The sequence below is a fragment of the Girardinichthys multiradiatus genome, chromosome 17, assembly GCF_021462225.1.
Source record: "Girardinichthys multiradiatus isolate DD_20200921_A chromosome 17, DD_fGirMul_XY1, whole genome shotgun sequence".
NCBI classification, from domain to species: Eukaryota; Metazoa; Chordata; class Actinopteri; order Cyprinodontiformes; family Goodeidae; genus Girardinichthys; species Girardinichthys multiradiatus.
The window spans coordinates 8,476,674-8,620,852 of record NC_061809.1 but is presented as its reverse complement, the minus strand read 5'-3'; the positions used below and the strand labels follow the sequence as shown (position 1 = coordinate 8,620,852).

At 39.6% G+C, this 144,179-nt stretch overlaps 1 protein-coding gene and 2 long non-coding RNA genes across 13 annotated transcripts; 2 read left to right on the top strand and 1 right to left on the bottom strand.

The window, feature by feature from the left end:
- Positions 1 to 27,712: 27,712 nt before the first annotated feature.
- kcnc2 (potassium voltage-gated channel, Shaw-related subfamily, member 2) lies at positions 27,713 to 136,198 on the bottom strand. 11 transcript variants are annotated; one of them, XM_047389324.1, is made up of 6 exons: positions 135,340 to 136,198; positions 128,244 to 128,266; positions 46,820 to 46,983; positions 43,260 to 43,442; positions 33,344 to 34,288; positions 27,713 to 30,862 (listed from the first exon to the last, which is right to left on the bottom strand). In XM_047389324.1, exons 1-5 carry the CDS (start codon positions 135,892 to 135,894, stop codon positions 34,152 to 34,154), a joined length of 1,062 nt encoding a protein of 353 aa, XP_047245280.1. In that variant the 5' UTR covers positions 135,895 to 136,198; the 3' UTR covers positions 27,713 to 30,862; positions 33,344 to 34,151. The 11 variants fall into 11 exon arrangements, with proteins under 11 accessions (XP_047245280.1, XP_047245273.1, XP_047245277.1 ...); XM_047389317.1 differs by lacking the exon at positions 128,244 to 128,266 and adding an exon at positions 42,068 to 42,129 and having other exon boundaries at positions 33,344 to 33,439; positions 46,053 to 46,983; positions 135,340 to 136,151; XM_047389321.1 differs by lacking the exon at positions 128,244 to 128,266 and adding an exon at positions 42,068 to 42,129 and having other exon boundaries at positions 33,344 to 33,439; positions 43,272 to 43,442; positions 46,053 to 46,983; positions 135,340 to 136,149.
- On the top strand, positions 40,649 to 66,712 carry LOC124882774. Its single transcript, XR_007041990.1, has 3 exons — positions 40,649 to 41,112; positions 43,296 to 43,529; positions 66,649 to 66,712. It is a non-coding gene; the product is annotated as an uncharacterized LOC124882774 (long non-coding RNA).
- Positions 67,305 to 72,293, top strand: LOC124882773. The gene is made up of 3 exons (XR_007041989.1): positions 67,305 to 67,498; positions 71,361 to 71,578; positions 71,651 to 72,293. It is a non-coding gene; the product is annotated as an uncharacterized LOC124882773 (long non-coding RNA).
- Positions 136,199 to 144,179: the final 7,981 nt, after the last annotated feature.

The following is a 144,179-nucleotide window of genomic DNA, read 5'->3' as shown; positions in this document are numbered from 1 at the left end:
CCAGACCTGAAAGTACAACCATGCTGGACTTTCAAAATAAGACAAAATATGCTTTACAAAATAAAAGCCTATACAATTTAAACTATAGATCATTGCAAGACTGGACTTCACACTATTTTTGGAGCTCATCAAGTGTAGGAAATAGGACCATGTCAGCCCTTTACAATAAGGCTTACTGAAACTTTCCAAATAAAAGCATCACTAGCCTTACTAATAATTTTTTAAGGTGATAATTGCATACATAATGATTTTTAAATAGCTAAACCTAACGGCCAGAGAACCTTTGTGGTCCGAGAAGCACGCACCAAGAGGCAGGCCCCGTCTAAATTTCTTCCGAAATTTTCTAGATTTTTATACATATTCTTATGTATCTCCAGGAAGTAATTTTGTCAAAGCCTTCTAGTGTGTTTTTCTGGCATCCAACACCAAGGTGTTTAAATCTATTACAGGTGAAGTTTACAAAACATATGAGCTGTAGAAGAGTTTAACTAGGATGACTGAATTATAACGAAGAGTACAATCAGTCTGAAAAGGTGATAATTGTCTGAAAAGGTGATAATTGCATACATAATGATTTTTAAATAGCTAAACCTAACGGCCAGAGAACCTTTGTGGTCCGAGAAGCACGCACCAAGAGGCAGGCCCCGTCTAAATTTCTTCCGAAATTTTCTAGATTTTTATACATATTCTTATGTATCTCCAGGAAGTAATTTTGTCAAAGCCTTCTAGTGTGTTTTTCTGGCATCCAACACCAAGGTGTTTAAATCTATTACAGGTGAAGTTTACAAAAAATATGAGCTGTAGAAGAGTTTAACTAGGATGACTGAATTATAACGAAGAGTAGAATCAGTCTGAAAAGCTTCCCATCCAATAGTTTCTGGTAAATGAAAAACTACTACATCCCCTCCAGGGCCTGTTTCTGTGGTACATTTCTTCTTCCACATGCTCATTACAGCATAACCATTTTTATTTAAAACAAAAACTCACTGTCCTAATGTTTGGTTTGCACACAGGAATAAGGTTGTTATGTATGTACAACTTACATTATATGGTGGGAAAATAGCGTTATCCATGTTTCACCTTTTTTAAAGTTATTTCACAGCTTGGCTTATCAACAGAGCACAAAATGAGCTTCTGAGAATCATTAGCAATGCACGCTGCCTCAATTTCACTTATGAAGCAAATCCTGATGGAGCTTTCTTCTAGTAGCAGATGCATGTTATAGATGACAGGCCAAATGTTTTTGTTGGCAGGCATGGAGGCTGATAAATGAAGAGATTGATTAGTGTTTGGTGACAGCCAGCCTGGGTGAACAGCTCATGTCGACACAGCAGAGTAGAGAGGGGGGAATTAAATTCAGACTCATGAGTTGCAGAGTTAGCAACAGAGCAAATGAGAGTGAGATGTTAACCCATAGCCACTTAGTGTATGTAGGACATGAAAAGGCTTATTATTATATAGCTGTCAGGAATCATTACAGTAACCAAATTTTATTTGACATATTTAAACGGGAACTAAGTATGACCTACCGGTGAATCTGCTTCTGGAGAGACGAATGAGACCGGGATAATTACGGCTGGAGGCCACTATAGGCAAGCAGAAAAGTGCTTTATCTAATACATGTCGCCTAGTCATACTACAGCTCTATTATTATGTTACTTTCACAGTCGTTCTAGTTTTTGAATACACTAGGTGTTCACACTAACAGACAGAGGTTTTTGTTTTATGAATGAAAGACTGGGAATCACACACTTAACAACCGGACCTGCTGTGGGATCACAGACATCAGGATTTTTTAGACCAGGAATAGCAAGTTAAATGCATCAAACACTTGTGTAAATTCTTTCGAGAGCGACAGTTTGAAGGAACAAACATTCCAGTAGGAGGCGGTAATAAAAAATATTCTCAGAATCCAGCCGGGTTTTATTTCTGAGCCACTTAAATATGCAACTCTTGTTTTTCTGTTTATCCTTTATTACAATGTGATTGTAAGTAGTTAGTTAATATTTTATTTTATGCACAGTATTTTTGTGTGTTTGTTTTCATAATATTGTATAGTTACAAATAAAGTAAAAACAAAAAACGGCTTGCAGCTGTTGCTGCGTACCAGTCTCTCTTTTTCATTGGGTGTTCGCAACATGCATTTATAGTTGGGTCGGTGATCAGTTCACACTACCAAATCCGTCCAGATCTGGCTCAAAAATTTTAAACATGTAAACATTCTGTCAAATAATTTAAAAAGTGGCTTAAGAACAACAAAGTCATTGATTTTAGATTGACCACCACAAAGTCCTGATCTTATTCCTATAGAAAATTTGTAGGCAGAAGTGATGCGTGTGTGTGATTAAGTAGGGCGGCAAACCTGACCAGTATTTAGAGATGCTTTTTCCAGGATACCCAAAATTTTTTAACCTAGTCATACAGTTTAAGGGCAATTCTACCAATTACTAAGGAAAAGTATGTAAACTTCTGAATTTGAAGAAAATAAAATTTCTCTAAAACATTTATTGCTCATTATTCTGGCTTCATCTGTATGCAACTGTGTCATATATTCAGCACTTCTTCACCCTCTACTGTCCACAATTTAGATGAATGAGAATGAAGCAAGACTGAGGCAAATTTGGAAAACCTTCAGAGTTGCGGAAATCATAATGCTGCTATTCACTAAGTGAATGCCAAATCTTTTTTCTCTTTATTTTCCATATGCCCAGGATGCTCCTCATGACACTCTATTCATCAATAGCACATTCCCACAACCATGCTACCACATGTGCCCACAATTACATGTCTCTCCCTTTTAATAAACCCACTGCAGTTTTAATGAAGACCTCACCAAGAACTTGCAAAGACCCTGCAAAGGCAATCCATGTCCTGACTGATTTTTTTAAAAAGATTTTTGTTATGTAGTAGTGCTGCCTTAGTTCAAATGGCCCCTCACTAAAAATCAGATCTATCTCATATTCATCTGAACCCTTGACTCTATTTCATTGTTTACATATTCATTACTCTCCAGTGCATTGTATTCCTTTGTTTTTTTCATTCCCTGTCTTCATGCATCGACACATACATCCTGCTTTAGTTGGTGCCAACTGGAAAAGGTCCAAATTATCTGCAGGCTTTTTGTTCAGTGAAGCTGGCTCTCGTAGCGATTATGTTTCATTACAATGGAAATAGGAAAACAGGGTTTCCTAGCACCTCAGGATCAACAACCCCACATGGTATTCTGCAGACATATACCCCACACACATATAGCTGGTTTCCTATTATCTCTCAGTTCTTTATAGTTATGCCGTCTCTTCTGCGAGGAGAAGAATGATTCTCATTGTTTCTAACTTGCTGATATTTCTCTTGTTTATTGATCATATTTTGTGAATTATTGTCACTCATCGTTCAGCTGGGTTGTCTTTCTGCCCTCCAAGTGTAACACTTACAATGTGGTTACAGTAACTAGAATACACTAGAGAACACACTAGGACTAGTGTTAGATTCGGCTACTGGAGCATTGATATGTGTGGGCATATTTAAGTTTAAATTGCCGCCTCATTTGTTGTAGACAAAATTAATAATAGAACAAACAGTTGACATACACTTTATATAAAGTTTCACACTAAATAATATACAATTTTATTTTAGGTGACTCAGTTATAAATTCCTTTTTAATGATAAACCTAAGATTAAGTCTTGAAGGATATTATTTTATCAATCTATAGGTTATTGTTTCCATCCAAGTTTAAGTTGCTACTGTTGATCTGTTTTGATTTACAGTCTTACCTTCTAATTTCAAGTTTTAGCTATTTCTCCTTTTAATGTTTCAACATAAATGTTCACACTTCCAACAACACCTTTAAAAAATTTAATGTAGTTTGGGGAAAAAATACTGGCAATAAAAGGTACAAAATTGTTGGGACCCACAGCCATGGATTTCAACATTAAACTCCGGTACGGACCTTTCTGGAACTTTCAAAATAAAGTGCATTAACCTTCTTCGCGCACAGCCAGGAAACGGGATAACTGCGGACTTCCTGTGATGCCACTACCCAAATAAAAGCACAGCTGTTGCTACATCCGCCCTCTTCCACACCGGTGACCATCGGGATAGGAGGGGAACAAAGCGCGCTGATGTCTTTTGCTGGCAAAAAGACATAAACTCTTCATCGGATCCAAGGAAGCCATACGATCATCGATCATATGCAAAGATAAGTACGGATGAAATACTGTCTGTGTATCCGATATTTTCATTCATGAACGGGGGTAATTAAGGTACAAGCATTGCTTGACTGTCTCTCCGAGTCCCTGCAGACGCAAACGGTGTTCGAGAGAAGCCCCTGCAAAGACGCGGTCTCCCAGCCTGGAAGGAAGACAGCAGAGACTGCAGCGGACAGGACGAGCCGCCCAGCTACAGCTCCCGATCTAACCCTTTTGTTCACAGAACGAACACACCTTCTGATCGTGAGAAGCTGAGGAGGTTAGCGGGAAGCTAACCCTTTGTTCACTGTGGATACTTTCTTCAAACTTCATCGCCCCTTGGACAACACCATGGTCAGAGGTTAGGTTTGGGCAGATTAACAGTTAGGATGAAATAATCTGAACGTTTTCATTTATGAAGTTTAGTTTTGTTTTTGTGAAACTCGACTACTTTAGTGCTAGCAGGCTATCTGTAGCACACGTGCCAGTTTGTGTTCTTTGTATGTTTTAAGGTTAAGATGAACTTTATTTAAAGGGTGATTTTAAACAGAACATTGCTCATAACGCGCTGTCCGCGCTTATGCATTTTAACCCTTTTATTAACCCTGGTATTTTAAAGGTATGTGTTGATTCTGGTGCTAAGCTATCTGCTTCTTTGTTAGCTTAACTGCTAACCGGTAAGAACACGTGCTTGCTACTAAAGAGTATTCAACAGAAAGGTTGTTGGTTTTCAATCTAGTGAATAATAGTTCCTAAACTAGATTTGATAATTATGTAAACACCATTTAGTCCCATTTCTCCAGAAAGATTTGGCTCGTTTCCAAAATATTCCCTTAATAATATTTCTTCAAATATTATTTGAATAAATGAAGGCAGCTAATTAGACACTGTTGAGAATTAGTCATCCAGAAGGTTGGTTTTATTCAGCAGATCATTCTTTAAAATATTATTTCATTAAAATAATATTTTATCTGATCTTGCATTGTGAAGGGTTGTCTAAATGTTGCTGATTATTTCCTAAGTTGGTTCCAAGACTAACTTAACTTCACTTCCAGATTCTTCAAGATAATCCTTGGTTCTCAAACATAAACATTGCATGGTAATGTTGCATCACTCTTTTGGTCATAATTTCCAATCATCTTTAATCAACTTGTTTATATTTTACATAGCCCATTAATCTTCCCTATTCTTTAATTCTGCTTGGTAGTTTAGTTGGATTGTTTTAGCATAGTAAAGAGTTTGTTGATTGAAATATGTTTGACTTTGAGTTGACTTATTTTTGTTAATAAATTCTTGTATTTTAAGAAATTGTGTGAATTCATTCCATGTGTGTGCAGAGTTTATGCTGTTCAATAATGTCAGAGCTCGTCTCACACCTTTCCATTTTGTCCTAATACCATCGCCTTACTGGGCTAGTATTCACAGGACAACCCTTAACAGACCGAAATATTATTTGATAAAATATTAATATTAAATATTAAATAATATTTTCAGATTCATAATTACAACTAAATTTATATAAATTTAGCAAAGACTGAATAAACCCTTGTATCAAAATGAATTTCTGTATCCTTTTGATGATCCTGAAGGGTTAGTCTCTGAGTCCTCCACTATTTTAGCAGCAAAACATGGGTAAGTGATCAGTTCTGATAGAAACCCATAATTCAACAGAGGCACGATGCTCCTCCTAATACAGGACCTCTCTGGGTTGTGGCTCCCCGTCTTGTTTTTTAGTCATGAAATCCATCTTGGCTATCAGCTCAGGTTTTCCAGCAGAACCTTAAGGGCCTGGTGTAATAACCAATAAAGCGAATTGTTGTAACCCTACATAAGTTAATGCTGTTCCCATTTCTGAGTGTTTGTGAACGTGTTGTGTTGGACATGCGAGTTGTTGAGGTGAAAGGAATGGGGGGGTGGGGGCGTAAGTGAGTGTTTGTATTCTATTCTTGTTTCCGCTTTATTGGCATGGTTACAGACGACAGTAACCCATTTTGTAAGCAATAAAGAGCTACTGTGCTGGATCCTGTGCCATTATTTGGCAGACATCAGACTGGTCAGAAGTAAACTCTTTGGCAGCTGCTGCACATTGGAAGATGCTGCTGCTATGGATCAGGCTGAAGCTGCCGTAGAGAGGGTGGCTGCATGGCGGTGCAGGGTTGGGGCTCGGCCAAAAATTAAGGAGGTGTAGGACAGTGAGTACACGGTAGCACTAAGTCAAAGCAGAGGTGGGATGTGCGACTAAACATGCAGCTGGGGAGAAAGAGGCGACCCGACAGCTAACAGCATAGGACATCAAAGCACTCCTATTGGCCCTCTGCCTTACAGATGAAGCCCTCTTACACTTGCTACTGCTCAGTCCTGTGGAGATAGGTGATTACAAGCCCTTAGCTTAGTGGTTGCTCTGACCCCGACTGTGGTCCCGCTGGTTGGAGTCATTCTCCCTACTCTTCAAGCCCAACCACTATTCACTCTGTGGGTTCTGGTGCCAAGCCATTTTAATAGTGCATGGTGGAGTTGAACAGTGTGTGCCTGCCACCGCTGCTAGATACCCCTGCCTCCAGGTACTTGCTTAATGAATCCACGGTCCTGTTTCACTACCAACAAATTGAGGCGATAACAGAGACAATGTATGATTATGGACACGTTAAAATCGGCATGTTATGGTACCAGAACCCTCCCAGCGTTCACCTTCCAGGTGTCTCGCCATAGCACTAATCTCCTGGGCTTTGAACTCTTCTGTGCGCTAGGCTTCTCCATCACAGACAGAAGAAGTCAGGTGGCCGGCGCCCCTACATTTCCTGGATGTAACATTACTTCTGTGGTCTACCCTTCTTCAATCAGTCAGGAGCCAGAGGAGCGAATTGCCCACTGGCTGGAAAAGCTGGCACCCAGATGTGCTGGTGCTCACTCCAGGACCAAAGTATGCCAGAAGGATGTAAAACTGCATGGAGTCGGCTTATGCTTTCGCTTGTGATCAGCTTCAGAAGGCGGGCATAAGACAGAAAAGATGTGCTAAAGACCTTGTGTGGGTACACAGTCTGAAGAGGAAGAAAGGCCACTGCCCTTAGCTGGACTGTCACTGGGTGGGGCCCTTTGAGGTGTTGGACAGATTGGGTGAGGTTGTGTACAGGGTTCAGCTGCTGGCCAGAGGGCAGAGAATAGCCCTGCACAGAGACAGGTTGGCCCTCTACAGGGAAGTTACATGGACCCCGGCAATGCCTCAGAGAATCAGAGCCGCTGGCTCGCTGCTACACCAGATGCTCTCTGGTTCCCCACATGCACCCTTGTACTCAGCCCCTGTTCAGCCACAGGAAGCGGACGGATCACCAACACTGTCCTCAAGGCCCATTACAGGGAGGCCTCAGTGACTAATAGGCTATTGTGTATTGTGTATAGTGTAGGCTATTGCTTAACATATATAAACTTTGGAACAGTCTTCCTCTGGATGTACGACAGGCATGCTCTGTGGATATTTTTAAAGCAAAGCCAAAGACTCACTTGTTCTACCTTGCTATATGTCATGAGTTATTTTAACCTGTTTTAATTTTTTGTTATTTTTATTATTCTGTTCTGTTATCTGTATTATTCTGTTATGCCTGTTTTTAACTGTTTGTACATCACTTTGAAAATGCCTTAAAAATAAAATAATAATAATAATATAAATTATTATTATATATATTAAATTTTTTTTTTTCATTTTTTCATTTTCTCAGACACTGAATTTTAAGTTTTTATTATCTGTAAGGCAAAATGATCAAAATTACAAGAAATAAAGGCTTTACATTTTTCACCCTATGTGTAATGAATCTACAGCAAATATGTGAGTTTCACTTTCTAAAATGAGTAAAAAAATATTGAACTTTTTCACACTATTCTATTTTTTTTTTAAATACCTGTAATTGTGAATTTGTCCCTAGTGGTTTTTAGGGTGAAACATTAAAATACACACAGTTTGTTGTATCATGGGATTTGGGCCCTATCAGGATCTGGGTTTGTGTTTGTGTTTTTGTGCTTGCTACATGTGCTCATTCTCAGGTGGTGCTGGAGCTCTCAGGTATGCTGGGTGACAGGTGCGACTTATTCCACTGATTGCCAGGAGAAGTACTTAAGCAGGAGGCTGCCAGCACTTCAATGTGAGAGTGTTTTGCCACAGATTTTGAAAGCCTAAACTTTGGATCTCTGTCACTGAGTTTTCTAGACTATGTTTCTGAAAGTTACTCTGGATGATCAAGCCTGTCTTCGTTCTGAGGATTCCTATCCTTTGATCTACCTTCGTTTGGATTTGCATCAAGCTGGCAGCTTCCTGTCGCCTTCGTTTCCTGAGCCAAGCCACAAGCGTACCCTGTCCACCCTCCAACGTAAGCCACCGCACATCGAGCTTGTTTACTGTAACCTGAGCTCCACAGAACAGCACCAAGTGAACTCTCTACGGATATACCTGCTTAAGACCTGGATCCTGAATCTCATTCCCCCTGGCGACCTGACCATCATAACTCAGTATGCCGATTTCAGTATCAAGATAACTATTTGCTCTTAGTTTCGTTTTTCCCTCCGTTACCTGTACTCATCCATTCTCTTCACTTCTCTCCTTACAGTGAGATATTTTGTCCGTTCCGTTCCTGACTATATCTTCAATAAACAATCTTTATTTTACTTTCTCCTCCTGAGTGTTCTCTGTATGTGGGTCCGAGCTATTTCGAACATAATGACAGGCCCTCTGAATTAATGCTTTTAAGGACTACTTTTCAATGTAATTACAGCAATCTTTTCAATTATGTTTCTTCCAGTTTTTCACATCTAGAGACTGAATTCTTCTTGTCGTCTTTTAAATAAAGCTCAAAGTCAGTCGGATTGGATTTAAAAGTTCTGCTAACATCAATTGTAAAGCCTGATATAGGTTTGAACTAGGATTATTTTTACACAAACTTTGAGCAGAATTGTTCCACTGTACTTCAGGTTGTATGTCTAGTCACTGTCTTGCCTGAAGGACTGTGAATCTCTACCCAAGTCTCAAGTGTTTTGGAGCTTATAACCAATATCTGATCAGATTACTCTGTAGGGATAATGCAAAAAAAAATAACTTTAACCTTGTAAAATGCATGCAGTGCTGTAAAAGCAACATAAAAAAGGCAGATTACAGTTTGCCAACTGCATTAAGGGCCAAAGAGCTTAATTTTTTGTGACATGTTATACGGTCTGATGAAACAAGAATTTATGTGTTTGACCATTGTTACATTTGGAGGAAAATGCCTGAGAATACCAAGCCAACTCTGAAGTACGGGAGTGGCAGCATTATGTTGAGGGGCAGTATTGCTAAAGGGCAAGGCTGGTGCTCTTAATGAAATGGATGCCATTATGATTATAGATGGCATTATGTGGAATTATTGACACTACATCTCCAGACAGGAGTCTTTGAAATGAGGACAAATGGGTTTTTCAAATGGACGATGACCCTAATCATTTAGCTATGTAAGTTTTAAACATTTTAAAACTAATTTAAATATTCAAATTAAATTTGTTTTTTATATTTTCAACTAATTAGGTTGATGCAAACCCATAAATACCTGAATTATATAGTCCACATGTGTTTGTAGTTATTTTGACTTCTCTTTATAACTGTTGGGGCAAACCCATTTTGCTGCCAGAATTGGGTATAATCTTATCTAAATATCCAGTTAATGAAGTGAATTGTGCCACCTCCACACTTTTGAACAATAAGTTTTACCTGACACTGCAAGAAAACCTGACCCACTGCACATACATAGCCTACGCTGCCAGAAGAGGACAGGGGAGGACACAAAAAAGTATTTCAAGGAAAAGGCAGTAGTCGCTGGAAAACACTTCCTGCAGTTGAAGGCAGCTTTAAACAACTAGTTTTGAAAATTAGGATGCATGAGGAGACTTGATTTTGGAATTACCCACTTTTCTGCTAGATATGGGAGGCTTGTCTGTTGTCATTAGAGCTGCTCTTTAACTTAAAAGAAAATTCTAGCCCCTATCAGGTTCATTAGAAATTATCTCTTAGACTGCCTCTGCCAACACACCAGAAGATAACAAAGAACACTTATAAGCAGATTCTGTGAATCCCAGCTTCCACATCTTTAAATTCTATAAAATAATTTTCTCCCTCTTGTTGCTTTTATCTCTCAGGCAGGAGATGGCTAACAGATCCTGCTATGTCTAGAGTTTCAAATTACAAAATAGGCTCATTGTAGGAATATGTGCTTTATGATAAACAATCAGTAGTTGTTGGTAAAAGGAAGTAATGTATTTTGTTGTAGCAAAGACAGGATGTTTAACAGAAGCTATCAATCACTTTACAGGAGAAACAGAAGCACATGTTTCAATCCCTAATTTGGATTTAGATGCCAATGTTGCTGGTGGTTCCTAGAATCTCTAGAAGTAGAATGGGAGGCAGATCCTTTAGTTATCAGGCTCCTCTCCTGTGGAACCAGCTCCCAGTTTTAGTCCGTGAGGCAGACACCCTATCTACTTTTAAAGCTGCTGGGTTTCCTTAAATGTTTTATCCAATTCCAATTTGAATAAGTAACTAACTCTGACTGCACTGTTCAATGGTTAGGACTAATTGGAATGTATGTACCTGACTGTTGTGAAGTGCCTTGAGACAACATGTGTTGTGAATTGGTGCTATATAAATAAACTTGAATTGAATTGGCCTGAAAACACCAACCCCACATTAAACCATAGTGGTGGCGGCGTCATGCTGAGGGTATATTGTACTTTAGCAGAAACAGGACAACTGATTAGAGTTGGTGGGATAATGGATGGAGCTAAATACTGTCTTGCGCACTCCGGCAGGACAATGATCCAAACATAAAGCAATACTACAATGAAATGTTTTAGCTCAAAGCACATTCATTTGTTAGAATAACCTAGTCAAAGTCTAGACCTCAATCCAATTGAGAATCTGTGGCAAGAATTGGAAATTAATATCCACAAATGCTTTCTATCCAGTCTGAAGAGTTTGAGCAATTTTGCAAAAAAATATACATATAGAAATGTCATTCTGTGGGTGAGCAAAGTAAAGTAGAAACATTAAACAAAATAGCTACAGAAAAATGATGATTGTACAAAGCATTAGGTCTGACGGGGCTGTATACAAATACACACAAGATTTTACTGATTTTTATTTGAAAATCGTTTAAACAACCTTGTGTCATTGTCCTTCCACCTGACTACTGTGCAGTTTTGTATTCACAAAACATTCCATTAAAATACATTGAGGTTTGTGGTTTTAATGTGACAAAATGTGGAAAGGTTCTAGCCACATGAATACCTCTGCAAGGAAAATTACATGTGTATGAGATTTTGCTAATACAGGCAACAATCTCTCCACGTGATTGTGTCTATTGGAACTAAAAGAAAGGTTTGAAACTAATCCTAAAAACAAAAAGGATGTCTGTCTTCTGAACCGAAACCAGGAGTTATTTCCACAGGAGAGTTAAAGCTTAAAGCGTTCTCTACTTCCCATTCTACTTTTAGAAACTCTGTAAACTCATCACTAAGCCTTTACACTGAGAGAAAAGTGCTCTGCTGGGATAGTATGGTATTATGAGGTGTTAAGGAACTGATGTGAGAAGGATTTTAAATTCCATGCAGTATTTCACAGGAAGCCAGCAAAGACAAAATTGGAAGATAAATGGAAACATGTAGTTACTAGATGTTTTTCTTGCTGTTGCCTCTAGTAATGTATTCATCAATTGCTATTGTGGCAGCATGAAAATGCTCTCACTTATACTTCACTTGTGTTACAATCACTTTGCCTTGTTTGGCGTTGGAATAGAGAGGTGATGTTGGAACATATCCCAGCAGAGGAGAGATACGGTTATAATCCAGCCCGAAACACAATTGAAATATTTTCTTCAAAATAAAAAATGTGACAACTTTCATTCAATTTAATTCAGTTAATTCATGTAGTGCAGATTCATAACAATCTTAAGCCACTTAACAAAACAAACAGATCCAATTTATATACAAAAATATACTGACAATTCAATCCAGTCTTAAAGACAGACTCACATTCAACTACATACAGGGGTTGGACAATGAAACTGAAACACTTGTCATTTTAGTGTGGGAGGTTTTAAGGCTAAATTGGACCAGCCTGGTAGCCAGTCTTCATTGATTGCACATTGCACCAGTAAGAACAGAGTGTGAAGGTTCAATTAGCAGGGTAAGAGCACAGTTTTGCTCAAAATATGGAAATGCACACAACATTATGGGTGACATACCAGAGTTCAAAAGAGAACAAATTGTTGGTGCACGTCTTGCTGGCGCATCTGTGACCAAGACAGCAAGTCTTTGTGATGTATCAAGAGCCACGGTATCCAGGGTAATGTCAGCATACCACCAAGAAGAATGAACCACATCCAACAGGATTAACTGTGGACGCAAGAGGAAGCTGTCTGAAAGGGATGTTCGGGTGCTAACCCGGATTGTATCCAAAAAACATAAAACCACGGCTGCCCAAATCACGGCAGAATTAAATGTGCACCTCAACTCTCCTGTTTCCACCAGAACTGTCCATCGGGAGCTCCACAGGGTCAATATACACGGCCGGGCTTCTATAGCCAGATCTTTGGTCACTCATGCCAATGCCAATCGTCGGTTTCAATGGTGCAAGGAGTGCAAATCTTGGGCTGTGTACAATGTGAAACATGTATTGTTCTCTGATGAGTCCACCTTTACTGTTTTCCCCACATCCGGGAGAGTTACGGTGTGGAGAAGCCCCAAAGAAGTGTACCACCCAGAGTGTTGCATGCCCAGAGTGAAGCATGGGGTGGATCAGTAATGGTTTGGGCTGCCATATCATGGCATTCCCTTGGCCCAATACTTGTGCTAGATGGGCGAGTCACTGCCAAGGACTACCGAACCATTCTTGAGGACCATGTGCATCCAATGGTTCAAACATTGTATCCTGAAGGCGGTGCACCAATACACACAGCAAGACTGGTGAAAGATTGGTTTGATGAACATGAAAGTGAAGTTGAACATCTCCCATGGCCTGCACAGTCACCAGATCTAAATATTATTGAGCCACTTTGGGGTGTTTTGGAGTAGCGAGTCAGGGAACGTTTTCCTCCACCAGTATCACATAGTGACCTGGCCATTATCCTGCAAGAGGAATGGCTTAAAATCCCTCTGACCACTGTGCAGGACTTGTATATGTCATTCCCAAGACAAATTGATGCTATATTGGCTGCAAAAGGAGGCCCTACACCATACTAATAAATTATTGTGGTCTAAAACCAGGTGTTTCAGTTTCATTGTCCAACCCCTGTACATTCCAATTCAATCCTAATTTTAAAACATGCACTGAAGTTAAGTTGATTATGCCATAGTCACTGACTTTGCAGCAATTTGCTTAATCTAGGAGAGAAACACAGAAAACATGTAATCTCTAAACTAGTGGTAAAATTTATGAGATGGAAAAACAGTACACACAGTTAGTGGCAGCAATACCTTCTTTTAGTTTCTCTGTCTTTGAGAGAGATGGATTTAAACACAGAAAGACACAGTCAAGTGTATCATCTATAGAAAGAGAACAGGGAGTTACTGGCTGCAAAGGGTCAGCTGATGCCACCTTGAGGAAAGTGTCACAACTAAATAAAAAAGCAATGTGACATGTAACTTTTATAAAGAGAAAAAGCTCCTGGTAAACAAAACAATAATTTCAGCACTAACTACAAACAGTGCATAATTGGAGAGTAGTAGGAGAAAGTACCAGGGTGAGGAAAAGTGATCAGCATGTCCTCCAGAACCCTAAATATAAAGCAGCACAACTCCAGAGATAGCTTGAGTAACCTTTGAGGCAAGCGTGCTTTTCTATTGGTCAACATGGACACAAACCGAGAAGCATTTATTTTGGTCTGTGCCTGCCCCCATAAACAACAAAAGGATAACAGATCATGACACTGAAGAGAAGACCGGCTCCAATAATTCACTCTATCCAAAATTCACTTCAAAGTCCAGGGGCAGAAAAAGGTAGTATGTTTATATATTGCCACATCCATTCTCAGTTTGTGTCCATGCTGACCAATAGAAATTCATCTTTGCTCCACGCTTTAGAAGAAGCCCCACCTCTGAATTGATGACATAAACGTAGAGAATGTAAAGAAGCGATCTGAAAAGAATGCAAAGTTGTGCTCAAAAAATAAAATCTGAAAAAACAGCTAAAAACAGCTAAGTACAAAAATAGGGGTTTAACTGTTGCATACACACAGTAAAACTGTTTTTACTGATTGAGAAGATTTTCAGTTCCATTTTTGAAATATCTTATTTTGCTTGCAATAATATTAAAAACATACCCCATACCTAACTTATTGTTTTATTTTTAGGATTTATGGATAAATATTGCGGAGTAGTGCTTGTAGTGCTTTTCATTTCATCGCCACAGCAGGTTCACGTCTTTCTAAGGCAATGTTGTGACCAATTGTATTAAATGCAGCACTGACATCTAACAGGACAAGTACAGGCTGTGTAAATATCATTAGTGACTTTTATCAGTGCTATTTTAGTGCTGTGATGAGCTTTGAAACCTGACTGAAACTCTTCAAACAAATCATTGTGTAAATGCTCACCCAACTGTGTAGCAATTACTTTTTCCAAGAGTATTAGATAAGAAAGGAAGATCAGATATAGTTCAGTAACATTAACTGTAAGGCAGAATGTATTAAGGTGAAAATAGCTTTTTTTCTTGTCTTTCACACTTGGCAAGGTGGATAAGGGGATGATGGTATTGCCACAGTTAAATAAAATCAGCATTTTAATTACAAGTTTTTTTGTATTTGGAACACTGGGGTCTGTTTTTTCAAAGCTATATGAACAACACTTTATTTTAAATACTTTCAAGACAAAAAAAAGTTAATGTACAGATTCGGTAATCATAAACAATTAATAACTTATCTTAATGCTGGTGTGCAGATGCAATGAACAGAAGCCTCGCAGAAATACTGTTTTCACTAAATTTCATCACTTGACTATGGCATGTGGAGAAATGCCAAAGCTGGATTAGTATTCATATGTTTTCCATTACAGCCTCTTTGCTAGAAAACAGCCTAAAATGGCACTCTACTTTGTGGACTCCATAAAGTGTCATAAATGTCACGTCTGAATTGCAAGGGCTGTGGAGAACAAATACAAAACAAGTTTGGAGAGATTATTGTGCAAAAATAATTTCATTTATTCAGCACACGGGCTCGAAGGGAGATTGCCTCAGCTTTGTTTAATTCACTAGTTTCATATTCTGTGCATACAATTCATACTGTTACAGGTCCTTCTCAAAATATTAGCATATTGTGATAAAGTTCATTATTTTCCATAATGTCATGATGAAAATTTAACATTCATATATTTTAGATTCATTGCACACTAACTGAAATATTTCAGGTCTTTTATTGTCTTAATACGGATGATTTTGGCATACAGCTCATGAAAACCCAAAATTCCTATCTCACACAATTAGCATATCATTAAAAAGGTCTCTAAACGAGCTATGAACCTAATCATCTGAATCAACGAGTTAACTCTAAACACCTGCAAAAGATTCCTGAGGCCTTTAAAACTCCCAGCCTGGTTCATCACTCAAAACCCCAATCATGGGTAAGACTGCTGACCTGAATGCTGTCCAGAAGGCCACTATTGACACCCTCAAGCAAGAGGGTAAGACACAGAAAGACATTTCTGAACGAATAGGCTGTTCCCAGAGTGCTGTATCAAGGCACCTCAGTGGGAAGTCTGTGGGAAGGAAAAAGTGTGGCAGAAAACGCTGCACAACGAGAAGAGGTGACCAGACCCTGAGGAAGATTGTGGAGAAGGGCCGATTCCAGACCTTGGGGGACCTGCGGAAGCAGTGGACTGAGTCTGGAGTAGAAACATCCAGAGCCACCGTGCACAGGCGTGTGCAGGAAATGGGCTACAGGTGCCGCATTCCCCAGGTCAAGCCACTTTTGAACCAGAAACAGCGGCAGAAGCGCCTGACCTGGGCTACAGAGAAGCAGCACTGGACTGTTGCTCAGTGGTCCAAAGTACTTTTTTCGGATGAAAGCAAATTCTGCATGTCATTCGGAAATCAAGGTGCCAGAGTCTGGAGGAAGACTGGGGAGAAGGAAATGCCAAAATGCCAGAAGTCCAGTGTCAAGTACCCACAGTCAGTGATGGTCTGGGGTGCCGTGTCAGCTGCTGGTGTTGGTCAACTGTGTTTTATCAAGGGCAGGGTCAATGCAGCTAGCTATCAGGAGATTTTGGAGCACTTCATGCTTCCATCTGCTGAAAAGCTTTATGGAGATGAAGATTTCATTTTTCACTTTTCAGCACGACCTGGCACCTGCTCACTGTGCCAAAACCACTGGTAAATGGTTTACTGACCATGGTATCACTCTGCTCAATTGGCCTGCCAACTCTCCTGACCTGAATCCCATAGAGAATCTGTGGGATATTGTGAAGAGAACGTTGAGAGACTCAAGACCCAACACTCTGGATGAGCTAAAGGCCGCTATCGAAGCATCCTGGGCCTCCATAAGACCTCAGCAGTGCCACAGGCTGATTGCCTCCATGCCACGCCGCATTGAAGCAGTCATTTCTGCCAAAGGATTCCCGACCAAGTATTGAGTGCATAACTGTACATGATTATTTGAAGGTTGACGTTTTTTGTATTAAAAACACTTTTCTTTTATTGGTTGGATGAAATATGCTAATTTTGTGAGATAGGAATTTTGGGTTTTCATGAGCTGTATGCCAAAATCATCCGTATTAAGACAATAAAAGACCTGAAATATTTCAGTTAGTGTGCAATGAATCTAAAATATATGAATGTTAAATTTTCATCATGACATTATGGAAAATAATGAACTTTATCACAATATGCTAATATTTTGAGAAGGACCTGTATGTGGGGCACTTTGCTCTGTTGTATCCACAAGGATGAACGCCACTGATCCAGTTTCACTTTCTTCAAATGAAGCTGAATTATGTGTTGGTCAAAGAACCCAGCTGTGATGAGAAAGAGAGAAAAGTGTTTCCTCAGTCATTCCTCAGTCATTTGACAGGGACATACATCAAAATCCAGTTATTTTGGAGTTTCCTGTTTTACTTCATATGAATAGAGGAGATTTCAGCATTGTTACGATGGCTGAAGAACCGTCCAGTTACAATCAAACCATGCCGGTGCACAGGTTCATCATAATAAATTAGAATAAAATCAAAAGGATGATTTGTTTTAGTATTTTAATTCATTTCTGTTAATTCTGATGATTCCAGTGGTCATCTAATGAAACCCATGAATTCAGTTCAATTAAAATGCTACTTGAAACCAAATTAATAAGATAAGAAAATAAATAAATAAATAAATTCAATGTTATGGCCATGTTATGGCCAACACAATAATAGCTAGGGCTGCAGAATGTAACTGAAAAGAAAAGCCACCAAACATCAGCGCTAAATAATCTGGCACAGAGTGCTCTATGTAAGCATTATAATGAAAAGTTGAGCGGAAGGAAAAAGTACAGTAGAAAAGTGCCAAGGCAACAAGGTCAACCTCAGAGGAATGTGAATGAAAGAGCATTCAAGACTTTAAGGGAGAATCGCAAGACATGGACTGTGGCTGGATTCAGAGTAGAAGAAGTGTTCAAAAGTCCTCTTTTAAGGTGAAAGTAAAGTTTGCATTTTATCTGGAAATTAATGTCCCAGAGTCTGGAGGAACAGCAGTGAGGCACAAAATCCAAGCTGCTTGAGGTCCTGTGTGAAGTTTCCACACTTACTGAGGATTTGGGAAACCAAGTCATCTGTTGGTGTCTGTCCATGGTGTTTATTAAATCTGAAGTCGATGCAGCCCCCTACCAGCAATGTTTAAAGCACTTAATGCATCCCTTTGCATACGTGCTAAATGGATATACTGATTTCCCTTTCCAGCAAGTGTTTGAACCTGGCCTCACTGCCAAGAGTCCCAATACTTGCATGGAGATCACTGTGCTTGATAGGCCAGCAAACTTTCCTGTGCAGTATTGTCAAGAGGAATATGAGAGACGTCAGACCCAGCAAAGTATTCAAGGTGAAGCTCACTATTAAAGAAACTTGGGCTTTCAAACACCTCAGCAGAGCCACAGAATTGTCACCTTCATGTAATTGTGATCACCAACTCTTAATTAGGACACCATTGATTTAGAGCTCCAACACGAAGGAGGTTAATTACTTTTCACACAGAGCCAGGCTGGTTTTAAAAGTCAGTCATCAGTTTAAAACTGGATTTCGTGTTTACTCAGGTTCTCTTTTTTCTGGTATTAAAATGTCAAACATTAAAGTAAAATAAAAGTTAAACAGAAGAAATCTTTAAGAGGGCAAACACTTCTTGCTGTACATGTAACCTTCCATGTGTTTTGCCCTGAACCTGCGACCAGGGAAACAATGGTCAAATACACAATAGAGCAACCAGTACCAGAATTTGTTAGAATTTATTTCTGCTGCCACATAAATCTTACATAGGTATTGGTTTAGAGATTTAGTTAAAAATCTCTGCAGCTGAAAGGAAGAGTTGCATGACTGTACTCATTTCTGCTCTTCTTCCTGCAGCTAAATGAGGAATGGAATCAAACTATTAAGGAGTGTGCATGATTATCTCACACACATACAGAAGTAAAGTGCTGGATAGGACAGCTGGAGTGCCAATTTCCTGTGCAGCTGACTTGAGACTCATATCGTCCTACAGCTAGAGTGAAATCCTCCTTTTCTTTTTAGTGTTTTTGCAAAAAAGATAAGATTTCATCTTCTCTCCTAGAGGTTGTTGTAGTGTTTATTAACAGCCCACTTCTGTACTGGCATTTAACACACGCCACTACATGCTGCCCTTTTGTCTGTCAACGAGGGGCTCCATGTCATCATGGGAGTGATTTAGTGTTTCTGCTTTTTTGAGCACACACCTTAAACAAGCCTGTAAACTGAGCCCCCGCTATAGTGCCTTACTCCCTCTGACGTATCAAGAATGAAACGTGCAACAAGATCCTCCATCTTGAATTCATCTGTACAGTGTAACGAATAATATGAGCCCAACATGTGTATTTAATCCTTTCAAACTGCAGCATGCTCATCAACAGATGTAAGGTGCTTTGATGGCTTGCTAAAATATTAATACTCCTTAAGCTTTTTGACAATCACAAGCTTCAATGTATTTTTATTAGTAACTGAACTTTTTACCCATTCTCCTTAGCAAAATAGCTTAAGCTCACATTGGAGTCTGTGAATGTTTCTTTTATGGTTGATTGGCTGATTGTTTATTGTCCACCTTGTGTTTTATTGCATATTGCTTTTATCTAATATTATATTCACCTATACAGTGCTTTGGTTGCCTTCTGGTTTGTAAAAGACTTAAGCAATTAATAAAATACTAATAAAAAAGTAATAATAACATACATTTTCAAATCTTGTTACAAACTCTCAACTGGATTTAGGTCTGGACTTTGACTGGGCTATTCTAAGCATGAATATGCTTTGATACAATTCCATTGTATGGCTGCACAGAGGCACAGTTGGTAGCACTGTTGCCTTGCAGCAAGAAGGTCTTGGGTTTGACTCCCACACATGCAAACTCCATGCAGAAGGACCTCCGACCTCCCGGCTTGTGGTCTTTCTGCATGGGGTTTGCATGTTCTCCCCACGCATGCGTGGGTTCTCTCCGGGTACTCCAGCTTCCTCTCACAGTCCAAAGACATGCCTGTTAGGTTAATTGGGCTCTCTAAATTGCCCTTAGGTGTGTGAATGAGTGTGTGCTTGGTTGTTTGTGTGCAATGGACTGCCGACCTTTCCAGGGTGTACCCTGCCTCCCGCCTATAGACTGCTGGAGATGGGCTCCAGCTTCCCCCCACTATGGAAGAGGTTATATACTGGTCCTTCTCAAAATATTAGCATATTGTGATAAAGTTCATTATTTTCCATAATGTCATGATGAAAATTTAACATTCATATATTTTAGATTCATTGCACACTAACTGAAATATTTCAGGTCTTTTATTGTCTTAATACGGATGATTTTGGCATACAGCTCATGAAAACCCAAAATTCCTATCTCACAAAATTAGCATATCATTAAAAGGGTCTCTAAACGAGCTATGAACCTAATCATCTGAATCAACGAGTTAACTCTAAACACCTGCAAAAGATTCCTGAGGCCTTTAAAACTCCCAGCCTGGTTCATCACTCAAAACCCCAATCATGGGTAAGACTGCCGACCTGACTGCTGTCCAGAAGGCCACTATTGACACCCTCAAGCAAGAGGGTAAGACACAGAAAGAAATTTCTGTACGAATAGGCTGTTCCCAGAGTGCTGCATCAAGGCACCTCAGTGGGAAGTCTGTGGGAAGGAAAAAGTGTGGCAGAAAACGCTGCACAACGAGAAGAGGTGACCAGACCCTGAGGAAGATTGTGGAGAAGGGCCGATTCCAGACCTTGGGGGACCTGCGGAAGCAGTGGACTGAGTCTGGAGTAGAAACATCCAGAGCCACCGTGCACAGGCGTGTGCAGGAAATGGGCTACAGGTGCCGCATTCCCCAGACCTGGGCTACAGAGAAGCAGCAATGGACTGTTGCTCAGTGGTCCAAAGTACCTTTTTCGGATGAAAGCAAATTCTGCATGTCATTCAGAAATCAAGGTGCCAGAGTCTGGAGGAAGACTGGGGAGAAGGAAATGCCAAAATGCCAGAAGTCCAGTGTCAAGTACCCACAGTCAGTGATGGTCCGGGGTGCCGTGTCAGCTGCTGGTGTTGGTCCACTGTGTTTTATCAAGGGCAGGGTCAATGCAGCTAGCTATCAGGAGATTTTGGAGCACTTCATGCTTCCATCTGCTGAAAAGCTTCATGGAGATGAAGATTTCATTTTTCAGCGCGACCTGGCACCTGCTCACAGTGCCAAAACCACTGGTAAATGGTTTACTGACCATGGTATCACTGTGCTCAATTGGCCTGCCAACTCTCCTGACCTGAACCCCATAGAGAATCTGTGGGATATTGTGAAGAGAACGTTGAGAGACTCAAGACCCAACACTCTGGATGAGCTAAAGGCCGCTATTGAAGCAGTCATTTCTGCCAAAGGATTCCCGACCAAGTATTGAGTGCATAACTGTACATGATTATTTGAAGGTTGACGTTTTTTGTATTAAAAACACTTTTCTTTTATTGGTCGGATGAAATATGCTAATTTTGTGAGATAGGAATTTTGGGTTTTCATGAGCTGTATGCCAAAATCATCCGTATTAAGACAATAAAAGACCTGAAATATTTCAGTTAGTGTGCAATGAATCTAAAATATAGGAATGTTAAATTTTCACCATGACATTATGGAAAATAATGAACTTTATCACAATATGCTAATATTTTGAGAAGGACCTGTATATATATATTTTTTTTTTCAGGCTGACATGCAGTTAGTCTTCTGCAACACACATCTGACAACAGCTCCTTCCACACGTCTGCTGTGTCTCCAACAGGAATTTGGCAAGCTTTAAACATGCATCTCTAAACAGTCTCCCACCTTAGCTGTTGATCTCTGCAGCTCTAACAGAGTCACAATGATCTTCTTGGCTAGAGCTGCTTGGAACCTGAATCCTCTGGGTTAACGATGTTCAAATCTTTGCACTGAGTCAGGAATCATGTGTCATAATGGGGTTTTTTGGAAGAACTCCTGAACTCCTGAAGCTCTACAGGTCCTTCTCAAAATATTAGCATATTGTGATAAAGCTAATTATTTTCCATAATGTCATGATGAAAATTTAACATTCATATATTTTAGATTCATTGCACACTAACTGAAATATTTCAGGTCTTTTATTGTCTTAATACGGATGATTTTGGCATACAGCTCATGAAAACCCAAAATTCCTATCTCACAAAATTAGCATATTTCATCCGACCAATAAAAGAAAAGTGTTTTTAATACAAAAAACGTCAACTTTCAAATAATCATGTACAGTTATGCACTCAATACTTGGTCGGGAATCTTTTTGCAGAAATGACTGCTTCAATGCGGCGTGGCATGGAGGCAATCAGCCTGTGGCACTGCTGAGGTCTTATGGAGGCCCAGGATGCTTCAATAGCAGCCTTTAGCTCATCCAGAGTGTTGGGTCTTGAGTCTCTCAACGTTCTCTTCACAATATCCCACAGATTCTCTATGGGGTTCAGTTCAGGAGAGTTGGCAGGCCAATTGAGCACAGTGATACCATGGTCAGTAAACCATTTACCAGTGGTTTTGGCACTGTGAGCAGGTACCAGGTCGTGCTGAAAAATGAAATCTTGATCTCCATAAAGCTTTTCAGCAGATGGAAGCATGAAGTGCTCCAAAATCTCCTGATAGCTAGCTGCATTGACCCTGCCCTTGATAAAACACAGTGGACCAACACCAGCAGCTGACACGGCAACCCAGACCATCACTGACTGTGGGTACTTGACACTGGACTTCTGGCATTTTGGCATTTCCTTCTCCCCCGTCTTCCTCCAGACTCTGGCACCTTGATTTCCGAATGACGTGCAGAATTTGCTTTCATCTGAAAAAAGTATTTTGGACCACTGAGCAACAGTCCAGTGCTGCTTCTCTGTAGCCCAGGTCAGGCGCTTCTGCCGCTGTTTCTGGTTCAAAAGTGGCTTGACCTGGGGAATGCGGCACCTGTAGCACATTTCCTGCACACGCCTATGCACGGTGGCTCTGGATGTTTCTATTCCAGACTCAGTCCACTGCTTCCGCAGGTCCCCCAAGGTCTGGAATCGGCCCTTCTCCACAATCTTCCTCAGGGTCTGGTCACCTCTTCTCGTTGTGCAGCGTTTTCTGCCACACTTTTTCCTTCCCACAGACTTCCCACTGAGGTGCCTTGATACAGCACTCTGGGAACAGCCTATTCGTTCAGAAATGTCTTTCTGTGTCTTACCCTCTTGCTTGAGGGTGTCAATAGTGGTCTTCTGGACAGCAGTCAGGTCGGCAGTCTTACCCATGATTGGGGTTTTGAGTGATGAACCAGGCTGGGAGTTTTAAAGGCCTTAGGAATCTTTTGCAGGTGTTTAGAGTTAACTCGTTGATTCAGATGATTAGGTTCATAGCTCCTTTAGAGACCCTTTTAATGATATGCTAATTTTGTGAGATAGGAAGTTTGGGTTTTCATGAGCTGTATGCCAAAATCATCCGTATTAAGACAATAAAAGACCTGAAATATTTCAGTTAGTGTGCAATGAATCTAAAATATATGAATGTTGAATTTTCATCATGACATTATGGAAAATAATTAACTTTATCACAATATGCTAATATTTTGAGAAGGACCTGTACATAAGGAACCAGCCGGGGAACAAAGGAAACAAATGGGCTTAAATACATAACTGAACAGCAGGGGAAACCAATGACAAATGTGACCATCAGGGGGAAACACAGAACAGGTGTGGGCTTGGGGTGCAAGGAGACAGAAAAACAAAGTACTAGACCAGATAATAGAACAAAAACTCAAACTTAAAACACAAGCCAGTATGACACAGCCGCTCCCTTTAAGAACGGATCCCAGACACCCACAAAACAAAAAACAAAACAAACATCCGCCAGGGCAGGGGGAGGGGGTATGACATCATGAGTGTGAGATTTATCAAAACTGATCCTGCGAGTGATAATGCTGGTTGCTTCTGTGTACACAAAGCGAATTAGCAGTCTAAGGGAAAGACTAAGATGGTTCAGTTTATTGACTTTAGTCACAGTTACTCTGAGTGCCAACAATACAACTCTTAGTCAAAGCATGGCATCATAAACACAGCAGATAAAGAAAATTATGTCTCATCAGGAGCAAAAGAACAATAACTAAAATGCCGCTTGTTTGTTTTTATTGGAATGAGAAGTGGGGAAAGGTTTAGTTTCCTACCTGGATATAGCCTGCACAATTTAGCTCTGAGGGACCACAAGAACCCAAAAACCTGTATTAATATTGTTAAAAATCAAGAAAAAATGATCACTATAGTGAATGATTCAGACTAACCCATGGCCTAAAATGATCAGATAATACCAACTTTACTCTTGGCTGATTTTATTTAGAGGTAGCTAATAAAAAGGCGCTGAATTCAAATGGATGACACAACTTTTAGATTTTTAGTGGTAAAAGCAAAGTCATAAAATACATTTTGTAGATTGGAAAATGTGACAAAATATGTAAATGTGTATGAATACTTTTGCAAAGCACCTTATATATGCTTGATTTGGAGTCGAGCCAGTTAAAAAAAGACACCTTGACATAAAAAAACACATCTATTAAACAACATGTTAAAAGATGCTGCCTCCTTTGCCCTGTATCTAATCGTCTCCTCTGGTTGAGATGCGTGTGTATCTGCTTTTGAACTCTGATGCAGTATTCATGTCACAAATTTGGGTGTTTTGGATTTTCAGCATGGCGGGAGAGGCTCAAAAAACACACTCCCCAGCTCTCGCTGTTTACATCTCTTTGGCACGTCTGTAACTGTTTCCATGACAACTGGAGTAAAGATAGTCGGGATGCTTCACAGACACAGTGTGGCTGATCTCTGGACGTGAACCAGAGGATGGGCGGTGAGTGCAGGAAGTGAGAGAGGACAGTGCAGGCTTGCCATTATCTCAAACCAAACCTGTGGGAGAAATCAATGGCAGACAAATTTAGTTTCTGTTTTTAACGATTTGTTTACCCTTTCTTCTCACTGGGAAGGTGAACATTCATCTCCATCCTTCAAATCTCACGCAGTCAGTATTAACACATTATGCACACTTACATATCATACAGGATTCCGACACAGTCTGGAAAAGTATGTATTTTGAATATAGGTCTGGATAAGTATGGAAAAAGAAAATAAGAGCATGGAAAAATATTCATATTTCCAGAATTCATTCTTTTATTATCTAAATGTTTAAAAATGTCTAAATGTTGCTGAAATATTTTACTTCCTTCCATCTTTACTTCTGTTTTCATCCCGCCTACCTGCCCTTTTTTATTCTTCAATGCCTTCTTTCTTGTGTCCTCTTTTTCTTCTAAACTTCAGTTCCTTAATTCTTTCCTACCTCCAGTTGTTATGACCTTCCTTCCTTCTTTCCCACGTTCCTTCTCCCTCCCTTCCTTCTTTCTTTCCTTCCTGCTTTACTCATTCTCTAGTGTTCTTTCACAACCCATTATTCAGCTGTCTTTTGTTTCTTTATTTTCCGATGTGGGCAGATTCCATATTTAAAGGCTGCTCAATGTAGATATTTTATGTTCAGGGTAATATTTAGATGTTTCTGTGTTAAAATGAATGTTTAGGGTTGAAAACACTGGAAATTTCTAGTAAACATTCTGCTTCTCTGAAGCTCTGCATCAGTTTACTTAGCATTTCCTGATGTGGGAGTAAGAGCACTGCAAGTACTGTACATTGGTATGCAAAATTTTCTCTGTGTGCAAAGCAAACATTTTAAAATAACATAAACAGGGCTGCATCTAAATCTAAGCAACCTGGAAGTGGTGGTGGGGTGAAGCATTAAGCAAGTTCTTTCCATGATCATAAAAAGGGTTCAAAAAGAGCAACAATGAAATTGTGTCCATGATCTTTAGCGGTTTGTAAAGGTTTAGGGTTGGATAATATGCCAATCTCTTCTGTCCTGGACTTTTGTTGTTTATGTGGAATTGCCACCATGAGGAAAATGGTGAAAAATTAATTGGGACTGGGCTCATGAACATTGACAAAAAGTGTGAAGCAAGATATAGACTCTGTAGAGACACCACTTCCATAGCTTGTTAGTACAATTAACAAATCACCCAATCACATTGCAGCAACTCAATGCTTTAAGGCATCTAGACATGGTATACATGACTTGCTGAAGTTGAAACAAGTATCTCATAATGGAAGAAAGGGTTTTTAAGTGACTTTGAGCGTGGCATGTTTGACTGTATCAGGCGGGTTGATCTAAATGTTTTGAAAAATGCTTATCTCTTGGCATTTCTGGAGTTAATCAAGAATGGACCTAAAAAGAGAAAATACCCAGTAAGCAAAGTTGTTCAAACAAACTGGTTATATTAGAGGAGGGTGGAGAGGCTGGCTGTGAATGATGAAAAGGCAACAGTGGGTCAAATAACCACTCGTTAAAACTGATTTCATAACACCTTTAACCTTGAAGCAGATGGGCTACAGCAGTAGAGAACCACAGTGGATGTCAACTAAGAGCAGGAAACAGAGGTTGCAATTCACACACAATTACCAGACTGAAAAAAAAAAGCTGTGTAGTTGGATGAGTCCCAATTTCAGCTGCAACTTTCAGATGGTATGGTCACAATGTTCTGTAAACATGTAAGCAGAGATCCTTCCAGTTCAGGCTGGTGGTGTTTTAATGGAGTGGCAGGAATATTTTCTTGCTACACTTTGAGCTAATTAGTATCAAGTGTGCAATGTTTAAGCACCACAGCCTTCCTGAATATAATTGCTGACCATGTCCATCTCTTTGCAACCACTGAATACTTCGGATGGCTGCTTTCAGCAGGATGATGTACCAGGTCACAAACCTCAGATCATGTGAAACTGACAATGAGTTCACTTCTCCAATTACCTCCAGTGTCGCCAGATCTCAATACAATAGATCACCTCTGGGATTTGGTGGAACAGAATATTCACATCACGAATTTAAGTGGATAAATCTCCAGCAGCTATATAATGCTGTCATGTTAAAATGGGCCAAAACAAAGGTTTTTGGTCGCTTGTTGAAACTATGTAAAGAATTATGGGAATTCTAAAGGGAAAATGGGGTCCAACCCAGTATTAGCCAGGTGTAACTAATATAGTGTATACTGTCCCCACTGTAAATAAAATCTAAACTGTTTTATCAAAGATGCTGCCTCTAGCTATTTTTCAGTAATTGTCTTTAATATAATTGCAGTAAAACAGAAATTGTTTGTGGTGAATTATAAGCAGACTAAGCCCCGGACAGTGTTTTTGAATCCCTCCATAGGGTCCCTCTTTGTTACTACAGTCAGACAACAATTGTTCTGACTCTTTTGTCCTCAGTGGATAAATCACCATTAAAATCAAAACTTTATTAACTCAAATTTAAGCTGGAGACTTACCTGTCATGCTTTAGTCTTAGGTGGTGATTTTCCTTTGCATGGACGCATGAGTTTGAGGTGATGCACTTTTCACATCGGCTGCATTCATGGTCCCCTTGAGCTCACCGTTTTTTTTTTTTTACTGTCTTTTATATTTCTAAGTATCATGAACTACAAGCCTGAACACTGTTTAAAAAGAAAATAGGTACAACAAATGGGAAATGCCCTTTAAAACACAGCAGTTTGCGTTGTGTATGTATATAATTTATAACAAAAAGAGGATTGTTATAATTATTAGTTAACATTGGTAACATCTCATCTTTTCTTGTTCTTGCAGTCCCAGAATTGTGGATTGTCCCATCTCATGGTTATATCTCTACACCCCTAGCTAGCAGTTGAATTATACTTTATTACTTTATGTCAAAAACAGTGACAACAGTGGCACAAATCAAATAAAGAGACCAAGAGGTAAAAGATAAATAGTTTATGTGAGCCTTTCACATAGCATTTACCTTAATTCTATAGACAGCGTGTTATACAGTAGGTCATTTCTTTTTTTTTGTACAGTTTGACATAGTGATTTCATTTTTTTAGCATGCATTTTAGAATGACAACAAAAAGCTCCACAAATACACACTTAAAACTAGAATTTTCCTCACAGTAAAACATACAAAACATGAATGTGGATCTAAAGCTTGAACAGTTTGAACACACAGTGGAGAAGCACACCGTCAGACTACCATGACTTTTACCATTCAGAGCAATGTAGTCAACAGTAAGACACAAAAATACATGTTCTGGATAAAAAAAATAAACACCTTTTTTTGTTTTCAAGTCACAACATCATCTTAGAATTACACAAGAATGGTTCTCCTTTGACAATTCAAAAGAGTAAAGCAGCGTGGTTACTACACAAGGAGGATTGTGTGTACAGGGTGATAATTCAACAGCTAACCTATAACTGTACAGGTCGCTACCAACAGCCGGTTTTGGGGCTTCATTTTCTTTCCTTGCTTTTCTGTTTACATTCCTACTTTAACTGGCTGCTGAAATCACAGTGCGGGTCGGTTCTTTTTCGTTTTGCTTATTGCAAATCTTATCTGATCATGTGGGTACACAGGATTGCTACGGTGCAGATGTGTACCACTGTAGAAGTCCCACTGTGGAACGTGGTAAATTTCTGCTACACTTTTGCTCCATCCCCATACATGGTCATGTAGTTGTTCTGTAGAGACCAGAAAATATGAGGAATAATGTTAGAGTAATTTGGTTTACAAAGAGAGAAATATATGCAGCACTAAATGCACCAGAAAGGGGGTGGGAGGGGGCTTTTACAATGTCAGCTGTATCACATGGGGAGCTCTGTCTCATTCAGGTTTGTGTTTAAACGAACTAGAAGATTCCACATCAGGTCCACTCACTGGTCCTCCCTGACCCAGTATTTTAAACCGTAACTCACAACCTAGTTTTAGGACACACACACATTTACATACGGTAGAGCACTTAACCTACTGAGGTCCCCGCTACGCCACACCAGATGTTTGTTTCAATAGATATTTTTTTCCTTTCTGCACGTTCTGCAAACATTCCAATCAGAAAAGCTAATATATCAATTCTGCACCAGTAGGTGGCAATATTGTCGACATTCACTACATTAAATTTTGAAAGCAGACAATGAGCATGGCTAAGGAAGTGATAGGCTAACTGTTTCCTATTACATTTGACGTTCAATGGACATAGAGGTAGAATAAAGCGATAAAGATGTGAAATAATTTTTATATATTTTTTTACATTTCAGGCTGTTGTGTTTTCTTTCACATATTTTGCAGCAATTCACAGCTATGCCATTTCGTACCTCTACAGATTTGATCATTTAGAACCTGAATTTGGTGACATCTATTTGTATGATAATGTGTCAATTTGTACCTGATTTTGGGATGTTTTGTACCCATTCTGACAACTGATATTTGTTTGAGTTTGATCAAAGATCATAAACTGTCATATTTTATGGGTCGGTTGGCTAGAATAGGAATAAAAACTTAATTAAATTAGAACTAAGAAAATGACCTGTCTGGGTCCTCGAGCCTAGCTTGCTACTGGACTCCCATAGCAACCATTTAACATCCCTTTCTGCAGGGGGTGGGAATACCTGGAAGGGGGTTCCAGTAGCTTTTATAGGGTCAGCCTGGCAGAGCAGGGGGAGCCAAGGTTTTGCCATTTTCTGTGGTCAGCCATGCATTGAAGTCGTCAAATTTCTCTTTATCTGACCCATTTACTGAGGCCATTTTGCCATGGTAGACCTTACCAGTGGCTGAAGTACCAGACAACATTGCTCTTAGCTTTTTAGGCGTGCAGTCTTGCAAGTCTGTTGTGGTCAAGAAAGAGCTGGGCTCACCCATAGAGATAGTATATGTCTATGGCTCTATTATCTTGGGGAGTTTAGAGCAGAGCCACACAGTTACCTAGGCATAGAAAGGATACAGTTGAGAGGGTTCCTGTATCCGTTTGGGATGCCTTCTAAGAGGGTTTTCTCGGCATATCCCACTGGTTGCAGATCTCGGGTTAGACCCAGGACACATTGGAGGGACAATATATGCCTTCCCCATTTATTTTCTTAATTTATGAAAATAGTTCAACAGCAAAAAATAAACTATTATGACGTGGTTTAAGAATACGGGGAAATGTGTTTGCTTATAAATCTAAAGTGGATATAGGAAGGGACAAAATGGTAATGCATAGGTCTGAAATATGGTATGAATTAGAACTGACCCAGAGCAGTTTCTGGTACAGAAAGCCAAAGTCAGAATGTACTAAGTGGGCTCTTTGTTTTTCTTTATCCACTCTGTATGTATGCAACCCAAACACATTTTTTAATCACAGATTTCTTCTAATAAAAACTCAATTTATGTTTGGATGGGAAGTATAAACAAAGAAACAAATCAAGGTTTTGTAAAATACCTGCATTAGTGTGGACAGGGCCTGATGTTACCAAATAATAAATGAGCAGAAATGGCTGTGATGTTGTATTTATTCAACTTAGCACATATGTCTCTCTACACTGTATATACCTTAAGTAGAGTATCTTATATGATTACACTCCATTTTCAAAACACAAAGTGCCTTAACTGATACATCTTAATACACTTATTGCAATGGGAAGGAAATACCACAGCTAGAAAAGTGATTGATGTCGAGTGTTACGACACTACATAGCTACCATACCATCCACCGTGATACCTGACTCATCATCAAAAGACAAATGTGTGGACGGAGCCACTTGACCCAGATGTGCTGCAGTTGTTGTATTTACAGGAGCAATGTCTATTACATAAACTTTCACTTTAAGGACCAGTTTTTTCCCTCTTGCTCCAAAACAGGAACAGAAAAATGAGTCAGGATAATGTAAGAGGGCTTAACATTCTAAAGTCCTCCCAGAAATCTTTTCTTTTTGTTTGTTTTACCAATAAGTCCCTTCCTTGTTGGCAGAACATTAAGCTGGGTTGCTGTCAGTCATTTGCTTCTGCGCTGGCTCCTCCATTCCTGTAGCAGTGGGCTCGTGGCTCCGAATGGGGGTCTCCCGCTGCAATAGGTCATCATTACTGACGACAGTCTTATCCCACTGGCATTCAAACAGGAATGAATGGTCTCAGTAAAATATGGACACATCTCTAAACATCACAGATCTCAAAAGATCCTGCCATGCACAGGTTGGTCATGTGTATGTGCAGAGATTTAGAATGCAACAAGAAATTCTACAAACTCTGTAATACACTTCAGTGATTTAAGTGGAGGGAGGGAGATGAATAAACAGTTTGCAGAGAAGACAAAAAAACATTATTTTAACTGAGTTTTTGCCAAGCTGTGTGTAAGATGCATCCTGCTGTGAGCCAGTTGCTAAGCAACTATGCGCTACTGGTAAAGACGCACTGTGGGGATGGGTGAGGCACAACATTGCTGCAGGGTTCTATCGGTGCCCCATCACCTGTTGCAGAGGCAACAGGTGATGTCAGTCTGGGTGAAACAGTGTGATGTCTGCATGCCATTTAATATGAGAATTAATATGAGACATTGGGAGCTATTTTCACGTAGTGCGTGCTTTATCAATCTGGTGTGAGAGTTGCTACTTGCAAAGAGTGAACTCACTTTTCAGTTAGTGTTTTCCTAAGCATCATAGTGACATCTAGGCATGGGTTGGTAACAGTACTGGTATCTAGGTATAGTAAGGTTTTCAAACAGGCAATTTTGTCAAACTTGTCTGGGGATAAAAAAAGAATTCCAACAATTTATATCATAATGTTCCTTTAGTAGACTATGATTGCAAATTCACCTCAGTCTACCTTCTGACTAATGGAAGCCAAGGTGCTGGTTGATGAATATTCTATGCATACAAAGAATTATCTTAAAAAACCTGGCTACCATCTAGTGGTCAGAGTGGAAACAGCATTGTTTGTTTTCAAAATACTTTGAATATGGATTGATAATTCGATGTTTGAATCAAAACATTCGCTGCAATTTAATTTCACAACCGTTTTTGCAATAGCAGCGTCAATAAAATAAATATCTTAGACTAGAAAATCTGTTTGATTACAGTTACACCAGTTATGTCTAATGTACGGGATGTGGATGTTTTGGACTTTTATATAGTTGAAAAATAATCCACACAATAAGGGATAGAAGGGTTTTTATTAAGAGTTTAGCTCCAGCTGTCAAATACTTTAGTAGGCAAGTACTCTGGTGAATAATTCCTCAGTTAAGGGGATTAAAGCCATTCCCAACCTTTGATTCTTGAACCCCCCTTCTCAAATCTACAATAACAGCCCCCTACACCTTTTCTGGAATAAAGCATGTTCATCTGGATGCTGTCTATCATATACATCCAAATTAGTTATTTCTTATTTGTTTATTAGAAACTCTTTCCAGAACTCTTTGGTTCCATGGTCAGTGTCTTCACTTAATTTCTTCTACGAGGTTGATGAGAATCTGAAGAGCTAACCGACTGTTTCGTCAGTACTACACAATATTCCACGTACACATCTGTGTTTTACTACAGCTATATCATAATGACTGGAGAGGTTGCCTCTGCCTGTTGCTTCAGTAATACAAGTTTGATTTTGTATGCAGGTCATACCGTTTTAAGAATCAAAAATGCATCCATTCACAAAGGTATTGTTGATGTTGTGTGAATATGTTAAGCTAACCCATTTTAGTATAGAGTAAGTTTGCTTTTCTTTTACATATCTGATGGCATTGGAGTCTTTTTCCCAGACTTTCATTATTTGCAGACTTTCTTAATTGCACCGAATTTTGTGTGGCCGCAATAACTGTCCCTCTGAAACATGTAGCGGACTTTGCGGACATTTTTACTTTAAATCATCCAACTCATTCACCTGGATTGTAAAGTTGCCCCACCCGGACATGTTGTCAATACTATGGCTGCTGCATCTTTCAAATTTAGCAATACCTCTATCAATAAACTGCATCCTTGCACTTCTGACAGTTTGTGTCTGTATTTGTGATTATTGTGTTCCTTTAATTCAATTGAATTCAATTGAATTCAATTCAGTTTATTTATATAGCGCCAATTCACAACACATGTTGTCTCAAGGCACTTCACAACAGTCAGGTACATACATTCCAATTAGTCCTAAACATTGAACAGTGCAGTCAGAGTTTGTTATTTATTCCAATTGGATAAAAAGTTTTTTTGTCTTTAGCGTTGACACCCTGTTGAACCTATGTTTACAACTCTTATTTTGAAGTAGGAAAGGAAGTACTTCTTGAATTGCACTGTTGTGTCAACAGAGCTGACTAATAAAGACTTAAAGAAGCACTGAATCCCATACCAATCCATGCCTAGAGACATTTGAAGCTATGTTTCGTTGTTTGGTTATGCAATTATATTTATTCCTTTGATCTTTAGTAATAATACATTGAAAAGAAATGCTACATTTGACTTCTTGAAGCCTTGTGCTTGTCTCTGTAACAAAATACCAGTATATTCCATAGACTCCATTGAACTATATTAAAGAGACAAAAAATAACAAATCTAAATCTGTTTTGAACTGAAAGCTGATGCTCACAGTCCCCTTTAGATGGTTACCTTTCTGCCATGGTGGTTCCACCTCCCAAAGCCATTAAGATAGAACGTTGCTCTCTGCTTGTGTGAAACCAGTAAAGACCACTTCTTTGCAGTTATCTGCCAGTAAACAACCAGAACAACAGCAAGTTTGGTGGCACTCAGTGGAAAAAAGCAATAACATAAACCCAACACTGTAAAACTGAAATAAAGACACATCTTTGTGTATGTATGCATATAAATCCTCAATCTTTTCTAGATGATGACTCCCAGCCCCTCCTCCCTCCTTCACACTGTTTGCCAAAGAAGATCCTTGCCCAAATATGAGCAGGGCCAGCCCGGTATGAGATGAAACCTACACTCTTGGTGTATTTGCACCCTTTCACCATGTTTCAAACCCAAAAATAACACCAAATCATAAAGTGAAGTTACAGTCATGTGGGGTTGAATTGTTGTGACATCTTTTTTGTTCCTGGAAGCACATTTTTGTTGATGATATCTAAATATAGCAACATCTAATATCCCTGATTAGTAATATGGATCACATATGTATGGCTGCTACTTCAGTCAGAGTTCCTTTATTGCAAGTCTCAAATTACAATACCATCAACCTAAAGGGAACTCCAAGTGACAAAGCAGAACAATCATGTTACTTAAGGATGTTAGCACATGTTCTTTTCACTTGCTGAGATTGCCAGGCTATCAACATTAGTTTGAGCTGCAAAGCAAGCAAGTGTCTTTTAGTCACAATAAAATGAAGAGTTCAGACATGATGTCAAGGAAGGGTTTTCTTTTAAGGGAGAGCGTGTTAGGCAACTAAAGGCTGGATGCCTCACAGGATGGATGGGATAGGGGAGCGGGAGCGGCGCAGCGGGCAGGGTGATCCGTAGGGCGAGTTCACAGGAGACAACCTCAGGGTGTTGCCGGCCATGCCAGCAATGTTGTTTAAGCTCCGGGACTTCTCATAGCCTTCAGATGAGAGGGGTGACAAAACGTGGTGGTGGTGGTGGTAGTGGTGGTGGAGGAGGTGGAGGTTGTGTAGGACATGAACATACACAGGAAGGCAGGCAGGCAGGCAGGCAGGCAGGCAGGCAGGCAGGCGGGCAGGCGGGCAGGCACGAAGGCAGGCAACGATCCGAATCCGAGCCGGCCGATTGAACCGAGACAAGACAGGAGACAGGAGTGAGACAGAGCAACAGTAACAATTTGCATGGTGAGCGCATGCACAGAACATTTCCTCACAGAGGCTGGAAGGCTGATCTCAGGTGTTTACAACAGCAACTGCTTTGGAGCAAAAAATAACTGAGCTGGATGAGTAGTTCACTTATCCTGACTAGAAACTAGAACTTGAACCCAAACTGAATTATACTGGTCCATATACATATACATTGCGCAAAAAATAAAGGGAACGCTTAAACATACAATATAACTCCAAGTAAATCAAACTTGTGTGAAATCAAACTGTCCACTTAGGAAGCAACACTGATTGACAATCAATTTCACATACTGTTGTGCAAATGGAATAGACAACAGGGGGAAATCTTTGGCGATTAGCAAGACACACTCAATAAAGGAGTGGTTCTGCAGGTGGGGACCACAGACCACTTCTCAGTACCTATGCTTTCTGGCTGATGTTTTGGTCACCTTTGAATGTTGGTGGTGCTTTCACACTCTTGGTAGCATGAGACGGACTCTACAACTCACACAAGTGGCTCAGGTAGTGCAGCACATCCAGGATGGCACATCAATGTGAACTGTGGCAAGAAGGTTTGCTGTGTCTGTCAGCGTAGTGTCCAGAGCCTGGAGGCGCTACCAGGAGACAGGCCAGTACACCAGGAGACGCGGAGGAAGCCGTAGGAGGGCAACAACCCAGCAGCAGGACCGCTACCTCCGCCTTTGTGCAAGGAGGAACAGGAGGAGCACTGCCAGAGCCCTGCAAAAGGACCTCCAGCAGGCCACAAATGTGCATGTGTCTGCACAAATGGTTAGAAACCGACTCCATGAGGATGGTATGAGGGCCCGACATCCACAAATGGGGATTGTGCTCACAGCCCAACACCGTGCAGGACGCTTGGCATTTGCCAGAGAACACCAGGGTTGGCAAATTCGCCACTGGCGCCCTGTGCTTTTCACAGTTAAAAGCAGGTTCACACTGAGCACATGTGACAGACGTGACAGAGTCTGGAGACACCATGGAGAGCGATCTCCTGCCTGCAACATCCTTCAGCATGACTGGTTTGGCAGTGGGTCAGTAATGGTGTGGGGTGGCATTTCTTTGGAGGGCTGCACGGCCCTCCATGTGCTTGCCAGAGGTAGCCTGACTGCCATTAGGTACCGAGATGAGATCCTCAGACCCCTTGTGAGACCATATGCTTGTGCGGTTGGCCCTGGTTTCCTCCTTATGCAGGACAATGCTAGACCTCATGTGGCTGGAGTGTGTCAGCATTTCCTTCAAAATGAAGATATTGAAGTTATGGACTGGCCCGCCCGTTCCCCAGACGTTGCACTACAGACTGTCCAGGAGTTGGTGGATGCTTTCGTCCAGGTCTGGGAGGATATCCCTCAGGAGACCATCCGCCATCTCATCAGGAGCATCCCCAGGCATTGTAGGGAGGTCAAACAGGCACGCGGAGGCCACACTCAATACTGAGCCTCATATTGACTTGTTTTAAGGACAATACATCAAAGTTGGATCAGCCTGTAGTGTGTTTTTCCACTTTAATCCAGGCCTCCATTGGTTAATAAATTTGATTTCCATTGATGATTTTTGTGTGATTTTGTTGTCATCACATTCAACTTTGTACAGAACAAAGTATTCAATGAGAATATTTCATTCATTCAGATATGAGATGTGTTTGAGTGTTCCCTTTATTTTTGAGCAGTATATATATATATATATATATAGGTCTGTTATCGGTCTTAAGGTACAGCACAATATTCAGAGGTTATTATTTCTGAACCAACACAGGTGACTATGTCATGAAGCTCATAAAGAGAATGCCAAGAGTGCACAAAGTAAAGAGAGACTTTTTTGTAAACTCTAAAAATTAAAATATGTTTTTATTGCACAATTTTTTGTTTGCTACATAATTCTATACAGTTTTGGTTCATAATTTTGATGTCTTCACTACAGTATTGACAGTATTAAAAATAAGGGAAAGGCATTGAATGATGTGTTTTAACTTGGGAGCAGATTGGTTTGGACAGCAAAGAGTAATAAAACTGCAGTTTTATTACTCTTTGTCTGATACAACAAGTTGTTTAATGACCTAAAACATTTAGTGTAAAATCTACAAGGTGCAAAAATTGTCACAGCACTGTATAAGTGTTAAACAGCCTGGTCTAAATGTATAGACCTATTGCTGAATCGCATCCAAATGAAATACACAGTAAGGTTACAGTAATCAATGCTCAACAAATATATAACAGTCCCACATCTATCAGGCATCATGTCAGTGCAGCGTCATCCATGCCAAAAAACAAATTTAGCTACGTGCTTAAGTACAATGAGATTTTCGTCTGACCTCATGTGCATATTCCTGTGACCATGCCGGGATTCAGTGGGCTAATGTTGGAAACGTGTACAATCTTTCCCATGTGCTGCAGCAGATTGCTGTATTGATTATTGAATGTTTGCCACCAGATATTTGACAAAAACTCTAATTTTCTAACAATAAAAAATACCTTAACACCAGAAAAGGGGAAACATATTATGTTTCCCTTTTTAAGAGGTTGGCAATGACAGATTGTCTGATGCACAGGCCCACACTACAACTTCAAAATTGAACATCAAATCTCAATAGTAGCCCCTCTCACACAATGATGGAAGAGCTGAATGATGACAGAAGAGAGATTTTGACACAGATGGGAGATAAATAACCTGTTTTAACAGGTTTTTGTCCTGGTTGCTCTGTAGCTACCTCCAGCCATCTTCCTTTCAACTCTGACCAGCTAATCTGTCCCTTGCTAGTAAAAAAAACAGGAAAATATCCCCACTGCATGATTATGTCACTATCAAGCTTCACACCAGGGGTGATGTGTTCAGGGTGATGTACAGGTCCTTCTCAAAATATTAGCATATTGTGATAAAGCTAATTATTTTCCATAATGTCATGATGAAAATTTAACATTCATATATTTTAGATTCATTGCACACTAACTGAAATATTTCAGGTCTTTTATTGTCTTAATACGGATGATTTTGGCATACAGCTCATGAAAACCCAAAATTCCTATCTCACAAAATTAGCATATTTCATCCGACCAATAAAAGAAAAGTGTTTTTAATACAAAAAACGTCAACCTTCAAATAATCATGTACAGTTATGCACTCAATACTTGGTCGGGAATCTTTTTGCAGAAATGACTGCTTCAATGCGGCGTGGCATGGAGGCAATCAGCCTGTGGCACTGCTGAGGTCTTATGGAGGCCCAGGATGCTTCAATAGCAGCCTTTAGCTCATCCAGAGTGTTGGGTCTTGAGTCTCTCAACGTTCTCTTCACAATATCCCACAGATTCTCTATGGGGTTCAGTTCAGGAGAGTTGGCAGGCCAATTGAGCACAGTGATACCATGCTCAGTAAACCATTTACCAGTGGTTTTGGCACTGTGAGCAGGTACCAGGTCGTGCTGAAAAATTAAATCTTGATCTCCATAAAGCTTTTCAGCAGATGGAAGCATGAAGTGCTCCAAAATCTCCTGATAGCTAGCTGCATTGACCCTGCCCTTGATAAAACACAGTGGACCAACACCAGCAGCTGACACGGCAACCCAGACCATCACTGACTGTGGGTACTTGACACTGGACTTCTGGCATTTTGGCATTTCCTTCTCCCCCGTCTTCCTCCAGACTCTGGCACCTTGATTTCCGAATGACGTGCAGAATTTGCTTTCATCTGAAAAAAGTATTTTGGACCACTGAGCAACAGTCCAGTGCTGCTTCTCTGTAGCCCAGGTCAGGCGCTTCTGCCGCTGTTTCTGGTTCAAAAGTGGCTTGACCTGGGGAATGCGGCACCTGTAGCCCATTTCCTGCACACGCCTGTGCACGGTGGCTCTGGATGTTTCTATTCCAGACTCAGTCCACTGCTTCCGCAGGTCCCCCAAGGTCTGGAATCGGCCCTTCTCCACAATCTTCCTCAGGGTCTGGTCACCTCTTCTCGTTGTGCAGCGTTTTCTGCCACACTTTTTCCTTCCCACAGACTTCCCACTGAGGTGCCTTGATACAGCACTCTGGGAACAGCCTATTCGTTCAGAAATGTCTTTCTGTGTCTTACCCTCTTGCTTGAGGGTGTCAATAGTGGTCTTCTGGACAGCAGTCAGGTCGGCAGTCTTACCCATGATTGGGGTTTTGAGTGATGAACCAGGCTGGGAGTTTTAAAGGCCTTAGGAATCTTTTGCAGGTGTTTAGAGTTAACTCGTTGATTCAGATGATTAGGTTCATAGCTCCTTTAGAGACCCTTTTAATGATATGCTAATTTTGTGAGATAGGAATTTTGGGTTTTCATGAGCTGTATGCCAAAATCATCCGTATTAAGACAATAAAAGACCTGAAATATTTCAGTTAGTGTGCAATGAATCTAAAATATATGAATGTTAAATTTTCATCATGACATTATGGAAAATAATTAACTTTATCACAATATGCTAATATTTTGAGAAGGACCTGTACATACCAGCTCTATTTATGCTGAGATCATATTAGACACAGGTGGACTATATTTACAAATAAGGTGACACTAGATTTTATTTAGCACTATCAGAGTAAAAGAAGGTGTATACAAACACATGGCATGTTTTCAGACCTTTTACTGTAAAGAAAATGTATCCTTTACCTACCACTTCTACTTTGTTTATTGTTTTTTTAATCCCAATGAAATGCACTGTTTTAGGTTGTAATGCGACAAAATGCTAAAATGTTCAAAGGCTCTGTAAGTCTTACTTATTGCCTCAGTAGTATTTATCAAGTGCTTACAGAAACAGCTTCTTTACATGCAGACACATTTTAAAATGGGCACACACCTTATTAATTGTTACTGTCAGCTTTATGAAACATTACAGAATATGCATGAATGGAGGTGACATACTGATGATGATGATTTCCAATAAAATCCCGTTGTCTGTACAGCTTAAACTTGAAAGCTGCCTGTGATGCGTGCTGGCAAATCTGCATTCAATGCAAAGTAAGCAAGCAAGCGAAAGCAGCTGTGTCATTAATGCAGCGGACCAATCAGCTGGAGCTGGTCCTCAGGAGGAGCAACTAATGGAAACGTTGCCTCATTATCGTACCCAGTTTCCCATGATTCATTGCGGGTCGAAGTAGATTGTTCAAACGGAAGTAGCAAAGGCCAGAGGAGAGCTATCAGCTGCCTGGGTGGTTGAGGTGCGCTAAACCCCGAGAGAACAGCTGACTCTCGGCACATTGTTTTCAAAATCCCGCTGGGTTTCCCCAATGGGTGGAAGTTAAACAGATATAATTCAGTCAGATTAAATCTAATATTAATGTTTGGTTTATTTATTACAATAATAAAAATTATTATTATTATTATAATGTCCAAATAAACTAATTAAACTTTGTTCCTAAAGTTAATATGTTACTGTTTAAGTTGTTGAAAGCTTTACAAATAAATTTAACAAATGGTACATCATGTATTTTATCTAGTGTTGGATTTTTATATCTATGAACACAAACAATATTTTCAAAATTTTAAAGGGCTGAATAATGAACAAGATCATAAAACAATAACATTTTAAAACAAAACAGCATTATAAGCCATCAGCAATATGTAAAAGAGTAAATAAAAACCATGTAGTCATTTACAGTAGAAACAGCGTTATTAACCTTCAGGCTCCATTTGTTCGGCTTCACAGCTCTGCGCTTCGTGCTAACACGGTTGCTAGGCATCAGACGTTACGCTGAGGTAAGGGCAAGAGAAACATAGACCAACGTAACACCGGCGGCACACTATGCTAATCTGGCATGTATAGCTAACAGCTACAGGTAGCATAAGTGTCACTGTTTGTTCTTATAGACGTTCATTTGACTTGGTGATTGACATCCGCCAAGCTCATGTATGCTGCACTGCTCCAGCTCAACATGCCGTAAAGGAAGTTTAACCTGATGTGAAACGTAAATCGATGAATCTATGTTTGATTAATCTGTGGCTATCCTCAAGGACCCAGATGTTAGACACAAAAAACTGAATTTTGGAATTGAAATTGAATTACAGACCTGAAAGTGGATGTAATCAAACTGAATTTTTAATACAACGAAATACATTTTAAAAGCAAATGAATTCAGTTTCAAACCAGAAAATTCAGTTTCAGTTTAGTGAAATTCATTTTCAAACCAATGCATTTAATTTCAATTACACAAATACAAATTCAGTCAGAGCATTTCAAATTCAGTTTCTGATGGCACAAGTTTCTTCCCATAGTTTTAGTGGTAATGGATTCTTCCTTTCTAAGTGGCCTTTCAGCTCATGCCACCACAGGACTTGTTTTACTGTGGATAATGGCAGCTTCAGCCAGGACCTTGACAAAGTTAAATCCTTTGTAACCTCTGCAAACTGTGGTTTAGCTAAAGGATGTAAAGAGGTAGATTTCAATAAAATGTTACTACGACAGCTGAACTTTAATTCTGGTTAATTAGAATCTATAACTGATTGTAGGTGTGTACCCACAAAGACTGAAGGCTGGAACTGAATAAAAAAGGTCTCACATGTTGGCATTGTTAGGTGCCAGGTTGGGATCTTCAAGTGAAAACAAACCAACAATGAACTGGAGAGGAAATGTATGGTAAGGCCAGGTACATTTGATTTAATAGTGACCTCAACTACCCTGTTAGTATGATTGTTCTAACTACAATTTATAAGCGTGCTACTTTAACCCAGGCTTAAAATAAAAGGAAGTGTTTTGTGTAATGTAATTACACGATGTAATGTAACATCTTCGAGAAACAAGAGAAGTGTTGTTGCGTTCTATTTAGGCACTCAGGAGTGCCATGTCCTGGAAAATTGAGAATCTACACCAAAAAATCAGAAGGTGCTTCAGTAAAGTATTCATTTAATTATTTGTTGCAATGTTCTGCACACTTCTGCACCCAGAACATTGCAGCTTTTTATTTATTTTGTATACATTTGTCCAGATTTGTTTTCAGTCATTAATAATGGATATATGTCATAGTAAAGGTAGGAAAAAGTTAAGCAATTATTTATTTAGATTTCTTTACATCATAAAAAACCTGGTATTGTACAAGGGCGTGTAGACTTTGGATATCCGCTGTAACAATAGGGTACATTTCTTCTAAAAAAAGGGCTTTATATTAATGCTACATTCTGGTTAGGTTTGGTCTTAAGCTTTTTTCTTATATTCTGTTGATGTTATTATTATTAAAATTAAAATTTTATCAAATTGTTTGGAGATAGCCTATAAGTTAGAGATCTTCATTGGCTGATACAATATAACACACATATGTGAAAATAAAGCAAACAAGTCTATCAGCAGACTGACTGCGGGTGCATCCTTGCCTAGGAGACAGATGATACTTGTAAACGGGCGATGAATGTGGCAACAGCCCAAAGAATTGGTCAAAATTTATTCAAATGTTTCCAAGCAACAAGAAAACATGAATAAATTGTGCATGTGCATAAAGCAACAGTTCTGAGTCGGCTGCAGCATTAGATCCTCAGAATTGCCAAAAATATTGTGATGTTTTACACTGCTTACAGCAGACACACAAGTTATATATTACCTGAGCTGACTAGTGTTGAACAAAGAGCCTGCCCCCCTCCAGGGATGTTGGTTTACCTGTCGCTAAGGACATGGATCAGCTGATGAGAATTCTGACTAAGGTCTGTCTTTTTAACGTCCCATTTATCTTCTTTTCTATATTTTATTTTTAACGTTGCTGCTAAAATTCACTCACTGACAAAAAAAAAAAAGTTGATGAGCCAAGTCAAGCAGCCAGAAGGAATGCTCTTATTTGGGTGTATTTTTGTTTTTTATGTGTTTCTGTTCAGCTTTTCTATTTAAACACTCTTAGATGTGGTGTACTTAATGTCTTAAGAGCCTGCGAGCCAGAAAAATTGTAAAAAATGATTCAAACCCTTCTTATTATTGTCCTCACATGTTTATTCAGTATAAGGGATGGCTGCAAAGTTAATGTCTTGATGCAATTAACCAGCCACTGTCGCCACATGTCCGTTCTGGAAGAGGGATTACTACAAAGACAATTACTCAATGTAGTTGTCTGTGCTTCCTTATGATAGATAAATTACTGTTTATCTATTGACATAATAAACTGAATTTGACTGTTGTAATATAATAAGGATAAAATCAATATGTATCTACTTGAATGTCAATCTGTCTATATGACTGAGCTAATTTGATTCTATATTTAAGCATATGGATAGGCTCCATTAGTCTTAAGTGCCCTGAGATGAAATTTGCTGTGAACTGGCTCTACATAAATAATAAATAAAACTGAATTGAAAGTATGGAAATCTGTTCGAAAATGTACTTATGCATAAATGCTCTATGAATGTAAAGCTGTATTTATCCATAAGGGCAATTGTGATAAAAGCGTTACTGAGAAAAACACGGTGATATGATATTTTTGCCATATTGCCCACTCTAAAGTGCTGATATCGGTATCTCATGTGTCAGCTAACCAAATTATGTCCAAATTGGACTATTCCTTATAGGTGCTCCACTTGGTACTTAACTTGTTGAATTTAGTAAAAAAAATAAAAGAAAAGAAAATACTGGACCTAAAAAAGAAATTAAATATGGAGTTATAAGGCATTACAAACAGATTATACTATGGAAATAGATTTTAAAATGATGCATTCACAATTTATTTCAAGAATTTTAAACACAAGTATACAATGTTATGTTTAAATTTTTATTCAAGTTTAATTTGAATTATATAAGAAAACACTTACACATGCAGTTACCTGTTTTTCTCATCCCTCCATCAGCGGGACACGTATAGTCACTAGCAGCAAGGAGGAAACATGTCCCCCCACTTTGGCGATCATGTTCCCGGGTACTGGACCTTCGCATGGGGACCATCTCCTCTGTAGACATGCTCAGGTCGCTGCCAGCGCTGCAGTCTGCTGACAGAACTGTGGGAGAAAAAACCATAAATATGCAATCGCCCCTTCCAACACTAAAAGAGTGCAGCAAATACGTCACCAGGCAGCAGGATCAAGGTTAGAGTTCAGATTTTGTACAGGATTTATTGTTTTCTTGAGTGTCATGACAAAAAAAGTATGATGTTTAACTCAACATACAATAGAAACGTGCTATAATTCTGTCCTAGAATCCAGCTGTGTCTAACTTTAGTGGCATATTCTATTGTAAATGATTTTTTCCACACTAAAATTTTGGTGTGACCCTCACACAAGCTCATGCTTATGGTAATGTCTGAGTTTATTATTAAAAATTCTATGTGTCTCCTTTAAGTGTTTGTAATAGATTCTGTAAGTCAGTGAATTTCATAAATAATCAGTAATCTTCACTGCCTTCAAAGAACTAAATAATAATTGGACTACCCCATGCTTCTCTTCTGGCTGATTACAAAATGTAAACAATAGATATGGTAGATCTAGTCATCGATTTTTTGATGCTTCATAAATCTTGAAATTTTTTTATTAGTTGTTTCAGGAAAGATTATGAATAAACTGTCTATATTTACACAACAGTTTGCCCAACCTACTGTTTATTTTGCTCTAGTCTTATCAAACACAAGGTTCTAAGGTCTAATAAACAGACTACAAAATGCCCACAGTGCACACTTACCCTTGGGAATGTCCTCACTGGAATTTAAATAAAGCTAGTACACAAAGGTCAGCATTAATTTCCATCAACATCAGATGTGTCAGAGTAAATTACCGACATGGACCTGGAGGGAAAAAACGGCAACCTACAACAACAAATGAACAATCTCCACTGGGTGAAAGTCTTGAATATGATTCCCCTGAATTCTGATCAGCCTGAGTCATTTCACACTTTTTTCATCATCTTTTGCATTACCTATTTTGTCACTGTGGCAACTACTGTTGAAGGCTGCAAAAGAAAAAAGGCTGTGAAGATAATTTGATTGCTCGTTTGGATCACAAGGCAAAGGACTTTACACAGTTTGCTCCAAAAGTATTTATACCCTGTAAACTTTTCCACATTTGTCCCTTTATAGCTACAGATTTTAAAGTACTTTATTGGGATTTTATGTCATTGACCAACACAAAGCGGTGCTTAATTATGAAGTAAAAGACAAAGTGTACATTGTTTTTAAAATTACTTACAAATAAAAATATGGAAAATGTGATGTGGATTTGTAATTAGCCCATTTTACTCTGATATTCCAAAATAAAATCCAGTGCAGCCAATTTCATTCTTAAGACACTTACTTAGAAAACTGAGTCTATCTGTGTGTACCTTAATCTCAGTATAAGTACAACTATTTTGTGAAGCACTCAGAGGTTTATCAGTGAACATAAGTGGACAAGCAGCATCACGAACACCAAGGAAAACAGGACATGGAGAAGGTTGTTTAAAAGTTTGAAATTAGATTACAAAGCAAAGTTAGGTTACAAAACAAAATATTCAAAAGTATAAACATCTCACAGAGGTCTGTTCAATCCATCATCCAAAAATGAAAAAAAGTATGGCACAATTGCAATCCCACCAAGACAGAACAGCATTAATCAGAAAAGCAGCCTATATTAACTCTGTAAAAACTGAAACTGAGGTTGAAAGAGAGCCATGGTGTTTGACTCATATCATACAGAACTGACAAAGCAAATATGTAGTAGGTGCTCTGGTCACAGCCCAGAGACCCTAAATGATATGTTTGGCATACATTCAAAACACAATGTGTGACAGAAAACTAACACTGCACAAAACCCTAACAGTGCAAGCCCCGTATTAAGTGATGATGGCAGCATCATGCTTGCTGGTGACCAGGATAGAAAACCTGTTAGAAGCTGGAAAAGACTTGAGATTTTGGTGGAGGTTCAGCTTCCCAAAGCCCAGACCTACTTAAATCCAATTGTGAATCTGTTGTAAGATTTAAAAATTGCTCTTGATAGATGCTCTCCATCCAGTCTGCCTGAGCTTGAGTTAATTTGCAAAGAAGAAGGAGCAATTACTCAGTCTCTAGATGTGCAAAGCTGGTAGAGCCATACCCCAAAAGATTTCAAGTTGTAATTGCTAATTTGGTTGTGCAAAGTATTGACTCAGAGGGGCTAAATACAAAGGCATACCACAATTTACAGATTTATATTTATAAACATAATTGAAAACCATTCATCATTTCCTCTCCACTTCCAAGTTCAGTGCTACTTTGTATGATTTGTCATATAAAATCCCCATAAAACATATTGAACCTTTGGGTTGAATCGAGACACGATGTGGAAAAGTTCAATTCAGTGTAAGAAAAAGGAAGAACCTGCTGAATATTTACAGCTTTCTAACTGAAATTGGTTCAGGCATACATTTGGCTGATCAGGAAAATAACTGGTTCTCTAATTTAAGTTTTTCATTTCAATACTAGCTTCCCCCAACAAGTGCCCTTGGTCAAGACATCAAAACATATAGTGCCTCTGACCTGCAAGTTAGTGTTTGTAGACGTTGATGTGTCTAGTAGTGTAAACCAGTTTGAGTGGTTAGAAAAACTAGAACGGCTATGCAAATGCAGTGATTTTAATCAGTTTTGCCTTCCATTACAGTCTTACCTGAACGGTTGCGTTCTAGTACTCTACCCCCTTTGACATGGCACAAGTCACCTTGGGTACTGTTGCAGGTCATGTTGAGTTCACCTTTACAGTATGTTGGAGAACTTCCCTGTACTACCTGAGGGATGTGTTTCTTCCTTTTCTTGGGCAGCTTCTGCTTAGCCATGGCCAAAGAGTAGTACATTCCAAAGTTATTGACAATAACGGGGACAGGCATGGCTATTGTCAGTACACCAGCTAAAGCACATAACGCTCCCACCACCATGCCTGACCAGGTCTCTGGATACATATCTCCATAGCCCAAAGTAGTCATGGTCACCACGGCCCACCAGAAGCCAATGGGGATATTCTTGAACTTGGTATGGTCGGTGGCCGTGGGGTCATTGGGCTTGGCACCAATTCTTTCAGCATAATATATCATGGTGGCAAAAATCAAAACTCCCAATGCCAGGAAGATGATTAGCAGCAGAAATTCATTGGTGCTGGCCCGCAATGTATGGCCCAGCACCCTAAGGCCTACAAAATGACGTGTTAACTTGAAGATACGTAGAATCCGAACAAAACGCACCACCCTGAGAAAACCCAACACATCCTTGGCGGCCTTTGAAGAAAGGCCACTCAGCCCTACCTCCAGGTAAAAGGGCAGAATAGCCACAAAGTCAATGATGTTGAGAACACTCTTAATAAATTCCAGTTTGACTGGGCAGAAGGTCACACGCACGAGAAACTCGATCGTGAACCAGAACACGCAAACACCCTCCACATACGTGAGTGCAGGATCAGTTTCAATCTCGTACTGTGGAACCGGGTCAGGCTCGCTGCTGTTCCGTACGTCAGTCTTGTTGATGATTTTGTTGAAAGCCTCATGGGTCTCCAAGCAGAAGGTGGTGATCGAGACCAGGATGAAGAACAAAGATGCAAAGGCAATAAACTAAAAGAGAAAAGGCAAACAAGAAGAAATGCATTAATATCAATCATTCGCCTATGTTTGAGGTTACTTTGACTTCATTTAAAATGATGAATAATATACTGAACACTGAGAGAATAATACATGATTTTATCCTAGAAGATTCAATTGAGGAGCAGTGTGTTCTGTAGCTATGAACCTGCACATTCTCTTGTCATCTTTGTCCAAACTAAAATGTGAATGTAGATGTCAAAAAAAAAGTTACTAGAACTAGTGGAGAAAAGTGAAAAAAAAAAACGTTTCTGGTAATAAAGGCTTTATTAATGACAAACAAGCTGGTAATAAGGAGTAATACTTTTAAGGTTTTCTCTAGTGTTGTTTGCAAACTAAATATTTAAAGGTTTTGCAGTTTATAAAGAAAAATCAGAGACTAAATTGGCAGTATGTTCAGTGGCCTCCTAACCTTAAGCAATTAAAATAATTAAACCAATGTTACATAAAGGGTTAATGTATTAGTTTTAGCAATAGACTAAAATCTCTTACCACCAGTGCTGCAAAAAGAAGAGAACTTGACTTATGTATAAAGTTATAAAGGACAAACAAAATTTTCAAAGATTCTGGACTGTAACTATGGTTTAACATCAAGCAACACATAAGTCAGTTTCTTTTCCTCATAGTAACCTGCCTGTCTGTTGCAGAAACGCTGCTGTCCTGTGAGAAGCTCAGGCAGACATTGCAAACATTTACAGACTTTTTCCAAGAGTCAGAATAGCAGATTTTCACGCACAGCCTAGTATGCTCCTTCTACACTTTCCTCCCACAGTCCATCCGTAGTTGTGCACTGCCTACTGAGCGCAGAAGAAGTTGTTTTACTCTCACGCTAGGCTTTCGGATCATATGACTCACACACTCAAAATATCATTGCCACTATTTGGGTCACCTTTGTCCTGAACTGTGTGCATGCATTCTATTTGTACCAGTACTCGCTGCTCCGTGATGTGTGTTCAGTTGTCAGGCAAACTGCTACTTTGCCCTTCACGTTTCCCCCACATTTCAACTGATAGTACAAAAAAATTATTCCTGGCAACAGTAAAGCTTCATGCACATATTCTGTGTTAGGTAGTCTGATCTCTTGAACTGGTTGCAGTTCTTAAAAAAAAAAGGCTTTCAAAAGAAGTAGACGGTCTGAGCATCACAATGTCAAGAGAGTACTGTAGATGTATTTAAGTGAAAGCAACAAACTGTTTTGGCTAACTTACCAACAAATAAGTGTTTCTGCAATAGGGTTCTGCCCCCAAATGAGGTTCCTGAAGTATAACAAAGCTTGTGCTAGAATTGGTTCTTAACTCGTGCAGCAGCATAAAAGCCATTCAGAAACTGGGTTGGTTTTCTACAACATGAAAACCAGCTTGATGCTACATCAAAACTTAATTAAAAATATTTCTTCCAATAAATGCTCAATCCTCCTCTTTTATTTTATGAACTTTGGTGAAGGACCATAGCACAGGTCAAGATTAACACTCAACATCAACTCATAAATCCTGTTGTAATAAGTTTATTTATTGATTTATTTTAATTTCACTTGCAGAAGAGGAACATTGTGCAATAATGAACCTTTTGGATAACACTAATGTAAATGCACCCAATTACAGCTAAAGTTGATTTATTTTGTCCTCCTGCCAGATGGTACAGGCTCAACAACCTAAAATTAAAAAACACCATACAGCCCCTTTAAAATGAAAATGCAATAACGATAAGATCAAGGTTTCCTAACAAAATCCTTAGTGTGTAGTTGCACATGTAAGTGATTGAGTGCTAATAAAAGATTCTATGTGGGACAAAATCATTAAACACAGAAAGGACATAGCTGCATACAAGCTGTTCCTGATACACCCCAACATTTGGAAGTGAAATTTAGCCGTAGGACACTAATTCCAGCTCTCTGCAATTTAGGAAAATATTTGAGCGTCTTATGTTTTGCCAATTTTTGTAAACGTCCTGCAAATGGTTTTATTAGTCTTCATCAAAAGAAATTAATTAACCAAACCTGAACATCTGCTAAGTCAGTGTTTAAACATGCTCTGTGGAGAGCTAAGCTGCACTTTCAACTGCTGATCTGCATTTATTTATCCGAGGTACAATGGAATGGTTTAGATCGAAGCTTATTCATGTGTTAGAATGACCCAGTCAAAGTTCACACCTCAATCCAATTGTAAATCTGTAACAGGACTTGAAAATGTATGCTCATGTTTTGCAAAGAAAAATTGGCAAAGATTTCAGTCTGGTAGATACATTCCCTAAAGGCCTTGCTGCTGTAATTGCAGCTACTGCGGTTCTAGAAATGGCTGAGGGAGAAGGAATAAAAGGTATGCTACACTATTTTGCTTCACTGGTCTCTCATAAGTAATTCCAATAAAATACTTTTGTATTTTTAGTTGTAGTATGAAAAAATGTGACATAGTTTAAGGAATGTTTTTGCATGAAACTGCATAGGTAAAAAGAAAGCCTATTAGTTCTAATCCTTTATTATGAAATGCCAAGGCTCTGACTTTTATCCATCTACAGTACACAGCATATAGTCCATGTTCAGGAGATAAGTCAGTATATATATGAAACAGAACCTGAACTGTGTTTGAATGCTGCACCAACTAATGATAACTGCCACGTCGTGCTGAGCTGTAATTTTGCTTTTGAAGTGCAACGGATATCTCATGTCTGGGTGCACACCAGCCTGTAAGAGTCTGTAACTGAATCAGTCACATCAACAGTTAGACACTTTTGTTATTTTTTTTACGAAAAACATAAAAAATGCACAAGGACTAACCTACTATGTGACTGCAGGAGACACGTGCTTCGCGACATTTTGATTTCCAGCATGCTTAATAAGTCCTGCACTTCTACAAATTGCCCTTTTGAAGGCAGAGCTGGGCAGCTGTTGCACAGACAGTCCATCTCTGACTGCAGATCTAATTTAGCCCGAGGACAAGCCCCATTTTCAAGCCATCGTTTTTCATCACATTTAGAGCTTGGGGAGGTTTGTCTATCAGCGCGTTTCAGACTGTTTCAGACTCCGAACTAGTGACCTTCATGCTTGCCCTAAGAAATGCACAAAGGTTTATTATCATAAACACTCCTTATTGATTGAACTGGAAGCTTGAAAGATAGATTGATATATTGATAGATGACTTTAATGATCCACCGAGGGAAGTTCTGTAACTAATGCTATTAGGATAAGATAATGCTGGGATGAAAAATGAGAGAAACAACTGAGTCTGTGTGAGGCTGAAGAGAGAGAATGATCTTATTTTTGTCATTGTTAGTTGGTGAAAACTTCCACATTAAAATGTTATTTAGTGGAATACAAAAGAACACAGCAGACAGGTCAGGAAGAAGGTTGTGGAGAACTTTAAAACATAGTTAAAACACCATTTGAAGTATGGAACATCTCACAAAGTAAGATAGCGGATTACTTACTTTGTAAGTAATGGAAATTATAAAAAGTATGGTACAACTGCAAACCTACAGAGACCTCACCATTCACCTAATCTGACAGATGATGGAATTTAGCCAGAAGAACAGTCAAAATGTCAAAGATTACTCCAGAGGAGCAGCAGAAGTCCATAGCTTAGGTGGGTGAATCTGTCAACGAGACAACTATTAGTACAAGCACTTCCTAAATATTGTAAGGGTGGCAAAACAGAAGCCAAGCCAAGACGTTCTGTTTAAAGTTCTAAACCTTACTGATCTACACGCAATATGCAATGTGAGTAACTAAAACATGTACATCTACCTAAACTTACCATCCCCAACATGAAACAGGGTGGTGGCAGCATCATGTAGTGGGATGCCTTGAAACACTGCTGGAGCTAAATATAGGGTAAACCTGGATGAAAATCTGTTAGAGATCACATACTTGAGACACCTTTCAGCAACACAGCGTTTAACATACAGCCAAAGCTCCAACACAATGTCTTTCTTTCATGGGTTTGTCTGTCACCTAAACTCCCATTAATGGCTGTATTGTCACAAAAATTAAAAAAGTTGAGAGGGTTTCTACACTTTGCAAGGTGATGTATGAAGCAGGAATAAAAAGGTTACTGGTTTTAAAGATTAGAACAACAAAGATTTGTAATAATATTAATATTATTACCTAATCTAAATAAAAATGTCTAAATAAAATAACTATTAAAAGACTATTTTGTACTGCATGACCTTGCTTTGCAGCAAGAAAGTCCTGGGTTCGACTCCCCGCCGGGGGTCTTTCTGCATGTCTTTCATTCATGCATGGGTTCTCTCCAGGTACTCTAGCTTCCTCCCACAGTCCAAAAACATGACTGTTAGGTTAATTGGTCTCTCTACATCAGCTTAGGTGTGACTTAGGTGTGCATGGGACGTGTGTGTCTGTGTTGCCCTGTGATGGACTGGCCACCTGATCAGGGTCTATCCCAGCTCCTGCCCATAGACTGCTGGAGATAGGCACGAGCTCCCTCCTTACCCACTATGGAAGAAGTGGTAGAACATGACTGACTGAAAAAAAAGAAGAAAATAAAGAAAAAGACTGACTGACGATGTCAGACAGCAAATTAACTAGTGACATGAATAAATTAATTAAATTAATAATTTATTTGGCCTAAAACCTATGTTTAAAGTTTTTATTTAGTTCACTGTTGCTTTCAATCTCCACAACTTAAGTGAAATGCCACGTTATCAAAGGATTAACACAAAAACTTAAAACAAAATTTTAATAATTTGATCTAACGTATTTTATTTAAAACAGAAAAGCAACAATTGCTTCCTTAAATGATGCAACATAGGGTTCTGCATGTGGCGTCGCAGTATGACGTACAACCCGTGCAGGGTGGCCTCAGTCCTTGACGCAGCTGCCCCTGGTTCAGGACACGGCCCGGAGGGCTGTGCTGCATGTTTTGCTCCACATTGATCCAGACACTTTGGAATATTTCCTGGAATCTCACTGAAAGGTCTTAAAATTGCTGGAGTGATATGACAAAAATTGTAAGCAGTTTTCAAATGGACATTTTTACCGTAACTGATCCATGCAAACTGTGAAGCAACTCAGCCTAGGTTGTCCTTCTAATACAGGTCCTTCTCAAAATATTAGCATATTGTGATAAAGTTCATTATTTTCCATAATGTAATGATGAAAATTTAACATTCATATATTTTAGATTCATTGCACATTAACTGAAATATTTCAGGTCTTTTATTGTCTTAATATGGATGATTTTGGCATACAGCTCATGAAAACCCAAAATTCCTATCTCACAAAATTAGCATATGATTAAAAGGGTCTCTAAACGAGCTATGAACCTAATCATCTTAATCAACGAGTTATCTCTAAACACCTGCAAAAGATTCCTGAGGCCTTTAAAACTCCCAGCCTGGTTCATCACTCAAAACCCCAATCATGGGTAAGACTGCCGACCTGACTTCTGTCCAGAAGGCCACCATTGACACCCTCAAGCAAGAGGGTAAGACACAAAAAGAAATTTCTGAACGAATAGGCTGTTCCCAGAGTGCTGTATCAAGGCACCTCAGTGGGAAGTCTGTGGGAAGAAAAAAGTGTGGCAGAAAACGCTGCACAACGAGAAGAGGTGACCGGACCCTGAGGAAGAAGGGTCGATTCCAGACCTTGGGGGGGACCTGCGGAAGCAGCGGACTGAGTCTGGAGTAGAAACATCCAGAGCCACCGTGCACAGGCGTGTGCAGGAAATGGGCTACAGGTGCCGCATTCCCCAGGTCAAGCCACTTTTGAAGCAGAAACAGCGGCAGAAGCGCCTGACCTGGGCTACAGAGAAGCAGCACTGGACTGTTGCTCAGTGGTCCAAAGTACTTTTTTCAGAGGAAAGCAAATTCTGCATGTCATTCGGAAATCAAGGTGCCAGAGTCTGGAGGAAGACGGGGGAGAAGGAAATGCCAAAATGCCAGAAGTTCAGTGTCAAGTACCCACAGTCAGTGATGGTCTGGGGTGCCGTGTCAGCTGCTGGTGTTAGTCCACTGTGTTTTATCAAGGGCAGGGTCAATGCAGCTAGCTATCAGGAGATTTTGGAGCACTTCATGCTTCCATCTGCTGAAAAGCTTTATGGAGATGAAGATTTCATTTTTCAGCACGACCTGGCACCTGCTCACAGTGCCAAAACCACTGGTAAATGGTTTACTGACCATGGTATCACTGTGCTCAATTGGCCTGCCAACTCTCCTGACCTGAACCCCATAGAGAATCTGTGGGATATTGTGAAGAGAACGTTGAGAGACTCAAGACCCAACACTCTGGATGAGCTAAAGGCTGCTATCGAAGCATCCTGGCCCTCCATAAGACCTCAGCAGTGCCACAGGCTGATTGCCTCCATGCCACGCCGCATTGAAGCAGTAATTTCTGCAAAAGGATTCCCGACAAAGTATTGAGTGCATAACTGTACATGATTATTTGAAGGTTGACGTTTTTTGTATTAAAAACACTTTTCTTTTATTGGTCGGATGAAATATGCTAATTTTGTGAGATAGAAATTTTGGGTTTTCATGAGCTTTATGCCAAAATCATCCGTATTAAGACAATAAAAGACCTGAAATATTTCAGTTAGTGTGCAATGAATCTAAAATATATGAATGTTAAATTTTCATCATGACATTATGGAAAATAATGAACTTTATCACAATATGCTAATATTTTGAGAAGGACCTGTACTCCTAACATCTGTCTTTCTTTTAGTGCTGCCACATAACAGCAGCTATCTCTACCATCTTGAAAACCTTTCCTTTCCTTTTCTCCCTCGAAAGGGAATTAAAACATTTCCTCCTTTAGGAATTGACATTTTAAACAAAAACAACAACGTAAGCCAGAGAGGATAACATATTTTGGTCTCCAACAGCACCAAGTAAGGCATTATATGTAATTTATTGTAGTGTGAATGAAAATGTTTGTTTCTGCTTCCTGACATGGAGCCTTTCTTCTGCTTCTGCTTCTCTGTGCTAGCTACGGACATCCACCGAGGCGATTAAACACCTTTACCTTTGAAGTTATTTAATTTTCTGTGATTAAATTCCTATCTGAATGACTAAGGAACAAAAGAATGGTCTGTTAGACGTATGTCTTTTAATCACATTCATTCTGTTGGAGGGAAAATCTAAAAATAGCACATGCCATAGATTTTAAACCTGCCGAATATAATCCAACCAGTGGTGACTGGCCAACAGAGGGCGCTCATTACATTACATTAAAAGGCAAAAAAGTTTATGAATAAAAATGGAATAATGAAATGCAAATAATTCAAAATAATATGTATATATATTTTAGATGTGCAAGATAAATATTTTATAGTTAATAATGGTTTTATCTTTATTATATAGAAAAAAAGCAGGATAAACATTGTAATAGAACAGCACAATAAAAGCAAAGTAGATATAACGCAGAATAATGATACTGCGCAATATAATATAAAAAAGAGAGGAAATTAGGCAAGCTACATGCATATATATATATATGCATGTAGCTTGCCTAATTTCCTCTCTAAATGTATATATATATATATACACACATTTAGCAATTTTGGAAAATAATTTTCATAATTAGTTAGTAATGTGTGGCTTTTTTATTTTTTTAGGTTGAGAGATTCAATCAGAGAGTTCAGCTCTGATAGAAAATGAGCAATACTAGGTATTGAGATAGCAAATTCTTGTTTGTAAAAAAATAGCATGTCACAGCATGTCAAAAATAGCATAGACATATGATAATGAAGTTTATTATGTCTTCACGTTCCCGAATTTCTGATTACTGTAATAGCCAATAATATCTTTGAGGTTTAGTGTGTATACAATTTTAGCAGGGTAGAAAGAGTGAGACTTAAGATTACTCCAAAATTTTCTGGATATTTTACAACTAAAAAAATAAATGTGAAGGTGTTTCTCAGTTGTTGTTTGTCTGTAAATTTTGTGAGATACATTCTATGTTGGATTTTGAAAATGCTTTGCTTTGTAAGAGATACAGTATTTCTGGGGTAAAAACCCAGAAATACTCCAGTTTATGTCTTCAATTTCAGATCCCCAATAAGATTTCACTCTATATACAATACGCTTCAGTTTTTGAAAGCAGTGGCGTATGTGTTTGTTGTTACGTTTTTATCTGTCGGTTTAATTCCCTCCAGCGTTAGCGTGGGTAGAGTTTTTGTAAACTTACTATAACTCAAGGATTTTTCATAGTTTGACTTAAATCTTTGGGAAGTGCACCAGTTATCTTGTTAAATTATCTGAAGGGAACAGGCAAACTATACGTAGATATAAAGTGCTCAAAAGATAGGATATTACCAGTTCTATCAAAGAGATAACGGACGTGGTTGATGCCTCTTTCAAACCATTACAGATTTGTTTCTGATATTGGTGTTGCTGCAGAGAATAGCTGTTAGGGTGAAAAATTGTGTACAAAGAATCCCTGCTAGAAGGGCTACAACAACTGTTAAGAGGAGACTGTGTGAATCAGGCCTTCATGGTAAAATAGCTGCTAGGAAACCACTGCTGAGGACAGGCAACAAGCAGAAAAGACTTGTTTGGGCTAAAGAACACAATGAATGGACATTAGACCAGTGGAAATCTGTGCTTTGGTCTGATGAGTCCCAGTTTGAGATCTTTGGTTCCAACCACCGTGTCTTTGTGCGGCGCAGAAAAGGTGAACGGATGGACTCTACATGCCTGGTTCCCACCGTGAAGCACACCTCCAGGCTGTGTAAGGGCTATTTGACAAAGAAGGAGAGTGATAGGGTGCTGCGCCAGATGACCTGGCCTCCACAGTCACCGGACCTGAACCCAATCGAGATGGCTTGGGGTGAGCTGGACCGCAGAGTGAAGGCAAAAGGGCCAACAAGTGCTAAGCATCTCCGGGAACTCTTTCAAGACTGTTGGAAAACCATTTCAGGTGACTACCTCTTTAAGCTCATCAACAGAATGCCAAGAGTGTGCGGAGCAGTAATCAAAGCAAAAGGTGGCTACTTTGAAGAACCTAGAATATAAGACATATTTTCAGTTGTTTCACACTTTTTTGTTCAGTATATAATTCCACATGTGTTAATTCATAGTTTTGATGCCTTCAGTGTGAAGCTACAATATTCATAGTCATGAAAATAAAGAAAACTCTTTGAATGAGAAGGTGTGTCCAAACGTTTGGTCTGTACTGTATACATATATATGTATATATATATGTATATATATATATAGGGTTGTGAGATTTCCTACATACATAGGGTTTTGCATGTAGTCTAACAAGTTACATTTTGGTCTAATCTCACCAGAGCAACCTTCCAGCTCATCCAGAGTTAAACCTACTCTGTTTAAAAGATAGAATATCCTACAAATGTTCTTCTCAGTCTCCCTTCATGTCATCTTCCTTAATTAATCTTGTAGTCAGAAATGGCAGCATATAAAAAGACATAAAGTCCCACCTTACTGTAATTCTAATAAGTTAGGTTCCTTAAAGAAAAAAAAAAGTAGTAAAGAAAAAAGAAAAAATATCCTTTCTTTTTGTCATTTGTGACCTGGCAGAAATAATCTCTTTTTTAATCCTGGAAGTATTTAATGCATTCTGGTCACAGTGGGAAGTGATTACACCACAGAGAGCAGCTGAAACACAAGTCACTAAAAAAATATGACCTTCAAAGAAGGGTACTAAGTCTATAAAGCACAAAACCACTTTTTCTGTAAATGTTGTCAATTAACTGCCCCCATCCTGAAATATGTTGAGCAGAATTATCTACGAGTTATATCAATACAAAGATGAAGCAATTAGTGTTAGCATATCAGATTGTATTGTTATACTACCAAGATTAACATAACTAAATGTCACATGCATGTAGGACAACACAAAAGAGAATATGGGTTAAATAAAAAAACAACTCTTTTTGTGAGGTCTTTATATAAAAAAGTAATGTTTTACATGTGTTCTTCTAGTTTATTAGGAAAGAAAAACTTTCTGGTAGTAGTCAGATTTTGTCCTAACTGATAATTTCTACAAAGCTGGATCATTATGACTAAATTCTTGGAGCAAAAAGGTATCTTCTTGTTTGATTTTTCTTATTAGGGGATAGGAAACCAACTGCAGTTTTCAGAGGAACCTACATGTTATCCAACTAGAATGTTAATCTCTTTGCAAATCCATGCAACATACCTGTTACATGGTTAAAAAAAATAAAATGAAGTAATTTTTATATCTAGAAAGGTATGTAATGAAGGATAGATTACATGAAACTAAATTCTAAAAAATATTCAGTTTTGTTCAATAAATGTTCTGTTGCCTCCAGTTTGCACACCCAGTTTATCTATTTCTGGCTATTGTATTGCAGAGGATAGATCTGATAAAGGCCCTTCAGGTTTGTATATGTGGACATTGGCCCTCCACTCAATGAGGACCTTTGTACTGCTTCATCGGATTGCCAAAACATCTCCTTTGTAAAAATATGGATTCCCCCGACCAAAAACTTCCTCTCTCCTTGTCTCTGTATCTCTTACACTAAGCAGAATTCCAGCTTGAATTCGGGACCCCCCACCCAAGTAAAAACATTCCTTCATGCTCTGATCTTCGTCTGTAACTCAGTATTGTCGACTCAAAGTGTTCCCCTCCTCTTCCTCACATAACAACAAAACAGGATATCGACAGCACGCCAGGGTGTGACACTAATTACCTCCATGATGACAGGAGGATTTTCCCAATCTCTGTTGTTCTCTGTTCCTCCCTGTCTCCATGCTGCCAGAGCAACCCAGTGAACTCACATTTATAAAGGCAACCCAAACTGATTCTGCAGGATACAGTTTATGAGTTTTGGCAACTTGAGGTCAAAAACCAGTTAAGACTGTGGCAGCTAAAGGAAGACAGAACAAACAAAAAAAGTATAAAGTAAATCATATGACTGGAGGTAGGAACATAATTTTAACAAGTATCATCACAATGAGCTTCTCCCAATGATTCTAGTTCTGTCGAAACAGACCGGCCTCTTTGTACTTCACCAAGTACATTTTTACCTATTATAAATGAGATTAACTTTCTGTGACATAATTTGATGCACACACAGCAATACAGTATAAAAAGTATGCAATAACCATGATTTCATTACATTCATTTTCAGAGTAAGAGGAGCTGACTCTTATCCTAGACTCTTCACACTCCAGTGCTAACAAAATACTGAAAATGTGGCTTGAAGATGGGAATAGAACAACGCCACCCACAAAAAGCAAAGACGAGACAGTGAGGTTCCCAAACCAGAAACCTTTTATTGACAAATACACACTGAGATCCATTACATGAATACCACAAACAGGTGCCCTGGTGGGTCACAACCTGCACTAAGGACAAACTAGACTTTGCCCGAGAATGTGAAAACTGCTCCTGCTTTGGGTACACAAGGACCAAATACTCCTTAGAAGTAATCCAGGTACCCTATACTCCCACTAAGCCTTTTCCAGATCCACAAAACGGACCACACAACTAAACTTCTACAACTCTCATTAGCAATTCCAAAAGGGGAAAGCTCAACAGCCAGATCCAAACAAGCTGCTCATCCTGAATTTGTAGTTTGACTTTTAAAGCAAAGTTATACTGGTAAGAAAAACAGTGCATTTGAAATAACAAATCTTCCAACTGATCCACTGTTTAAAAAAAACAAACCTTCTGATGACTATGCTGTCTGGACTCCAAACCATTTGCTACAGTTTGTGCACAGTCAGAATATCTGCTTTGACATGCTGTGTGGTGGCTGAGGCAGCCTGTAGGAGGAGAACGGCGGCTGCTGTTAAACCAACGTGATGTCTGTATTATAATTCCTGTCATATGGAGCTCCCCATTCTAAAATTAAACAGTGGTTAAATCAACATCATTCACTGTAGTTAGTTGAATGTTTCACTGTAAAAAACACTGTAGTGCATACATAATTAAACTGGAAAGTAACTGATTTTAATCTCAGCCTTATACAGTAGAGACAAGGCTGGATGATATGTCTTTCATTAAATAAAGCAAAAACAAATCTGTTGTCTAGGAGGACAGTGATGACTGCCACATACAGAGTAATAAAGATTTAGAATTGTTCTACATCACAGCTAGCTCCCCAAACAAAAGGCCGTTTTTGTCAGACACTTTTTTTTCTCCCTTTATCATCTGCCGCCATGGCAACAGCACCTTCAAAACGGTGAATCGCAAGTGAGAAAACAGAGAAGACGGGAAAAAATGGCAAGTGGTGAGAAATAAATGAACAATCCTTTTTTTGGCATGGATAAAGGGTTTCCCCCTCCCTCACACTCCATGCCTTCCATTCTCTGGATTTTTTTAAGTACACTTGCTGTGTTTGTCATTGCTATTGTATGAGCACTGACAGATGACAAAACAGGAGGAGGATTTGCTGTCACTCATTCATTACAAATATGAGTTTCATTAAATTTCTACAAGTGCTAATTAAGGGCCAAGATAGAAACAGAGGATAGAAGTGAGCAGGTTACAGGAAAGCTGAGCCCTCATTATTGTAAAAAGCAAAGTAAAAGCTCAGAAACATTCCCCCATGACGGAGTGATGCATTGTTTTTCCCTTGTTCTCTTTGTCACCATCTCCCCCGCTCACACGTTTCTTCCTTCCCATCCTCATTACACTACTCACTGTGACATGACAGTCAACACACCCGGGGAACCCTTCTAAGCCTACAGCTTTTGTCAAACAACCACAGGCCGGAACTAAGAATAGCCTATCAAAATTTTTCAGGCATGCTAATTTGAATAATTCATTGTCCCTTTAAGTTGGCGGAGTTGACGATGGAGAAGAGGGTAGGGTGGTGAATAAGACCCGGAATCCCTGACAGCTACAGTCAACCCATTCACACAGAGACTAGAAGGCTATAAGGAAAGCCACATTACTCTATTTGGCATGCTCTGCTGTTAGTCTTCTTGTGAGAGAACCCTGACATGGCTTTGGGCAGCGGTTATCAAGGCTTTAGAAAGTCTTTCAAAGTTTTTGGTTTGAACACTTGCTGATACATGGAATGTTTTTTTAGACCTTGTGCCATGAGATTTCATGATATTAAAACTCCATGATATTTCTCATCAAAATCGGCTTCACAGAGCGCCATCCAGTCGCTGTCCGCACGTGACTTCATATGGATAAAATGAAAATATCCTTTAAGCTTGAAACCTGGGTCAATTTTCAGGACTCTTATGTTGATGAAAGACGTAAGTACTGACAATGTCAATTAATAAAGACTTCTCATTAAATTTGTTAACAACACTAGAAAAACATTCAAGAAGTAACTACAGTTTAACAATTGTGCCACATTTCCAAGTACACAATGGAAATAAATGAAACCATGACAGACAAAATATGAGTGGTTTGCATGCACCGTGGAAATACGGTAACTGGCTGAAAGCTTGGGAAAAACCTGCCCTCTTTTTTTATGTCCTTGGTATTTGCATCCTTAAGGTTAGGCCGTAACCTTTCCCTAACCATTAGGAAAAATAACAATGTTTTCTATTGTGTGCAAGGCTATCTGATCTGAAAATAAGAACATATTCAACTTCCTTGTTGACAAATCCTGTCTAATCCAGTTGTGTAATCTCCATGTTTTCATTTGGAAACTGATTGTATTTAGGTCTGAACTTTGAGTAGGCCATTCTAACATATAAATAAGCTATGCCATTGTAGCTCCGGCGGTATGTTTAGAATTGTTGCCCTGCTGGCAAGAGAACCTTTGCCGCTGTCTCTGATCTTTTGCAGCCTCTAACAGGTTTTCTTCATAGATCTCCTTATATTTAGCTACAGGGGTTGGACAATGAAACTGAGACACCTGGTTTTAGACCACAATAATTTATTACTATGGTGTAGGGCCTCCTTTTGCAGCCAATACAGCGTCAATTTGTCTTTGGAATGACATATACAAGTCCTGCACAGTGGTCAGAGGGATTATAAGCCATTCTTCTTGCAGGATAGTGGCCAGGTCACTACGTGATACTGGTGGAGGAAAACGTTTCCTGACTCGCTCCTCCAAAACAACCAAAGTGGCTCAATAATATTTAGATCTGGTGACTGTGCAGGCCATGGGAGATGTTCAACTTCACTTTCATGTTCATCAAACCAATCTTTCACCAGTCTTGCATTGTGTATTGGTGCATTGTCATCCTGATACACGGCACCGCCTTCAGGATACAATGTTTGAACCATTGGATGCACATGGTCCTCAAGAATGGTTCAGTAGTCCTTGGCAGTGACGCGCCCATCTAGCACAAGTATTGGGCCAAGAGAATGCCATGATATGGCAGCCCAAACCATCACTGATCCACACCCATGCTTCACTCTGGGCATGCAACAGTCTGGGTGGTACGCTTCTTTGGGGCTTCTCCACACCGTAACTCTCCCGGATGTGGGGAAAACAGTAAAGGTGGACTCATCAGAGAACAATACATGTTTCACATTGTCCACAGCCCAAGATTTGCGCTCCTTGCACCATTGAAACTGATGTTTGGCATTGGCATGAGTGACCAAAGGTTTGGCTATAGCAGCCCGGCCGTGTATATTGACCCTGTGGAGCTCCCGACGGACAGTTCTGGTGGAACAATTCAATAAAACAATATATAAAAACATAACATACCCTAAATTTAAAAAACATAAAAATCTAAGTACAGTTGTAATCACAAATGCCCACTGAAGTCATGTGGAAACAGGAGAATTGAGGTGCACATTTAATTCTGCCGTGATTTGGGCAGCCGTGGTTTTATGTTTTTTGGATACAATCCGGGTTAGCACCCAAACATCCCTTTTAGACAGCTTCCTCTAGCGTCCAATTACTCCTGTTGGATGTGGTTCGTCCTTCTTGGTGGTATGCTGACATTACCCTGGATACCGTGGCTCTTGATACATCACAAAGACTTGCTGTCTTGGTCACAGATGCGCCAGCAAGACGTGCACCAACAATTTGTCCTCTTTTGAACTCTGGTATGTCACCCATAATGTTGTGTGCATTTCAATATTTTGAGCAAAACTGTGCTCTTACCCTGCTAATTGAACCTTCACACTCTGCTCTTACTGGTGCAATGTGCAATCAATGAAGACTGGCTACCAGGCTGGTCCAATTTAGCCATGAAACCTCCCACACTAAAATGACAGGTGTTTCAGTTTCATTGTCCAACCCCTGTACATCCATATTTCACTCAACTGTTACCAGCTTGTCTGTACTTGCTTCAACAAAGCCTCTCCTCAGCATGATGCTGCCACTGGTATGTTTCACAATGGAGGTAGTGTGTTCAGGGTGATGTGGTTTGTTCAGAGTGATCTCGTGTTCTTGACACAGAAATTTGGTCTCCACCAGCTCCATCTTCCACATATTTCCTGTGTCCCCACAGATGGCTTGTAGCAGATAAGTCTTTCCTTCCAACACACAATTTTAAACTTTGTTTTCGTATCACATGGAATCCCAAGAAAATTTATTGAATAATGTGTTTGTACCCAAACAAAATGTGGAAAAGTTTAAGTGGTATCAATATACACTTAAAAAAAGATTCTGTGAGTATTAACGGATACAATGACGCAAGATTGCATCAGCAGTAAAATCAAGCATGACGAAACATGCTGAGGTGGCAATATTGTCACGGAGTGACATTTTTGGACTCTGTTTGTGGCTTTGTGTTTGTTTACCTTTTGCTTAGATGTTCCTATTTTGGTTTTTGTATCATGTTTTCTTTTCTCCCTCTTCCGCCTCCTAGTGTTTTCTTCTTAAGTTCTTTTATGGTTGTTTTCTTATTACTTGGTATGGTTTATTATTATTATTGTAATTATTATAGTTCTTGGTCTTCCCTGGATTCTCTAGTTTTATTTCTCTTTAGTATTTTTGTGTTTAATTGTGTTTTATTATTTGTTTCTTTGCACTCTTCTTGTTTACTAGTTTATTTTCTGTTTCCTTTCCAGTTAATTCAGTCAGTGTGGTTAGGTTTGTTTACTTTTGTATTCAGGTTTCCTTTATGGGTTCTTTGTTTGTTCTCAGGTTATTATTGTTGTTCCTATGTTCCCTCTAGTTTCTCTGTTTACTTTAGTCATGATTATTCTAGTTTTCTTATTCCCCATTTGATTATTTATCTTTGTCTATAGGTTTGCTTAGTCTGTGTTTCTGTTTATATTTTATTAGTTACTTTGCCCATCCTCAGCCGTTGTATTTGTTTCACCTGTTCCTTCTGCTTCACTGCCTCCTTGTCACACCTGTTCCCTGTTTTCTCTGATTACCTGCCCTTTGTTATCCCTCCGTATATTAGTTGGTTTTGTGTCATTGTTTGTGGCTGGTTCCTTGTGTTCGTCACACCTCGTTCTCGTCCATGATTATGCTTTGTTTTTTGATGCGCCTTGCCTTGGGAAACCTGCAGTGATTTTGCTACGTTTTTTTGACCTTGTAAATAAATCTTTGAATTACAAAAATGATCCTACCGAGCTCTTGTCTGCACTTTGGTCCGATCCAAAACCACATTGTGACAAATGTTTTCAAAATGCCATTTTTAAATTAAGAGTAGAAAAACTCCACATGGTATTGGTTTTTCTTTATTGGTTGTGGAAGGTCCACTCATGATTCCTGTCAACAATTCATCCATTGTCTATTTCCACTTATCCACTTATTCAAACCCGGTACCTTCTTAATGAAAGGCACCAGTATAAACAACTGCCCCACTGTGTAGCCCCTGACAGGAATCAAGTTCTTGACGTTGTTTCCAGTTGTGAAGGAAGTGCTTGCTTACTTCCATTCACATGTATTTTAAGTACACTCCACTTAAAGCTACTCAGCACTGCCTTCAACTGAAGTGTTACCATCCAAGACACTTGACAGTGATTTTAAAATATGATATTAAAGCTACCTTGGTTCTTCTTGTGATTAATCTCACTGTGCTATCTTATCTTGACTCATAAGTTGTCTTGCTCTCAAAAGGTGTCAATCTATTTTCCATTCATTCATGACCAGCATCTTTTTAGAGGCACAGCAAAGAAGAGTAATCTCTTAAAGAAACAAAAATACAGCAATATTTCCAAATGACTTTTAGAATAAGGATCCAGATGAGGATCCAGCGATTTCTTTTTTTATAGTTGATAATTTTTAACATGAAAAACTTCTGTGGGATGAACATCACAAATCACAGACGCCATCTACACTCAAATTATAGGCGACACTTACGGACTCTGAAATGTTGCAGCAATGACCTGATAATAATTTTACTTAATTACTTGCAATGACATGTGGATGCTCTTTCTCCAGTGGCAAAGATTAAATCGCTTAGTGATGCAGGAATGCTTGAAGTGCCTCCAACTGACCAACCTACTGTGCGTATAATTCAGCTAACAATTAATGACCACTTGGAGGCACTAGTGCACTGTGTATAGAAAGTTGAATTTTTATTCTTAGATGGTTATACTGTGAATAAATGCAGAAAAGATTTGAAAAACCTGGTGACATCATGGCAACTGTAGCTTACACTGTCTGATCCTTCAGGACACAGCATATTTTTCACCCTTCATCCCAGTATACATAGACTTCGGGTATGCATCATAACAATAGTTCTAAGAAATTAAGTATCAGACAACTTTAACAAGTGAAAGTACAAAAAGGTATGCCCTGTTGAAAATTGTGTACTGATGATTACGCATACCCCAGTTGTGTCATTACAACAAACCAATGAGAGGGAAGTTGTTTCTATAATAGAGAAACTTGCAAATAGCCATTCAAAATATCTTTTTTACTTGAAAAGTCAGTCATTTTCTACCGCTTATTCCATAGTGGGTCACGGGGGAGCTGGTGCCTATCTCCAGCAGTCTATGGGCAAAAGGCGAGGTACACCCTGGACAGGTCGCCAGTCCATCGCAGGGCAACACACATACAACCATGCACACACCTAAGGGCAATTTAGATTGACCAATTAACCTAACAGGCATGTCTTTGGACTGTGGGAGGAAGCCAGAGTACCCAGTGAGAACCCACACATGCACAGGGAGAACATGCAAACTCCATGCAGAAAGACCCCTGGCTGGGAATTGAACCCAGGACCTTCTTGCTGCAAGGCAACAGTGCTACCAACTGCGCCACCGTGCAGCCTACTTGAAAAGTATGTTTTCCAAAAAAAACATAAAGATGTTTTTTTTCAGTACCACATACCTATCTTATTAACTTGTCCTTGAACTGTAGAAACTTCCCTTATACTTGGAAGCAAGTGAGGGTTTTGTCCATCTTTGAATCTAGAGCAGCCAATCTGACAAGTAATTACAGGCCAATATGTATCTTACCTGTTTGTTCTAAGGTCCTGGAGAAAGTGGTATCTCATCAATTAAGGAAGCACCTACAGTCAAATAATTTGTTACAAATTTGTTACAGCTTGGTTTTCATTCTCATTATTCAACAGACACAGCCACTTTCTTCTGTAGTAAACTGGTCAAGTCTTCACTAGATCAGAGCAAAGACAGGAATTGGAACAGTATTTTTAGACCTAAAAAAGGCATTTGACACATGAAGCCATGATATTCTAATAACAATTTGCCAATTTTAAATTTTCTGTGACAACTTTAGAGTGGTTTCAGTTATATCTTGTAAATAGTGAATGATGTGTTGTCATTTATAATGTGAAATCATCCCTTTTTAAAGTCAAAACTGGCGTACCACAGGGCTCAGTTCTTAGCCCGCTACTGTTTAAACTGTACATAAACAATTGCCTGAAGCCTTACTTGCAGGTTTTCAAATGTATGCTGAGGATGCTGTATATGGATGTTGTATATGTGGCTGAAAAGGACATTTCTATTTATTTTCTTTGTTTTATTTACATAGCACCCATTTAAAACACAAGTCTTCTCAAGGCACTTCACAGAGGGTTTGGAATGGTGCAGGGTTGTTGGGGAGGTTAGAATAAACTACTGAGTGTTAGAGTTTGGCCAATTTAGAATGGGCTATGTGTAGGGGTACTAAGTAAAATAATAAACTGATAAAGTTTGTCCATCTAGAGCCCACTGGTGGCCATTGTTATACTAAAAACCACAAGGATTTGGGGTACCTCTCACTCTCAGACTGATTAGAACCATTGGAAAAGAAAAAGGGTAGCACAGGTAGCAGAAATGGAGGGTGTGTTTGCACCTCAAACATAACTGAGCCAGTTTAGGCTAAACCCGACTCCACCTTACTCCATCCAACAGGGAGGGAGGAAGGCAGAGGTAAAAATAATTGACGAGTGTTGTTTCTTGTTGCATTGTGTGAAAGGTGGGTAACTTTAAAATGGGCCAAGTCAATTCAATCAAATCATTTAGATTTCAAGTCAAGTACATACATTCCAATTAATCCTAACTATGGAGCAGTGCAGTAAGATTCAATTATTTATTGAAGTTGGTTAAAAAGTTTTTCTATCTAGGGAAACCCAGCAGATTGCATTGAGACATCACATCTGTCTCTGCAGAGCTGTCACGTTATCTAGATTTTATGGTTTACAGAGTCATGTCTTATCGTTAATGTTAAAAACCGTTTTAGTTTGCTCTGCCTTAAGGGCACAGTGTTATGATTTTGCATTATGTGGTGTTTGAGTTTTCTTGTTTGTGTTCTTCATTTCCCTGTGTTCAGGATTGTTGTATGCTTTTCCTATTAGTTTATTATTTTAGCGTCAGCCTCCTGGTTTACTTTGGTGTTAATGTACATTTTGTTTTATTTCTGTTAGAATTTGTGTCATAAAGGGTGGTTGAACAGAGCTGGAGTGCAGAAAGATGCCTGGAAGCAGCATGGTAAGTTTAAGGATCACTCTTCTTTAATAACAAAGATAGTGGAACGAACCTCCAAAAACATAGACAGCCATATGGAACAGGAAATAGCAGGGAAGTTAACAGGAGGACCAAGTGAAGAACAATGAAACCAGTAAGTCGTTTAAACAGAGGGGAGAGGAGTATGAACCAATGAGAAAGGGAAACAGGTAATCAGACGAAACATGAAACAGGTGTGGAACCGGGTTGCAGGGGAACTGAGGGAAGGTGACTGATTACACTAACAAAGCTGGGCTGCTGAAGGGAAAATTAACAAGGGGAACAGAGCAAAAGGAAACTGCACTAAATAACAAAAACCTGATCTAAAGGGAAACAAAAACAAACACATAAACACAAGAATCTAGAAGGTAATAACTAACAGAAGTAAACAACAAGTCTAAAGGACCAGAAAAACACCTAACAAGGGAAATGTAAACAAAACACAACCCCAAATGGCAAAGCCTGACAATTCTTCCCTGTGTCTCTCTCTGTTCTGCTTATTTCCTCTCCTTCCTTGGCTGTCTCTCCCTTCCTTGGTATCAGCTGTTACTCATTCTCTATTGATTACTCTGACCTGCTTCTCATGCCTTCACCTCACTTCTCCTCTGTACTTAAGCTGTCTGGTTTTCTCTGTACCTTGCTGGATTCTTCCCTTATTCTGGTCAGTTTGACTGCTCCATGCCCATGCTCCGTGTCCTGTTTCTCTTGTAAGTTTCCCATTTCACTTCTGTGGGTTTAGTAACTCATAGAGCACCCAGCAAGAATTATAAGGTATGTTTTTATTAGGCCTCTTTTAGCCAACCAACTTTCTCTGTGCAATGTGAAATTATTTACCTGAGGAGTTAAAACTGATTCAAGACATTCATTGTGGTCGGTTTAATGTAATTTTGAGTTGTATGTTATGTATGATATGTATTATATTATCTTGCTATGCTCTTTTAAACTATTTCATGTTAAATGCCAATCTGGAGAGGTGCATTGCAAATTAGCAAATCCTTTTAAATGTTATACTGTTCAGTATTTGTTTTTGTCACTTGTCCCCAGGCAAGAAAACAAAAAGAAGGCAAAAACCACATATGACAAAATAAAAAGCAACAAATAGGCCCATCTTACAATTTCCAAAAAAAAAACATTGTGATACCTTTTATAAGTCATCCTTTAAAAACTGCATTACAATGTTCCATATGCTTGATCTCTTTATATCAACACTTGTGTAAAATGCAATTTTACTGACACCAACATAAATTAAAAGATAAGAAACAGTGTGGCAGCAGTTTAAGAAATTAATAAACAGGTATCCATTTTCTTTGCGGGCATGGCTGCTGGAGTGTTTCTACAGACTGCCACTGAAAAAGGTGATTTTGTAAGTCCAGACATATTTTAATAACATCAGCTTTGTAATAAATCTTACTTCATTTTAAAAGGACAAGAAAATCTTTATTTGTACAGCTGCTTTTTCTCTCCTCTCTCTCTTACACAGGTACCACCTGCACTTCTAACATGTATAATTACTGACAGAAAAGCAACAGAGGGCTTGGTAAATTCCACTGTGCAGCATGACTTAGTTAACAGTGCATCTGAGCTTTATCCTTACTATTATGTTAACAGCTGCTGCTGCTGTTTTCAGCAGCAAGCTATTACTTTAGATCCATCTGTCTTTCCATCAACTCGCTTCCCTGACTCTAGTGAAGAAGAGCACATCCACAACGTGTTGCTGCCACCACTATGTATTAACATGTGGATGGAGTGCTCAGGATACTCTACAATGATAATTTTCCCACTCTTATGCTATTTTTGATGAAGGCCAAAAAGTTAAATTTCACCCTTGTACGACTAGAGCACCTTTTTCAAAATATTTCTGATTTCCCTACATGGCTTAGGGCAAACTGGACTTATTATATACCTTAAACACTGGATTCCTTCTTCAATTCAATTCAAAAATACTTTATTAATCCCAAAGGGAAATTAAATGTTGTTATAGCTCATATTATGAAGGTTTCCTCAAAGAGTCATTGTAGATGCTGATGGCTGTGGGCAAGAAGGATCTCCTGTAGCGCTCCGTCTTACAGCAGATCTGAAGAAGCCTCTGACTGAAGACACTCTGTTGTTGTAGGACAGTCTCATGAAGAGGCCACACTTCCAGACTTACAGAGTGAATGACTGTTCTCCTGTCATGCTTTGCCATTTTGGAGTGTATCTTTTGTTTACCTTGTTCGTTTATAGGTGTTTTTCTTGTTTACTTCTGTTGGTTTTTACCTTCTAGCTTCTTGTGTTCATTTGAGTTCATTTATTTATCTGTGTTCCCCAGGTTTTGTTATTTTGTATTGTTTCTTAAGTTTCTGTCCTCATGTTTGTTTTTTCTCCCTTAGCAGCCCAGTCACGTTAGTGTTATCAGTCACCTTCCCTCAGTTCCCCTGCAACCCGGTTCCACACCTGTTTCATCTGATTACCTGCCAACCATTTTCATTGGTTCACACACCTCTTCCCTCAGTATATATGTTTGGTTAATTTCATTGTTCCTCGCTCGGTCCTCCTGTTTATTTCCATGCTGAGCCCTGTTCCTTGTCATTTTTTTGGGGGGGAAATTCATGTAAGTAGATCTTTTTGTTATTAAAGCCTTAAGATTCTCTTATCCACTATGCTGCTGCCAAGTGTTTTCCTGCACTCTGGTTCCGTTCAACCACCCATTATGACATCTCTTGCATATTTTTCCATTTAAGCTGTATGTCACTGCAGCTCCTCCAAAGTAACTCCAGAACAGCTGCAGAACTTACTGCTCTCCTTGCCAAGCCTGTTAGTTTAAGTCAGGGATCAACATCCTGTACAATCCAAAGAAATTTTTTTTTGCCCTTATTCTTAATAAATAGAATGTTCCATAAAACCCTTTTTTGCTTTTTATGAACACTTACTGTATGAATTTCTTGAAAGAAACATTTCATATTTAGGGGAAATGTATTGTGCAGCTTAAATACAAATCAAAAGAACCAAACAAAATTAAAACAAAACAAAAACTTGTCATTAGATTTATTCTGTAATGGAAATTCTATGCTAATATAGCATAAAAAAACACAGACAAATGCTAGAACTAGCCTTAGTTTTACCTTTTTATATTTAAAAATATTTCGCAGGTCCTTAACATTGTCGGCCAAAGTTCTAAAGAGCCACTGTGGAGGACTTTCAGATAATGGATTGAACAGCTAACAGTGGTATTGTTTTTTTTTGTTTTTTATCCTAACCTGCTTTAAACCTCTACACAACTTTGTGTTCCTAGGTCTTCATGGTGCTGTTTGTGTACTAATGTTCTCCCAGGCCTTCACAGAACAGATGGGTTTAATATTGACATTAAATCACATACAGGTGGACTCTGTTACTAATTAGGTGATTTCTTACAGCAATTTGTTACACTAGATTTTATGCAGGGGTAACAGAGTAAAGAGGGCTGAATACAAATGTGTACCAATAGCCAGCATTGAAAACCATGCATTGTTTTCCTGAATTTCACCATTACACATTACTCTGTCGGTCCTCACCAATAGGGCACATTTTATTAGAATATATCTATTTCCAAAGACCGAGGCCTTTCATCCAATCATCTAGTAATACCAATTAAAATTAAGAGAAAGGATGTTTGTTTTTTGTTTTTTTTATATAACGGTGCCATACAACTAATGTGTTTGTAATATTTTTTATGTTGGAAAGATGCACAATAATCTTGTCTAGAAACCGACTAAAATAGCTGTTTGCCATCTCTTTCATCATATAATGTATTCAAAAATAATCCTTGGTTGTCGTTTCCTGTCAAAAGCTGCCCTAAATAACGCCTGGTGTGAAGCACAGAAATTAAGATGAAGATTAAAGTGAACAGCAGGCAGCCAGCATGCAAGTGTTTATTGCAACATCACTCAAAAACCTACAACAAAAGCAGTGATCAACCTTTCAGTCAGACAAAAATACTCTGTGTTGAAGATTCCAGAGAGACTGGTGCTAAATATAACCAGCGCTTTACTCCTCTCACTGCTTCTCCCTTTCATGTGCCCATCAATATTTTAGCTCATTGCCAATAGTCCAGACAAACTGTTGAGTCACAGAAGCCAATGTTTATGTAGGCATGTCCACATAAAGGCTCATAAATATTGAATGTGAGATCACTGAAGTGTAGTGAGACCCCCTGACAATCAGTGTGACACGGCAGGTCTGGTGTTGGTACGTAGCACCCATGCTGTAGGTCAAACTGACATGAATATGCTGGGATGGAGTTAAAATCAAAGCGGGAAACGTGAGAGAGACATTTAGGGTTAATGATGTAAAATTATGGATTTCTTCTGGTTTTCTTTCTTGTCACACTTAAATGTTTCAGATTATGTCACAGCATCCTTGTCAGGATCTGTCTGTGTGTTCTCTTCTGTGTTTTCTTTTTTTTTTTTTAGCAGGTTCAGTTGGAGGGTGGAGCTGCGTGCTGCCGTCTCACACCTGTGAGCTATCAGGCTGGTTAAGGCAGCTTTTTAAGGAGTGGGTTGCTGAGCATTTGACGCCTGATTGTCGTCCTTTGTGGGACCTCAAGCCCCGTATCCTGTTTTTGACTAAAGACCTTGTGAAAGATTCTTGTAACCTAAAGCTCTGCTCCTTCCTTAAGTTGCCTCCCTGGGTCCTCCCGGTGATTCCGGTGCAGCCTGATTCCGTTTACCTCCTGAGTTCCACGTCTGGATCAAAGGATGACTGCCACCGGCTTCTAGACACTCAGCCACCGAAACCTGTCCGCTCTCCAATGAACTGCTTACCTCCAAGAAAAAACACAGACGTGTCCACCCTAAAACTGACCTCCCCTCCCGGACTCCTAATCCTCCTGCAACAGTAAGCTTTCCTCACTCTGACTATTCCTCCACGTTCATGAAGCCAAGCTCACCTTCTGCTTTCCTTCCCCAGAGGATGAACTGCCAGAGCAGCCCTGAGTTCCTCACTCACGTTATTGTCTCTTCTAAAATAAATATCTTCCCTGGTCTCCAGAAAGTTTCTGGATGTGGGTCAAAAAGCTCGGTAAAACAATGACAATCCTAATTAGATTAAAGTCCAAAATTTGACTAGGCCACTATAAATCCTGATAAATGAAATCATCATTAGAGATGCTTTTGGCGTCATGCTAATGCCTGACATCAAGGTTTCTTTGATAATCTAAAACATTTAAGTGTGACAGAAGATCAAACAGGAAGAAATAAGCACGAGGAAAAATACTTTTGAACGGGACTGTTTTCGCACTGAAGCATCGTGGTATAGATGTCACAAACTGGTGGATGCAGTAAGATAAAGAATATGTTTATGACAGATATATTTTTTATTGCATTTTGTTTATTGCTTTGAGAGTGTATAGGTGGATGAAGATAACATACAAAGTATTCCAGACCCAAGCAATGCTGTCTGGCAGAGAGGCAGCACCTTGGAGATCTTCCAGCTGTTTTTTTATTAGCTGTGTGAAAAAGGTTCTTTGAGATGACTGGCAACAATGGAGACAGAGACAGACAAAATCAGCAACAAGGGAGTCTACCACAAAAAATAAATACCTTTAAACTTGTAAGAAGACTGTTTATTTGCTCAGAATAAATCCCATTGAATCATGTCAGGGGAGCTGGACGTAATGAAAAAGCTTCTTTAGTGATTGGAGCATTAAGCAAAGGGTGGTCCGGCAAGAAGGGCTTCAAATCAGAGGAGTCAGCCAATTCTGAACATGCAATCAGTGAACCTGAATTTGCAACAGCACAGTGATATGCATAATACAAAGGCCACAAGGCATTAAAGGCCAGGAATATTTATACAAATGGCTTTTGGAAAAGAGCTATTAAGCTGGGCTTAAAATGACTTAGTTCATTAAAATGTGATACAACCTTAGTGTACATGTGTTTATTTAAGCTTTTCCGGGTGTGCATTTGACTCTGTTGGTGTATAAAAAATGATTTTAACATAAAGGCCTTTTAATATTAAAAGCCTAGTTAGCAGGCACTTAGACAGCCCTCCTAAGATTTGCTGAACTCATGAATAAATTGTCTTTGAAAATAAACAGACAATTATATGGAGAGGAAGCATAATGGGGGGAAAAAAGGCTTGCCAAAGTTTTCCCACATACATTGTGTATGTGTGTGTGCGAGACAGAGTCCACATACACATTCGCACGATTACTATCTGTACTCGGTTTGCGGCCCTCCCCTTCAGTCAAAAGCAGCTAAAAACAACACATACCATCTGCAATAAAACTGTCATATGTCACTTTGGTATCTCCTTCTCTGTCAAGTTTCTGTTCCAGATTTCATATGCTTATTTTAGCTAAAATGGGTTGAGTACAATTCAAGAACCATAGTCTGATAAGACCTAATCTATGGTGTAGACAAGACCAAACCTGGTTCGCCTTCCTCTAATCAGCAGTTTGTTAGCTTCTGTGGGAAATCTGGCGAGGTCACAGCAACAGTTGCACCTACAACTCTTCAACCCACACTGAAAATGATGTTTACTTGTAAAATACACAAACTAGAAGCATCAACTTTATCATTCTATACGCTACAAGACTAATATGCAGATTTCACAACAAAAGCGTCTGTTGTAAAATAAGGTCTGATGAACTGTAAGAAACCATGCCGAATACTGGATCTCTCTTGCTGCTAGACAATTTCATCACAGTGTGTTTGCTCCATTCACCGATTCCCACGGCTGGTTCGGATTAGTCAACATCTTCAGGGTTGCTCACTGAAAGACGAGTGATGAAAAAGTCACTGTTGCAATGGCGACGGGGGACGTGTAATGTAATGGCGGACACGGGGAGGCTGTGACAAAAGGCAAGTACAGATCAGACAAAGGCCACTTTAATCGGCCCAGAATGGGATGCTGATGCGTTCTGACCAACTGCCCGTCTCCAGCCATTGTTCAGCCTAGTTTACCTGAGGCTCCTTGTTCTCATTATGCCATTCAGAGAACTTTAAAAGCAGGAAGCGTTCAGACATTTTGGCACTGAAAGCAGGCTTATGTGACAGCCTGTAGCAAAATAAAAGTTTGAAAAATTAAAAGTCAAGACAGCTAAAGTCCTCTGGTACTACCTGGATTTTGCTTATTTTAAAGCACAGAGTGGAGCTCTGTGGAGCTTCAACTACAAGCTGTTCTACTTCTGTTGCTTTTCTCAATCTGAAGGTAGTTTAGTTCTGTAACAATCGTCAAGAAATAAATGCCAATCACCCACATTCAGAAGAAAAAGCATTGCCTTGACTTCAATAGAGTCATAGAAAAAATGTCCAGTTTTCATAGCATTTAGGAGGAAATGCATTGCCAGATCATCAGCATGTAAGACTGCCTTTATAAAAGCATGAGTTTCAGCAACTAGCTGTTCTGATACATTCACCTGTGTGTTAACACAATGCCAAGACAGAAAGGCATCAGCAATGACAATGAGAGAAACAACTGTTGCTGCCTATCAGTCTAGTCAAGTTGTATTTTTTCATTGGATAAAAGAAGTGATGACAGTGACGAGCAAGATATAAACTAGGTCTTACTCAGGGGTGAAAGTAGTTTTAAATTCTTGCCGGTATTTTGGGGCGGAGCTAAAGAAGGGGCTGGGGAGGCAATGGGGGCATATATGCATGCAGTGGCGATTGCTCTAAGACTGCAAGGGAAGCTCAGCTTCCCCTAAAATGTCAAAAAAATAAGTGATCAAATATAAACTGTTGTGTGTACATGTCATTGACTAAATATGCGCAACAACACGCTCAACGTTTGTTCAGAATCAGCTTCTTATCACTGGTAACGACGCGGCTTTCCTCTCACTCATTCCCGCAGCTTCACAGTGCTTTAAACAGTGAGTTCAATAGCGAAGTAAAAATGCTGGGCTTAGTCCCGCCCATCGGAAGCTCAGCGTCTCTGGGGGTCTATGGGGCAGTGGGCTGGCCCGGACACTCAGCTTCTGCATGATGATTGGATGATCTGTCTGAGGCTGAATCCCTTTTTGATTGACAGCGAAATGAGTGAATCAATGATCTTGAAATTGAGCTTCCCCTCCTTGAAAGACCAGCATCCTCCACTGATATATATATATATATATATATATATATATATATATATATATATATATATATATATATATATATATATATATATATATATATATATATATATATATATATATATATATATATATACACATATATACACATATATAATTTGTGTGTGTGTTAATTGTTACTCTCATTGGTGCCCCCCTCAAATATATATATATATATATTTTTTTTTTTCAATTGTTAAAGAACTTCCATGTATGAAACAATGATAAAATATTTTCTGATGCATAACTTTTCTTCAGTTTCCGTCTTTTCTTTTGAACAAAGAAGTTATTGTTCTCTGCATTGTGGTCAAGTTTTGATTTCATTTAAATTAAAAAATTTGACAGTTCGGTTGTTTTCGAGTTTTTTTTTAAAAGTCTGTAGATCCTAAGTGATTTGTAGTTCGTCCTGTCCTAATGCAAAGCTGCGGTTTTTTATGTCTGTGCACCACCTGTGTAAAATCTCCCAGTTCATTAAATCGAATGCACCGATCTCCTTGGCAACCGTTCTGTTTCGGAGGTATTCGCACATGCGCTCTCTCGCCATGGGAGATGTTCAACTTCACTTTCAGCAGTCTTGCTGTGTGTATTGGTGCATTGTCATCCTGATACACGGCACCGCCTTCAGGATACAATGTTTGAACCATTGGATGCACATGGTCATCAAGAATGTTTCGGTAGTCCTTGGCAGCCCATCTAGCACAAGTATTGGGCCAAGGGAATGCCATGACCATCACTCTGGGCATGCAACAGTCTGGGTGGTACGCTTCTTTGGGGCTTCTCCACACCATAACTCTCCCGGATCTGGGGAAAACAGTAAAAGTGGACTCATCAGAGAACAATACATGTTTCACATTGTCCACAGCCCAAGATTTGCGCTCCTTGCACCATTGAAACCGAGGTTTGGCATTGGCATGAGTGACCAAAGGTTTGGCTATAGCAGCCCGGCCGTGTATATTGACCCTGTGGAGCTCCCGACGGACAGTTCTGGTGGAAACAGGAGAGTTGAGGTGCACATTTAATTCTGCCGTGATTTGGGCAGCCGTGGTTTTATGTTTTTTGGATACAATCCGGGTTAGCACCCGAAGATCCCTTTTAGACAGCTTCCTCTAGCGTCCAATTAATCCTGTTGGATGTGGTTCGTCCTTCTTGGTGGTATGCTGACATTACCCTGGATACCGTGGCTCTTGATACATCACAAAGACTTGCTGTCTTGGTCACAGATGCTGGTTCCTTGTGTTCGTCACACCTCGTTCTCGTCCATGATTATTCTTTGTTTTTTGACGCGCCTTGCCTTGGGAAACCTGCAATGATTTTTGCTACGTTTTTTTGACCTTGTAAATAAATCTTTGAATTACAAAAATGATCCTACCGAGCACTTGTCTGCACTTTGGTCCGATCCAAAACCACATCGTGACAAATGTTTTCAAAATGCCATTTTTAAATTAAGAGTAGAAGAACTCCACATGGTATTGGTTTTTCGTTATTGGTTGTGGAAGGTCCACTCATGATTCCTAACAACAATTCATCCATTGTCTATTTCCACTTATCCACTTATTCAAACCCGGTACCTTCTTAAGGAAAGGCACCGGTATAAACAACTGCCCCACTGTGTAGCCCCTTGACAGGAATCAAGTTCTTGACGTTGTTTCCAGTTGGGAAGGAAGTGCTTCCTTACTTCCATTCACATATATATATATATATATATATATATATATATATATATATATATATATATATGCATATATATACAGTACAGACCAAAAGTTTGGACACACCTTATCATTCAAAGAGTTGTTTTTATTTTCATGACTATGAATATTGTAGCTTCCCACTGAAGGCATCAAAACTATGAATTAACACATGTGAAATTATATACTGAACAAAAAAGTGTGAAACAACTGAAAATATGTCTTATATTCTAGGTTCTTCAAAGTAGCCACCTTTTGCTTTGATTACTGCTACGCACACTCTTGGCATTCTGTTGATGAGTTTCAAGAGGTAGTCACCTGAAATGGTTTTCCAACAGTCTTGAAGGAGTTCCCAGAGATGCTTAGCACTTGTTGGCCCTTTTGCCTTCACTCTGCGGTCCAGCTCACCCCAAACCATCTCGATTGGGTTCAGGTCCGGTGACTGTGGAGGCCAGGTCATCTGGCGCAGCAACCCATCACTCTCCTTCTTGGTCAAATAGCCCTTACACAGCCTGGAGGTAGTCACCTGAAATGGTTTTCACTTCACAGGTGTGCCTTGTCAGGTTTAATAAGTGGGATTTCAAGCCTTATAAATGGGCTTGGGACCATCAGTTATGTTGTGCAGGAGGTGGATACAGTACACAGCTGATAGTCCTACTGAATAGACTGTTAGAATTTGTATTATGGCAAGAAAAATGTTGTAGGTGCCAAGAAGTTTTGCGTAAAAGAGTAAGATGATTTCAATTGGTCAAGAAGACCCCAGTACACACCAATGTCGAGTATCTGTATAAAAACGCCCTGTAGGAACTGAGGGAAGGGATTCTTTGGGATTTTGAACGAAGATGTATTCAGAGATGTTTTCTGAATAAAAGGTCCCCTGGGTCGGCTCTTGAGAGGAAACCAGTTGTCTCTTAATCATTTTTAAATTAGTAACTTTCTTCTCCCACATATTGGTGCCCAACGTGGGGCTTTGGCATTTTTTGGGAGAAGGAAAAAGTGGCCGGTCCAGGCGGAGGGGACATTTACTGCTGAAATGGGCCCGTTGAACCAGAAGGGGTAAGATCATCTGTCTCTTCTGTTACACTTTAGTAATACGGCTGTCCATAGGTCCTCCGCTTTGGTTATTAATTCAAGTGAACAAAATCTGATGTATCCCTTTGAAATTAAACAGGACATCACAGTTCACATTGATGTGCCATCCTGGATGAGCTGCACTACCTGAGCCACTTGTGTGGATTGTAGAGTCCGTCTCATGCTACCATGAGTGTGATATATATATATATATATATATATATATATATAACTAAAATTATTAAAGTTTATTTAAAAACCCTCACTGGGAACTGTGAAACCCTTTACCTGTGAAAACAGAAAATTGGCCTTTTAGTTTTCCCAAAAATTTTGCTAAAATATTTGTCTCATTTTTCTCAGTCATAGAGGTGGATGGGTAATGATTTGGGCATGTTTTATTGCCACCATGAACTCTACTGTATGCCAGTAGTCTTGAGTCAATTATGAGGCCAAGTTTCTGACTGCTGGAGCTTGGCTAAACCTGTATCATACAAATAGAAAATAATATCAATAAGATCAACAAATCTACTACAACCAAACTACTGAAAAAGATAGAACGAGGTGCTGTGACAGCCTAGTCAAAGCCCAGACCTTGATCTGATGCCTTGGTGAGACCTTGGAAAACTGTGCAAAAACAAAACCTAAGTGCAAACATCAGTAAAAAAGTGGCTTAAACTCCTCAACAGTGATCTGAGATACTGATAGAGTGCAGAAAATGACCACAGAGAGTTATTACTGTTAAAGGTGGTTCTACAAGCTGATGAATAATAGGGTAGGCTTATTCTATCACTGTATTCAAGGACACTGTAGCCTCCCAATGGCTGTAACAGATATATATTTTTCATTAGTAAGTAGCTTAACTATCGTCAAATTTCTTATTAGGTGTAAACAAACCATTCTTAAATTTAAAGTAAGAAAAAGAGAAAGTTAACCATAACGAAAAAAGAGTTGAATTAGAAATATTTGATGTTCTTTCAACCAATAAAATAATAAAACAAACAAATCAGATACTTCAAGGTCAATTTTTACTTGCTAGCCAAAGTGCTGAAATTTCAGCTCTTGTATTCAACAAGTTCTCAGAGTGACTGTGCAAGTTACACATACGATAGATGGTATATTAAACTTCTAATCAAACAGTGTCTTTGTGGAATTCCTTAAAAGCAGCCTTGAACCTGGATAAATAGGCTGTTTCATTGGGAATATTTTTCTGCAGCCCTTTCAAGGGAAAACACATTTAACATCCATTTTTATAAACAGCTGTCCTTGTCAGCTCCAAGCTGATTTCTTTTAATAATTTGCAGTGATACTGCATATCCCATGACAATAAAGGCAAAAAGTGGATATTCTTAACTGTATTCTTTTAAATTGACTTTTTCATTACTGAATTAATGTTTCAGTTTCCTGAATAAAACCTATGTTGGGCCTGTTTCACCATCCGGGTGGAGCTTGTGCTGAACCCCAGCCGGACAATGCTGAGGCATACTGATATGTCCACAAGTCTATGCCCAGCCTTTTTGAACACAGAACTGGATCAAAACAATCAAAGCAATAAAATACAAGATTATAAGCAATAAAATCAGCAATAAAAGACAAAGAGGAAACAAGGACTGTCCTTATAATTAAAGCCAGTTCAAAAAGATGAGTTTTTGAAAGAGATTTAAAATGATCTAAAGTTCCAGCAGACCTCACAGAAAGAGGGACACTGTTCCAGAGCCTATTAGCTGCGGCTGAAAAAGCTCTGTCTCCCCTGGTCCTGAGCAGAGTCCTGGGAACAACTAAGAGCCTTCAGTGTGGAGGTCTTAGAGATCTACTGGGGGGGAAAGCTTGTTGAGGTAAAGAGGTGCCAGACCATTAAGACATTTAAAAACTAAAAGCAAAACCTTAAAAACATTTTTAAAAGAAACTAGCAGTCGGTGTAGGAAATACCAAACCTTCCAGACAACCGTTAGCTGACATATCACAAACATATCAAAACATATTAAACAACAAAACATATTAAAGAACAAAATAAAAGACCCATTGTATAAAAGCATCAGGAAGAAACTGCTTCATATCAACATACAGCGGTCATTTACAGGGTTCTTCAACCGGTCGACATTGCCAGAGATTTGTACTCCAAAGTATTTAATGGCACTCTTTCTACTGCACAGCAGATGATGCTGAGGGGAGTGTGCTCAGATCTGACCTCTGACAGTCTAAAACCCACTACAATGTTTAGATCACCAGGTTGTTGTTTAATTGTTTGATTACTTCACTGTAAGTTGAATCATAAATCACATAAATTAATCTCACTACTGTGTTATGTTACCATGGTTTGTTAGCAGTACAAACAGCAGTGGACTGAGCACCCAACTTCGAGGTGCCTCAGTGCTTATTGTCACTGAGTTGGAGCAGTTTTTTACTACAATGCAGATCAATTGTAGTCCCTCAGTCCGGAAGTTTAGAATATAGATGAGTGGCGGTGTTCTAGTGAGTAGGCTAAAGTTCTCTCGTTCCTAGTAGTTGGGAATGATCGAATTAAACACTGAGTTGAAATCAGTGTACAGGATTATTACACAGTTGTCTTTGTTGTCCAAATGAGAGAGTAATTGCTGCAGGCTAAGGTATGTTGCATCCTCCAAAGGGGTAGCGATCTGGTGATGCTGAGAGGATGGTCAGAACATTTCATTATTAAGGAGCTGATGATGGTGAACACTGACAATTCGAGTTAGCCAGCTACTCCCAGATCATTTTAAAAGAGGGTCATTTTTTTTAGCCCAGTGCTGACCTGGGATCTGATCCTTCTAACAGAAGAATGTCCCCCCAGGTAAATGGAAAACATCTTTTTTTTATTTGGGACACCCTATTTCCTGCATCTCTGGGAAATACAATAAAATGTTTGTCTCCACTGACAGGAGCACAGTTTAAAATAGCTGACCTGAAGCCCTATTTATCTATCATCAGATCTGAGACCTCATAATGCTCAAACACACAGACATACACATACCCAGCAGTTTGAATGCATCTAGAAAAGAAATCTTGAAACATTTACTGACCATTAAAAGTATGTTATCATGATTTAGTAGCTCAGCTGACAGCACCCTTTAGGTGTTAAAAATAAAAACCACCTAGGAGGTGAACTCCACTTGACAGCGGCTGCTGCCAGATAAAACAACCAGGTGGATTTGCTGCCATTTATTCTTCAAAAAAGGATAAAAAGCCTCACAGCTGTCACTATTGCACCAGATCTTTTTTGTGGCTTGCCTCTTAGGTTATTCATATACAATTCAGAAAGTATTCTAGACCTGACAAAGAACTCTTCAAAGAAACAGTTCAATGTTGCAGTGCTCTCATTTTACTATCTGCCACAACAAATCTAGATTTCAGAGAATATAAAATACCCTGGAATTAGTATTTTTTATTAGTGTGGTGTTGGTTTAGTAACCTGAACATTTTACAGCAAATTGCGAGATTGTGTCCTGGGGCAGGCCTACATTAAGTAGTGCATAATTGTAAAGTGGAAGGAACACCACAAATGATTTCACAAATAAGAATCTGAAAAGTGTGGCATGCATTTTTGTGCTGCCCCCCAGCCTCAGTACTTTCTAGAAGAATCTTTCACTGCATGTCTTTGTCAGCTTTAAACATTGAGGAAGAGAAAATTGTCCAGAGTCTGTGAACATTAATTTTCAAATCTTGCTACAGAGTCATTCTAGCACATAAATATATGTTGATCTGGCTTTATGTTTAGGATTGCTGTCCTACTGGAAGGTGAACCTCTGCACCAGTCCCAAGTATTCTGTAGCCTCAAACAGGTTTTCTTCCAGGATTGCAATAAACTTAGCTTCAGTCATATACAGATCAACTAGGACCAGCTTCTTTTCCTGGCTGAAGAAAATGATCTCCACAGAATGATGTTGCCACCGTCATATTTCATTGTGAGCATAGTTTGTTTACGGTAATGGGAAGTTAGTCATGTGTTAGTTGTCTGCCTCCCAAAGTTTCTGCATATAAGTATTAAATGTTAGTCTCATCTAATCAGAGCACCTTCTTCCACATGTTTGCTGTGGTTTGTGGAATACTACAACCAGGACTTCATATTCAATGACTAACTTCCATGCTCTTCCACAAAGACCAGATATGCTGAGTGTATGACTGATAGTTGACCTGTCAATGGATTCACCTTACTGGGCCACTAATCTCTGCAGCTCCTCCAGAGTTACCATGGGCCTTTTGGTTGCTTCTCTGATTAATGTTCTCCTTGCCCGGCCTGTCAGTTTATAACCTAAACCTTTAGACTTCTCCTTAACTTTCTCCCTGACCTGTCTGCTGTGGCCATGGCCTTCTAGATGATGTTTGTTCACTAATGTTCTCTAGTTGGATTTATACTGTGAAGAAATTACACAGTAAAAATCGAAACCATACATCATTGTTTTTCCAATTTTTGTTGGTTTGTTTGATAAAACCCCAATACTGTTTGGAGACAATGGGAGAACTGAACCCTTAGGGAAAACACTTGCAGACTTGAGGGTGAACTTTCCACAAAGAGAACCTTATCTATATTCAATCTGGGAACATTCCCTGTTAACTATATCACCGTGGCACATAAATTGTGGAAAGATTGTTAAAAATTAACCATTGCACTTTCCCACAGCTCTTTGGGATAAAGTAAACCATAAAGGCTGAAAAAACACATTTGTGTCTGAATGAAATCCACACTGAGAAAGATATAGAACAATCCATTGATAAAGGGACAGGCAGTCCAGAAAGAATAACTGCAGATAAGAGCGGTATCATGAAAGAATGAGTTACATAATAAAAGAAATTCTGGCCGCTAATCATTAAACCGCTACTTGTTCAACAATAAAGATAAGCTGGAAAAGCTTCTACATCCATTTAGCCAAATCACGCTCCAGTGAGTAAGAAAAATGTGCTTAATGATTCATGAAATGGTATCCATCACTATCACACACACTTCCAAAGACCAGAGAGCAATTGGATTGAATAGTGTTCTGTGGGATATTCAGAGCTTGGAATATTGTTTTCTAACATAATCCTGCTTTACACCTCCCCATATCTTTCTCCCTGACCCTGTCTGATGTGTTCCTTGGTCCTCATTGTGCTGTTTCTTCTCAGAATTTCTCTAACAAACCACCAACATCTTCACAGTGCAGATGGATTTACAATTAAATTAAATTACACACAGTTGGATTCCATTTACTAAATTTGGTGACCTCTGAAGGCATTTGGTTGCTCATGATTTATTTAACACTTGTGGTTGTTGTGGGAAAAAAAGTGGGGTATATAAACTTTTTTAAGAGACTCTAGATCTTTTTTTAACAAGAAAAGACCATTATTTCTCTGAATGAAGCTTTGATTCTCATTATAGGACAAATACACTGTTAAACAGGTGATCCAAAGAGCACATACCACGTACGTGCCAGATAAGGGGCTCAATTTAAAAATCTGACCTTTAACCCACCTTTGCTGTTGCACTGTCCAACAAAAACACACCACCACCAGTGGTCTAAAGGTCAGAGTTTGATGCTGCATTTCCAGCACAACATTATTTCAATTTCTAACAAGACAGCAGTTGTTCACAGCCTGTCAGTTTAGATGTCCATCTGTTTGGAGGTCATAAATAGCAAGTCTGCCATTTCTGGTTCAAATCTCAACATTTTAAATAGTCACAGTTTTAAAACCAACAATTGTTTGTGTCTTACTTTTCCTCTGGTTCAAACTTGTTTTAATGGTGTAAAAAAGTGCAGCTATCTCCACTCGTAAGGAACATAGCACTCCCCCACTTTACTTGACCAATGATTCTTTTTTATGTTATCTCTCTTATGTTTCATTATTGTGTGTTTAGTTTATTGTTGAGCAGGTAAAAATGTAAATGTTCACAATAAAAGTATTTTTGAATTTTTGTTTCCATTGGTGTAGACTCAGCATTTACTTGTGTGTAAATGAGATATATGAGTAGCCTCAACTTTAAAATCATATCTCTGTGGGGAGTAACTGAGCTCACCATGACCTCTTTATATGGAGTTAGGGTTATGGGTAGGGTTACCAGAAAACTGAAACTGAATTTTATATTTGTCCATTTTTAATTTGACAAACCAAATTTTCTAGATATTTAACTTACTGTCACTGATCTTGGTAAGAATACAAAACAGGGGAAGTACAGCACATACAGCAGCGCTTGTTTTATTTCATGGACCAGACGTTTCACTGCGTCATGTGATAGATGGATACAGCCACCTAATGCTGATGAGTAACAATAATAAGGAAATAGTTCTAGCAAAATACATTTTCCAGGCTTAAGCAGTTGGTTTGGTGGGATTAATTATTTCAGAATATTAAGCTTACATAAATTGGCTTTAAATTCCTATCAGCTGAATAAGGAGAAAGCCAATCTGCATCAGTTTGACAACAATGGGGCTTCTCTTCAAATCAGTGTGCTCACTCAACCTGAGCATCCTGCCAGGCAACCCGCAGAGGTGAAAAGTAACATTTCTGAACAGACCCACATTAAATCCTGATTCAGATGCAAATAAGCAGACATGCATCCCACCTCCACCACCACACAGACCCTCATTCCCTGAACACACGTTCAAACACGCTCAGGAAGTGTGCTGCATGAAAGAGCCTTCCTGAGGGAATGCTTATCAACGCTACGGACCAGTGTGAAGCTATCTGCCGCTTCAGATCGAGTTAGTGCAAGTTAGCCTGTGGGAAGTCAGAGCAACGTATCAGAAGATGCTGACAACAAAGCAAAGCGACGAACAAAGAAGCCCCAGAGCTGTGATTATAAGAGGGACTACTTTACCAATCCACTGGAAAATCTGATCATCTTCTAACCAGTAAAAGAAAAACAAAAAAGCTATAAGAAAAAGATGACAAGCAATTTTTCCATCCATCCATCCACCCATCCATCCACCTTGGAAGAGTCCAACCTGCATTTGGAACATACAGTACAGACCAAAAGTTTGGACACACCTTCTCATTCAAAGAGTTGTCTTTATTTTCATGACTATGAATATTGTAGCTTCACACTGAAGGCATCAAAACTATGAATTAACACATGTGGAATTATATACTGAACAAAAAAGTGTGAAACAACTGAAAATATGTCTTATATTCTAGGTTCTTCAAAGTAGCCACCTTTTGCTTTGAATACTGCTCCACACACTCTTGGCATTCTGTTGATGAGCTTCAAGAGGTAGTCACCTGAAATGGTTTTCACTTCACAGGTGTGCCCTGTCAGGTTTAATAAGTGTGATTTCAAGCCTTATAAATGGGGTTGGGACCATCAGTTGTGTTGTGCAGGAGGTGGATACAGTACACAGCTGATAGTCCTACTGAATAGACTGTTAGAATTTGTATTATGGCAAGAAAAAAGCAGCTAAGTAAAGAAAAACGAGTGGCCATCATTACTTTAAGAAATGAAGGTCAGTCAGTCCGAGCAATTGGGAAAACTTTGAAAGTGTCCCCAAGTGCAGTCGCGAAAACCATCAAGCGCTACAAAGAAACTGGCTCACATGAGGACCGCCCCAGGAAAGGAAGACCAAGAGTCATCTCTGCTGCAGACAATAAGTTCATCCGAGTCACCAGCCTCAGAAATCGCAGGTTAACAGCAGCTCAGATTAGAGAACAGGTCAATGCCACACAGAGTTCTAGCAGCAGACACATCTCTAGAACAATTGTTAAGAGGAGACTGTGTGAATCAGGCCTTCATGGTAAAATAGCTGCTAGGAAACCACTGCTGGGGACAGGCAACAAGCAGAAGAGACTTGTTTGGGCTAAAGAACACAAGGAATGGACACTAGACCAGTGGAAATCTGTGCTTTGGTTTGATGAGTCCAAGTTTGAGATCTTTGGTTCCAACCACCGTGTCTTTGTGCGGCGCAGACGAGGTGAACGGATGGACTCTACATGCCTGGTTCCCACCGTGAAGCATGGAGGAGGTGTGATGGTGTGGGGGTGCTTTTCTGGTGACACTGTAGGGGATTTATTCAAAATTGAAGGCATACTGAACCAGCATGGCTATCACAACATCTTGCAGCGGCATGCTATTCAATCCAGTTTGCGTTTAGTTGGACCATCATTTATTTTTTAACAGGACAATGACCCCAAACACACCTCCAGGCTCTGTAAGGGCTATTTGACCAAGAAGGAGAGTGATGGGCTGCTGCGCCAGATGAGCTGGCCTCCACAGTCACCAGACCTGAACCCAATCGAGATAGTTTGGGTTGAGCTGGACCGCAGAGTGAAGGCAAAAGGGCCAACAAGTGCTAAGCATCTCTGGGAACTCCTTCAAGACTGTTGGAAAACCATTTCAGGTGTCTACCTCTTGAAGCTCATCAACAGAATGCCAAGAGTGTGTGGAGCAGTAATTAAAGCAAAAGGTAGCAAAAGGCTACTTGGAAGAACCTAGAATATAAGACATATTTTCAGTTGTTTCACATTTTTTGTTCAGTATATAATTCCACATGTGTTAATTTATAGTTTTGATGCCTTCAGTGTGAAGCTACAATATTCATAGTCATGAATATAAAGACAACTCTTTGAATGAGAAGGTGTGTCCAAACTTTTGGTCTGTACTGTATGTTCCAAATGCAGGTTGGACTCTTCCAAGGTGGATGGATGGGTGGATGGATGGATGGAAAAATTGCTTTTCATCTTTTTCTTATAGCTTTGAATGAGAAGGTGTGTCCAAACATTTGGTCTGTACTGTAGGTGACCTCTACTCCCGTAATACCCCCTACAAAAAGCCTTGAGGAATACATACACTAAATTTAGGTCACAACTTAAGTTAATTTCTTCAGCTTCAATTGACATAGAAATTATAATATGTGAAGTGACGTTATATTTAGATAAAAACAATTAAGATGATACTACCAAGTCTTCATATTCTCTCTGCAAATCTTTGCTTGAGCACCCATCCTCTAACAAATAACAAACTAACCGGACTGTTTTCCATGTGTAAGTATCCACAAACACAATGAGGTGTAGGTGAGCTAAGCAGCGAAGCAGGAGGAATCAGAACATTTGTTTTACCCTGTAGGTGACTAAGATAAGCATTGAAACCGTGGAGGGATGCGGGGAGCAAGAGTGCAGCTCTGTACATTGATGTTGTGTTACCATGAAATGAACTGCCAGGGGCTGAAAAACTGCAATGTGTTTTGATGATATCATGAGATCAAGCAGAGGGTGCATGCGTGTTATTTTCTCATGTATTAATGTGGGTTCATGTATCGTTTGTGAATGAACAACTCGGAGAGTGAGAGTGAGTACATTGAGGCTGAATGAGTCTGTTGCATTTAGGTGACAATAAAAGGACGGAAAGCAGTAAAGGACAGGAAAAATGTGGAAGAAAGCCAAGAAAAACAGTAATAGCATCCTCACATTACCCAGCCTCCATTTTGGATCCAATAGCCCCTCATTATGTTTCAGACTCCCTCTGTCTGTGTTCTCCATCCCCTCGGTCTGTCTGGGTATCACCTTTTTCATTTTACAATGAAAGCACACTCTTCGACTGCTCAGACTAGCAAACTTGTAAGTGAGGCTTGGGATCTGCCAAGGAAAGCAGTGTCATCCATCCCTCCCTTGACTCTCTAATGGGTTTGTGATTTCCAAATTCTCAACTGCTTCAAGGTCACTGTGGTCGAAGCGAGTGCCAGTAAGGCAGATATGCTTGTGTGTGTGTGTGTGTGTGTGTGTGTGTGTGTGTGTGTGTGTGTGTGTGTGTGTGTGTGTGTTAGAAGTCATAAGAATAAAAACGGAAGATAAGTGGATTATCCTCATCCTTCCTCCTACAGAACAACCCAGATATGGAGAATAAGCATTTGCAAAAGTGGGCACACCCTTAAACTGAAACCTTGAAGAACCTTCTGATTTATTTCAACATTCACTCTCACTGGGTAGAAACCTATCATCTAGTAAATATAGCTGATCAGAAATAAAGTTCGGCTGTCTTTGCAGAATCCTTCTGACATTTGCATCCTTTGGTTAAAACCACAGTGTGTAGAGAGGTTGCAAAGACTCCAAAAAATCTCATTGTACAAAGGTCTTAGTCAGGATAGAGTAGAAACAACATCCACGGTATTATACACGGTAGTTATATATGTATGATGGAACAGAAAGACAGTAATCAGAACTGGTGGAAAATGGGACAACAGTGATTTTACAAAGACAGCAGATTTTTCCAAAATGCAAGAAAAAAACGGTAAAAGCAACAGTGAATGGTAATCTAGTTGGACAAAGGTGTTGTTTGGCTGATTAAAATATTTTAAAACCTTGTGTGGTCTAAAGAAAAACCCAAGTTGAACATTTGGACTGCAATTTCAAAAAGGTAAGTTTGACACAAAGATAACACTCAAATTCACCAAAAGAACCGTAAACAGTACAGACCAAAAGTTTGGACACACCTTCTCATTCAAAGAGTTTTCTTTATTGTCATGACTATGAATATTGTAGCTTCACACTGAAGGCATCAAACCTATGACTTAACACATGTGGAATTATATACTGAACAAAAATGTGTGAAACAACTGAAAATATTCTAGGTTCTTCAAAGTAGCCACCTTTTGCTTTGATTACTGCTCCACACACTCTTGGCATTCTGTTGATGAGCTTCAAGAGGTAGTCACCTGAAATGGTTTTCACTTCACAGGTGTGCCCTGTCAGGTTTAATAAGTGTGATTTCAAGCCTTATAAATGGGGTTGGGACCATCAGTTGTGTTGTGCAGGAGGTGGATACAGTACACAGCTGATAGTCCTACTGAATAGACTGTTAGAATTTGTATTATGGCAAGAAAAAAGCAGCTAAGTAAAGAAAAACGAGTGGCCATCATTACTTTAAGAAATTAAGGTCAGTCAGTCCGAACAATAGGGAAAACTTTGAAAGTGTCCCCAAGTGCAATCGCAAAAACCATCAAGCGCTACAAAGAAACTGCCTCACATGAGGACCGCTCCAGGAAAGGAAGACCAAGAGTCACCTCTGCTGTGGATGATAAGTTCTTCTGAGTCATCAGCCTCAGAAATCGCAGGTTAACAGCAGCTCAGATTAGAGAACAGGTCAATGCCACACAGAGTTCTAGCAGCAGACACATCTCTAGAACAACTGTTAAGAGGAGACTGTGTGAATCAGGCCTTCATATTAAAATAGCTGCTAGAAACCACTGCTGAGGACAGGCAACAAGCAGAAGAGACTTGTTTGGGCTAAAGAACACAAGGAATGGACATTAGACCAGTGGAAATCTGTGCTTTGGTCTGATGAGTCCAAGTTTGAGATCTTTGGTTCCAACCATCGTGTCTTTGTGCAGTGCAGAAGAGGTGAACGGATGGACTCTACATGCCTGGTTCCCACCGTGAAGCATGGAGGAGGAGGTGTGATGGTGTGGGGGTGCTTTGCTGGTGACACTGTTGGGGATTTATTCAAAATTGAAGGCATACTGAGCCAGCATGGCTACCACAGCATCCATCCAGTTTGCGTTTAGTTGGACCATCATTTATTTTTCAACAGGACAATGACCCCAAACAAACCTCCAGGCTTTGTAAGGGCTATTTGACCAAGAAGAAGAGTGAAAGGGTGCTGCGCCAGATGACCTGGCCTCCACAGTCACCGGACCTGAACCCAATCGAGATGGTTTGGGGTGAGCTGGACCGCAGAGTGAAGGCAAAAGGGCCAACAAGTGCTAAGCATCTCTGGGAACTCCTTCAAGACTGTTGGAAAACCATTTCAGGTGACTACCTCTTGAAGCTCATCAACAGAATGCCAAGAGTGTGCGGAGCAGTAATCAAAGCAAAAAGTGGCTACTTTGAAGAACCTAGAATATAAGACATACTGGTCCTTCTCAAAATATTAGCATATTGTGATAAAGTTCATTATTTTCCATAATGTCATGATGAAAATTTAACATTCATATATTTTAGATTCATTGCACACTAACTGAAATATTTCAGGTCTTTTATTGTCTTAATACGGATGATTTTGGCATCCAGCTCATGAAAACCCAAAATTCCTATCTCACAAAATTAGCATATTATTAAAAGGGTCTCTAAACGAGCTATGAAACTAATCATCTGAATCAATGAGTTAACTCTAAACACCTGCAAAAGATTCCTGAGGCCTTTAAAACTCCCAGCCTGGTTCATCACTCAAAACCCCAATCATGGGTAAGACTGCCGACCTGACTGCTGTCCAGAAGGCCACTATTGACACCCTCAAGCAAGAGGGTAAGACACAGAAAGAAATGTCTGAACGAATAGGCTGTTCCCAGAGTGCTGTATCAAGGCACCTCAGTGGGAAGTCTGTGGGAAGGAAAAAGTGTGGCAGTAAACGCTGCACAACGAGAAGAGGTGACCGGACCCTGAGGAAGATTGTGGAGAAGGGCCGATTCCAGACCTTGGGGGACCTGCGGAAGCAGTGGACTGAGTCTGGAGTAGAAACATCCAGAGCCACCGTGCACAGGCGTGTGCAGGAAATGGGCTACAGGTGCCGCATTCCCCAGACCTGGGCTACAGAGAAGCAGCACTGGACTGTTGCTCAGTGGTCCAAAGTACTTTTTTCGGATGAAAGCAAATTCTGCATGTCATTCAGAAATCAAGGTGCCAGAGTCTGGAGGAAGACTGGGGAGAAGGAAATGCCAAAATGCCAGAAGTCCAGTGTCAAGTACCCACAGTCAGTGATGGTCTGGGGTGCCGTGTCAGCTGCTGGTGTTGGTCCACTGTGTTTTATCAACGGCAGGGTCAATGCAGCTAGCTATCAGGAGATTTTGGAGCACTTCATGCTTCCATCTGCTGAAAAGCTTTATGGAGATGAAGATTTCATTTTTCAGCACGACCTGGCACCTGCTCACAGTGCCAAAACCACTGGTAAATGGTTTACTGACCATGGTATCACTGTGCTCAATTGGCCTGCCAACTCTCCTGACCTGAACCCCATAGAGAATCTGTGGAATATTGTGAAGAGAACGTTGAGAGACTCAAGACCCAACACTCTGGATGAGCTAAAGGCCGCTATCGAAGCATCCTGGGCCTCCATAAGACCTCAGCAGTGCCACAGGCTGATTGCCTCCATGCCACGCCACATTGAAGCAGTAATTTCTGCCAAAGGATTCCCGACCAAGTATTGAGTGCATAACTGTACATGATTATTTGAAGGTTGACGTTTTTTGTATTAAAAACATTTTTCTTTTATTGGTTGGATGAAATATGCTAATTTTGTGAGATAGGAATTTTGGGTTTTCATGAGCTGTATGCCAAAATCATCCGTATTAAGACAATAAAAGACCTGAAATATTTCAGTTAGTGTGCAATGAATCTAAAATATATGAATGTTAAATTTTCATCATGACATTATGGAAAATAATGAACTTTATCACAATATGCTAATATTTTGAGAAGGACCTGTATTTTCAGTTGTTTCACACTTTTTTATTCAGTATATAATTCCACATGTGTTAATTCATAGTTGTGATGCCTTCAGTGTGAAGCTACAATATTCATAGTCATGAAAATAAAGAAAACTCTTTGAATGAGAAGGTGTGTTCAAACTTTTGGTCTGTACTGTATTCTCATTGAAACGTGGTCCTGGCAAAATCATGCTATAGGGTTACTGAAATGGGAGTTATTTAGCAATTAATGTAATTATGAACAGTTTCAAAAAACAATTTTGCTTCAAAACCTTTGGATGACTACAAGAAAGCTGAAGATGAAGAGTGATTTCGGTTTGTCAGCATGGCAACATACTTCCAACAAATGAATGATCTTTCAGAGTGGGCAAATATTGCTGGTTAATGATATGCCGAATGCTGAAAATGAAGTAAAAGGTTCCATAAAGTATACGTTTAAGGGTACAGCCATGCAACAAGATATCTACAACCTCTCTCATTTTTTTAGATTTGTATATCTTTACCCAGATTTGTTTGTTTTTCAGACTAACAGTGGAAAACATCTTAAAATAATTAATTTCATTGTTTTTTTAATTTTTACAAAACCTGAAATTTTTTTCCAGGGGCGTGAATACTTTTGAGATCAGTTGTATGGACTTAAAAAACAGAGACCACATAATAAAGAAATATTGGTTTTGCATCTCTGTGGGACAACACGTTCTATTGACTAGATGACAGTATGAAAGTACAATAATGACCTCTGAGCCCAGAGAATCCAATCAGACACCCTGCTTTACACCACTGCTTACTGAGAAGGTGACACCTGAGAAGATGACATCTGACTGCCTGTTAGGGGAGGAGTTTTTGCACTAAACTCTAGATCAATTTATAATATGATGAATGGGCCGTGACCATTGGACTTCTTCATGCGTAAATGGTGACCAATGAGGGTGTCTGTTAGATTGCAGGAACTCTATGCTCTATTACACCTGGAGTTGAAAACATTGACAAATCATCCTCATTCACCTCCACCTTTCTCTGCTGTTCTTCCAGTCAGAGGTTTTAAGCACTTTGGGACTACAAAGAGAGCTCCCTAAAAGGGAAAACTCAGAATATTGATCCTTGACCACACAGTTACGCATAGAAACAAGGACCCTGCGTGAGCTGTTAGGGTGGCTCCACTGGTCAGAATGTGTAAAAATAAAATTGTCTTGATTGCAGTAGTAAAATCACACAGCAAAATGTTACAAAATCCAACCTTTAATTTGAGCAGATGATCTTTACATTACTTAGTGTTTGGTTCACTAGCTAGAGTTTTTTTTTTTTTTTTTTTTTTTACCGTGTCCTATCCGGCAGAGTATCGCTCAGAATTGTTGTCTGAGTGCCAAGAAATTGCCCAACAGATTTACTTTCACAGGCAGAGCATCACAGCTAATGCTTCAAAGCTCTGCTTGATATTTATAAAATAAACTTTACTATAAACTTCTTTGGAATATTTCAATTGTTACGGACACGGAGACTGAAATGATAAGGAAAAAAGAAGCTCAAAAAAGAGAGAGATGGGGGAAAAAGGGGAGAAAAGGAGGAAAGAGTGGAGGAGAGAAAGAAGGATGAAGAGAATACAAGATTACACCCTGCTTGCTTATACACCTGCAGCTGTTTTTTTTTTTACAAAATAGTACACGGTAATTCTGAATGTAAAATGTACTTAGTGAGAGGTGCAGCCCAATATAGAACATCTGTGTATCTGTCAACACCTGAAGCTTAACACCTGTGAGTATGGGTGTGGACGCGCTTTTGTATACAAGATTTCTCCACAAAAATATGCAATAGCGAGTGTGAGGACCCACAGGCCTGCCCCATGGTCCCTGGATGGACACTGAGGAGATCTGAGCCACAGACATCTAAAGGCCCCCCAAAGCACAGGAACCTCAGGAGAACCACCGCCGGGACTACCGCAACCCCCCCAGAGAAGAACAGTGGAGAGTCCCAGGGGAACCACCCAGCAGCGACAGTGCAGAAGCCCCAGGGAGCCGCAGCGACGAGCCCACAGGCCCCACCGGCAGCCGTCCACGCCCGAGCAGATCCAGCCATGGACCCAGAGGCCCAAGACCCCGGGACACACCACGCCCCAAGCAGAGGCCCGACAGGGCCCAGAGGGCCAGGCAAGCAGCCACCGGGAGTGAGCCAGCACACACCAAAGCACCTGGCCGTGGACACCGAGAACCACAAGTACACCAGCGGGCAGAGACTCCAACCACCGGCAGGCGGTGTGGCGGGGAGGAAGCTGATCCAGGAGAGGGAGCAGTCCAAGACCCAACCTGTCGCAAAAAAAAAAAAAAAAAACAGGCACACACAGTCACAATCACCCACATCCACCCTCATGCATACACATAAAATCACTCACACCCAGCATATAAGGATAAACAACAGTGGACGTCATACACTCACTCACACTCCCCATGCATACTCTATACTCCCAGGTCCAGGCGCCGGTACCCCCTAGGGGCAACCAGCCCCCGGACCCAGGAGGTGGTCCCCTTCCCTCCTGGGGCAGAGGCAGGCAGACAACACCGGTACTGCCCAGACCTGGGTGACCCCGGCCCAGCTCCCGCCCCCCCGCCCCGAACCCAGTCCCCAACAACCCCTATCCACCTCCGGAAAGGGGCTATGTACAAAAGAGGGGTCCACATGGCCCAAAGCAACCCGCCAACCGGAGCCGCCCCAGGACGGAGCAGTACCGATCCCCCATGAGTCTCCCACCCCCAGTGAACCCCAACAAGAACCTCCCCACAGGGCCACCCCCAACAAGGACACCAATATTGAACACATCCCCCCGAACCCAAACGCCACGAATCCCCACCCCCACAGGGGCATACCCCCACAGGTAAGCTAGCTAGAGTTTTAAAATCACTGGTAAAAAAAAGTTGCGTCTACAAGTTGTATAAAGAACCAACTGCTCCAGCCTGAACCGTACTGTATAAGGAAGGTATTACAGAAAACACCGTTTCTGTGTGAAAATGCGAATCTTCCCTTTGCCTGAACCTTTTCACATTTTGTCACTCTACAACCACTAACTTCAATGTATTTATCTGGAATTCTCAACACAAAGTAATGCATACATGTGAACATGAAAGTGGTTCGTCACAGTATTGACACAGGGGGGCTAAATAAAACTGCACACTGCACTTTTTCAAGGATTTTTATTTCTGAAACACAATTTTATTTCTAAAAACCATGCAACATCTTCCTTTCACTTCACAGTTGTGCACCGCTTTGTGTCTAAGGCATAAAATTCCATTAAAATGTATGTAAGTCCTGCTTTGTCCCTTAAAGGACAGTATGAGACATTAACGGTCTCTTTAGAGATCCAGTAAAGCTTATCACAGCTGACTTTGTACACTGAATGTTCCAGATTATCTAATGTATAGAACACTATCGTAATTGTGCTAAAAGCTTAGAAAATGTCTTGGGTGCATTTTCTTCCCCAAAAAAAACAGCACTTCACCACTTTATAGATGTCACAATAAAAACCCTGAAATAGCTGTTTTATTCAAACTATTGTAAGTTAAAAAACAAACAAACAATAGGAGAGAAAAATGAACAATTGGAATACCTAAAAACTAAAAGGAGAACATGTTAAACCTGAGGCTTCGAATATACCATAGGGAAGGTACTTTAGGTGTCCACCGTTAATGCATGGCTCACATCCACCATGAGCCAGTTGGGAAACGTAGTCTCTTTTTTGTGTCTTTGCATTTGGTAGAGGATGCCTGAGGAGTGTAATTGAGAGGAATCGCTGAAGGAACATGGAAGACATGAAAAATGAAGACGGAAAAAGATGGAAAGCCTGGCTGCAAAATCCTGAAACCTTTAGCTCTGCCTGACTGACCTGAGGCAACTTGGCACATCAAACAAAGATGTTTGTTTTTTTCCAAACTCACTTTCTTCATCCTGATGAAAAATGACCAGCCTCTGACCTCCCATGGCAGCCATTTCACACCTTTACTCAATTCATTACTGCTCTAAAGATAGCTCCATTCAAACAATAGCACACCTTTAGGAGGGTAATGGTACGAAAAAGGAGATGTTTTTTACTGCATAAGAAAGAATATGTAATAAAGAATTGATTTTTTTCCAGAATAATCTTTGTCAATGGGATTAGCACTAGGTAAACCTGGAGTAATGCAGCGATACATCTCATTTTAGGAATAAATGGTAATTCCTGAAGGGATTACAGCTATCCATCATACTTTGCTTAATCAAGGTCAGGCTGTAGAGATAACAGCACCAGGAGGAGAGCCTGGAAATCCCATTAATCAGAGGTACTTTTCCTCTAGTAATGGGGGATTGAAAGAATTGCTAGGTTCAGTGGGGAGAACAAGTATTTGATACACTTGCCGATTTTGCAGGTTTTCCCACTTGCAAAACATGTCTTTAACAAGTCTTGATAGGTACTGTGAGTGACAGAATCTAAAACAAAAATCCAGAAAATCACAATGTGTGATTCTCAAGTAATTAATTTACATTTTATTGCATGACATAAGTATTTGATCACCAACAACCAGTAAGAATCCCGGCTCTCACAGGCCTGTTAGTTCTTCTTTAAGAAGCCTGTTCTCCACTCATTTCCTGTATGAACTGCACCTGTCATCACACTCAACCAAACAAACTCCAACCTCTCCACAATGGTTAAGACAAGAGAGCTGTGTAAGAACAACAGGGATAAAATAGTAGACCTGCACAAGGCCGGGCTACAGGAAAATACCCAAGATGCTTGGTGAGAAGGCAACAGCTGTTGGCACAATTATAGGAAAATTGAAGAAGTTTGATGACGGTCAATCTCACTAGGTCTGGCAAGAGCTCACCTCCAGGGCATCACTGATCATGAGGAAGGTGAGGGATCAACCCAGAACTACATGGCAGGACCTAGTCAATGACCTGAAGAGAGACCACAGTCTCAAAGAAGACCATTAGTAATACATTACGCCGCCATGGATTAAAATCCTGCAACACACGCAAGGTCCCCCTGCTCAAGCCAGCGCATGGCTAGGCCCATCTGAAGTTTGCAAATGACCATCTGGATAATCCAGAGAAGGAATGGAAGAAGGACAGGTGGTCTGATGAGACAAAAATTTAGCTTATTGGTTTAAACTCCACTCGCCATGTTTGGAGGAAGAAGAAGGATGAGTACAACCCCAAGAACACCATCCCTACTGTGAAGCATGGAGGTGGAAACATCATTCTTTGGGGATGCTTCTCTGCAAAGAGGACAGGGTGACTGCACCGAATTTAGGGGAGGATGGATGGGGCCTTTTATCAGGAGATCTTATCCAACAATCTCCTTCCCTCAGTAAGGGCATTGAAGATGGGTCGAGGCTGGGTCTTCCACCATGACAACAACCTGTTGCCTATACAGCCATTCTGCCTATACAGGCAGAATGGCTGTATAGGCATTGACAACACATATGAACTCCTTTTCTTAAGGTGAATTGCCCACCCATGGCCTGGAGGGAACATTATAATGACTTCTGGTGGAGCATTATGCAAAGAGACCTACAGGAAACATGTTTGCTTTGGTGAAACTTTGTGCTATCATTGTTGATAAAATAGCATTGTAGTATGATAAAATAGACTTTGAATGAAAGACAATAACAATGGTCCTAGCTAAATTAAGTAATTAAAGAGGAAGTAAACCTCAAATTAACTGTTTTGCAGATAAATGGTATAAACTGGGCTTTGAGTGTGCTATATTTATGTTACTGTGATATTTTTTAAGTTTCATGTAAACTTGTTTAAGTCTGCAATATTTGTCCTAAAACCATCTTTGTGCTGCCCTCTTTGGGTTGAACGGTGGCTACTGCAGTTGAATTTTCCAACTGGTCCAAACGATGCACCTTAGTACATGTCTACGTCACAGCCCACGTGTTCAGGTGTAAGACCATCTCACTCAGACACACGCCCATATAGCGAGTCAAAAGTTAGAATTGCTCCTCCACTGCCTCAGTTGCACCAGCTTCGGGCATCACAGAGTCAGCACATTGAGCCAGCGAATAGAACTGATGAGGCTCAGGCCTGCTGGGCTACATTATGCCTCTCTTAATCTCCAATGATGATGGGGATAAAAAAATCCTCAAAAGATCTATCCATGGCAAAACTACCACCATAGCTCTGCTCACTCTCCATGTTTCAATATACCATATTAAGCTTGCTGCCACCTTTCCTCGTCATCCTTACCACGCCCTCACTTAACCCTCTCCAATCATGTCCACACTTGGCGTTGCCCACTTTGGTGGCATTTTTTAAAATGGGGTCAGACTTATTCTTTGACTTGAGGTTCAGTTACACTTTAAGAGTCTTTGTTGTAGGGAAAAAAAAGGGATGTGAATCTAGGCTGATGAGACTTTACTCAGTGAGAGTTTAACCCACATTGACTGTTAGGAACCCTTAGAGATTAACTGAAGTTAAGAAATTTTCCCATGGGCAGGCGGCAAGGAAGGAAGTTGGTATCAAACCCACAATCTTCCAATGGAAAGATGTCTAATCTTATGATAAACATGGGTCAAGAATGAAAAGACATTTCCATCTGATTACCAAACACTACTTTCATTTGATGCCATTGTTTCCATTGACCTATAAACAAACAAAGGGTAAATGCTGCCAGAGTAGGATTTAACACATAATGATTCTGATTTAGATAGAAAGGTCAGAGTGAATTTAGAAGCTGGTGATAGATGAAGTCAGGCAGTCAGACTGGTGTGAGGACAGAAGTGTTATTTTCATGTAGCACTTTGTACTTGGCACAAGTACACAATGGTTGAGAAGGGGTTTGTATCAGAGCACTTTGGCCATCTCTGTGGCTGTGCCAGTGTCAAGAACCTGTAACCTATCCTGTCCCAGACCTAAACTCTAAACATAGCCCTTCTGCACTCCTTGATATAGAAAATCTAAGTGAACTGACCTCTGAGATCGTTCCCAGTGTTTGATTTTACGTGAAATATCTCCTGCTTGTAAAAAGTTAAACCTATTGCTATGTAAAACAGCGGGGGCATAGTACGTGTTAAAGGACCAGTAATCATATCTGTGAAAAAGATTGGGCAGGAACTCATAAACTTCAATTCAAGAGCATTAACACCCCTTCAACTTTGCTAGTTTTGATATGTTATATCCACAAACATAGTTTTCTAAATCCGTACTAACAATTGACTTAAAATGTGGAATGCAGTTCTATTAAGCCCTTTGAGTCAATTCTCTGTAGACTAATGACCATGCACACAAATAATAGCTGTAAATCTTTTCTTGCATGTCTGTACCAGCTTTGCACATGTAGAGAAGGAAATTTTAGCCAATCTTCTTAACTAAATAGTTTACACACAGTCAGATTTGATGGAGAGTATTTGTGAACATTAATTTTATGACTGGGTCATTCTAGCACACAGATGCCTTGACCTAAACCATTCCATTGTTGCTCTGGCTGCATGTTTGTTGTCATAAACCGTTGCCCGGTTCTCCAATTTTTTGCAACTTCTAACAAGTTTTCCTCCAAGATTGCCCTGTATTTAACTCCAACCATCTTCCAATCAACTCTGACCATTTTCCTTTAGCGTGCTAAAGAAAATCCTTCCTAGAGCATGATGCTACCACATTGTTTCACTACAAGGATGGCACTTTCAGGGTGAGGGCCAGAAGGTTCCATTTGTGTCTCACTTGACCAGAGCATTGAATCTTCAATGGGATTTTTGATGTCATTCTTTCAACAATGGCTATATTCTTGCCACTCATCTTAAAAGGGCACTTGAGCTGTGGATCTCTCCAGCTCCTTCAGAGTTACTATGGGATGCTTGGCTGCTTTTTCTGATTTCCTGCTGCTTCTTGTCAGTGTAGGTGGACAGCCATGTCTTGATAGGTTTGCTGTTGTGTCATAATCTTCCATTTTCAGCTAATGGTATTGATCAGTATTAAAGAGACTATTGCTATATTGCTATACAACTTAACCCTCGTTTAAACTTCTTGCCAATTATGCACTACTTTGTGTTGGTCTATCACATCAAATCCTATTAAAAAATCCTATTAAAATCCATCGCTATCATGACAAAATGTGAAAACATTCAAGGAATGTGAGTACCTTGAATGGGTTCGAAGGTTAGACACTTATCTGTGATGATGGAAATATGAAAATGATTTCCACAAAAAGTTGATTTCAGATTTTCACTCTAAACTTGATCCAAGAAAAACAAAAACAGTAGTTTAGATATCTTGCTGGTGCTGAAAAATAATCATTGTTGGCTGCCCAAATGCCAGACAGGCCTGTCGCAGTGCAAACAAAGCAAGGACACATTGATATGAGTTTCTGCTTGCAGCCATATCAGATAACAGCAGGTTGGAACAGGTGCAGCACTCCATCATCATGCTATATCAAATGTCGACTGCACATTGAAATATTGCTGCCTATCGTCATGTTCGTGATTGTCACAAGGCAGAAAAAGGCTGTGTGATTATTGTTATCTGACTATGAGATGGGAAGGCAACAAAATGCTTTGTGGTAAGACATAAGGTCACATAATCCCCTTTGCTGGGAGGGGTTAACCAAAGGTGGAAATATACTATATGTGGCCTTTTTCCATGTAGTTATCACTTCTTTTTTAGGAGGGAGACTTCCCTTTCCAACCATTTCCAATGTTTTATTTGTTCCATCTGACATTATTACCACCAAACACACACCAGTAAAGACAAGCACCATGCAGCAAAGAAACAAAAGATGAGTACTGCATCCTTATACATTGTTAGTCTTGCTATCAGGAATAAAGTGAAAGATGTGACACAGTGTCAACCATGTGATTCAGTTAGTTTTGATTTGTTAGAGAGAATTAGTAAGCACAGAGCCTCACAAAATATATATTTCAAGCTTTGAACGTCTCACAGAGAAGTATTCAACACATTGTCTTAAACTGGAAAGACAGTGGCATAACTGTTAACCTACCAAGACTCATTTGTCCACCTGAACAGAAAAACTGGAAAAGGAGGCCATTAATCTGCAAAGCAACCAATAGGCCCATGGTAACTCCAGAGGAGTTCGCATGAGACCAAACTGAAACATTTTAGCATACATGCAAAACATCATGGGCCTGATCTTCAAAAGGTTTGCATGTACAAAACCACATACAAACCTGTTTGCGTTCGAAAAGCTGGTCTACAACCAAGGTGCTAATCGGACTGCATGTGTAAAATAAGCGGAAGGATATTGCCTTCATGAATATCCAAAACAATTGATACTATATATGGGAAATATATGGGAGGAGGATATGCAAATGTAATCCTTTACCATCTGCAACACGATTTACCAAACCTGAAACGGATTGCGGGTGCTGTTTTTGCATCTAGATTTAGCCCCTTTGAAATGCAGGTTCTCACTGGGACGCAAAAATGTCTGCTGTCACTTTGGCCAGAAGGAGGCATAGATAGAATGACACATGACAGGTAGAGGGAGAATTGTCTGTACATATGTGAACAGATTTGGATTGTCAAAAATAAAAAAAACATTTAAAATAGAGGAGAATAGAGGATTCTGTGTAGGATTATCTAAAGTCTGATGTGAAGCCAGACAAAAGCTGTGACATATTTGCTATGATAAAACTCCCTCCTTGAACAGCCACCTTAACGTAGTGTAGGGTTTTTAGTGCTCGAATGATCCCAGAAGCTATGTTTTCCGGGGCTTAAAGGTTCCTGGTAGGGGTAGGGTCTCCCATAGCAAACAGGGTCGGTCAGACAAAGAGCGGTTAAGACACCTTCATGAAGACCATTACAAAGAGGTACAAAGAGGCGGAGCCGTACCAGGCGACATCCCAGGTTTACAAACTTTGGGGGGGTGCGCGCCACTCTGGACACAGCTATGCCCTCCTGCACAATGACCTGTGATCCATCATTCTGAATAAAGGCAAAGCAGGAAGTAGTATTTGCTTCACTGGGCCCGTCGGGACCACAAACATTAAGCATCTGCTCACCATCCCCACAGTCAAGGATGATGGTGGCAGCATCATTGTGTATGGGTGTTTTCCTTAAACTGGGACACTGAAGCTATTTTTGATCGCTGGTAAGGAGATAAATAAAGGGAGGGTAATCTATGTAGAAAAAAACGGAGAGTACAAAAGACTTGAGACTATGGCAGAGGTTTACACTACAGCTGGACATTGTCTTTAATGGTTACAGCTAGAGCTACACTGGGACAGCTTAAAATAAAGCATATTGCTGTGGTAGAATGGCTCAGTCAAAGTCCAGACCTGAGTCCAACTTAGATTCTGTGGCATAACATAAAAATTACATAAAATAACATAAAAAACATAAAAATTTATGTTCACAGACACTCCCCAACCAATTTGATTGAGCTTATGCTGTTTTGCAAAGAAGATTGAGCAAAACTGTAGTACATGCAATACTCTCAAGACATACTTCAAAAGCCCTACAGTTGTAACTGCAGCAGAAAGGTGGTTTCACAAAGTATCAACTTCACAATTACATACTACTTTGTGATGCTCTATAACATAAATCCCAATAACAAAACATTAAAGATTGTGGTTGTAGCTGTTGTGATTATGAATCTGAGAATATTATTTATTATTTAATATTAATATTTTATCAAATAATATTTCGGTCTGTTAAGGGTTGTCCTGTGAATACCAGCCCAGTAAGGCGATGGTATTAGGACAAAATAGAAAGGTGTGAGACGAGCTCTGACATTATTGAACAGCATAAACTCTGCACATAAATGTAATGAATTCACACAATTTCTTAAAATACAAGAATTTATTAACAAAAATAAGTCAACTCAAAGTCAAACATATTTCAATCAACAAACTCTTTACTATGCTAAAACAATCCAACTAAACTACCAAGCAGAATTAAAGAATAACGAAGACTGATGGGCTATGTACAATATAAACAAGTTGATTAAAGATGATTGGAAATCATGACCAAAAAGAGTGATGCAACATTACCATGCAATGTTTATGTTTGAGAACCAAGGATTATCTTGAAGAATCTGGAAGTGAAGTTAAGTTAGTCTTGGAACCAACTTAAGCAATAATCAGCAAACATTTAGACAACCACTCACAATGCAAGATCAGATAAAATATTATTTTAATAAAATAATGTTTTGAATAATGATCTGCTGAATAAAGCCAACCTTCTGGATGACCATTTCTCAATGGTGTCTAATTAGCTGCTTTTATTTATTGAAATAATATTTGAAGAAATATTAAGGAAATATTTTGGAAAGAGCCAAATCTTTCTGGAGAAATGGGGCATAATGGTGTTTACTTGATTATCAAATTTAGTAAATGATGTTAGGAACTATTATTCACTAGCTTGAAAACCAACAACCTTTCTGTTGAATACTCTTTAGTAGCAAGCACGTGTTCTTACCGGTTAGCAGTTAAGCTAACAAAGAAGTGGATAGATTAACACCAGAATCAACACATACCTTTAAAATACCAGGGTTAATAAAAGGGTTAAAATGCATAAGCGCGGACGGCGCGTTATGAGCAATGTTCTGTTTAAAATCACCCTTTAAATAAAGTTTATCTTAACCTTAAAACATACAAAGAACACAAACCGGCACGTGTGCTGCAGATAATGTGCTAGCACTAAGACAGCCAAGTTTCATACAAACTTCATAAAATGAAAAACGTTTAGATCATTTCATCCTAAATCTGTCTCTGCCCAAAACACCTAATCTCATGAACCATGGTGAGGAAACAGTGTCCAAGGGGCGAAGCTTGAAGAAACGTCCACAGTCAACAAGCGGTTAGCTTTCAGCTAACCTCGGGGGTTGAAGGTGCGTTCGCTCTGTGAACAAAAGGGTTAGCTCCGGAGATGTAGCTGGGCGACTCAGACCCTGTCCCAATACCCGCACTTCCACCCTTGTGTCCCTGAATTGCGCGTTCCCGTTGATGGGTTCGAGTGCGTAGTGTGTCCCAATTCTCCAGAGTCGTCCTTAGCCCCGCCCCCTTTGCGCCCCACATACGCCCTTCGGCGAAGTATATTACCCACAATTCACTGCTGCAGATGACGTTCTGAGCAAAAACCAATCACAACCGTCAACGTAACCAGCCATCAAATCAGAATAATAAGAACTGCATAAACTTTAGACAGTAAGCCGACAAATATATTTTTTTACTGGTTTTCCAGGCTCAACATTGTAAGATACCACTGGGTTCAGAGTGAGTCTGGGCAGTCAGTAGGCCATAACACTGAAGTTACCTTTCAAACAAACACTGGCGCGTTGAGAGTCTGGTGTATAAGCCTCCTTCGCTTCCTGCACTTTCTTCTCCTCAAAACAATTGCTTGTTGCAGTTTTAAATAGTTTTTTTAGCAGCAAGACTGTGAAAACAGCACTGGTTCCCGCCCTTTTTGATGTTGCATTTACGGTGCAGAGGTGCAAGTCGATGACGTAACGCCTACTGTCCCAATTCTCCAATTTTGCATGCTTGTAACCTGCACACTTCAATACATGCACTTGTACAAAGTACACACTTCATAGAGGGGCGTAGGGTGTAGTGTGGGAATTGGGACAGGGCCTTGTTCTGTCCGTCAACCAGCTGTGCATACCGTAAACACGGCGGTGCGGGTCGTTGTCCTTCCTTCAGACTCGGCTTGTAGAAACAGCTTCTCTACTGGGTGTTTCTGTGCGACACAGTTTTGCTTCTGTGGGGGCTTCGGAGAGAAAAGGTAAGCAACTCTTACACCTTAATTTCCCCGTTCATGAGTGAAATAACCGGGTACACAAACAGTGCTCCACTCATACTTATCTTGTGCATATGATTGATGATCGTATGACACTCTTGGATCCAGTTTGAAGAGTTTATGGCTTTTTTTGCCAGCAAAGAGACATCAGCGCGCTTGGCCTCCCCTGACCGGTCCCTCTCGAAGGCTGTGTGGAAAGAGAGCGGATGTAGCAACAGCTGTGCTTTTATTTGGGTAGTGGCGTTACAGGAAGTCCGCAGTTATCCCGTTTCCTGGCTGTGCCGGAAGAAGGTTAATGCACTTTATTTTGAAAGTTCCAGAAAGGTCTGTACCGGAGTTTAATGTTGAAATCCATGGCTGTGGGTCCCAACATAACGTGACAAAATATGAGAAAAATCAAAGGGGAGTAAAATATTTAGCAAAGCCTTGCATTTCGAAGTATTGGCAGAAAATCTGCTTTATCATAGGCTTTCAGGTTTTACTCATTTGTAAAGCACATTTACTGTCTTGCTGCGTAAATGTGCTACATAAATAAACTTGCCTTGCCTTGATCCCATTCCATGATGAAAATACCGCACCCCAAATCAGTCAAAAATAAAAAGACAATATCCAAAATGTAAACACATTTTTGCCAATAAAAAAACAAGACATATGGCATAAAAATAATAGAATGGAAAATATGCTGCATAGGAAGATGCCTTTCAATCGCACTGACAGCATTTGAACTGTCTCCTTGCATTACTTTACAATAACCTTTTAAATCCCAAAATAACCTCTTTATAAATAACCCCCTCCATGCACGGAAATGCACACATCTGTGACCAACCGCATTTTATTCCACCATCCTGCCCCAACGACATCTTGCCCCAAGGACAAAAAAAAAGTTATCTTTACTCTCTAATGAATTTAATACAGCTGTTGTGCTCTTTGTTAAACCAGTAAGCAGTACATCCTAGCTCTGACCCTGGCTGACAGGCTAACGGTGGCTGTGTAGCATGACACACAAAAACTAAATGGGTTATCACCATTCCAATGTATCCAAGAATAGCCAAAATGGTAAAGAATTACTCAATAATGAGCTCCAGGCTGTTTATAGAAGAACTAAAGTTACCTATGAGTAGTGTCACAATTTAAAAGACACATTTGAAGCTTAGCTATCAGCAAGAATACTTCACAAAGTTCCACTGTTAAAAATAGACATGCTAAAGAGGAAACTTGCCAAAATTGCCAAAGAACACTTTGAATAACCAAAAGTACAAAATGGCATGACTTTTATGGACTAATAAAAGTATGGTTGCTGTTTTGGTGACTATGGGCTGCAGACAGTTAGTCAAATGACCATGAAACACTGTGATGCATGGTGGCAAAGTCATCATGCTCTAGGAGTATTCTCTCAAATAAAGGTTTCAGGTCTGTTTGTCTCACAGCAAGGCATATTGGTCTGTTTGACCACAGCAACATACTTGGAGATCATTTTGCTTCCTCAAAATGGATGCTCGACAAAACAATGACCCCAAACATCAGTAAGCGAGCAGCATCTTAGTTCCAGACAAGCAACATTATTCTTACGGAACGACCAGCCCAATCCTAGGACCCTAATGCAATACAAATCATGTAGAGTGACATCATGCTGTTTCTGAGGCAAAAAAATTAAGAACTGTAGAGGAACTATGGAACATGCATCCTGGAATACCTGCTGTCAGGTGCAACAAGTTGGTTGATTCTAACCAACACAAATGTGAAGCAGCTCTTCAAAACAGTAGTTTTTCAACTATATATTAATTCCGTGGATTTTTCAGTAATACCCTAATATTTCTTTTTCTTCACTTTCAGTACACTGAAATCTATTTTGATAAATTTTTCTTCATCTTTTGGTTTGGAATTAGGTGAAAGATGTTCCCAATGCATTTATGTTTGAAGAAAAAAGGCTACTATAAGGGTACAAGTATTTCCAGCTTTACTCAATTTTTAAAAACACATAAATGAGGGATTACATTACCTGTAGGGCTTTCTGGTTGTCAGACCTTGAGTGGGATATAAGGGTTTAAAACTGTTGTTCAACTTCCATACATAGTTTTCTGCTGAGTGAGTGGCCTGATGGCTCTTTAGATTGCTCCAAGCATTTCAACTCACCACTTTCTTCTAAGTAACTTTACATGTCACAACCAGTAAACAACTCCATTAAAATATTTCAGAGCCCTGGCTGTTTTGGTGACGCTCTGCTCTAGGACGGTTGTAACTAAAATTAAATAGATACGTATTTAAAAATTTAGCAGGACTTTTTATGTGTCTATACACTAGCTCAGCTTGGTGACTGTGAGGTGTAAATTTGATCCTCTACCCGTACTTAGGATTTCTGTGCTGTGATCAAACGAGGAGTAAGAGCAGAAACACATAGAAAAGGTCGGGATTTATGAGTTCAGAGAGTGTGGTGTTTACATGTGACCGTCTGCTCTTTGTCACAGTTTGAGAGCGAAAGCAGACTGGACTGGTGCTAACACTCACAGCAAGAAGGGCAACAAAGTCACAGTTCGTCACAACTGAAAGCCTGTCAAATATGGTCATTATAATAAACTAGCAATGTTTCTCAAGTAACAGAATAATGCAAAACAATGGAAACATTTTACCAGGGCCAAATTGTGAGTCATTACAAAGATTGCCATATTTGGAAGCAAGGTAGTTGCACACAGTAGCTCCATGATCTGCAGCTTATACAAGCCGCTGGATCTGGGAATATTTCAGTTGATCTCTGTATTTTAGATATCAGATCCATAAGAGACTGACTCTTGGATCTGACTCAGTCCCGAAAGATTTGAGGCAGCTTTTCCGTATGTTTGCAGATGTCTCATCCTGGAACTGGAATCGATCAACAATCAAGCCCCATCATATATCAGAGATCTGATTCTTCCATTTGCTCAAAAAAGAAAACTGAAGGTATATTGGTGGTTCATAGAGTTTTTCCTCCTCTCCTCTCCTCTCCTCTCCTCTCCTCTCCTCTCCTCTCCTCTCCTCTCCTCTCCTCTCTCCTCTCCTCTCCTTATAAACCAGCTCTTAGTTTCAGTCCGTGAGGCAGACACCCTGTCTACTTTTAAGACTAGGCTTAAAACTTTCCTTTTTGATAAATATTACAGTGGTTCGAGTTATGCTCAGATATCTTAATAGTTATTCTGCTACAGGCTTAGGCTACTGGAGGACATACTGAGCACTTTTCATCATGCTATTTTCTCCTACTACTCTCCAGTTATGCATTATTTGCAGTTATTGCTGACCTTAACTTTATGTCCTCTCTCTGTTTTATCTTTATAGAAGTTACACCTGTCCTGGCATTTCTGATTAGCTATGACACCTTCCTGGAGGGGGGCGTCAGCTGAGCTATTACTGCCAAAAACGTCCTGTTCTCTTTCTATAGACAGTACACTTGACTCTGTCTTTCTGTGTTTAAACTTGTCTCTCTCCAAGACACAGTAACTGAAGGAGGTATTGCCACTAACAGATTTGACAACTAGCTCAGAGCTTATATGTTTTGCTGTGTTCTTCTCCTACATGAAGCCGCTGCTATTAACTCCTTATTTTACCCTCTTTTTTCGGCGTTATAGTTAGCTAACTAAAAATGAGGAAATTCTGGTGTGCTTGGTGCATTCAGTCCATATTTGGATATGTGGGTTTTCTGTAGTAAGACAATGTTTGTTTTATGTTTTTTTTGGTGACCTATGATTTTATGCTTTTTAATATTATTTCGAATTCCATGTAAATTCCATGTGACAAATCGTGTTGGATTTATATAACTAAGTTTGAAGTCTAAATTAAGTTTGCATTGTAAGCGTCTTCCTGTGTGCATGTGTGTATGAGGGAAAGAGGGAGAGAGTGTGCGTGTCTATGAGGAAGTGAAAGAAAAGAAAACCAGGGGGACTTGGGAGACTCACACATGAAAATTGAGCTGCACACTTTAAAGTTATTAAATGCCAATAAAACGGACTCAGCACATCCTGCTCTCCAAAAAGACTTTCTATCTTTAAACACGAAGATATAAAGCAGGATTGTTGAGCTGCTCAAGCAAGGTATATCACAGGGATCCATCACCCTCAACCCAAATGAAAGCATTTATAAGCCCTATAATGATGGGATGGCATAAGGGCTAAATGTAAAGCCTTTAAAGGAAAGGTCTCTTGTCATGTCACTTTTGCATTTTGCAAGTGGGAATCTAACAATGGAAATTGAAAGGTGAAGGAACATTTTATTCTCTGGTGAAAAAGAAAATATCTAGTTGGTCCTGATAGCTTCCAGTATTACAGGCACAACAAGAATATCCCACTGGGGATATTTTCTACATGCCACAGTGGGGGAGCCACTATAATGATCTAGGAATCTAGACTCAGGGTCCTAGTCTCTACAGTCTTTCAATAGGACGCTGCTGCAGTCTGAATTCATTCGAGAATAAACTACCTCTTTTGAACCACCCTGCTTGTTCTCCTGATCTATATTCCATTGACAAGTTCTAGGGAGGATGGTAAAGTAGGTTTAAAAAGTGGACATCAGTTTCAGATCTTAAATGCTGTTTATGAAGCCCCCATACTACATGAAGCAACATTCCCATCATCCTGCTGGAAACAAGGGCAGCACAATATGTTGCAAATGTATCGTTATCATGATATCACTGTACTCAATATGCATATCATTAATAGCTGCCTCTTTTTTAATAGATGTTAGGTAATTACATAAGTACCATGCATTTAGGCTGTCTATACATGTAATATATTTAGTGACACTTGTTTAATGCACCATAAAACATTTTATATGGTCAAGAAGGAGTGAGGTTGTGAAATCATTAAGAAACTGCAACTAAGTTGTGTCTTTACCTAAACAACAGAAACACCTTTTTCAATAAAATCCTGTTCTTTAGAGGGAAACAAATTAATATTATTATTTTTCTAGTAGCTGGATAGACTCCTCATTATCTGGGGTCTATAAACCCAAAGCAGAAAAATATATTGTATTGTTTGTTTTTTTATCACAAGTCATGCACCATCATGGATGATGCAGTTAACTTGACTATAACAGGATCCTGTTTGTAGACTTCAGCTTGGCCTTCAACACCATCAACCCAGACATCCACAAGAGCTCACCCAGCTCAAAGTCCTGGCCTCCACCTGTCAGTGGATGACCAGCTTCCGGACTGATTTGCAGCAGCTGGTGAGGCTGAGGAGCATCTACTTCTACAGCACCCCCATGGGGTGTGTTTTCCTCCTCTCCCTGTATACAAATAACTGCACCTCTGCCATCTGTGAAACTCTTGACGTTTCCAGATGACGCCACTATTATTGGTCTGATCCAGAATAGTGACAAGTCTGTATATGGACAGGAGATTGATCTGCTAGTCCACTAGTGCGAGCCGAACCACCTGTAGCTTAACTAGCTCAAGACAGTGGAGATGACTGTGGACTTCCAGAGAACACCCCCTACATTGCCTCGCCACATCATCCTCAACAACATCGAGTCTACTGTGGATCACTTCTGGTTCCTATGAACCACCATTTCTCGAGATCTGAGATGGTCCTCACAGAGACTGTTCAGAAGAAGGCCCAGCAGATATTGTACTTCCTGCAGCAACTCCAGAAGTATAACCTTCCAGAGGAGTTGCTGTCATCTTCTACACTCCCTTTATTCAGTCTGTCCTGTCACATGTTTTTTCTAGTGAAAAGCATTAAACGCAGTTTTGAAGTTCAACAAAAGCATTTGACACTTTTAGTTTGTTTTAAGTTTTTTGATGATCTTAAAATTTTAATCTGCTAACAAAAAGCTTATTTTTGTTTAAATATTGTTTTCCATTAATTGCCCACTCTATTTGTTTGATCTCTTCCTTTTTTTCTTTTTTGCATTTTGAAGGTCAACTTACAATCCTATTACAATTTATCTGCACAAAAAGCAAATACATCTAACTTTTCCCCCCATTCTTAGAGTACACTATAAAATGTAAAGGCCACTGAACAGACCTAAACAACTCCTTGCATCTCGTGCATTACTGATAACATGTTTAGAAAATTACTGTAACACAGGGTTATAGATGGTAGACCTACTGGAACTGGTGTAGTTTTCAGTATCATTTCTGGAAAGTTCTGCAAAGCTTTTAAGTACAACATCTCTACCATTACTGTGCTCATTCACACTGAAAGTTGGATTAAGTAAGCTCTGTTCATTAATGCAACATATATTTTCTGCAAATACGAGCCTGTTGCTGCGGGCAATGCAATGACGCCAGCATCGTCATGTGACGGAGAAGCATAGCGGCGCAGATGGTGTCAAGGCAGGAGTTCCTCTAGTGTCACAGCCCCCCTACTGCCACAGCATACAGATCGGGGACAAGAGATCAGAAGAGGGAGCTGAGACACTCCAGTGAGCTTGTAAACACATTCATTTCCAAGCCTGATCTCTGGAAAACAGGGTTAGTGATGTAGAATCAATGAGGTATTTTTTTTTAACAAATTCATTCCTTTTTATGTTGCATATACAGTGCCTTTCATAAATGGTCCCATCCGGGAAGCACAATTGTAAGCTGACAAAATCTGAAAAGGTTTAGGGGCACTCGTCAAGGGTTTCAAAAGTACCCCACTTAAAGTTTGTGTATGTCGGCCCGCCTCTGAAAGTGAGACCCTATCTGCAAATCCACAAGCCTCCTCCAACTCGCAGCTTAAGTGACTTCTAATGGGAAGAGAGTCATGGTTCGAGGCAGAGCCTGACAGAGACTGAATAGTATAATTGCCTCTGTTCAAGAAGGGTGGGAATACAAGAGTGCTACCGGGGAAGAGAGGGTTATATTTACACGCTGGGCTGTGAGCACGAGCAGATACACCCCAGCATTTAAATCTGACACAGTGGCGCTTCATTGTTTTTACTCGCAGAAATGCTTGCTGCATAAATAACTGGATGACAAAGCACTGACTGGGACACGTTTTGTGTGTAGCACAGAAACAAATAGGTAGAGGACCATTCTATTCTGATCTTAAGATAAAAAACTGAATAATAATAATAATAATAATAGGAATAGTAATAAGAATAAGAATACATTTATTAATAACGAACTTTGAAAGAAGTGCGTATAGACCAGACTGATAATGAGACAAAATCAATACAAATAAGTATAAAAGATAATCTAAGATAAAAACCATAAAAATAAACATTTTAAATGATGAACATGAAGATAAAAAAACTCAAAAAATGCCAAAACAAAAGCACAGGGTGCCCAGGTGTACAGAGGATCACTGGTTTTAACACAGCAGATCAAGGCCATTTACAATTTAACATGCTGAAAGCAACAAAAATCTCTGAAGGCCTCTTTTGGAAGCCAGTGCAGAAAGGTCAACACTGGACTGAAAGAGTGCTGTGAAAAAGTAGGACATATTTGTTGCTGTTGCCTTAAACCCTGCATAAGTGGCCAGTCCATCACACCATGCACGCACAGACACATACCTAAGGGCAACTTACAAAGACCAATTAATCTAACAGTGATTCCTTTTGGACAGTGGGAGGAAGCCAGAGTACCTGGAGTGGACCCACGCATGCATGGAGGAAGATCTAATGAGCAAGGTGTGCTTTAAGGTATCATAACAAGCTATTAAAAAGGAACAAACAGAGATATGGACCAGGATTTGGCAAGACTGTACACTTTATATGTTAGTGTGACCCCAAAACTTATGTTTTCTACCCTTTCGTGAAAATACAATGAAGGTTCCTGTCAGGATCTGCCATTTTGGACTTTGTCTTGGTTTTGTGTTTGTTTACTTTTCAGTTAGGTGTTTCTATTCCTTTGGGTTTAGTAGTTATGTTTGTTTATTCCTTCAGTTACCCTGATGTTAGTTTTGTTCTCTCTCCTGTTTTTAGTAGTTCTTTCTCCCCTCGCCCATAGTTCCCTTGGCGGTCGCTTTCTCATTTATTGCTTCCTATGGTTATTATTATTATTATTACAGTTCTCTTTGTTTATTTTTCTTCTTTGGTTTTTCTAGTTTAGTTTCTCAGTTAGTGTTTCTGTGCTTGTTTACTGTTAGGTTTATTTATTCTTGCCACATTCTTCTTCTGTTTTTTTTTTTAGTTCTTTTTCTCCTTTGGCCTAAGACCCCTTTGTTGTTACTCGGTTGGTTATTCCCTGAGTCTAGCGTTTCCCCATGTCCTCTGCTTTAGTTCTTCCTAGAGTTTATTTCTATTTTTCCTTTCTAGCTTCTAGGTTTATTACTCTCAGGTTTGTTTTCATTTGTAGGTTATGTCTAGTTTAGTTTCTCCCATGCCTGTGTCTCACATTAGTTACTATAACAACCTATTTCCTCAGTTCCCTTCACCTGGCCTGCACACCTGTTACCACTTCCATCTGATTACCTGCCTTCCTCCCTCATTGGTCCACACTCCAACTCCCTCTGTTTATTTACTGGTTTGTTTGTTACACTCCTCACTGGTTCCTTATGTTTCTCACCTGTTGTCTTCCTGATGTCTCCTGGCTCTTGTTGACGTTTGACAATTTCTGTAAGTCCTCGATTATAATTATTAAAGAAGAGTGAAGATTAAATCGCACCATGTGGTTCCCAAGTGCTTGCTTGCATTTTGGTCCAAACCAATCTCGAACCGTGACAGTAGGTCGAACCGTGACAGTTCCTGTGTAAACACATAAGCGTTACTGATCCCTAGATCAAGTGGTTTGACTAAAAAACATCTTGATATTGGTCTTATTATTGCTGTAATATGCACCTTTGGCAGCTGACATTGTTGACTCAAAGGTGGTCATCTATCACTGTCATTGTTTTTCATTGTACCAAGAGCAGTCTGTAACAACGGTATGTACATTCATACATGTTTTCTGCAGCTCATTTTAAATGTTGCTTTAAGTTTGAAAAGCTTCAGAAGTCACAGGAGAAGGTAGATACACACTGCTGCTTCTTAAGAGGGAAAGTACAGCAGCCAGGTGCTGCTAATCAAAGAAAATGTGATCATTAGCAAATGTGACCACCTCTATAAAACTAGGTGTTTCAGCAGTTTGCTATACGTGTGGAAAAGGATGGGTGCCAAGCGTGTCAAGCTTAATGCAATTCTCTTCGCAAACAGTAGCCGTCACTACTGACAAAACACTGCCAGAAGAATAAATCCAGGTGGTAAAATATTTTGAAACACAAATCTTTCCACTAAGCAGATCCATTTTCACTGACACAAACAAGGAAAAACTGATAAATCTGGATTCCATATGAAACCTGGAAGTAATCACAGGTGTTCTTACTATGCCCTCACACTGTCCAATCGCTCATCTGAATCAGTACAAATGAGATGATCCGCACATCCTAAGAGAAATTGTTGCAACGTTGGTTTTGAAATTAGACCAGACTAGAGATGTTTGCAGGGTCGTGATGGTGAAAATAAAACACAGCATCTCAAGACTTTATACCAACTCCACAGCATGGAGGTGGAGAGGTGATGTGTTCAGTCAATGATACAGACATTTCCTCCTATGAATCAGACCCTCTTTGGTGAAGGAATGGCCTCTTAAAACCACTGGAAACAATTACAGGTTTGGCTAACTTTCATACAACATTCTGAGCTGAATATAATCAGCTTTGCCTGGAAGTCTGTGTGATTATTGTTAACTAGAAATATACTGCAAGGCTTAATAACTACTTAAAATACCTGTAGCAAAATGTCTGCTGAAAAGATTGAGTCTGAATTTAATAAATGGGCTGTAAATATAAATAGTATTTTACTCCTCTAAAATAAAACCAATGATAAGACCTTGTGTGACCTTGAATGTAATATATCCATCTTTCTCTACAATATGATGCATTACTAAATATTTTAGAAACAATGTGTCTCAGTGGTTATAACTGAAGAAGCCTCAGTCCAACAGTTTTGCCTTTTTGCTTCTGCAAGCATGAAATCGGGCCTAGTTCTCCATGAGACTGATCGTGAAAGTGATATGTGAAATTATTCAGCTTAAGCTTAAAGCACTGTCTTTTTTTACTTACCATAGCCGCTCTCTCCTTTTATTTCTTCCTGACTCTCACTTTCTTTTTTCAGCACTCATTAAAAAATCAGGAAGTTTTTTCAGAGTGGTTCCTCATAAGCAACCTTGCTCTTAGAATATACTCCTGAGAAAGATGGAAGATATGGCTGATGGATCACCAAGGCAACAGGAAACAGGATCTATTGCATCTGAGTCAAAATTTCTTGTTCTTTCCGACGTATCTCAGATTTGAGGAGAAGAATAAGAGTTTGTTCTAATTAATAATAATATTACTAACAGTTCTGATACCTCTATTTTTGCCTACTTTTATAGTAAGAGTTGTAACTGTAGGTTATGGTGATTTATGGCCACCTCAAAAGATCTTAGGTAATCAGGTTATATAAACTCTGAACATTGTCTGTGGAGAAGAACTGAAGATGAATTAAATATACATTAAGCTCTAGTGCCTTAAACCACAAGTAGCCTATGAGGATGTTAAGATCGGGGGTAAGGCAGAGAGATTAGATTAAACGGAATGTGGTTTTAACATAAGTGGAATGTTTTCCTCATCTTGCAAAGGAGGCGGATTCTCACACGTCATGAAAGGTGCAATCAGATATCTTCGTCAGCCAGAAACAAAATTTGTTTCTGAGGAAGAAAAAACAAAATGGATAAGCTCAACGTTTTCAGAAAGTTGATCATGCTCTTTGGCATGTGTTCATGCCAAAGAGCATGAACACATGCCGAGTTCATGCACTGGATATATCACATGCCAAGGTGCTTCATGACTGCTTCACATCAGCATCAGCATGAATCTTCACAGACATCATCTTATCTAAATAAGTTTGAAACGGATCCAGTCGTCCATCAATGGTAATGCATGAAATCAAGCAGTACTCCACTCAGGCTGTTAAAATTCCTTCTTGGCCTGAAGGAGCAGCTGTGCATGAGTGGAGTCATTTTGTTTTACACCACAGTTAGTCCACAGAATAACAAAGAACTGGTGGGAGGGCTCGGACTGGAAGTGGGCTACATGCTGACACGTGTGAGGCACGAATTGATCGATCGCTATGTGTACACATACAGGAACTGTTGCTGCTGTAAGCTGCAGTATCTTTATATATATATATTTTTTTGGTGAACAAGCAGGATGTACAAAATACATTGTACTGTATACAATAAGTATACAGAGTATTTCTTGATATTAGACAGTAGCTGTGTTTCCATTACAAATGTGCACACAACTTTGTTGATATTCTACCAATGTCAAAAAAACACAATTTCGCAATTGCAGTGTTTCCATTAAATAAGAAATACAATTAAAATTACATGTGAATAAGTTTGTACGCGCGATAACTCATTAAATAACAAGGCGGCGACAGATGGCTGCTTCAAGATCCACTTCCTTTGCTTTTTGGAATCTAAAAGGCTGGTAATGCCCCTGTAGAAAACTAAATTTAACAACTACTGTATTTCCTGGTGAATCCAAACATGCTACGCCATCATCCTCCTACTACGTCCTGTCGTCTTCTTTTCACCAGTAGTGGTTGTTGAACCCGTGACTTGTGTGATGCGAAAAAAAAAAAAAAAAAGAGTTTCCATTGCAGTTTTGCGAAATACACCAATTTCAATACAGCCAAAAAACCACCTCATCCTAGCCCAACATTTTTTTATTCAAAAACTGGAGTTTTTTCCAAATTGCTGTGTTTCCATTAAGTGATTGTTTTTTCGTAATTACAATTTGCGCAATCTGATGACCAATGGAATGTAATTAACAATGTTAGATTCCGATCTTGTATGGTGTATTGTTTATTTTGCTGTGAGTGGACATGTCCACCACAAAGACTTATTATTTATGGATGTATGGGGATATATTATAAATCTATATTATAAATATGATTATTAATATTACTAATAATGATAGCATCATTAATGTTCACAACAACATTCAGACAATCAAATTCGTTAAAAACATAAGAATAAATATGATAAATATATATATATGTGTGTGTGTGAAAAGAGAGCTTATATCATGTTTATCATTGCAGTGAGGGAACCTGAAATTAAATGTCATATTTTAGCTAGAATAACATTAAATGCATCTCTGAGTCCCTAAAGTGTAGCCATAGTGCCAGTTAGCCCTGCCTATAGTGATACAATTTTCATTCCTAAAGTTGTAAACTTGCATATGTTTAGCTCTGACTGGCTGAGATGCATGCCTACTATGACTTTCAGCGTGCATCACTGAGCAAATTCAGTGGTCATACTCTCATCCCTGCTTAATTTGTGAGTAAGCAACAATCAAGTGTGGGAGTGAATCAGCTTCACACTTTCACCATCAAACAAAGAAAACTTAGTCTCTAAACGGATTGTTTTTTATGTTATGAGGGAGGCATGAACATTTCTGACACTGCTTTTTTCTGTTCATGGCTGTTCGAATTATGATTATTGATTAATTAATCTTTATCAATAATTCTAATTAAAAATCATAATTTGACAAAATCAATTTCTTATCCAAAATCCTCATTTATGAATCGAGACCAGAGATGTCTTATGGTGTTGTAATTGTGGCTCAACGCCTTTGATAATTACAACCGTTAAATACTCAGTAATAATTAATAACTATTACCAGAGATGTCAGTGTTTAATCGACCGTTTCTGCCGAAACGTGTGGAACTTCAACCTTATCTTGACTGACGAGTCACTCTTGCACAAAATAAACACAAAACGCCTTCTCTTATGTATGTGAATATTTATTAAATCACAGCCTGATACAATCCGTTCTTCCGATTTAATAATCTTCACCTACTCAAACATGCAAAGTTCTACACAAAAGGGGTAAAATATCTAACTAAATAAAATAAAGCAAACAGCAGTGGGTGCGTATGGGATCAAACCAGCAGTTATGGCAAAAATGATAATATGACAAAGGGATGTGGTGGTGAGTGGAGGGTGGGGCGCAGCTCAAACTGTAACTCAGTTATACTCAGTCATAAAACCTCCCCCAATGCTGGGCGAGGTGAGCAGACAAAGGGTTATAAAACTCTTGGCGGCAAGTTAGTAAGCAGTAAGGTTGAAGACAAAGAAAATGGGGAATTTCATGAGGTTATTTTAACAGTCCAGTCTCAAAGCACCCACAAAGCTGGGTAGCGCAGCATCTTCCAGGCATCCAACACGGCACATCAAAGTTTCAATAAAAAGGGTACATGCACATATCATTCAGAACACATTAGATTAAATAGCGAATCTCATCGCACTAAAACCTCCTGTACCCTGCCCAGACTTTCTAAGAAAGAAATAAAGATAAAGGATGGGTTTTACTTGTCGTTGTGTTCCTTCTGAGCGGGGTTGAGAGAGAGTGGGGTGAAAGTTGGAAGTTAATGTGCGTCCACAGTTAACTTCAGGAAAAGCGGTCAATCTTCGTCCTTTGTCCTCCTTGGCAAAAAGGGAAAATATGAGCTGACCATCAGCAGTCGACTAGAACCAAAACAAGGTGGTGATTCGTCTCCTTGAAACTCCGTGGGTTTTTTGGTTACGTGTTAAGCTCACGTCTTCGATCGGCAAAGTGAAATTTCTGGCCTTCTTATTCCAGAAACCTCTTTTATGAATTTTTCGTTGGCCAACGAAGGAGAATAAATTAAATCCACTCGGGAGTCTTCTCCAGGTGATGCTTCAGATGTTGGTAACCGTGTCACGGTCTCCAGCTGAAGGCGAGTGTTCAAAATGGGCGCCTTCCTATATAGCGTCCTGTGACGTCAGACTTGGGGCACCCCGTCATATCAGTCGCAATGTCCGACAGGATCTGTAGGAACGGACTGTCCTGGATACAAAATGGCTGAAAACGCCAGGAGGCCTGGTGGCGTCCAGCAACGTGCAAATGGTCCAATATTCAGCAAACAAGTGGTCCAACATGGCCATGGCGGGGCAGGGCCTGTTTCAGCAGTTAACAACAGGCAACACTAATCCACTCAGGACCAATCCAGTCAGAATCTGCCAAAGGAAAGTATGAGTAGTGCAGCCCTACAAATCTGGCCTTTATGGAAGAGTGGTAAGAAGAAAATCCATTCCTAAAAGAAAGCCATAAGAAGCACTGTTTTCCAAAGCCATGTAGGAAGGACAGTAAACATATGGAATAAGGTGATCTGGTCAGAAGAGTTTCACTTTTTGGGCTACATGCAAAATGCTTTGTGTGATGAAAAACGAACACTGGTCATCCTAAACACCCCATTCGCTTCCTGACACATGATGGTGGCAGCATCATGCTATGGGGATGCTTCTCCTTGGCAGGGACAAGGAAGCTGGTCAGATTTAAAAACATGGATGAGACTAAATACAGGACAGTACTGGAAGTAAACCTGTTAGAGGCTCTAAAAGGCTTTAGGTGGAGGTTCACCTTAAAGCACAACCTGTTTTACATTCTTCTTTACAATTATACACTAATGTGCTTGGGTCTTTTAAATAAAATATCTAGATCTCTAGGTCTCTGGATTTTGTGGATGCAAAATCTCGGCTAGGGATATGCACGACTTTTGCGTTGCCTCTCCGGGCAATGAGCATGCCCATGCAGCATTTACTTCAGGGGGCCCATGTGAGCACTGCACATGCTTCACTTTAAAGAGCAGACTCGAGCACAGACTCGAGCACATACTGTAGCTAGTCTGCTATGCTTTTCGCAGCTACGGCTGCCTGTAACTATGCTGAATGTGGCCACTCCAGGCATCAGCCATTATTACACCAAGGGTCTGATCTTCAAAGATCCCAAATTGCGGGTGCTAATTTGCGTGTACTATAAATAAATTGCATGTGCAATAAGTGGGCGTGTTGCGTGCGATCTTCAAAGATTGCACATACAATGGATAATAGGTGTAAAACAGGGACAGACTGCCATATTTAAATGATGAAATTGCATGTGCTACTGGTTGGAACAAGAGGAAAAGCAAACAGATCCTCTGCTGTGTTGCTGGAAATATGCAGGGATTGTTACACTGCATCATTATAAATGATCCAGTTGCTGATTTTTTCCTTCAGTTCCGTTCGGCTCTTGCTTTTCTGGACTATTGCAGTTAGTTAACTTTTGTTGTGCCACTCACAGCAGGTTTGTCATCTGCCCTGATGAGATTATTTCTCTTATCTTGCTCGACATGACTCACAAAAAATTGGCCAATCAATATTAACAATATAAAAGACAAATATGTCTGGATAAATAAAAGACAAATATGTCTTTTAATTATTTGTCTCCCTTAATCTTTTAATTGTTTTCAGAGACTCATCGGATTCTATTGTTTTTTGAGAGTATATGTTTGAAGAGTTCGGAGTCTATCGTAAACAGCCACAATATTTAGCCCTGAATGTAATATTAGCAACATAAAAATAGATTGTTGTAGGAGTTGACAATCTGTATGTTGTAGCTTTGCTAATTTTAAACATAGTTTCACATAACTGTCCTGCAAAAAAGTGAATTAATGTTGTTTGTTTTGCCAGTGTTTTAAACAATATAGAATGTGTTTGATTGTTTAAAAATAGTTTTTTGGTCACACAAAATAATTTTTACTGTATAAACAAAACTCTCCCCTGGCACACATTCACATTTAAACAACATAATCAAACTGATCCAGCTCCTCTTGCCCTGCAATGACATAACATTACTGTCAATAATGCAGTGCGTTTAGTTTAGTGACAAGGTTGAAGCATACACTGTATTTGTCACCACATGAAAAAGCTGCCTTAAAATGGTTCAGCATCCAGTTTGCAAGTTAAGGATTTAACTTGCCTTATAATGTATTTAGTTTTTCTTAATAATTATATTATAAACAGCAAAGCGCAGTCGGTCTTTTGCATGATGTGTGATTACAGGCTGTGCGAGCTTGATCAGTTATGTGCACATTTAGGAGATGATCTCACTGACAGCAATGTTACGCTGGAATGAAGTTGAATAAAATGTTGCAAGGAGTTTTAACATAAATATCATGGCTTTTGTTTGTGATTAGCTCCAAATTAGAACTTAGATAACCCTACATAGAATCCTCTATTCTCATCTATTTTTTATATTTTTATTTTTGACAACCCAAATCTGTTGCCACATGTACAGAAGATTATTTCTCCCTGTCATCTGTCTATCTATCTATGCCACCTTCTGGCCAAAGTGACAGCAGACATGTTTGCGTCCCAGTTAGCACCTGCATTTCAAACGTGCTAAATCATCACGCAAAAAGTGTGCCCGCAAACTGTTTCAGGCTTTGAAAATCGCTTTGCGGGTGGTAAGGGATGATGTTTTGCGCATTTGGGTCATTATCATATGTTTTGCATATTCATGAAGGCAGACAAGCTAAAAAGGTCCGCTGGCAGTTTCGCTAATTTAGCACACGCAATCCGATTACCACCTCGTTTGTAGATCAGCTTTGCTGACGCAAACAGGTTTGCGTGCGGTTTTGTGCACGCAGACCTTTTTAAGATCAGGCCCTAACAGTATTATACAGGAGTTGTAACAATATTAAAATAAACATTATCAACAATTATCTTTTAAATATTTAGAAATACTATATTTTTACACTTTTTGTGAGCCCCTATTTACTCCGCCTAATCCATCCTGTCAGTAAATTCAACCAATAACAGCTTTCACAATGTCTTTCACTCAGACCTTTCTAGTGTGTGTATTTGTACTTTTTATGTTACCTGTTTAGGACCTTTTCTGGCATAATCACTTACCTTCTGAAGATCGATAGGCCTTGTGGAAACTAACACCCGGTCTTAATGTGGCAGAATATCGTCTTTTGGGTAATGGGTTAGGGCTCAGGTAAAAGCAAGTCTCGTAGTGTGGCACAAATGGGGTTCCTTCAATTAAAAGAGGCTTTATAGGAGTCAAAGGTTCCTAAAAAACACTTAATCTGCAGTTTAAACAGCTGTCATCTGATAATGTGTATGTCGCAATAGCATAATTTCTGTGGCTGTAAGATATCAAAATTAGGTTGGTTTTTTTTTATTTAAAAATGTATTTTTTATAAATTATAGATCAAAAAGTTTATTTTGTTTCTGGTATGGGGTATATTTCATGTAGTTCAAAGGATTAAACTGTCTATTGAAAGGTTATCCATCCGCTCAGAATACTGGAAATATCATCTAAACTGAAAGACATGCAAGTGAAACAAAATCAATGGAAATATTTTTGTTTTTGAAGTTTTTTTCATCAAATATTAGACATAAAAGAACAAAACATATGTTCAAGTGTCTGCTTTAAACAGCTTTAGAAATTGGGGCAAACACACAATAAAAGGAGAGATCTCAACGAGCAGCAGGCCTTTAACCTCTTCCTTCAGAGATGTGACTCTGTGTTTGTAATGCCAAACCCCTTGTGGTTTTTACTAAAGAGCGAACGCAGTCATGCGTGAAAATCTTCAGTCTGTGAGCCCGGTGAAGAAGAATGTACTGAAAGTGCAGAGGGCATCTCCGGGTTCCCAGAGGGCTGGATCCAGTAGAGAATTACTAATAGGACTGGGTCTGCCAGGTTTGTATCAATGAGTCATAGAAGACAACTTAGATAAAGGATCCTGCACTGGGGATGAGGCCAGCTCGCTTTTACTTCACTTGCTGCACAAAGCTGATTCAACACAACAAGGCATTAATATCTTCTTCATCATTCTGAGTCATCCAATATGAATCTGGCACTGAGGCGAGCTTCTCCGTCTGCATTCATATTAAAGACATCCTTAAACAATTACAGGGTCTTGCTGAAAGTAACATCTAATTGACTAAATAGTGAAGTGCATTTTGAATCACACCTTGGCTCCTGCATGGATGGTGATAGCCATTGATAAGATATGACAGTTCCATGTTTTTTTCCAACTAACACAAAGCTAAGAAATTAGGTCACAATGCCCCTTTGATGCCAACAGCATTGGCCACTACTGATTAAGACATTCTGGTAGTGTCCTGGACCGCTGGGACCTTCATGCACTCTAAGTTGAGATCTCAGGATCCCAGAACAATACATTTTAATATGTATTTGGCTAGTTAAGATACATATGAGTCTCCTTGTTGTTTTACTCCCTGCTGTTTCTTTGAGCACTTCCTAAAGAGTCTTCTTCCGTATTTGTGGTATGAGTACTGTTTTGCATGTGGGACTTCTAATTGGTCAGGAAAGATGGTTTAGCAAGGTGATGACCGAAAGTGTAATAAATGAATTCCAGTGTGCAGGTCTTCTATGCAAAAGATTAGATTTGCAGGTGTTTTATGAAATACCGATTAAAGACAGTTAGGCACCCAAAGCGTTATATTTGAACGAAAATTCCTACTAATGTAGACCAGCAATGTGTATGTCACTCCAAGTAATTTAATCTAATCCTTGTTGGCAGGATACTTTGCTCTTCCTGTGAACTGCTATGGCTACAACCAAAACAATTTCATCAAACAGCTGAAATGAACAATCTTTCTAATAAATAAATAAGGAAGAATAATCATAATAGTGGTCCCAGCCTGGGAGAAACACACACATCTCCAAATTTAGCATACAGGTTGATGTCTGAGAGACAGAGGACAATTTGGAGGTTTTCAGGTTGCAGTACCTAGGATGGCTTGCTCTGCAAGAACCCCCATCCAACCTCTCACGTGCCCTGCTTTCCCTCATGCTACAGACATGCTGATTAATTTACAGTTGAAACTCATAGTAGAGGCACCGACACCTTCTATTGATATAATAAAAAGAGGGAAGAAATAAGGTTTTCCAAACTTGCTGTGATCCAACAATGTTTGAATGGTTTGGATGTTTGGGAAACCACTGAGTGGTCTTAACTGGCGTAAAGGAAACCTCAGACAGTGCCTCAACCACAACTGGCTAACTAAGCCACCGTTTAAAAATCAAACCAAGTGATTTTTTTGTTTCCCTTTTATTGTAAATGGCTTCAGAATGTGGGAATGAAACCAGAAAAAAATAAATTTCAATCAATGCACTGACCTCGAGAAGTGTTGAATCTTCTAAAGTTAATGGATCTTCATTAATTATTCAGCACCAAGCTTAAACCTTTAGCTGCAGTGTACAGGCAACAGAAGCAGAATATCTTTAACATGCATGCCGTTACTGTTACAGGGGCATGCTCTTTACCTTTTATGACCATTCCTAAAGCATGTCTTATTAATGTGACATTTCTTTCAGGCCATCCTTTTGGTAGATTGGGAAATAAAACCCGATGTCTCCGTCATTTCATTACTTTATGAAAACGTAAATGATAGATTACATCTTATACATTTACTATGGACATGTTTGTCTTTAATAAAGAGAAAACTAACATTCTTTGGGAACTACTCCCCTAAATGTCGGTTTTTCAGTGCTGTGAAAATCTATTTGCCCGCAGTCAGATTTCTGATGTTTTGGTTTTTTTGTCACAGTTAAATGTTTTCATATCAATTCATTGCTCATTTTAATATCAGATAAAGATGATGTCAACATGAGCACTAGGGAGAATGTTTGACCAAAACATCTTTGCTAAATTGCATTCATTCAGCCACACTGGAGGGCTTTTGAGAATGAACATTTTAAAAGGTTATGTCACAGCATCTGAATTGGGTTTAAGTTCACTTTGACTAGGCCCCTCCAAATCATTTGGCTTGTTTTTTTAGCCAATCAGAGGGGTCTTGCAGGTGTACTTTGGATCATTGTTCTGCTGAATAACCTAGGGTCACTTGGGTTTTAAGTCACACACTTATAAAAAGACATTCTCCTTTAAGATTTTCAAATAGAGAGCAAAATTCATGTTTCAATAAATTACAATAAGACATCCAGGATATGAAGAAGCAAAGTAGCCTCAGACCATCAAACTACCACTACCATGTGGTCACTGTCGCTGACCTTAACTAAGGCAGAGAAGGCCTGAAGTACTTTAGATGGTGTTCTGGGTTCTATTGTGACCTCCTAGATGAGTTGTTGTGACTTGTAGTAATTCTAGTAGATTGGTTTCAATAATTCCACACATGGTCAGGTTTGATGAATAGCTTTCGGTCTCTTAATAAATGAAATCATTTGGAAAACTGCATTTTTTATTCACTGACATTTTTCAAAAATTTGTAAATTCTGTACAGGTGCAGACTTTTTTTATGGTCCATGTAACTTTTGGACACATATGCACTGCATAAATATTATAATTGTACTTTTTATGTATTTCAGCTTTTTCTTTTTACCACACACCTCTTGAAAGCAGCAGGAAAAGAGTTTCAAGTGGGCGGCAGCGGCCTTAAAATATCCAGCACTCGTATGAGATGCTGCGGTGAATTAACCCTCTGCAAAATCTTTTAAAAGGACAAAGAGGAGCACTGCTGAACATCTCAGTAAAGGTCAAACATGCACTTTTCCTTTCATGCTGCAAAATGCTTCATTCATAGTCAAAGGCGCATCATGCTGCCGATAGTTGGTGTGCTTATTTTTATTTTATAGAGTAACAAAAGCTACTTTTCTCCTTTGCGGCAGCTATTTCAATAAAAAAAGGACTTTACAAAACAGCCATCACCCATAATCCATCTCTTATTCATTTGTCATGGTGTAAAAGAATATGTATAAACATTTTTTGTTTAAAATTAGTCACATTGAATCGAATGTGATAAAACAGCTCTTAAGACAGCACCATCATTCTTTTAAAATGCATTCCTAATTGCCCTATGAATATTCTAGGACTGTTACAAAGGCCTGACAAAGTGAAGGAATCAGTCATGGAGCCCCAGTTTAGGGCCTCAGAGTAACAGTATCATTGCTTATGCTTGAATCTGGCACTTTAATCTGCTTCCTAATAATTTAAAAGTTATTTCACGAGCGAGGAAGAGCGTGAGAGCATTCGTCATTCTGTTTTGGGAGCATGCGGCTGTGTGTGAAAGAAGAGAACAGACAGACAGACAGAGTGAGCGCGGCCTGATGGGATGCTGTTTATAGCAAGCAGCGGAAGTACGAGGTTAAGGTGCAGTCATGCATCCTGAAAGTCTCCTTTATTAACAATCCAACAAGCCTCTTGGTGTCTTTTCTTTTGTATGCACATGAACACATCTCTTCTATCTATCCTGTCTTTGCTGGTTGATGTTAACTTGAATATAAACCAATTGACAAATATAACCAGTTAGAGGGGAATATTACAGTTGCTCTTTATGGAACATACTAAATTTATAGACTATATTACAGTATAGATGTTATGCCCTACAGTCAAACATTCTACATGTACACAAATGTACACAATAAGAGATTGTCACAAAGCAAGAAGTGCTGTGGTTGATTCACATGGCACTTTTTAAAGTACCTCATGCTGCCATATTGTTTGTTTCAGAGAGAAGAGGCTTTCTGTTTCTGCCCTTCCAAGCAAACCATACTTGTTTAGTCTTCTTCTACTTGTCCTGTCATTTAACATGCTGAGGCCTGTAGCATCTACTTTACAGTACCCTGTAACATTCTCTATAGTCTTCATCAACACCCTCAAGGCAAACCTCACATTTGTAGTCATCCTTAGCATGAAGCCACACTGCTGCTCACTGATAAATAAATAAACCTTTACGGCTCATTGATTTTATGTTTCTGTAGTTACTACAGTTCTGCACTTGCATCTTGTTCTCGAATCAGTACAATTCTCTTATCTTTGTGTCTGAGTCAAATATTGTCTTAGCAAGATTAATCAAAGTAACAAAAAGGCAAATATATGTTTTCTAGGGTTGCCTGTTGGTCACTGATTCATACTAAAATGTTGTCTACATTTTTGATTTATAAAACAGATTTCTCCCTTTAGTCCTAAGCATTATTGTGTGTCCGCAACTTTTGAGCTATTTGCCAGATTAATGAAAGCAGACTGAAACCCCCATTCAATGAAAGAAAATTGTGCCCAACTGGATTGTCATATAAGTGCACCCAATGCCAAACGCCTTCATGTTTTAGTCTTTACTAAGATGTGAAGATTACCTGAATATCAGTTAAGTCTGACCCATTCAGTGGAAAGATGAACTGTTTGAAAGTTTGCCAAAATAAACACAGCTAGAATGTTTAAGGTCTCTGAGGTTCAGCATAGTTTACGTCACCCTGATCATGTGGATCACATGTTATTCCAAATAAAACACCTTTTGGTGTTGCATGTGGGTTCATTCATTCCTGACCCATCCACAGTTTTATGTTCACTATTCTGATTGCCCCTGAGGTTTTTTTAACTAAACTATTTGAAGCTATTTATGCTCTGAAGCCAAAAGCTACATAAGTTGTGGTTTTTACCAAACACTGGGCTGTGTTTTAAGGCCAGGCTTTGGGTATTCAGTCTTCTTTAACTGGCATGTCATGAACTTTTCAATACAACATTGCAACTGATGTCTATGGAGCTCCAAGGGTTTTGCAGCGCAAGTACTATGAACCTCTATCCTTCTAAATCAACACTCTTAATGCCACTGTTGCATCTGTAGTTTTATTACCAAACCAAAGGGCTGCTTATCAATTGTCTTCTCTCTTCTGAAACAAATTTCAACAACTTTCACCAATATCTTCAAGATATTTGTGCTGGTGAGAGTTTCCTGGTTTTTTCACTTTGCCACGTTTAACAGTGCTGATACAAATTGGTAAATCTCTCAAAACAATTTCTCCCCTTATGACCCAAGGAGGATTTTGTATCCACCTGAAACGTCTTTAAGCATTACACCTTCATACGTTTTACTCAAACAGTATGTGATAGAAGTATTCACAGCCCTTGAAAAGTTTCACACTTTATGATGTCACACCAAACTTCAGTGTATTTTATTTGGATTTTATGTGACAGACCAACACAAAGTAGTGAATACTTGTGGAAGTGGAAAAAGTATGCATGGTTTTCAAACTTTATAAAAAAAATCTGAAAAGTGTTGCATTCTTCACCCTTAACCCTGAATAAAATCCAGTGCAATAGAGTCCACCTGTGTGTGTAATTTAACCTCAGTATAAATCCAATGGTTCTTTGAAAGCGTCAGACCTTCATTAAAAACAGCACCATCAAACCAAAGAACACAGCAGACAGGTCAGGGAGAAAGTCATGGACAAGATTAAAGTAGAATTAGATTATAAAACAGTATCCTAGAACAGTGCAAAGAAGGCATTATTCAGAGAAGTGGCCAAGACACACTCCAGCTCTCCAAAACTCCACATCACCCTGAAAACACCATGCTCATGGTGACACATGGTAGTGGCAGCATCATGCTGTGGGGACACTTTTCTTCAGTGGCGCAGGGGAACTGGTCAGAGTTGATGAAAAGATGCAGCTCACATTTTCCTGATTTGTTTTTAGGCTTAAAAGCATGTTTCATTGTTCCTTCTTCTTTTTACTATTATGCACTCCTCTGTTCTGGTCTATCACATAAAATGCCAGTAAAACACACGGACGTTTGAGGTTGTAACATTACAAAATGTCAAAAAGGTTCAGAGGTTATAAATTCCTGTGCAAAACACTGGAGATGCAGGTAATTTCTAATGTCAACATATATTCTTATGACTACATCAGGTAGTCAGTTTGTACTGGTAACTATCCAAGCACAACAGATGACATTACAAACACCAAACAGGGACTGGACGAGCTCAAACTGCATGAAAACGTTTGTGATAAGGTGTTAGCATCAAATCCACCACCAAACTTTGTGTCCCTACCAAAACATCTGACATCACATTTATGTTTGGGATTTTGCTAAATCCCACCTGAGCTACAACTCTGAACACTCGCCATAACCCCCACACGCAGAGCTTTTACAGTAAAAATAAATCTGTGCGGGCCTGTGACTGGCGAATCAGATTAACATGACTGACAGTGGTCCCAAACATGCCCGGCGGTGTGCCGTCAATGCCCACACTTGGGCAGCCATTTGCCATGTTCTCCTACTCGGAGTCAGCTCTGGTGCTGTTTACCTGTCAGAGTCTATTTACTCAGCAAGACCCAGTTGACTGTTTGCAGGAAATCATCTGCATTTCCCGATTGGTGGCCTCAGACGCTCTGCAAAAACAGTCAGCCAGCCTTCGCCACGGTACACCTGTCAGCTGACGCACACCTGTGGATGTGATTGAATCTAAATGTGAGGTCGCTATGCATCACCCCTATCTGCTAGAGGAAAGCAGTCAAAAGACACACACAAGTGGATTAGTTATCTTAGCAACACTTCAGCGCATTTGGTTTTGTTGCATCACTGATCCAAAACTAACAACCCAGCAAAGAAAGCGTCACTTAGCAATAAGCGTTTACGCTTGAGCAGGTTCCTGAAATCAGTTTCACGGACAGGTCAGATATCAATGAAAACAGGCTGTGGTGATGAGCGATGATGTTGCCATGACAACAAGCAGGCTGAACGTGCAGCCTGGCTTTGGTATCTTCAGGCATGCGGCAGGCAGCACCCAGACGGTTTGAGTTTTTAACCTCTTAAGTGGCATAAAGCAAGCTGCAGTCTCAGATGGGATCATGGGATGAGGGTTAAGGGTGTGTGTGTGTGTGTGTGTGTGTGAGAGTGTGTGTGTGGTTGAGGTTGAAGGATGTTTGTCTTTGTTTATGGGGAGGATTTGAAGTCAGGCATCAGTTAAAGTTCTGCTTCAGAGGGCAGATATGAGAATGAGAAAAGTGGATGTTATTTCTTGCTTTTTTGTTGTTGTTGTTACCATCCAGATCCAGAAAAGGCCAACTACAGAGATATGAGAGGGACAAACAAACAGATTAACACATGGAAGCACATACATAGACACAGGCAGAAACAGAAAACAGTCAGAAACACATCTAAGCTAAAAATATTCCCTCTGTTTCACAAAATCCTACATTGACAAATTGAAATTAAAGCGGCATTATTACAAGTTTGAGAAGAGGAGCTGGTTATAGCAATAGAAGTAGAACCAGAGAATATTCCAAAAAGAGATGTCAGCCCAGAATGGTCTACTAAGATTCTCCTTGGAGCCCTGATTTTCATGACTGCACTGACCGGGCATGGCAACAGCAACACTAAAACCTCATTCAAAGGGTTAAACATTCAGCAAACAAAAGAATAGGATGGATCAAATCACGAGAAGAAGAAAAACAACAAAGCTTATTTTTCAGAAAACAAGTGTCGTCCCCATTTGGATAATTTATCCCTGAGGAACCACAAGGATATAAAATTAGATTTTCTAAACTGATTTTATATTATTTAAAAACTAATTTGTGGTTGATTAAACCTTTACATTATTTGTAAATTTAAACAATAAAGGGAGACTTTTAGTTTTCCCCAATATATTTTTTTAACTCAAATTCTATTTTTTCTGAAATTCTTAAAAATTTCTCATATGACCGTTCTTGAACCTTATAATTCTTTCAAACAAGAGAATGGAAAACAACTTTTGTACAATTAGACCAAAATCCTTGTTTGAACTTCAATCTTTTTTGGATTTAGGACAAGAGGTTAATTTTCCTTACTTGCTATAGAGCAGAAATTAGCTTTAAGTGCTTGAACACAACATAAAATGAAATCACTTCTGCTAGATTTAGGCAATAAATTCAACAAAGTTCCAGCTGCAAAAAAACATCTCCTAGCGGTCTTGAATCTCTTGGAAAGGTAACCATCCTATGATAATAAATGTCCATTAGCGCAGATAAAATCCACCCATCTTTTTTTTTTCTTTTAAAAGATCCACCCATCTTTTGATGGTACTACAACATCATGTTTTCAGGTAGTCACAGCAGTAGTTTCCCATGGAGGATAACTCCACATTACTCAACCACAGCACTTTGTCAGTGAGCTGGTTCAGGGCCCCAAGGGGGGTTTTAACACAAACACAAGCTTTCAATAAGCCTTGTTTGCCTCAGTCAAACATTTTTTGTGTGTGTGTCAGAGAACATGATTACGATCTGTACCGACAGATGTATGTGTGTTTTAAACAAGCATGCTCCATCATCTCTCTATGGTCAGACATGTTTTGCTGAAACCAGACACAATATTTGTTAGTGTTAAACCCTTGGTTATTTCTAATCAGTACAGTAAATGGCCAGAAAAAGATCCCAAATAATTAGTATGCTGGATATAAACGATAATAAAGAACAGAGTAATACCATTTTTATTTGGTTAATTGTAATTTCCAGGTAACAACTTTGGTTTAGCTATGGAGCTGACTTACAATGCAAAGAGATACATAGAAGTATTTATGTGGCTAATAGTGGATATTGGCCAGGTAACTGTTAAAGGTATACCAAAGTTTCAAACATTTGCCATAAAAACCACAACAATTTCCTATCATACAGTTTCCGTTTATTAAAACTCCCTTTAAAAGAAGTTTGCTGCTTTGTCATTTTGCCTACAAAGAAAATAACATATTTGTGACTAAAGGAGCATAGGAATTACACCTTATATTCTGATCAAGTTGACATTGTTTTGAAACACGGATTGGAAACAAGCTACAGGAGTTATCGCACCTGTTGGTAAAATAAACTACCCATTGGAAGCTTCCTGCGGAAATAGAAAACATGGCTGATTAACTAGCTAACTAACTTGTGGGGCTACCAGATTCACCTAGATAAATATTATTAATAGCATGATTAAAGATTTAAAAAGGAGAAAAAAACCTGTCAAGATCCATAACATAATTTTAGAAGCACTAACTGGGGATATAACAAGATTTTGTGATAATAAAACACCACAAAATGTCTTGTCGCAGTGAGATCTCTCACAATCTAGCTAGCCAGCTAACAAAGAAGTGGAGCTGCACTTGGTTAAAAAAAACATAGACAAAGCCCCTATTACTTAGAAATTGTTTATTTGACTACATTCTGGGTATTTGGAAGAAAAATTAAACAGTGAGAGAGAACAGCGAGATTAGCTAACTGACTTTTTAACAAGTCTGGATTACATTTGATTGTCTGTAGTTAAAAATAAAAAAAATACTAGTAATTTCAAACTGGGTAGAGATGCTTGATTTGTGAAAATTATGTGTTTAGGGGTTAGGACAGCATTAAAATGATACAAGCATAAATACCACAACATGGACTACTCAAACCTGGACCTGAATTATTTTAAGTACAGTTGCATTTAGTTCATGTTTATGGAAAACAAATATGGATTTTTGGTTTGGCTTCACATATTGCAAACATCTCACCTCCTTTTTCTGTGTCATCTCGTCCTGCGAGCTTTATGTATCTTTATGACTTAGTACTGATAAAAGTTAAATTTCAGTTATCTACACTTTTATTAAAAATGTATCTGTGTTAGGGTCTTACTATGGAACTGGGCAGCGGGGGGAAAACAATAAAATATTGATCCTACATGCAAGTCATAGTCTGGCTGTATGACTTAGAAATCTGAGGCCACACAGATTCTTCTGATTGATCAAACTGTAAGACAAATAAACATTCAACAAATGTATTGACTTTTGTATACTGATTTCAGCTTCTCAGCTGTAATGATTGGAAAGAACACAGTTTGTCCAAAAATAGCATAGAGTTAGATATTGTTTTTGGCTATCTCTTGCTCTTATGTAAACTAACCATACTGCTTTCTTTGTTCAAACATCAACCTCATAGTCTTTATTTGTGGCACCACCTGTAGACAGTGAAGAGGAGGAATGATGTAATCACAATGCATGAAACCAAAGCCATTTCTGCTGGTCTGTTTTTAAACCAACTGAGCCTCCACTGTTTGTTGGAATGATGGGCTTAGCAAACACTGACATATTACATGAGAGTTTGATCAAGTGATGAACATATATACAAAGAGAAAATGCATGGCGTCACATTTTACGGATGAAGACACTGACAATGGTAGACAACTGTTATTATAAAAAAAAAAAAAAAATCTATCAATCCAATTGGAAATCTCATAAACTGATCAAAACTGGCACCCAGGTAGGAATTTTTCTTAACCACTCTGACCAACTTGCTTTATCGACACAATGTTGAAACAGTGGTAGTTTCATTTCCAGGTTGTGTTCATGAACTAGAAAGGCTGGTTTGCTGCTTCTCTTCTGACTACTTATTGTTGAGCTCAGATAATGTTTTTACTTCTTTATGGTCTGGAAACAATTACAGTTTGGGTCAAAACCCATTATTTTTAATCATGTTAATGGACCCCTTTTATAATTATGTTGTGGTGGTGACAACCAGAATGTGTTAAGAAAAATCCCTCATAAATGTGAGTTGATAACACCACTTCATTGTAAAATGTTATGAATACATGGAGTTATAAAAACATGGCAAAAAATAAAATGTCCAATCTTTTTCTGATTAGAGAATGGACTGACAATACTCTTCAGTGTGGACACCCTGACTGAGTGAAGAAGTCTCAGTTAGTCATTTTAAGTATCAGTGATGTGCTTAAGAATGAGGAAGCATATAGGATGTAAAAAGTTAATGAAAAGAAATCTGTACTTTGTACAGAGGCTTGTCAGCTTTTCATTAAGGCTGCTACAACAGAGAGCTGGACCTATGTCGGAAATGCTAAGTTTACCCATTCACCATTTTGTTCTTTTGCAGTTTTGCTGTTTTGATCAGCCATTTCTCCACAGGAAATCAATTTGTACCTGGATTGTGGATATTTTGTCAAATTACAAAGGGAATAAACAGACCAACTCCCCCAAGTAACAGCAAGGTCAAACGTATAAAGAAATAGCTGCTCCTTTTTATGCTTTTGAACGCTCAACCTCTCTATTGTTGAACATGTTGGATTTGGAAAGGCTGGCCTCCTTAACAGTTAAAATTAGGATCTGCATTCTCCGGGGAATACACATGGAGACTGGTGTCTTAGCAAACAACAACTCTTCCAAATTTATTGGTCCAAATCTCATTTCTCAGGGTTATGCATACATATAGCCTACCTCTATAGAATGACATTTATTAAGGTTATGGTCATAGTTTCTATTGCCAAATGGGATTCTTCTTTATCAACAATTCCTAATCAAAAGACATGTTAGTAGGCCCATGTATGTCATGCAAACCTGTAGCACACATAAACAAACAAGCTGTTTTTATGCTTTGCAAGGAACTATAACAATACTACTAAGACTAACATGTCGGAGAACATCAAACTACCCACTGGCCCTTGACATACTTGTTATGATGATTTGAAGCTGGCCCGTCATTGTCCCTACCTACACAAGGAATACTATGCTGAAAATGTAACTTTTTTAGCTTATATATGTTGAACAAATTTATCCTAAACAAACTCAGCTTGGGTAGCCAAAATTTAAAAGCCCTCGCAACTCTAACAACTTCTCAACCACATTTTCATTTTGTGTAGGCGCAAGGCATTGTCTTGTGTTCTATGTCTTTTTAAACTGTTTGCTTCCAGGTAGAAATTACAGTGGTGTTTGTGATTTGTTGTTTATAAAATACATTTGACAGAGAGATACAACTTTATTTTTCTTATTGATTGTTAAGAAAAAGTGTTTTTAGTTTTGATTAATCTAGACTCAACTTGAAGTGTGCCCCCATCGTGGCATCTCTGTGTTTTTAAGTCCTTCACAAATCTTTTGGTGAGCTAATCCGAAGATTAAGCCGTATATGCAGCTCCATAGGGTCCCCTGCTGGCCCAGGGGCCCTGAGAGCAAATAAATGTTTATGGGACAGATTGAAAAATGTGCTAGTTGTAAATAAACTGCGCACATTTCGAAATCACAGTTGCTATAAGATGGTACAAGTTCACTTTACTCTTGGCCAAGCTCATATTACCTTCTAGCTTCAAACTTTGGGAAAACTGTATCTGCTCAAATCAAAGAAAATGCTATATTAGATATTTATAAACTAAAATGCTAATTGCTTGTGACCCTTCGGTAGAACCCAATCTTATATAATCCAAATAATGCCTTGGACAGTGATCCATGGGTGGCTCACTAGTTAATTTTAAAATAAGCTGTGGTGAACACATGATGCCAAAACAATTTAAAGATGCATCTTAAATAAATCGATATAATCTAAAAGTAAATTTATTTTAGTAATTTGGCTCTCTGATTCGTAATAATTATATAGTTTTTCAGTTCATTTTGATCATTATGACCACTATTAAAAACCCTAAATGTTGTTTTTCAGAAAATTTGAAAAATACGGCAGACTACTCAAAATGAAAAAGATTTAATACAGAAATGTTGGCCTTTCTGAAAAGTATGTCCATATACATTCAGTATATGCACTCGAAGCTCCTTTTGCATGAAAAACACATCAATATGTTGTGGCATGGAGGTGAACACCCTGTGGCTCTGCATGTGTGTTACATAAGCCCAAGTTGCTTCAGTGCTGTCCCTCCATTCATTTGCATTGTTGGATCTAGTGTTTCTCATTTTCCTATTGACAGTACCCCATAGAGTCCCTATAGTGTTTGAGTCAGGCCTCTTTGCTGGCCGATCAAGCACATTTTGGCCGTGATCATTAAAGCAGGTATCAGTGATCTTGGTCTTATAGGGCAGGTGTCAGGTCCTGCTGTAAAATGAAATGGGTGTCTCCATTAATGCTTGTCAGCAAAGGGAGGTGTGCCATACATTAATGTTTCATGGTAGATGGCTAGGCTGATTTTGGACAATGTAATACAGTAGACCAGCACCCAGAAATGACATGGCTTTCTGGATTATCATTAACAGAGACATGTCTGGATGTCTTGAAATATTGACTCCAGCTATAGCCTACATGTTGTGAATCTTCCACAAACAATTGAATGAGCTCTGCCTGTGCACCTTTTTCTAAACACACTTTTTCTTTCCTCACAACTTTACATGAATTTGCAATGATTGTACTATATACCACAATATGGCTACAGCAGAGTACTTCTGTCTTAAAAAAAACTTTACTGGTCTTAATTAATATTAAAATCTTCTGAAACAATACATCTTTGCTTTCCATTAGCTGTTAGCTAGTCTTAAAAATAATGGAAATAAACCCCAAAAATATACCGTTCTGTAATATACAACCACATTCCAAAGTCCCAGTCCTCTAGAAATGCTTTATAACCCATCAAGACTGATATATGTCAGTAACTAGGCTTGTAAAATCTTAAAGCCTACTTCATCTTGGCAGACATAGATGGTTGTTATTGTACAGGCCCGACAGAAATCCGATGGAAATTCAAATCTAACTCCCCCTCCTAAAAAATGTGGTCAATTACAGTTTCTTTGTGTCTTCATGTAGGGCCAGCTTGGTCATTGCTGCTTGATATGACATTTGATCTGAATAATAACGGACCAAAAACCAAAAACTGAAGAAATCTTTAAGGAGGCAAATTCTTTGTTGCAGGATTTGATGAGTTTTACTTGAATTATTCAAAGAAACTGACTTTTTGATATTCTAATTTATTGAGATGCAACTGGACAATGAGCATAACCGGACGTGGGCTCCCCAAGTCACAGCCTTGGACCACATGCAACCTTGGACCGCCTCTGGACTTTGTAGTTCTTAAAGTGGGAGTTAACAGAATCCAAAAAAATTACTTTTTGAGAGCCGTGTCTGAGAAAACAGTCTTTATAAAGCGTAGTACATATACCCCAAAAATAAGCAGCAAAGTGCTGACATGTCAACAAAAACAAGTGTGGGGTTTTGCACGCTTTTGGCACACATGATGTCCTTTAAATACACATCCTGACACTGTGGAACCTTGTTAATTTATTTTAATAGCAGAAATGAGCGACTTGTTAGATCAAATTGTTCTTAAGCGAAGGAAAGTATGCATGATTTTAGTTGATCCGTTTCAAACTACAAAGCTGTGCGTTTCTGTGAATGAAAATAGAGTGAGGCAGAGACGCGGCGGTGCGCCCTTACCCGCGCCGCCCTGGAAGAGTACGGATCCTCGAATAGGTTCCAGATCACCGGCTGCCATTTCCTCCACAGGCTGACATTCCCGTCCGCGGCCACGTCCTCGATCCCCAGCCTCTTCCCAATCTCGTCGTCCTCCTCGCAGTTGTCCACGTTGAGCTCGAACACGTCCAGCGCCTCTTCCGCGTCCCTGTGCTGCCGATAGGTCATCCAGCAGCAGGGCTCCACGTCCGTCTCATCGATTCCCCAAAAGGAGAGCTCCTCCTCGAACAGCGGTCCGCACACGTCCGCCGGGCAGTGGAGCTTCCCGGTGCGGTAGTAGTTGAGCACGTAGGCGAAGACGCCCGGATGGCGGTCGAAGAAGTATTCGTTGGTCCGCGCGTTGTACTCGATAAAGCCGGGGACTTGTTGCAGCTGATCCAGCACGGAGTCGATATCCGAGTCAGAGGCAAGCAGGGCCAGTCGCGTCCCCGGCAGGGTCTTCAGGGTGCTCTTGTAGGTTTCGTGCCTGGTACCCCCGACGTTGAGGATTATCCTCTCGTTGTCGTCGAACTTGCCCATCGCTGTGTTTCAGACATGACTTGATGGGATCTCAGGGAGAGACGCAGAGATGGAGGTCGTCGGTGTGCATCCCACAGTCCGTTCTGACAGCCAGCGATACCCGAAAGCTGCTGATCCGAACCCAAGCAGACTGTGAGGAGCTGTTGATGCTGATCCTGCTGCTGCGCGTCTCCAGCGTCCCTGCCCTCTCCAAGACGCACAGCCGCTCGTCAGCATCCGGCTCGCCGTCTAAAACAGAGGAACGCAGCACCTCTCTGAAAGCGATGACGGCATCATTAGAGGCTGTCTGAAAACTAACCCGCTCCTTCTTCTCAGCTGCGCTACTTCACATCGTTGTTTTCCAGAGAAACCGATCCGCGCCCATGTTCACAGCCGGGCTCGGGGTCAGCAGAATCATCTTTGGAGTGATTTTCCACCCTCAAAAAATCTTGTTTCTTATATTTAAACCGGGGCGTCAAGTTTAAAAACTAAAAAGAATGAACAGAATCAACAGGTCTTCAGCTCCACGTTGCGTTCAGGATCGGCCCAAGGTTGAATGGGACCCTCAGATGCGTTTAATTGCAGGCTAGACCACCGCCCACCCGCGAGCCACCACACCGCCACCCATCTTAAGTGTTTCCAAACGCGCTGCCAGAAAGTTCAGAGAGCGGTGGCAAGATTGGGGCCACGGGGTGGCACACCTAAACTGACTTAACAGAATTTCACAGGTTTTACTGGAAAAGTATTGAACAGTCTTCTGTCTTTCCTGTTCTTCCTTCCTCGCAGTTTCCATGTTTAAAGGTTGCCAGCTGTAAAAATATGTAAATGTCTAGGGCTACAGCAGAACATGCAGCGAATGTTGGATTCTGAGCAAACAAGACAGTGTCAATCCAATATGTACAAAAATAACTTATATTATACATAATATAAATGCTAATGTATCACATCATCATGGATATATAATATATGATGGGACGTTCAGAGCTGGGTTAAGCTTTTAGGGCGTAAAATAATTTTATTTGGCGCCCGATTCATGTGGAGACCCCTAATTTCTCTTTTTATAACATCCTTCCCCAATTACCTAGTTTAAAAGTTGGATAGTAAGCAAAAAATAAATTCCTAAACAGGCTGTACAGCCAAATTGAATTTATTTAAAAGTTACTCTGCCATGCTGAGATTTAAGGTAGGACCCAATTGCAGGATGAATGAAGTTGGTGAAAAGGTTTAATAGAAAACAAACTTACAGCTGACCAAGCACAGGAACTCAGGCAGGTGAAAAACATAAGCCACATGAAAGTCAGGCAACAGACAAGGAAGGCAAACTGGACTGGACCAGTGCAAAGACACAGGGTAGGTAATGGGGTGTTAATAGATGGAACCAGAGGAGAACAATGCAAACCAGAGAGCTTATACTGAAGGAAGTGAAGTGAGAACCAATGAACTGGGAGAGAAGCTAATCAGGAGCAAAATGGCACAGGTGTGATATACACTAATCTTTTTATTTATATATTTATTTTAACTGTTAGGTGTGCACTCCACAAATCTAGCCTATATAGAAGAGTGGCAAAAACCTGTTTGCCATATATTACAAACCATTTAGAAAACATCACAAATGTGTGGAGGGAAGAACTGTGATCAGATGGGAACAAAACAGGGCAATTTGGCTTACATGCAAAACCCTGCAAAAAAACAACAACAATAACTTTGCTGTGGGTGTGCCCCATTTCTGCCAACAACATAGCATCACGAGATTAGATCTGATCAGCACATCATAGACATTCAAAAGACAGCTGGCAGGGTATAACTCCTTTTACAAATTCATTTTATTGAGTTGGTCTAAAAAAAAGTTATTCTGGAAATGGTCAAAATTTTTAATTAGTATAAAACAACCATGCAATTCCATTTCCACACATAAGAAATAAAAATAAAATGTTGAAATAAAAAAGAAACACCAAACCACAAACACCTTGGTAAATTAAAGCCAGTAGCTTAATTCAAATGCACACAGGAGTACTGAGAAGGTGTGCTGGGTGACATGAAAACTAGCTGAATCCCAGCAACAGAATGCTGAGCAGCTGGAGGAGAATCTAAGCAGGAAAGGATGAATAATGGGAAAAACTGAAAGGAAAAACAAAGGATCTAACTAATCAAAATCTTATGAATAGTACCAACATGAGAGACTAAACCAATATGTACAGAACAGGCATGTGCAGAGGCGGGAAAAAAGTTCCCGTTTGATCAAAAGATTTATTTATTTATTTATTCATTCATATAAGCCCTTCTCTGACACCTATTGAAAACATGCATTAATATTGCTAAAATGTTATTTTGTAAGAAAGAAGACATGACCAAGCCCCCCAGTCACCCCGTTACCTTTAACCTTTAGCCCCTGTGATGCGAGCAATAACTGCCCCTCGCGCAGTGTGTTAGAGAAGCAGAGCCCGGAATATCAGAATCAGAATCAGCTTTATTGCCAAGTTCGTACATACAAACAAGGAATTTGACTCCGGTACACTTTGCTCTCTGGTTTTTGTTTTTGCATTAAAGAATATACATACAGGGGTTAGACAATGAAACTGAAACACCTGGTTTTAGACCACAATAATTTATTAGTATGGTGTAGGGCCTCCTTTTGCGGCCAATACAGCGTCAATTCATCTTGGGAATGACATATACAAGTCCTGCACAGTGGTCAGAGGGATTTTAAGCCATTCTTCTTGCAGGATAGTGGCAAGGTCACTACGTGATACTGGTGGAGGAAAACGTTTCCTGACTCGCTCCTCCAAAACACCCCAAAGTGGCTCAATAATATTTAGATCTGGTGACTGTGCAGGCCATGGGAGATGTTCAACTTCACTTTCATGTTCATCAAACCAATCTTTCACCAGTCTTGCTGTGTGTATTGGTGCATTGTCATCCTGATACACGACACCGCCTTCAGGATACAATGTTTGAACCATTGGATGCACATGGTCCTCAAGAATGGTTCGGTAGTCCTTGGCAGTGACGTGTCCATCTAGCACAAGTATTGGGCCAAGGGAATACCATGATATGGCAGCCCAAACCATCACTGATCCACCCCCATGCTTCACTCTGGGCATGCAACAGTCTGGGTGGTATGCTTCTTTGGGGCTTCTCCACACCATAACTCTCCCGGATGTGGGGAAAACAGTAAAGGTGGACTCATCAGAGAACAATACATGTTTCACATTGTCCACAGCCCAAGATTTGCACTCCTTGCACCATTGACACCGACGTTTGGCATTGGCATGAGTGACCAAAGGTTTGGCTATTGCAGCCCGGCCGTGTATATTGACCCTGTGGAGCTCCCGACGGACAGTTCTGGTGGAAACACAAGAGTTAAGGTGCACATTTAATTCTGCCCTGATTTGGGCAGCCGTGGTTTTATGTTTTTTGGATACAATCCGGGTTAGCACCCGAACATCCCTTTCAGACAGCTTCCTCTTGCGTCCACAGTTAATCCTGTTGGATGTGGTTCGTCCTTCTTGGTGGTATGCTGACATTACCCTGGATACCGTGGCTCTTGATACATCACAAAGACTTGCTGTCTTGGTCACAGATGCGCCAGCAAGACATGCACCAACAATTTGTCCTCTTTTGAACACTGGTATGTCACCCATAATGTTGTGTGCATTTCAATATTTTGAGCAAAACTGTGCTCTTACCCTGCTAATTGAACCTTCACACTCTGCTCTTACTGGTGCAATGTGCAATCAATGAAGACTGGCTACCTGGCTGGTCCAATTTAGCCATGAAACCTCCCACACTAAAATGACAGGTGTTTCAGTTTCATTGTCCAACCCCTGTATATACAATATACAAATATACACATATACAGTACAGTGCCTTGCGAAAGTACTCGCAACAGCATACAGATGTTGCAAATGCACCTTTTTATTTATACTGTGCCTTACGAAAGTACTCGGCCCCCTTGAACTGGTCAACCTCTTGCCACATTTCAGGCTTCAAACATAAAGATATGAAATTCTAATTTTTTGTGAAGAACCAACAACAAGTGGGACACAATCGTGAAGTGGAATGAAATTTATTGGATGTGTCAAACCTTTTTAACAAATAAAAAACTGAAAAGTGGGGCGTGCAATATTATTCCCTTTACTTTCAGTGCAGCAAACTCACTCCAGAAGTTTAGTGTGGATCTCTGAATGATCCAATCTTGTCCCAAATGACTGATGATGATAAATAGAATCCACCTGTGTGTAATTAAGTCTCTGTATAAATGCACCTGCTCTGTGATAGTCTCGGGGTTCTGTTCAAAGCGCAGAGAGCATCATTAAGACCAAGGAACACACCAGGCAGGTCCAAGATACTGTTGTGGAGAAATTTAAAGCCCGATTTGGATACAAAAAGATTTCCCAAGCTTTAAACATCCCAAGGAGCACTGTGCAAGCAATCATATTGAAATGAAAGGAGCATCAGACCCAGCCGTCCCTCTAAACTTTCATCTCGAACAAGGAGAAAACTGATCAGAGATGCAGCCAAGAGGCCCATGATCACTCTGGATGAACTGCAGAGATCTACAGCTGAGGTGGGAGAGTCTGTCCATAGGACAACAATCTGGCCTTTATGGAAGAGTGGCAAGAAGAAAGCCATTTCTCAAAGATATCCATAAAAAGTCTCGTTTAAAGTTTGCCACAAGCAACCTGGGAGACACACCAAACATGTGGAAGAAGGTGCTCTGGTCAGATGAAACCAAAATCAAACTGTTTGGCCACAATGCAAAACGTAAAAGCAAACACAGCTCATCACCCTGAACACACCATCCCCACTGTCAAACATGGTGGTGGCAGCATCATGGTTTGGGCCTGCTTTTCGTCAGCAGGGACAGGGAAGATGGTCAAAATTGATGGGAAGATGGATGGGTCCAAATACAGGACCATTCTGGAAGACAACCTGATGGATTCTGCAAGAGACCTGAGACTGGGACGGAGATGTATCTTCCAACAAGACAATGATCCAAAACATAAAGCCAAATCTACAATGGAAGGGTTCAAAAATAAACGTATCCAGGTGTTGGAATGGTCAAGTCAAAGTCCAGACCTGAATCCAATCGAGAATCTGTGCAATGAGCTCAAGACTGCTGTTCACGAACGCTCTCCATCCAACCTCACTGAGCTCGAGCTGATTTGCAAGGAAGAATGGCCAAGAATTTCAGTCTCTCGATGTGCAAAACTTGCACTTGCAGTTGTAATTGCAGCAAAGGGTGGCACTACAAAGTATTAACGCAAGGGGGCCGAATAATATTGCACGCCCCACTTTTCAGTTTTTTATTTGTTAAAAATGTTTGACACATCCAATAAATTTCATTCCACTTCACGATTGTGTCCCACTTGTTGTTGATTCTTCACAAAAAATTAGAATTTCATATCTTTATGTTTGAAGCCTGAAATGTGGCAAGAGGTTGACCAGTTCAAGGGGGCCGAGTACTTTTGTAAGGCACAGTATAAATAAAAAGGTGCATTTGCAACATCTGTATGCTGCTGTTCTGTACTCTATTGAATGTTCATCAGAGAAACAGCCTGGGGGAAGAAACTGTCTCTGTGGCGACTGGTTTTAGTAAACAGTGCTCTGTAGCGGCGGCCTGAAGGTAAAACTCTAAACAGTTTATGTGCAGGGTGTGTGGGGTCGGCAAAGATTTTGGCAGCTCTTTTCTTGACCCTAGACCTGTCCTGGATGGAGGGAAGGTCAGCTCTGATTATTCTCTCTGCAGTCCTGATTATCCATTGCATTCTGGACCTGTCCTGTTTTGTGGATGAGCCAAACCACACTGAGATGGATGAAGACAGGACAGACTGAATGATGGCAGTGTAGAAGATGACCAGCAGCTCCTGTGGAAGTTTGTACTTCTTGAGTTGCCTCAGGAAGTACAGTCTCTGCTGGGCCTTCTTTCGAACAGTGTCTATGTGTGAAGACCATCTCAGGTCCTCAGAGATAGTGGTTCCTAAGAACCTGAAGTGGTCCACAGCCGGCACGGTGTTGTTGAGGATGGAAAGGGGGGTGTATGGGGGTGGTGTTCTCCGAAAGTCGATCACCATTTTCACAGTCTTGAGTGGGTTGAGTAGAATATGTCGCTTTTCATCCAGATTCCAGAACATTTGTTGGTCAATAAACCGGTAAGTGAGTGAATAAAAAAAAAACGAAACTTATCAGACAAGACGACAACTTTGTATCGTTTCTGCCTTATCACAGACGGGGGAGCAGTCTGAACAGAGAGGGGCTGAAACACAACACACGCGCAGGGGGAGAAAGGAGCTTTCACTTGCACTCAGCAGTATTACGCTAATATTCATAGAAAAGCTACTTTGAGGAGTTGTGTGATGATGAGATGCATTAGTGCTGCAATTTATATTTGTTTAACCTTTTTGGGGGCCAATGAAAATGCAGTTATTCATCTATCAGTCAGTTGCTTTAGAGGGTAGAATGAAGTAAATAGTCTGTAACTAACAAATCATTTTATAGATTATATCACATTTCTGTCAAGATTTGTCTCCCCAGCTAATAAAATGGGTTTTCTGTTTTTATGTTTATTTATAATGACTAATTTCAAGGAACTTGATTGGATAGTAACGGGTGAATTTTAAGTAGTGCATTTTAAAATACTTTTTAGATAATTCATAATGTGTTTGTTTTAGTTCAAAGATGCCTTGTAAAGAAAGATGTCTGAAACAAACCAGGAAGGAGCTGCTTGAAGCAGCCAAACGTAGAGGATTGTTAACCAAATGGGTTAGAAGAGAACAACAAGTAGGAACAAGAAAACTAAGATTTTATATAGTCAACATATAGATTTTTGGTTGTGCACTTATGTGGAACTTTATAAGCAACAAGTTTAAGGGTTATTAATGATTTTCAGATGTACTGTAGTTGAAAGTAGATTAATTGATAGCTAATTTCTTGCCTGTAGAAAGAAAGCGATAGATCAGATGAGATGGAGACAGAAATAACAAGAGACACTGAGCTACAGTCAACACAGGGAGGATGACAATGAGGAAAAAGATAGAATAGACAAAAAAAAAGAGGGAAAGAAAAACATGTACATAAGTAATCACAAATCATAAACACAAAAAATACAACCCAAAGTTTGATGGTCAGTTAGCAGTGTCTTTGTGTTTTCTCGTGGTAGCATGTAACACTAAGGTTAAAGTTTGATACACCTGTGCTGTTCTGAATGGACCATCTTTACCTCCACTGTAACGTTAGAACATCCAGACTGCTTTATTTATTTTTAGGGCCTTTATTATAGTGCACGAAAAGGTTGTATTGTGCCCCTCTGTTTATATTTTCTGACAGTGTAATTGTGTAAAAACAAAATATGTCTGGTGGCCTAGTTCTCTAATAAAATATTTAATACATAAAGAACTGGTGTTGCATTCTAAATTATAGTTTTTCCTAGATTTGATTCAATTGTACATCTCAATGTTTACTATTTTGTAGTACGTCATAGTAAATTGAAGTGTAAAGGCTGGGTGAGACTCTTGAATAATCGCCTAAATTAGGATTCACGGACAGAGGACAACTGATTTTTTACATAGCGCCAGGTTGGTTTGATAGAGTAAAATGTCTTTAATTATTTTTATCCTTTTCAAACTCCATGTGACTCATCAATCCTCAGTTGTTGCTATAAATAGTAGCAGGTGGTTCCTATCAGTGAGCTAGCCAAGAACTCTGATTCCCAGTCATCAGCTGGCAGAGCTGTAAGGAGCCGTGAAGCAGCCGTTAGCCAGAAGGCCCGTTGTCTGACAGCCGCCACAGTGTGAGAGGAGGGAACAGGAACATCTTTAGGGAATCTGAGCACAGCTCAATCAACAAGGAGACACTGGGTGATTCCCCCATAATTACAGGTCCTTCTCAAAATATTAGCATATAGTGATAAAGTTCATTATTTTCCATAATGTCATGATGAAAATTTAACATTCATATATTTTAGATTCATTGCACACTAACTGAAATATTTCAGGTCTTTTATTGTCTTAATACGGATGATTGTGGCATTCAGCTCATGAAAACCCAAAATTCCTATCTCACAAAATTAGCATATTTCATCCGACCAATAAAAGAAAAGTGTTTTTAATACAAAAAACATCAACCTTCAAATAATCATGTACAGTTATGCACTCAATACTTGGTCAGGAATCCTTTTGCAGAAATGACTGCTTCAATGCGGCGTGGCATGGAGGCAATCAGCCTGTGGCACTGCTGAGGTCTTATGGAGGCCCAGGATGCTTCGATAGCGGCCTTTAGCTCATCCAGAGTGTTGGGTCTTGAGTCTC

What these genes read in the sequence shown, in the direction of transcription:
- kcnc2 (XM_047389313.1), bottom strand. Translation starts at nt 135,894, where the DNA reads ATGGGCAAGTTCGACGACAACGAGAGGATAATCCTCAACGTCGGGGGT. An exon ending in ACTAGAACGCAACCGTTCAG is followed by an intron (nt 43,443 to 46,052) that starts GTAAGACTGTAA and finishes TTTCTCCCACAG; the next exon opens with TTCTGTCAGCAGACTGCAGC. An exon ending in AAAAACAGGTAACTGCATGT is followed by an intron (nt 34,289 to 43,259) that starts GTAAGTGTTTTC and finishes TCTCATCTGAAG; the next exon opens with GCTATGAGAAGTCCCGGAGC.